Below are 134,932 nucleotides of genomic sequence, written 5' to 3'. Positions count from 1 at the left end.
CCGAGATTTAGTCAACTACTATTAGATATGTGGTATCCATAACCATGACAGCGACGGCGGTGTCCATTGGCGTCGACGGTGGAAGGGACGAGGTCCCCTCGCCCCGTGAGGGGAGCGGCCACAACGACGACCTGAACGTTGCGGAGGGAGGGGGCCCGTAGTGGTGGTGGTGGTGGCCACGCTCCTCCGCCTATGAGGCCTGTCTACGCTGAGGGGAAACCGGCGGCGACGGTAGTAGAGGAGAAGACATCCGGCGGCCGGCGGGAGAGGACCCACGGGCAGCAGCCAGCGAGAGAGGAGCGACGTGCGGGCTTCGGACAACGGGATAAGAGGAGTCACGGGGCAGCGGTCGCTTCTCCCTCTCCTTTCCCTCCCAGATCCCACCAGCCTCTCTCTCCCCTCGGCCTCCGCCCGCGACTCTTCTCCTTCCGCCGGCCGGCGACCGCGTGCCTCTCCTTTCTCGCCGGTCACCGCCCGTGCGCGCGCTGCTCCTCTCCTCCTTTCGGCCAGCGCCCGCGCGCCGCTCCTCTCCTCCCTCCGGCTGGTGCCCATGCACCGCTTCTTTCCCAGCGGCCGCCGACGAGATGAAGAGAGGGGAGATAGGGAAAAAGGAGGAAGAAGAGGAGGGGAATGAGGATCCCACCGTTTTTTATTATTTTGTGTGTGAAACTCACATATGGATCCCACAGGTTTTATTATTTTTCGGGATCAAATTGTGACGTAAGTGCCACGTCAGATGAACACCGAGTCAAATTAGCCACATAGGTGCCACGTCAGCCAAAACCGCCATCTAAACCGCCGAGGGACCTCATCTGCACTGGTTTTGATAGTTGAGGGACCCATTGTATCTGTTTTTCCAGCTGAAGGACAAAAATCGGATTCCTTGATAAATTAAGGGATCTCAGATGAACTTATTCCATAATGCCTTATAAAGCTGAATTAAGTCTATGTTGGATCCCTCAACTAGTTATCTTTGGGCGTGTCGTGCTAGGCCGGCCCACCGTGCCAAGACATCGGCCCAGGCATGGCCCCGACACCAGTTGGCCCGGGCCAAATGGTTGTGCCTTGGGCCAGGCCGTTGGGCCTCGGAACTTATGGCCATCTACAGCGTCGCTGCAACAAACACGTTGCGTGGATTGGGTGCACAGTGGATGGAAATCATGGAATAAGTTCACTTTGACTCCCTTAACTAGTTTGATTGAATCTAATTCATATCCTTAAACCACAATACCAGATATCTCGACCCCCTCCCAACTATTAAAACCGGTGCAATTTGACTCTCTCGGTGGTTTTGGAGGGTGGTTTCGCTGACGTGGCGTCTACGTGGCAGTGTTGACCTAATATGTGGCCTTGATGTGGCGCGTAGGTGGTATTAGAGTTAAGAAATATATATGTGGGACCCATTTACTATTCACGCACACACAATTGTGGGGCCCAATGTCATCCTCTCCATCTTTCTTCTTCCTCCCTCTCTCTCCCTTCTCTCTTTCTTTCTCTTTCTCTCCCCTTTGGACTTCTGCAAGAGGCAACGGCGTCAGGGTGGGCACCACCGGCCTGGAGCTGGCGCGAATGGAGGCGGTGGCGGAGGAGGAGGCAGCGGTATAGGAGACAACAGGCGCTGGAGCGGCGGCGGGGGAAAGAGGGGCGTGAGTCAGAACTGGAGTGGCGGCGGGCGAGGCGACGAGGACAAGGCCTACTTCATCATTCCGACGGGCGCCGGCGAGGAGGCCTGGTAGGTGCGCTCCGTCGCCGGCGGCAACAAGTGGGTGAAGCAGAGGTCGGAGGGGAGCGACAAGGTGGTGGTGGCCCTCAGCGGCGAGACGTTCCGGTGGAAGAAGTTTAGCCTCAACTTCCATCGCGACGACCACCGGAGCGGCAACACCGGGTGGGTGATGCACAAGTACATCGCCTTCCTACCCGCCGGCTCTGCCTCCCATGGGGGCACCGGGCCACCCACATCGCCTTCACCGGCCACGGCCAGAACCGCAAGCGCGTCTGATGAGGACATCCTCCATTATTACTCGCTAGCAAAGATGCAAAAGTCGGGCGGCGACCGTGTGAGCCTCTGAATAATCCTACCTTGCTTAGCTTGGGAGGAGGAAGCCACCTTAAAAGGAAGAGCCACCCTTCCCCTATTGGACTAATATTTTAGGAAGATTGGGCCTTTCCCCGAGTCGATGTGCCTAAGAACTGTTGGGGTCCGGGCAATCTTAACTTGTTGGGCCTCGGCCAACCCCACCTGGGCCGGATTGTTATCATTTGGTATCAGAGCTGGGCCCTTAAACAAGGGTGGGAATGATGAGAACATCCCACCTGGGCCAGATTGTTATCATTTGTTATCAGATAAACCTTAATTTGTTGGGCCTCGGCCAACCCCACCTAGGCCGGATTGTTATCATTTGGTATCTTGTTGGGTCTCGGCCAACCCCACCTGGCCCGGATTGTTATGAGCGTCCCTGACGGCTACGCCGGCCTCGGCCAACCCCACCTAGGCCGGATTGTTATCATTTGGTATCTTGTTGGGTCTCGGCCAACCCCACCTGGCCCGGATTGTTATGAGCGTCCCTGACGGCTACGCCGGCCTCGGCCAACCCCACCTGGGCCGAATTGTTATCATTTGGTATCAGAGCTGGGCCCTTAAACAAGGGTGGGAATGATGAGAACATCCCACCTAGGCCGGATTGTTATCATTTGGTATCAGAGAAACCTTAATTTGTTGGGTCTCGGAAAACCCCACCTGGGCCGAATTGTTATGAGCGTCCCTGACGGCTACGCCGCCGCCGCAACCGCACCTCCTTTGAAATCTTAGCAGATCATTTGGTATCAGAGAAACCTTAATTTGTTGGGCCTCGACCAACCCCACCTGGGCCGGATTGTTATGAGCGTCCCTGACGGCTACGCCGCCGCTGCAACCGCACCTTCTATTGTTATGAGCGTCCCTGACGGCTACGCCGCCGCCGCAACCGCACCTTGAAATGTTAGCAGAGTAATCACGAGCAAGAATACGCTGATTACACCAACCAAATCCCGCAGCGTGAATTACAGGTGTTCGCTAACAGCCTGGACAAGATCCTGTACTGCGGTGCAAGACCAGCAAGCCTGTCGACATCGCCGGAGACAATGACTAACGACGCGGCGCCTGACCTAACCTGGGAGCGATGGTGCAAGATCATCTGCAGCGTGGCGTCCGCTCAGGAGTACCTACATCGCATGAGCAACAGCCGGATCCTCCACACGGACGTCAAGGCGAGCAACGTCATGCTCGACGAGGAGTACACTAAGTACAGCGCGCGCCTCGACGACTTCGGCCTCGCCCGTGTCATCCAACTCGACGAGAAGTCTGCGTTTGTTTGGCCGCTGCTCCAACCCGGCGCCGCTGCCGTACAGAAGGCCGAAGGGGAGAAAGAGAAAGAAAGAGAGAAGGGAGGAAAAAGAAAGAGAGACAGATAATGGCATGTGGGTCTCACATGTCAGTTGGACTCCCATTTTGTTTGTGTGAATGACAAATGGTCCCACATATATGTTTTTAACTCCAATGCCATCTCAGCGCCACGTCAATGTCACAAACTAGCTCAACACTGCCACATAGACGCCATGTCAGTAAAACCGCCCTCCAAAACTACCGAGGTAGTCAAATTGCAACGGTTTTAATAGTTTTTTTTTTTGGGGGGGAGCGTCGACATATCCGGTATTGCGGTTCAAGGATACAAATCAAATTCGGTCAGTAGTTAAGGGAGTCAAAGTGAACTTATTCCACAGTGGACCACATGTGTGCATACAGTTTCATCTGTGGAGATAAAAGTGAACTTTTGTCTTATTTTTATAAATGTGTAAGACAAAAGTTGTATATCAAATCCAATTATGATTTCAAAGTATAGTTGATATACATTAAGCACAACATGTAACCCAATCATTTTATAACCTTTGGATAATTGATAAAGGACCCAACTAAGTGTAGTTAATGCTAATTCTCTCTTCTCTCATAAAGCCACATCACCTAAACTCTTTTTAGCCTTTAGATGATTCATCAAAGGTGTAAATTGCATCTCTTCACAACACCTCAATTGTTTTTATCCTTTCAATGATTCATCAACGGTATAAATTGCATCTCTTTCTCCTAAAAGGCACACCATACAACCCAATTATTTATAACCTTTAAATAATTGATAAATGTACAAAAATATATAGACACAAGAAAAAAAATCGTATAGTAGGTAAGAAAGAAAATTTTAGAACTCATATATACTATATTATCACACAATTCTCCCGCAACAACGCGTGGGGTGCCCATCTAGTATACCTATACAAGTCATTCTCACTAATTCTATTTTCTTGCTCTCTCACACGTCACTGCCTATTTCGATCCGTTGGATCATTCCACTTCAACCATCAGATTATTTTGCTCTCCTATTTGCCTGACTCAGTTCTTCGATCCTGGATGGCTCTCAATGGGCCCAGCCCACAAAGTCACTCGATCCACCCACACGCCGCACCTCACACCGGATTGGCTCCCTCTCCCACATCACACTTCTGCCGCCCCCACCGCATCTCTCTCGCCGCATCGCATCCCCTCCCTCCCCGAATCACGCTTCTCCACCTTCCCCACCGCATCTCTCGCGCCTCGCCGCATCCCCTCCCTGTCTGCATCGCTCTTTGCCATCCTCACCGCACCGTCGTCCATTGCATCACGCTCACCTGTCCCGGCGCCTCGCACTCCCATCCCTCACGCCACACGGCCCTCCCTAGGTCCGCTTCGCCTCCCTCTACCAGCGCTAGCCACATCACCTCCCTTGCCTCATCCAAAGAGAAATCTTCGCCGCCCACTACGAACAAACTTTATGATTGTCATTAATTTCATTCGCCCATAACACCACTACGAACAAACTTTATGATTGTCATTAATTTCATTCTCCCATAACGCCATGGCGATATCATTTGCGAGCCTTTGTTTATTAGCGACGAAGTTCTCCCGTCCATACAAAAGCAGAATCAGAAGCAAGTTCTTGGTCGTCCTTCATAAACTGCTTCGTTTCATCTTAATCTTCATTGCATAGTTACATACTATTGGATTGGTTTAAACTACAGTGATCTTCTGAGAGTTTTACTTTCATGCCTTTCAATCTTTCATATCTACATAAGGGTATTTGGTTATGTGGTACCTATAGCCTTCCTTCTGAATTTGTTATGTGCCTCTTGTGGATTCATTTAGGAAAGATCAATCCGGTATGTGCTTCCTCTTCAATTTGACTTATCATCTCTTTGGCAAATTCATGAATAAATAGCCTTCACTGTACTTGGGGATTATTGGGTGCAATTGGCTTCAATGACAACAAGGTCCATCGTCTTACGGCAGCTTCGTTTCAGTGGAGTTCGCATCTGTACTAGACACACCCTGTTCTCCTCCTTGCTCAGTAAGTATTTGCCAATACCCCCAAGATTATTTGATTGACTATTGGCTTGGGGCATTTTATTTGGCAAAATTTGCTAAAGGGCATCAAAAACATGTAATTAGCTAATGGACACCGTAAGAACGTGAATTTGCTGTCGGGCATAAAAAAAATTGGTAATTAGCTGATGGACACTCACAGCCATATTTTATTATTTTAAGAGGAATTAGAGAGAGAAACACACACTAAAGACAATTTTGCCCTTCTGCTTCCTCGAAGAGCACCATCGCCATCCCAACCACAAGTTCTGCAACTTTCTTCATCCATGTAGATTTGCAGGTCGATGCCGCCGGTCTCGCCACTCTCACCATCTCTCCCTAGACCAGCGAACACCGACCAGCGTTTGTCCCCTCTACTCAGAGTCGTCACAGCCCCCATCAATTTCCACCAGATTTGCCATTGCCTCCTAACCTCTACAGCGGTCATCCAAATCCATAGTCAACACGAGCAACGCATTTGTTCTTGGGCTGCAATAGAGACGGTGGTGGTGGTGACGCACACCGGTGTCAGCGGCGGCCACAGTGCATTCCGGTGATATGGCGCATAATCCTCAGGCAATGTTAGTAGCCGCCGGATGGCAGTAGCCTACTCCAATGGCGATGGCTACTGCTGCATATGGGAGCAACAATCTTGCAAACATCTACACTTTATGGATGGCTCATTTTGTTTTTTTTTTATCTCGAAGAATTTGCTTGCTTTTCCAAATATGAAAGATTGAGTCTTGTATTTAATTGTGCTTGTGGTGGTCGTCGGTGGTGAGCCATTCCAGCGAGGTACCGTGTGAAATTAAAAAAATATATATATAGACCACATATCATCCCCTTCCGCCTCTCTCTCTCTCCTCTCTTCTCGGCGCCTAGCGCATGGTCGCAGTTCCAGCCGCAGTGGCTCATGAACATCGTCGTGGAGGCGTGCACGAGGATCTCCAACTGCGGTGCCCACCCGGTGTTCACCAGCCCCGTCCCTTCGGTTTGCCTGGAGAACTCGGCCAGAAGCTTCACATGTCGGCTTTCGCTCTCGCCGGCCGGAGTCCGTGAATATGTCGCGGCGGTCGACATCGTTTAACACCGAGATGAACCGCTGCTTGCTGCAGCGCAACGCCGCGGCAAGCTCCACGATTTGCTCCTCCCAAAGCGAGGACATCGAGCCGAACGAAACGGTCGAGCACGGATGCCGGCGGCTGTTCGTCGAGCCAGTCGAGGCACTCGTGCCGCCGAGCACCAGGTTAAACGGCGAAGAACTCTTGCCGCTTGCGGACAGCGTCTCTGCTGCAGCATCGATGAAATCGCCCTCGAACGCGAGACGAGTTTGCGAGGATGCCGGCGACGGACGCACTCGCTAATTCTTGTTTCAACTCTGTCTCAAAGTTTATGTGCTGCTTGTTGTCGGTGATCTGAAATCAACTCAAGCAAGACACGCACGCGATGAGGACGACAGAACACAGTGGCTACGAGAGTTTGTGCTGCTTAATGTGGCGCAGCGTTTTCTGCTTCTTTCTCGAGAAACTATTTTAATCCCTTAGGGGAATATCCCTCATTCTTTACATGTTACTCCAATGGTTATGAAAAAAATTTAAAAAAAATAAGAAGTTATATTAATATGTGATATAACACTCCACAAATATGCAAGTTTAAATTCAACTTCTATATCTCGTAACGAAAAAAACAAATTAAAGCCTGACACTTAATAAATTCATGTGATATTCTCTCATTCTTTGCATGTCTTCATTTATCTCCTTTTAATTATTCAGTGAAACGAAGACATGGTCGTGCCGGGAAAAAAAAACCCGGACGCTTAGCATGCGCACGCAGCGCACCCCACGATCCTTCCAACGTGTGCCATCCCACACATCAGATCGCAGAGTGCGAGGACTCCACTCCTGCCTCGACACGGACGAACCGCAGCATACACATGCACACGACTGATTCCAATCGGTGCTTAAAAACCTCAGCAAACTAACAGACTCTGAAACTGAAAAAACTAACTGACGCGCTACACAGTATCTAACACTGAAAAATAACAAACTCAGGAGAAAACACAGGTTTACATATATTCCAACACTGCTGCAAATCTGCAATCCCTAGGTGGCCAAGGCGGGCAAGGTCATTGACGTCAAGAAGCTCAGGCTCCTCGGAGCCGCCGACGAAGACTTCGAGTTCCTATCCGAAGTAGTATCATCTCAATGACAAATCTCAAGGATATATATCAGTTCATCCAACATGTCAGCTACATGGCTGGTTTGACTAGATTTCCGTCCCACGTGACGATGATTTGGCAATTATATCTTGGAAAAATAGTCAGCCACACAAAAAAAAAATTAAAAATGGTAGGTCCCACATGTCAGCTACACAAATAAATAAATAAATAAATATTGTGGGGGCCCACGTGGGCCCACATGTCATCTCCCTCCAGAGCTTCTCGTCTGACCACCACGCCGGCAGCGGCATGCGGCTCCACCTCAGCTCGAGCACGACCGACGCGGCCACGGAGAAGAGCAGCAGGATGAGGAGGACGCCGTCGTAGTAGCTCACGTCGCCGGGGAACGTGGACTTGCCGGTGAGGAGGCAGACGGTCGGGAGCGCGTAGTAGACGGTGAGCGGGAGGGAGGCGACGCGGGTCACGTAGCCCAGCCGCTGCAGGAGTCCGAGGCGCCCGCCGCCCCAGACGCCAGACGGGGCTGTGTCGCCGGCTCAGCAGGATCCCCATGGCCGCCACTGCTCGCCGCGACGCCCCCACGAGGACGTCCGTGGGGCTGGCCCGCGTGTAGCTCCTGAACGCCGGCCTCGCCGGCGAGCAGTACGCCGACGACCACCCGCGCGCGTGCATCCGGAACCCTGTCGCCACGCCGCCGCCGTCGTCTCCATCGCCGTCGCTGCCGTCGCGCAGTGTGAACTGGACGAAGCACGTCCTGTTCTCGGAGACCGGGTCCATCAAGAAGCACATTGCCTCCCTCAGCGCGCTGCTGTTGTTGACGCAGTGGTCGTAGTCCAGGACTGATGAGGATGGCCTCAACCTTCTTGTGGAGGAGCTCGACGAGGAGCATCCACATGAGGATGACACGCGCCAGCGGCGGGAGGTCGTCGGCCTGCTGGCCCCGGCACGACGGCCACCGGCCTCTCCCGCCGACCGCCGCTAGCCTCTCCCGCCGACCGCCGCCTAGCCTCTCCCGCTCGAACGGCCACTCATAGCCGGCCGCCTCTCCCGCCGGAACGGGTGCTCGTCGTCGACGGCTCGACGCTGCGCCGTGTGCAACTTCAGCTAGAGCACTGGCGGAAGGCGGCGTTGGTCGGCAGTCGCCCGCGGCGAAATCGGCCCAGCGCTGCGACGGGAGCGCCTTCAGCTCCTCCTTCGTCGGCATGCTGCGGCGTGGCGAGGGAGATGGCCCCACCATATTTATTTATTTATTTATGTAGCTGACCTGTGGAGCCCACCATTTTTAATATTTTTTTGTGTGGCTGATATGTGGGCCCATAATTTTATTATTTTTTCAAGATATAATTGTCATGTCATCGCCATGTGGGACGGAGACCTAGTCAAACCAGCCACGTAGGCGCCACGTCAGCCAAAACCGCCATAAAAACCGTCGAGGGACCTCGTTTGCACCGGTTTTAACAGTTCGGCAACCGGCTGTATCTGATTTTAGTGGCCAAGAACAAAAACCGAGAATTCGGTGTAAAATTAAGGCAGCTCGGATAAACTTATTCCACCATTGTTTGGGGCATGAAGAGCCAGGCCAACAACTTAGAGCGGCTGCTGGTGTTCGACACTTCGAGTACATGGCCAATGGCGACCTGCGTGACTGCCTCGACCTCAAGCAGGGCAGGAAGTCCATGGACTGGTCTCGTCGGTCGCTGCGACGCTTCCGTCGGGCGTCACCGCCACCTCTGGGGATGCCAGAGAAGGAGGATAAGGCGGCGGCATAGCAGATGGGCTCGTCAGTAGCTCGGAGCCGACGCCACCTTGGAGAAGATTAAGAAGAAGGTGTAGGCCTCGGCGCTCGTCAGACGGGCCAACGGGCAGGCCCCAGGTCACGGTCGCTGGCCGACGGCTCCCTCGAGCTCTGGCAGCAGCGCCGCCGCCCTCTCACCTGCCGCTGGCCTCCGCTCGTCGAAGAGGGAGAGAGAGATAAGGGAGAGAGAGAGAGAGGAGGAAGAAGGGATTGGGACCCACAAATGTTTCTGAATGATGAATGGGTCCACATATATGTTTTTAATTCTAATACCATCTGAACGCCACGTCAACGGCAAATCAGGTCAGCATTGCCACGTATACACCACTTCAGCGAAAACCGCTCTCCAAAACCGCCAAGAGAGTCAAATTGCATCGGTTTTAATAGTTTAGGGGTCGGTTCAGGGTTACGGATTAAATTCCGGTCACTTTAAGGGAGTCAAAGTGGACTTATTCCTATGGAATATAATGGGCTGGGTTGTTTGTGGGCATGTTTGTTTGATAAGAAGATGGCCCAACAAAAGACTTCGGTCTTCTACTGATTCAGGAATATAAATATTTTATTTGTATTGTAGAAGGCATAGAAAATCAAACTAGAATAGAAAAAGGATGCGAGAAAGCTAGTTGGCGATCAGTCGCGCGCCCCCCTCCCCGCACGACTGGACACGTGTTGCGTGCGGAGAGAGGGCGGCGACGCGCCGCGCGGGTGAGGAAGAGCGAGTTTTCCCTTTTTTTTTTTTCCGTTTTTTCCGTTTTTGTTCGGTTGGTTTACCATTTTTTTTCCGGTTCGGTTGGTTTACCTTTTTTTTACCGGTTCAGTTGGTTTACCTTTTTTTTCCCGGTTTCTTTTCTGTTTTTTCCCGGTTTTTTTAAATTTTATGAATACAAAGTTTGTATTCGTATGTATACCAAGTTTGTATTTGTACGTATACAAAGTTTGTATACACATATGCAAAGTTTGTATACGTGTATATAAATTTTGTAAACGTTGTGTATTTTTTAGTTTTTTTATTTTTTAATACGTATGTATATAAAGTTTGTATTTATCGTATACAAAGTTTGTATATGTCCTATATAAACTTTGTATACATCGTATATAAACTTTGTATACGTCATATATATATATATAAACTTTGTACATGTATATATATTTTTTATGCATTAAAAATATATTTATATATATACGCATGTACATACTATATATACACACGTGTGTATATATAGTATATACATACGTATAAAAGTAGTAGATTGGATACAGAGAGACTAGAGGAAGGGGGTGACTGATCGCGCGCGCGCCTCCCCGTGCGGCCGCGTATCAGCCGTCCCCAAAAGGATGCGACTGTATGTAAAATAAGGTTAGCAAGTACTCCCTCCATTTTATATTATAATTCATTTGACTTTTCTCCTAGTCAAGTTTGACCAAATTTATAGAAAAATTTAGCAACATTTAAAATACCAAACTAGTTTCATAAAATCTAACATTGAATATATTTTGATAATATGTTTGTTTTGCGTTCAAAATACTAATATATTTTTCTATAAACTTGGTCAAACTTGACTAGGAAAAAAGTCAAACGACTTATAATATGAAACGGAGGGCATATTAAATTAGACTTTGTAAAATAGAAAAAAAATATTATATTTAGTTATTTCAAGGGGATTTTTACCGTCTTTGAGGATTTACCATTTACATCTAACCATATGTGCTTATATGGCTAAGAGAGGAAATTTTATTTTTCCTAACGAATATAGTTGATAAAACAATGTTAACATAGGGCTTAAGAGATCTAGTAAATTTCATTTTAGATCATATTTTATTACTAATGTTTCGCTTTAGACTACCTTTTAACTGATGTTTTTTAATTTAGACCGAATAAACTTAGCAATTATAAAGCATGCGCATAGAAAATGAGAGGATAGAAGTTGGTAAATGGGAGAAAAAAAACCCTATGGCAGTTATTATCAACAAGGAACATAAGTACTCGTACATAACACACAAAAAGAACTAAGCCTTAAATTTATTGAAAAATTTGGCAAAATCTTCCCAGTATTTATAGATATCCATGACATGGTTCATAAGCCAACTAATCATAGTCATATCTAGGCACAAAATAACACAAAAAAAAAACTCTTAGAAACAATATGAACCACCACTGCAAGTCCATAGCAATTATGCAGTTTGAGGCTGGAGGAACTGTCTTCGTTGCCTCTACCAAAGGTCTTGTTTTTCAGACCTTGATAGTTTTTGATTAATTGATAGAAGAAAAAGAAGCATCAATTACATCAGGTTACATAGTGACAGACCTAGGACTGATAATAAACAGACAAAAGGAGAATTAATTTATCCCAAATTCTCAATATGCAAACATCGCTTGATTTTTTATCCTCTAGGATCAGCTGTGCCACACTGAATTCCTCTCATGCCGTCCTTTTTCGCTGAACAGAAAAAAACTGAACATGTCAGAAATAGAACTTCTCAGCATGGCTATTATATCCACTCTATCCATTACTTCCCAGCAAAGTGACATGTAAAATGCACATCAACAAGACTTTTTTAGCTTTACAGTGAAAGGTGGCATCGGAAATATAAACTCTTCCAGCAGAAACATTTCATGATAATAAATTCTAACGAAATATAAACACCCCAGTTGGCTACCTCCACTGACATTTGATAGTGAGCATCACAACATCTTGAGTTCTTGATTAATAAACTTACTAAAACTGAACATGTCAGAAATAGAACTTCTCAGCATGCTATTATATCCACTCTATCCATTACTTCCCAGCAAAGTGACATGTAAAATGCACATCAGCAAGACTTTTTTAGCTTTACAGTGAAAGGTGGCATCGGAAAATATAAACTCTTCCAGCAGAAACATTTCATGATAATAAATTCTAACGAAATATAAACACCCCAGTTGGCTACCTCCACTGACATTTGATAGTGAGCATCACAACATCTTGAGTTCTTGATTAATAAACTTACTAAGTTTCAGTTTTCTCTAATTTTTGGTGTATCAGTATATACCTACAGAGTATTAATTAAATGAATTTCCATGATAGAATTACGCTCTAAATGAAGCTAATAAACCGAAAGGTACATTTGGAAGGTACATAATCAAGATTATATCTCACCCACATTTTCCATTTACTCTTGTGATATGATAAAATACAACTACAATCCATATATCTCTTCATGTTCTGTGAGTATGCGACATGCAAAATAATGCACATACGTTTAACGCAAAACATTTACTATCATCAAGAATTATTACACGTTTAATTTGAAACCGTCCCCATATAGAATCGACCCAATAATTCAATCCTGTCTCCAGCTGTGGTATTGGGATAATTTTACTGACCTTAACAAGGAGAGGAAGGGAAAACCTAGATGTTGAACTCGGCCTTGGAGAGTCTCTTTGGTCCTCAAGGGTGCGGCAATGCCCTCGGACCATAGGAAGAAATTCGGTGGCATCACGTACATTAGTGTTCTCCTCCAACTTCAACACATATTCCACTGCACAAAAAACGAAATCAAGTGGAAGATTAATGTTAGTGGTGTAAGCTAAAACTTCTTCCTGAAAAGCATATAATTGCAGAAGACAAATATTCCAAGTTATATAAGGGCAACAAAACAAATTTGATCCCATCATTTTTACTCCCCTCCTTTCTTGTGACTACAAAGTAGCATTCACTTATAATAGATTGACACATTTTAAAGATCTTAGTTCATGTGTGAAAAACAGAAAATTGTACCTAACGAGGATCCAATATTTCGTCCATAGTTAAGCTCGATCCATCCTTCTCAGTTTTTGCTGGCTGATAATCCTCAAAAAGCTTGAATTGTGCAATAATAATTATTCTCCAGAACAGAACACATAAAATAGCTTCAGCTTCCTTATCAGTACACTATCAAATAAAACAATATATTAGATTCATTAAGAGAAAGAGATTAAACAGACATCAAGTCAGTATTTTACCAGGCCTTTTCTGCAATGCTTCAGGAATATTCTTGCAAAGTCTAGCCAGGAAGCAACAGACTTTACCATATATACTTTTGTTGTCACCTTTCCAGTTGAAGAATCGAGAAAAGGAAAAAATATGACATCCTTCATTGCAGGGCACTCGAGTGCAATTTCCAACCAATTATCTTTTAGATAACCCATTTTACTAATGAAGTTTTTATGATCAACTGGGGTCATGTAATCTGTATGGAAATCAAGTGAAAAGATGAAGTTCACTCTTCCACAGGTTGAACGCAGACCTGAGTGCTTGGAATAAAAGCTTCTCCATTTGGGACTTAAACCAGACCAACTACTTGGTTTCTTCAGATCATTAACAAATGCTTTAACAAAAAGAGGTAGTTCGCCCAAGCCAGACCTTAGCTCATGGATATCTGATAGCTTTGCAGCCACTTTGTCTGCGTTATACCTAAAAAATTGGGTAACAATCTTTGCTAGATCTTGTAAATTAAGTGCATAACGATCCATACTAAACCACACAAGCTTTGTTCTGATATCTTTCGTAAGATCAACGCATTGAAGATGAGGGTAGTAAACAAGGTCAGAAATTGAGAAACTTGGCAAACAGTGAGTTGAATGAATGCCACCCATCAAAAGAAGGATTTGAAGAATAATTGATCTTCCGGGGAAACCCAAAGAAGCAAGGAACTTGGGGTAACTTGGAACTTGTAAATCAGGTGGTATATGAACAACCTCAAATAGCTCGTCGCCAAGACCACGGATATAATCCTCAAGAGGAATGCAATCTAAATCATTCATCCTGCATTTAAAATTTTATATTAATCACAGAATAGCAAAAGAAAAGAACAATTGTTACAGTAAATGTAAGAAAAGTTGAAAACATACGTACATTCCGCCTCGAAGACGCGGCATGATTAAGCATATGATAGCTTTGCTTGCTTTCACGGATTCAAATGCACAACTGTCAGTAATCATCCTACCGTTGCAATAGACATAATAATCAGACAGGAAAACCCCTTGTTTCTCAAATGACAAAGAAACCAATTCTTCTAGTGAAGTATCAAGCTTAATATCCACACAAATTGTTGGATAATCATTGATTCGCACAAGAGCCTGCCAGGCATGAAATTTAGTACCCTGATTAAACATGTGACTATATCCTGAAAAAATAAACACAGGAAAATAAACACTTGATTACCTGAAGAGTTGTGGTAGACTCATTGCAGCATTCAGCCTCGAGTATCTGGACTGCATGAGCAAAGCAAGCAGTACAGGGTCAGAAAGACATTTTATCATGAGTATCTGAGTATGAGAACAAAAAAGAGAACAAAAAAAATTAACCATTAGGATTAATTTTATTCTCAGAAGAAATGTCCTTCACAAGCTTTATAGGCTCCTCCCTGTGTAAAGCTATCTTCCCGTTACTGCCAGAGGATGCAGCAACACATCCGTCAACAGAAGGTTGGACTACACATAAAGAAGATAAGTACCCTGTCAGTCAAAACAGGTTAATAGCATCTGAATAAGATAATAAATTAAATAATTATATCTGCTAGATCCAGAAAACGTGATCGCATCAAAAGTAAAATGATGAAAATTCAAATAAACATGGAGAAACAGATTACAGGTGAAATGAGGAGCATTAGAGTAAATGAAAATGTGAATCACATTATGAATTAAAATGCATTACAGAAGACTAAGATCTAATTCCAAAACATGCTAATAAGTGTTTTTATGTAGTTGAGAACATGTATAATTCAGAGTTCACAATAACCTATAACTTCAGTATATACTTTTCCATGCTCACAGGAAAAGAGAAGATGCATTGATACAACAATGTCACAAAAACCACAGAGATTGCAATAGTGAATGCTCTCAGTAACATAAACAACAAAAACACTGACCTTCCACATGGCAATGCCCGCGGAATGCAGCAAGATAAGCATAGTAGGCTGGTGGGACTGCACAGAAAAGAAAATAAGCACTACATCGGTGGATAAATGCAACAGAGAACAGGAGAATTACATAGAAAGGAATCTCTGCAGTTCAACTGCTAGTATGTAGAAAGTAACATGGGAGAATCACATGCAAAACTATAGGATATAAATGCAGATGCAGCAGATTTGGAAAGCAGATGTTAAGGGACATTTAACATGATGACATTGATGGTGCTTGACAAGCAAATAACAGTAGTTTCAATTCACTTTAAAAGCAAGATCACATGATGAATGGAGGTACATTACATACAGTAAAAAGACCCAAATTTAGAACATGCTAAATTGCACAGATAGGAAAAGGAGCTATCCATGGATGAATGCACCAGATTTGAAAAGGAGGTATACAAAGCTAAGCAAACTAATGCAGAAATGAGAAACAAAGATGCAAGAAAAGAAGACTCACCCACAGACACTGCACGGGTGCATCGCGCATAGCTGCATTTTGCCAACAGTAGGAATTATCGGAGTTGACGCACCCGAAAGACTAACGGAGCTCAGCAACTAAGCGGAGACAGAGAGAAATGAACTTACGTATAGCAAAGATTGTTGGTCAGGGACTGAAGTGCATCAGCTGTAAAATGGTTCTCATCATAAAGGACATGGTAATGAGTTGGCCTGCTAGTACCCTGAGAAAAGGAATGTCAACAGCACACATTAACTGAAAATATTTTGTTGGCTGGAAAAATTTGTGCAATCTGCAAACAGTTTCCAGCATGGGTTTACCTGTATGCCAGCATGGCTACACAGGTGGAAATCGAACTCTGTAGGATGGAAAATCTGACGGTCCATGAAAGTTCCTGCAGGACCAAAAGAAACAGAACACAACAATATATCCAATCATCAAATGCCTGATGAAGTAGCAGATGTATGTTCTCAGTAGCAACCAACAAGAACACTGACCCGGAAGGATGTTTCCGCTCTTGTCAGTCATGTCTCGCCTCCCATGAACCTCTGGGAAAAACCTTGTGTGATGCCTTTTCTGGACTACTACATATGTGACAGGTGGTAGATATCCCTCTCCAAAGATGCACAAGCCTTGCAATGCAAAAGGATTAAACTCAGAAAACAACAATGAAATTGGCTTGTCCAGAATAGATGACACAGAGAGATGTATCATGATGCGAAGCTCACCTTTCTGATGGCATCCATTTCATGAAGAAGCACGTGGCTGAACTGACCTTCACTTACACCATCTCTGCAGAGGAGAATGACCACTCAACAAATTTCATTTAACTGGACATACCACTGAACAGAACAGAATTTGCAGGACATACCTATAGAAGATTATCCTCTCAGGCCTTCTGCCAGTCTTCTTGCGGAATGCGATAAGTAAATCCCTGTAAACAAGAGCATGGTCAGTTCCTAGATGAAACTACGATAATATACAATTGCAATACCAGATTGACCACAAATTTACCTGATCATCCCACCATTTACAACCTTCACTGGACCTTTATCAACACTAAAGAGATCTTCTATTATCTCCTGTCTATGTGGTTGAGCAGAGACCAGACCTCGGTATTTGGTGATTTCAGGCCAATCCATTGATGCCACAACCTACATGAACACAAAAAAAAAAAATAACAGTAAAGTTTGTATCTGAAAAGCAATAAACTTTGGGAAGAAAAAGATAGTTCATCTATTGCATCAAGTTATGCACAGGATAGCCCATGATCTTATATTGTAGGACAACATCAAACAGATCAAGTAATGAATTGAATAACCGTTAGCTAGGAAGGTACTAACCGCAGCATAGATGATGCAGAGTCCTCTCCAGGTGGAGAGTGTGTGACATCAGCGCCAAAGATGATTGTTGGGACTTCTGACACAAATGGTATGCCATTGTGGATAAAGGCTTGCTCAAGAACTATGTTGCGCCCTCCGACCTGGTTATGGCACAGAATTGTCATACTTCTGGGGGAGTACTAAAAGCACAAGATAAAGTCTACAGAATTGGTATACTTCTAGGGAAAAAAAACTACAAACCCAGCAAATTTACAGACCTTGACATTGACATTGATTTTGAGTGCAACATTTTCCAAATATTGCTTGTTCGGCCTGCTGGCATGCCTTGGCAAACAACATTGAGATACAATGCCAAGGTCAGTCTCACAGACCCTTATAATTTTCCCTGCAAAAATCATGCATATTTACGACTTTTTAATAAAAAATTCAGGGAATGGAAACGTTTAGATTACCCAACCAACAATATACATACCATAAGAACCACTAACGTCAGGCAGAATTACAATTAAAAGCTGCAAGCTTCCGTTTCCCTCTCTGACTAGCAGTTCTGATGTTCTCCTGTGAACATCCCTCAGAACATTCTCTATATTGTTAGGATTTGATGACCGGACATCCACAACTGGTCTTGGATTGAAAGACTACAGGGTCAAGTCAAAGTTAATTGCAGCACATATAATAATTTAACTGCTTTAATAGCATTGTAACTATGCAGGAGTTACCATTCCAGTGGCATTACACATCTGAATCAGACTGCCACAGAACCTTTGTACCTCCTGTGGACGCATTCGTGAAAAACTCAGATATGTCCAGTTATCCACAGTTCCTCCATTGATCATTTTCTGAAAAAATTAGCAAGTATTAGTGCCTCCCTTTAAGCACATCAGCAAGTGAATTATGTTGGCTCAGTAGTTTGTATCTTTACAGTTTCTGCAATTATGTTTCAGTACCGGGTTGTCATTTTCAGATACTCTCCAACAAAAAATAAAGCTATTGGGCAATTCATAAAGAAGTTAAGCGAGTATCCCATGAATTCACTTTCAAACAAAGGCAATACAAAATTAACTTGAGAGAGAAACTGAGTTGTAATAATAAAGCAAGGCATCACCTTGTTAATCATGTTCCACTGTCCAACACTGGGTGCACAAGTTTTCTCCCTTTCAGAATCATGATACTTCAACTGAAAAGCGCAAAGATTATGGTTGTTAAAAATTCCAAGAAGTTTAAACAATACGAACAAAAGAAATGGAATAAAGCATAGTAACATGGGTGGAGACAGCACATGGGCTGGAACAGAGACTAGGTCATGGCAGACCTTGATGCCGAACTCCTGAGCAAACCTATCCTCTGTATACTTGTTGTGGAGAACCATCTGATAGAAGATGAAATGGAAGTCAATACAAATATATGATTAGTATCTTCATTATCTCATCAAGAAATAAAATATCCTTATGTTCTACGGATATGTTATTCTAAGAAATGTGCAGAAATAAAAGGCCATTCAAATGTGAGCTAAAATCCAAAAGCATAAAAAGTTTGGCTCTGCATCTACATGGTATTGTACCTCATGAATGCTCTGTTCCCTCTGCTGGGGGCGTTGACAGGTTGCTCTAAGGATGTTGGTCACTTGTTTGTCGTTAAGCTTCTTGGAGTACCTCTGCCCTTCTACAATCTTGCAGACCTGCAACCACATTTGCGTGAACAAACTTCACACAACATGCACAATTCAGGTAGAGTAAATGGATGATGAATCAATACCTCCATAGGAAAGTATACAGGACGAGAATCACTGCCAGACTGTAGGCAGGGCCAAGAAGCATACTTCAGTCTGTAATTGTACCTATCCCAGAAGTACTGAACAACCGTCATCCTTGTCCCATTATCATCAACATGAAATCTAACAGCATCAAACCAGTCATAATTTTGGAGAAAAACAAGTTATGTTCATGCTATAAAACAGTGAACAAGCATGACAACAAAATGCAGGTCCTAAAAAAGTATGACAAAGCACTGCTATACTCAGGATAGTAAAATAATGTGCACTTCATCCTTTACACATCAATTCAGTTGAACATTGAAGGACATTTAACAGCATTTATAGATATCAAAGGCACATTGAAGGACATTTAACAGCATTGACAGTATGGATATCAAAGGCGCATACATTGATATCTAAGGCATAACCCTTTTAAAAGGATTAAAATGTTTCTATCACATGTCCACAAACAATAAATGTACTACCATGCCCAAGATCCATAAACAAAGACATTTCAAATATACCATCAACAATCTACATTGATCTACATTGATTTGCTTTTGCTTAACGCATGTAAACAAAAAGATATTTATAGCAGAAGCAGAGGAAAGATAAGTACATCAGCTGGTTCATAGGAATGGGGGTAATCCCTGTTATCTTGTATCTTCTGATTTGGTCCTCTTGGTGGTTTGTTTCAATGCGAACCCCACGTAATGCTTTCTTTATCTGAAAATCATGAAAAAATGAGTTAGGATCAGTATCGCATGATTTTATGAATTCCATCAGTAGAAATATTACCTTCACACGATCCCGGTCTGACAAAGGTCTTGAGGTGTCACACATGTTCAAGAACTCCTCCACAAATTGGATCACTGTCACAGGTTTAAAGAAGGATGTTGCAGATATATCTGAATGGAGCATACCGAACAGTAGTTAGTATCTAAAAAGATCACTTCCTTTCAGCGAAAACTGATAAACAATAACTGACAGGGAAGTACCTATATTCAGCGAAAGGCCCATCTGTGTTGGGCGCAGGCTCTGATAGTAACCTTTCCAACACTCAAGTCCCTCACCAATGTCACCCCGGTGACCAAACTGGGTAGAGAAGAAGGATCTGGACACTGTGACATAACTGCAGAACAAGTAGTTATCGATACAGCATTATTAGTACCCGTCAGTAAATAATCAAGCAAAAGTCAAAACAAACACAAGAAAGAAATCATACTTCCAAGATGGTGACTCCCTTAGGACAATATAAAGAACTTGAATGGTTTCTTGGGGCATATCCCTCTGTCTTCCAAGCAAAAACTGCTGGAGGTCGTACAAGTCTGTTCTGCCAGCAATCCGAACTGTGATCTTGTACTCCCTCTCCGCCCTGCAGAAGACAAGAAACAATAATCTGAGACTGCAAAAACACATAAATCATAAGAACGAAAATCTCTAGCTAGCATCATACAAACCTTTCTTTATCCTTCTTTTCGGGATCAATTAGCTTAACCACAAACTCCTCCGATTCAAAAGGGAGTGAACCAGCAGTATAGAGACTCTTTCTTCCATCATAGGCAAGCAATTTGCCACCAAGAGATGTCTTCCCGTGCAACTTGATGAGCTCATTGAGTACTTCCCTATTTGTTGCTCTTGATTTTGACTGAGGATTGATTGAAACCTGTAACATAATCCAAAACGAAGATAAACAGCCTTTCTATTGGACATGAGAGGCATAATTTTTTTTATAAAAAGGAAGATATTAGACTAGGGCAACTTAACAAGAACTCGACAGATGAACATCACGTAACAGAGTAATTTAAGATCAGAGCAGTTAACCATCACTAATACACCAAACTACTCAAAGTGTGTTTCGTCTAAGTAATTCAGTACAAGTTATGAGTAGTATACATATTATCCGAGCCGATTGATTGGGGAAATGAATGCAGGCGGAACAAAAAAAACAGAATGCCTCAAAGTAACGAAATCTAAATCAACTAGGGGTAATAGAGATTGATCTTCTCCATTCAAGTCACGATAGAGGTGGAACTACGCTGCTATACTACTGGTACGACACTTACAGGGCGGGCATCCATGGCGGACGCTAGAGCCTAGAGGGAATCGCCGGCGAAGCGTTGAGGAATGGGGAGAGAAGAATGGACGGTGGGAGTTGAAGTTTAGTAGCTACGACGTCGACACTTTACATGAAGGATGGATGATATAGCGTTCTTCTAAGGCCCACGAAAGCCCATAGCAACTAAATATTGGTACCGGTCAGGAATTAGAAACCAAACATCTTGAAAAGCCCAAAAACAAAATAAGAAATGGAACTACTACTCAAAGCCCAAAAACAAAACAAAACATGAAACGAGCTTGCAAGAATTCCACCTGAAAAAACGTTATTGGACAAAAAAAAAAAAGTTCCTCCAAGAAGTCTATAAGCCAGCACGCATGCACGAACACGAAATCTTATTAACGAAGACGACTGCCTTTTTTTTTTTTGGCACGGAATAAGCTTCTTACATAAAAGCTAAGCGTACAAAATCATGAATGAGAATGACATCCCGACAAGACTACCAATTAAATTTTCATAAATTTTGCAAAATAAAAATAAAAAAAGCAGAAAACGAAAACGAAATTGGTCGGATTTAGTCACGGAGTTCAACCATGGTCCAAGTGAAGAAGAAGATTGACGAGACGATCGTCCGGCGACCGGAGGCGCCACCGGCGGCGAGCGGATCAGGGGTGAACCTCGTCGGGCATCCGCGAGCGAAGGGGGCTCCCCGGCTGGAGGAGGGCGCGAAGGGGCATGGGGAAAGTGTCAACCCCGTGGGGAGTGTGGGCTCCCATGGTGGGGGGAATCTAGACTCCGCTATCCAAGCCCAGTACTGTAGAGGTGAGATTTCTAGGCCTAGCCCTCTCGCACATCTGGATCGCCATGTGGAACACCTCCGGGTGTGCGACCGAATCTAGGCCTTCGAGCGAACTGGCGGCGTGAAACCCTAACCAATCGTGGAGGGATTCCGGAGGAGTGGCCGAGGGTGGGGATTGGCGGCGGGGAATCGAAGTGGAGGAGCACAATCCACGGAGATACCCGGCGATTCTCGAAGGTGGTGCGAGCTCGATTGGGGACGATGGCGCAGCAAGGTGGAGGGGGATGGCGTGGGCGTTTCAATCCGAGGTTGCGCACCTTCGGGGAAGGATGGAGACCTCAAGCTCCACAGACTCAAGGGGGTGGAGTTCCTCAGCAGGGTGGTGGTGGTGAGATTCAAGGTCAAGCCATGGCGACCAAGGGTGGTGTGATGCAGCAGTATCGCCCAGTTCAACCCAAGGTGCCGATTCAGGAGGAGGTGAAGCCTGCGACACCGACTCCGACGACAGAACAACCACAGCAAGCCAATCCTCATGCTGGTAACAATCCAAATCCTCAGAGATTTTTCTGTCAGAGATGCAAAGGTGTTGGCCATCTTGCTAGGGATTGCAGTGTTCCTGTTTTTTGCATTAACTGTGCCAAGCCAACCCATAGAACGGAGGATTGTTTGTTTGATAAGCAACCAAGACCAGTAGCTAAGCTTGTTGGTTATGGCGCTCCAGGATTAGGTTGCATCTTAATCCAGAACACTAAATCTGACTACACCAAAGAACATGCAAATCCACTGGCGATGGTGTCTATAGTTTTTGGTGGTGAGCTTACTGAATCCCAACTTGAACAAGGTTTCACCCAGCAATTCAAGTGGAATTGGCAATGGAAAGCGAAAGCTATGCCCAATGGGACTTTCCAGGTTAGGTTCCCAAACAAGTTAAGGTTTGAAGAGCTCTCAAATTTTGACTATTTCAATGTCAAAGGAACAGATGTTCAAGTAAGCGTTAAAGAATGGACACAAGAATCTGATGCAGTGGGAAAAATGCACATTGTATGGGTTAAGGTGACAGGTATCCCTGATGTCATGAGAGGTTATCAGGCCCTTTATGAGGTAGGATCCAACCTGGGAGTTGTTATGGAAGTGGACATGGCTGCTTTTAGAGCTAGTAATGTGATACGGTTCAAGGTTGGGATGATGGAGCTTGATCCCTTACCTCTGAAATTAAACCTAACAACACCAAAAGGCCTGTTATATCAAGCCTGCTTTGAGCTGGATGAAGTTATTGAACATGGTTGGTTCAATGATAATATTCTTGAGGATGTTCAGGGAGGATCTGATGGTATGCTAAAGAGTAATCACAAATCAGGGCAGAGATCAGGGAAGCAAATTGTGGAAGTGGATGAGAAAAATGATGCTGGAACAGTTCTGGGTGGAAGTGTTTCAAATGTTGGTAATTTATTGGTGAATGTGCCAACTTCTGAAATCATATCAGATGGTGACCAAGCTAAAAGCACACAGATTCTGAGGGATAGGGCGCTGGCTTATCAAATGCAGGCAGCTGAGGTCAGATTGCAAAATGCTAGTGGTTTGGAAAAAAGCATGACAAGTAAAGAAACTACTCCAACACAAGAGGAGGTGGTGCAACTTACACAGGATAAAGAGCTGAGACAGACAGAAGATAAAGGATATGCAATCAGTTCAATCAGTACAGAGATGTGTGGGACTGGTAATGTTGTGTTGGAAGAAGAGGGTGAAAGAGTACATATGGGGGACAGTGAGGACTATATGGATTCTCAGGAGTCTGAAGGAAGCTTTGCTAAAAGATTGGGCATCAGTTTAGCTGAAGATACAATGGGTTTGGACAGTCAAGAGGAGGAGATGAGAAGGAGCAAAAGACTGAAAGACAGGGAGGACAAGAAGCCACAAGACATGGCCATTGAAAGAAAAGAAGCTCAGAACGCTTTTATCAACAAAGGTCAGAACAACATCCCCTCAATTGTTGCTGAATCAAATGTTTCTTTAATCAACATGGCTAGCATTTTGGGAGTTAGCTTAGGATGTGCTATAGAGGATGCTAAAAGTAATCTGAATCTGATCAAAGATCTGGAATTAGCCAGAATTAACCTCTTTTTGAAAGAGGGCAAAAATGATCAGAATTTTGAGATTAATAAAAAGGAAGTAGATGGTACTTCCACTGATCATGATTGGTCTGAAGATGACTCTTCTGACAATGGCAATTCTGCTCTAGATGATATTGAACTAATGTTAAAACAGGTTCAATCTTCCATGAAAAAACGCAATCAGAGAAAGGGAAACCTTGAGATTTTCAAGGTCACTCCCAAAGTTCCTAAGAAAAGAGGTAGACCTACTAAGAAAAAGAAATGAAAGGTCTATTTTGGAATATTAGGGGGATGGGTAGTATTGAAAAAACAGGTCATCTGCAAGACCTGATTAGAGATCACAAATTGGACTTTGTGGCCATCCTGGAAACAATTAGGCAGGATTTCTCTGACGAAATGCTGAACAAACTAAGTTCAGGAAGGAACATGTCCTGGAGATGGCAGGCTGCCTCTGGCAGATCAGGAGGGATCTTGTTGGGAATTGATAGTGATAAGTTAGAAATTTTAGAAGAAACTGTTGGAAATTTCCATATGAGACTTAAATTGTCAAATGTTGATAATAAAAAAGTATGGGAGTTGATGGCAGTTTATGGTGCAGCACAAAATGATCAAAAAGCAGCTTTCTTAACTGAACTAGCTAAGGAAACTTATTCACAAAAGTTCCCTCTGATTGTTGGAGGAGATTTCAACATTCTGAGAAAGGAAAGTGAAAAGAACAAAGCTGGTGGATATACCAAGTGGAGTTTTATTTTTAATTCCATCATTGACCAAGCTAATTTGAGAGAAATCCAAATGAGTGGGAGACAATTCACTTGGTGTAATAATCAAGATTCTCCCACTTTGGAAAAATTGAACATGGTTTTTATTAACAATGAATGGGAAGGTACTTACCCTTTCACTTCAGTTAGATCTTTGGTTAGGGCAATGTCTGATCATAACCCATGTTGATGGAAACAGAACAAAAAATCCCCCCTCAATCTATGTTTAGATTTGAGATAAGTTGGTTTCTGAGAGAGGATCTTTTTTCAATAGTGGAAGAATCTTGGTATGCTGTTTATCATGGTAATAACTTAGAAAAATGGCAAAAAAGATTGAAGTATCTAAGGAAGAAATTGAAAGGTTGGAACAAAAATTGGGAGGGTGAATACAGAAGAAGGAAAAAAGAGATCTTGGATAAGATTGAGGAAATAGATACTTTGGCTGAAACAAGAGGTGTGGATGTAAGTATTATGAATGAAAGGAAATTGTTGGAAGCTCAACTCAAATTTTTTATTAGAGAAGAGAAAATTAAATGGTTTCAAAGATGCAAAGAAAAAGAAGTTTTGGAAGGAGACTGCAATACCAAGTTTTACCATGCCAAAGCAAATGGAAAAAAAAGGAAAAGCTTGATTTACTCACTCACACAGGATGAAGATGTGATTACAGGGCAACACAATTTGCTGACATACATAACTAATTTCTACAAGAATCTGTTTGGTCATACTAAAAATAACACCTGCTCCCTGAACATGGATGGTGTGGTTCAAGTTTTCGAGGAAGACAGATTGGAGTTAACTAAGCCTTTCTACATGGATGAGGTCAAAAAAGATGTTTTTGAATTAAGAAAGAACAGAGCTCCACGCCCCGATGGGTTCCCTGGTGAATTTTATATGAAGTTATGGGACATTATTAAGTATGATTTGTTGGAATTGGTCAATGATTTTCACAAAGGCCTACTAGATGTGGAAAGATTGAACTATGGCATTGTGACCTTAATACCTAAAACTAAAGATGCTGAACAGATCCAGAAATTCAGGCCAATTTGTCTTCTCAATATGAGTTTCAAAATTATTACCAAAGTGTTAATGAATAGACTGGATAGGATCATGATGTACATTATCTCCAGGAATCAAACAGCCTTTCTGAAAAACAGATTTATCATGGAAGGAATTGTCATTCTACATGAGCTCTTAAATTCCTTACATACCAAAAAACAGAATGGCATTCTCTTTAAAGTAGATTTTGAAAAAGCTTATGACAAGGTTGATTGGGTGTTCATATATAGAATGTTAAAATCGAAAGGGTTCCCTGATCAATGGTGCGATTGGGTTATGAAAGTTGTGAGAGGGGGTAAAGTTGCTATCAAAGTAAATGATGAGATTGGTCCATATTTCAAAACACACAAAGGCTTGAGGCAGGGAGACCCTCTTTCCCCTCTACTGTTTAATTTAGTAGCAGAAGCACTCACTTTGTTGGTGCAAAGAGCTGAAAACAATTCACTTGTGGAGGGTCTGCCAGTCAGTCAAAATAACAAGGTGACCATATTACAATATGCTGATGACACTATATTTATGATCAAAGATGATATTGAGCAGGCCAGAAATCTGAAATTCATTCTATGCTTGTTTGAACAACTCTCTGGCCTAAAAATTAACTTCAATAAAAGTGAGGTCTTTTGCATTGGGGAAGCTGTTGAGAGGCAAAATGTTTACAGTGAGATCTTTACATGTAAAATAGGCACTTTGCCTATGAGATACTTAGGGGTACCAATTCACAAAAAAAGATTGCTTAACAAAGATTGGAAGACAGCAGAAAATAAAATGGAACATAAGTTGGGATGCTGGCAAGGCAAGCTGCAGTCCATCGGGGGGAGATTGATACTTATTAATGCCAGCCTTAGCAATGTGCCTTTGTATATGCTGTCTTTTTATAAGATCCCCCAAGGGGTGAAGGAAAAAACAGATCTTTTTAGGAAAAGGCTTCTCTAGCAAGAGGATCAAGGCATAAGGAAGTATCACTTGGTACAATGGCCAGTTATTTGTTCTCCTAGAGACCAAGGAGGTTTAGGAATTCTGGATTTAGAAACAATGAATATTGCTCTGTTAGGGAAATGGCTGTGGAACCTAGAAAATGGGGAAGGTTGGTGGCAGGACATCCTTAGAGACAAATATTTGAACAAAAAAACCCTCTCTGGAGTGAGAAACAAGGCTGGAGATTCTCACTTTTGGCAAGGGCTGATGGAGGTTAGGGACATTTTCTATAGGTTTTGCACCAAAAAAATAGGGAATGGGAAACAAACTCTTTTCTGGGAAGATAATTGGATTGGAGGTAGACCTTTAGCCTTGCAGTACCCCACCCTGTATAACCTAACAAACACAAAGCAAATTTCTGTTCATGAAGTGCTTCTGGGGGGTTGGGATAAAATCAAATTCAGAAGGGTCCTTCATGGTGACAAACTTGCTGATTGGAATCTTATAAAACAACATTGTGAAGGGTTTCAACTGCAGGTGGACAAAAAAGACAGGCTTTGGTGGAACTTGACAAAAAATGGCCTTTTTACAGTCAAATCTCTGTACAGAGCTCTGAAACTGCAACAGACTACTTGTCCTTTTAAAAAAATTTGGAATATCAAAGTGCCGCTAAAAATCAGGATTTTCTTGTGGCTGTTTCTCAAAAATAAAATTCTAACCAAGGACAATCTTTATAAAAGGGGTTGGCGAAAGGGAGACAAAATTTGCCAGTTCTGTTGCAGGGAAGAGTCTATCCAGCACTTATTTTTTGATTGCCCCTTCGCAAAATTAATTTGGAATGTGGTTACCTGTGCTCTTGACCTGAAACCTATTTTGGATAAAACTCAGCTGTTTAGTTCCTGGTCTTCTGGTTTAACAAAAACATGAAAAACTTGTTGCTGGTGGGGGTTTCTGCTACTATTTGGGCCATATGGAAGACTAGGAACAAGGTTTGTTTTGATAATATCCTTCCTAAAGACCCCATTGAGGTGATTTTTATGATCTGTCATTTGATTGAATCCTGGGCTGTTTTGCAGAATTTGGAGGCAAACCGAAGAAAGTTGGAGCTGGGAGCCAGAGTGGTAAAGCAGGTGGCAAGTGACGTTTTCAATTCAAGATACGGTTGGAGACCTTGTGTTAAAAGGCTGGAATGAAGCTGCTAATGGTGTGCTTTTGTGTGTAGACAATGTTGTCTCTCTTGCTGCTCCCTCTCTCTCTTCTCTTCCTCTGTTTCTCTAGTCTTCTGCTAGAACGATGGCAAGGCCTCCAGTTCAGTCTTCTCTCCCCAGCCCTTCTGCGCTGGCCTCTGCGAAGATGACTTGGTTTCAGCTTTGCTGGACATTTTTCCCCTCTTAACATCTTTTGTTTTTCTCTCTCTAGTTTCTGCTTGTAATGACTTGGTTTATGCCGTTCCAGTAATGGAAAGGGGGGCCCTCGTGCTCTAGTTTCAAAAAAAAAGAAAGAAAACGAAAACGAAAAGCCACATATGTATTCACAGAGTTTTTAAACGTGGATCCACCACTCTACTTCTGCAACCATGTCCTCAAAAAAAAAAACTTCTGCAACCATGCAAGCGACAGGCTTCCGGATAGAGAATTGCTGCAAGAGAAGATCAGAAAAAGGACAGCGGTCGCTAGTCCGCTGCTAAAAAAAAAATTGATCTGATCACGATTGGATGCAAAAGTTCACGCGAAAGCTGCGCATCCAGGGAGAACATGTTTAGCATGTCCCTTGCAAGAAAACAGCAAGCGAGCGCATCCGCGTTACACAAAAATGGCAGTCTCCAAAAGACAACAAAAAAACAGTCAAAACCAGTCCAAACCAGAGGTAGGACCGACCGGGCAGGGCACAGAGAGGTTTCGTCTTCTTCTATCTCTCATACAAAAAAGGCAAACTTGTAAAGTAGAACAAAACGATGCAGAACCTTTCCTTGCAGAGGGAAAGACCCACGAGAGAGATAAGAGTTACCCTTGTACGAAATCAGTAACTCCGAACACAGTAACCAAACATTCCGAAGAGAACAGGATGCGCGCGCATGTACGCCAGTGCGTTTAGCAGACGAGATGCGCAATACATACACGCATGCCAGAAAACGAACACAACGAAACGCTTCGAATGGGTGAGCTGCGTGTGCTGCGGCCATGGGATATCTCTTGACATCGGCCAGATCTCTAGCACCAAACTAACAGTGAGCACCGAAGGTGTAAGGGTTAATTGGATCCATGCCACGCGAATTGTGGCAAATCAAAAAAATGCCACACCTATTCTGGAATCCGGGTGCATGCCACTACTATTTCGTCAAATTGGAACCATGCCACAATGTACGCCCCGCGCGCGCTTTGCCACCGTTTTAGGGTACCGTATTTTCGTATGGACGTTTCTGCCCTCGTGTTCACGTGTGCTTAGACCAGCTCCGGTCCGGCTCGAACAGCCCGGTCGCCATTCGTTCCCCACACCGAAACCCTAGCTTCTTGGAGGCGGCGCAGGCAACGGCGCCGGCGCAATCGACGGCGGCGGAAGGCGGCGGAGCAGGGCGGCGGCGCAGGCTACGGCGACGGAGGACGGCGTCGCATACGGCGGCACAAGCTTCGGAGCCGGAGCAGGGCGGCGGCGCAGGCGAAGGCGGCGGAGCAGGGCGGCGGCAGAGCAGGCCGACGGCGGAGGCTACGACGGCCGAAGGGGAGGACCTCCGCCGATGGGAGGATGAGTGCGCAGGGGCCTACGCCTGCATCTCCCACCGTGTTGGCAATGTATTTGGGTGAATCCCTTGTACGGGTTGCTTCCAAATCGTGAGTACCTTCCCCCATGAACTCTTTATGCAGATAAAATTGCGATTTGAGTTTCGATTTGAACTTTGTATGTGTGATTTGAGTTATTGTTTTGTCATTCGTTGGTAGGCATTGGTTTTCAGTCGATGTTAGGGTGCAACCCTATGCGACAGTAGATGCTGATGGTAGGAAAATCAACAGTAAAGGAGGCATTGGGCATTGGGTAATCGATTCAGAGAGTTTTTCGTTTGATTTCCTAATGGAAAGTTTGAGGGTTGAGTTTAAGTGGGGCTCGAACCAATCTCCCTCAGTGTGGTATTTTAACAAAAATTTGGGTGAGGATGTTAGGCTCATAGGGGACACTGATTTGCCAGATATTTTCGAGATGTATGCAACCGAGGCCAGTTTCCACCTACTTGTAGCAGTTCTTGAGGAAAGCATGGATGTTGCTTCTGTGTGTTGTGTGCATGAGCCCATTGCTATCATCCCACCTGAGAACCCTTCCCACAATGATGGTTCTGGACAAGCTGCTACTAATGTTGGAGGTTCTGCACAGCCTACAACAGTGGAAGCAGATGTTAGAGAGCCTAACTTGTTTGATAATGAGGAAGAATATGTTGGTGTTAATGATGAGCAGTTGTATCTGCCTCCAAAACCTACTCAGCCACCTGACACCTCTGGCCAATCCTCTCAGCCTGCTGCCACAGGGTTTGGTGGCCAATCCTCTCAGCCTGCTATCATAGGGGTTGGTGGTCAATCCTCTCAGACTGCTGCCACAGGGGTTGAAGCTCCTGAGGTAGAAGTCACTGATGAAGACCCTCAAGTTGTTAGAGTGTTGCATGATCCAGAGAATCCAAATATAGTGAAGAATGCTATATTCCCTGACATGATATCTTTTAGAAAAGCAGTTAGGCATTATGCAATTAAGAAAGGTTTTGAGTTTGCTGATTTGAAGACAGATAAAACAAGATTCATTGCAACCTGTCGCGCTGAAGGCTGTCCATGGAGAATACGTGCTTCCCTAATCCATGATAAGAAAACAATTAAGGTATAAATGTATTATTTTAGTTAATTTATTTTTTCATCTCCTGAAAGTAGTGTTAGTTTTAGTAACTTTTTATCACCATGTCATGTCATGCAGATTACAGTTCTTCCCTTTAAACACAAATGTGCATCTACCAAACTAAGAGAGGGCAAGATGGCTACACAGGGCTGGGTTGCTGATAGGCTTGGTGATTGGTTGAAGAACAATCCAAAGAAGGGTGCTAAGGATGCAAGGGGGAAGCTGCAAGAACAGTATGAGATCAAGTTGAAGTATTCAAAGGCATGGTCAGGTATGAAGTTAGCACTAGAACAGATACATGGTAAATATGAGGAAAGTTTTCAGTTGCTTTTCAACTGGAAGGCTGAAATTGAGAGGAAGTGTCCAGGTAGTATAGTTGAAATTGAATTGGAGAAGTTAGGAAATAAAATGTGCTTCAAGCGTTTGTTTGTAGCTCTAAAACCATGTATAGATGGCTTTTTGCAAGGGTGTAGGCCATATGTGGGTGTAGACTCAACTAAGTTGACTGGAAAATACACTGGACAGTTAGCTTCAGCCACCTCTGTAGATGGTCACAACTGGCTGTTTTATGTATCATATGCAATTTTTGATTTGGAAACTGATGACAACTGGTTGTGGTTTATGAAACAATTGAATAGAGCTATTGGTTGTCCTGAAGGGTTAGTTATCTCAACCGATGCATGCAAGGGGTTAGAAAAGGCTGTTAGTGCTGCATTTAGTGATCCTGTTGAGCATAGAGAATGCATTAGGCACCTCTATGCTAACTTCCTAAAGAAGTACCATGGTTCTGTTATCACTGAGCATTTGTATCCAGCTGCTAGAAGCTACACCGAAGAGGGTTTCAAGTACCATATGCAGCAAATATATGCAGTGAAACCATATGCAATAGAGTTTCTTGAGCAACATCATTCAAGAATTTGGTACAGATGTGGCTTTGGAGAAAGCAGCAAATGTGACTATCTGACAAACAATGTTTCTGAGAGCTTTAATGCTCAGATCAGAAATCTGAAAGGACTGCTTCCTCATGAACTTGTTGACAGCATACGAGAGTTAATAATGGAGAAGATGGCCACTAGAAGAGATGTTGGCAAGAAAATGGATGATGGAATCATTCCAGGTGTTATGAAGCAGCTTAATGATGCCACATCTCTTCTTAAAGTGGTGAAGATTGCCAGAAGTGATGATGGGTTTGCAGAGGTCACACTTGTGGATACTGACAACAAGACTAGAAGGCATATTGTTGACCTAGACAACCAAAAATGCTCCTGTAGGGCTTGGCAAATAACAGGGAAGCCATGCAGGCATGCATTGGCCTGGATATGCAGCAGTGGAGGAAGGATACAAGATTTTGTGAGCCCATATTATAGTGTGCAAATGTTTAGGACAGCTTATGCAGGTAGAGTACCACCTATGACTGACAGGACATAGTGGCCAGTAGTTGATTTGGGCTTCAAGGTGCATGTCCCTAAGCAGAAGAGAGGTGCTGGGAGGCCTAGAGTACAGAGAATAAGGGGATTTCTTGAGCCTGGAAGAAAGAGAGTGAAATGCAAGAGATGTAAAAGATTTGGATATTTTGAGAAAACATGCAAGCTGGCTGAACCTGCAGATGCAGATGATATGAGCAGCCACTGCACCCCCCAAAAACGGTATATTGTTGTCATTGTGCTTCCATTCTTAATTAGTCTTTGTGCAAGCGGTTTGTATTCTTTAACTCCAACTTGATAAAAAAAACCCAACTTGATAATTATTGTTAGTTACACTTCTGATATATTGTGCTATGTTGTAGTCACTAAGATTCAGGCTTGTATGCTTGCCATATGGTCTAAAAATTCTCACTTTTTTGTAGGAAGAGACAAGTGTGTAGGCAAGGAAATGATCCAGGCGGAGGGGGATGCAGGCGTAGGCCCCTGCGCACTCATCCTCCCATCGGCGGAGGTCCTCCCCTTCGACCGTCGTAGCCTCCGCCGCCGCCGCCCTGCTCCGCCGCCTTCGCCTGCGCCGCCGCCCTGCTCCAGCGCCGAAGCCTGCACCGCCGCCTGCGACGCCACCCTCCATCGCCGTAGCCTGCGCCGCCGCCTTGCTCCGCAGCCTTCCGCCGCCGTCGATTGCGTCGGCGCCGTTGCCTGCGCCGCCTCCAAGAAGCTAGGGTTTCGATGTGGGGAACGAATGGCGACCGGGCTGTTCGAGCCGGACCGGAGCTGGTCTAAGCACACGTGAACACGAGGCAGAAACGTCCATACGAAAATACGGTACCCTAACGGTGGCAAAGCGCGCGCAGGGCGTACATTGTGGCATGGTTCCAATTTGACGAAATAGTAGTGGCATACACCCGGATTCCGAAATAGGTGTGACATTTTTTTGATTTGCCACATTTCGCGTGGCATAGATCCAATTAACCCAAGGTGTAAAAGGCTAAAGAAACGAAGGGATCAAAAAACGGAGAAGAAACTTTATCATTTGATTCTTTTTCTATCATTTGATTCATTATTAAACGTACTCATATGTATACATATAGTTTTACATATTTCACAAAAGTTTTTGAATAAGATGAACGGTTAAATATGTGCTAAAAAATCAACGGTGTTAAATATTTAGAATCAGATGGAGTATATGTTTGAAGTGGTGTTTGTGATATACATTGTCCAAAATTTGACAAACTAATACTATAGTGATAAAAAAGCGCTAGCTAGAAGTGCATGCCTGCCAGTTGGAAGGATCAGATCATTGAAATTACTATTGCCAAGTACTATCGAGTCTCGAATTGCTGCCACGTACGTAATGCCTCTATCTTGGACCATTTTGATCGCTATGGATATAAAAGGTTTAATTGAAAACTAAGTCGAGTTTTAATTAGCTTCAGGCAGGGATGATAAAGACGAAGCGTGTGGACAACATCGATTTTTACTGCGCAGTTAGAGATATTTGAGAATTGAGATTTGAATATACATGTGCAAGGCAAAGCACATGGATGCATGCAGTCAATGATGGATATATGAGTCCACACCTCCAAGACAAGTCACAACTCGATCACACCAACTTTTTCTTCCATAAAAAAGAATATTCGATCCATGGAAAAAAATAAAAAATTAGATATTCGTGGCACGCATTTCAAACTACTGAACGGTATGTTTTGTGCGAAAATTTTTATATGAAAGTTACTCTAAAATATCATATAAATATATTTTTTAAATTTATAATTTAAAACTCAATTAATTATACATAAAACACTTAATCTTTAATTTTACCTTTATTTACGTGAGTTTTAAACACTACCTTACAAAAGAAGATTATGGAGGAACGAATGATCCATGCATGCATTCACGCACATGTAGCCAGTCTCTCTCATGAGCCTTGGAATTATCTATCGTACGTGCTTGGGCCCACATGACATATTCACATCTCTCTCTCTCTGTCTCTCCCTCTGTAAAGAGATCGTATCAGATCGTCTTGGCTGCGAGAGCCACCCAGCGATCGAGCCAGAGGCGGTCGATGGCTGTAGCTGCCGTTCTTCCGGTGAAAGCTTAGGCTACGGGAACATGCACATGCGTCCAAGCGGTCGGCCCAGCTCATGCATGCATGTATATATACGTTGCGGCGCAGACTGCAAGCAGTACTCGAAAAGCAAAAGGAAAAGGGTAGCCAAATTTTTTGATCGTCTCGATCCCTCGTCTCCAAAACCCGGGTTAAAAGTTGTGTGTGGAGTGTGGACTCTGTGATTTTAACTGCAGTTATGTTCTTTATTCTGTAGTGGCTGTCATGCAGCTCGGTTTTTCTGATCACTAATATAACATGAATGTACGTATTTTACTGTCTCTATCCCGTTCCGTTTTTACCATAGTGCAAAATAAAACAAAATGGAGTAGTAGATCGAGTGGCCTGGAAGAAGATCGAGCTGCACAGTGCGTGGTGGTAAAAACGACGAGGTGTACACGAGACGCTCCTTTTCCCATGCCACTTCTGGCATCCTCGCGCCCTCCTCCACCCTGTGCGAATCTCTGCTGCTGCTGCTGCAGCAACCGCGGAACTCCTCTTTCCCATGCCGCTTTTGGCATCCTTGCGCTCTCCTCCACCTTGCATTCGAGTACGACCACCAAACCGCGGAGGCGAGGAGGAGCGAGGCGCGCGGTTGCACAACACCACTTCCCGCCTCTCTCTCTCTCTCTCTCTTCTCTCTCTCGTGCAGGGGAGGGGTTGGTGGTCAAGCGAAGCACGCAGATGCACGCACCGGTTCGAGCCGCAAACGGCGAAGCATCTCAGGCGCGCGCTGCGCTGCACCGTGCCGTGGCATGGCGGTTTCCGCGAGAGGAAAGAGGGGGGGACAGCGGCTGCAAGTACGGCGTACCAGAGACAGCAGCAGCGTATACACCGTGACCAAAAGCAAAAGGGTGATCGTTCTGGGCTTCTGGCCTCCTTGGCTCCTTGCACAAAGCTGGCGCTCGCAAGCTGTGACCTCGCATGCAATGGGCAACCATGCGCAGCGTGATGCATCTCTGTTTGTGTCTTTGTGAGATGAGACACAACGGATGGGTGGGTGACTGGCTTGCATGGAATTACATGGTTTGCATCAGACCAATGGGCAAACCTTCTCGTCTGCTACTCTGTTCCAGATATCTGACGCGTGGACAAATGCATGATCTAATGGTGCGCTCTCCTTGGCTCCACACCATGTGCGGTCTGTGGCGGCCCATCCTCCGCTCGGCTCGTGTGCTTTCGTCAGCTCGACTTAACCCCGGCTTGGTGGCTATCGAAGCGAGAGCGATCCGCGATGGTGTGTCCGCGATAGTCAAATCGTTGTCAGAGGAGCGGGACTGTTTGTCTTCCTGCGTCTGATCGCAGCCAAATCGCCAGCAACTGCAGCTGCAGCATACAATGGTGGGTAGGCATCGAACCCAGACCTGCACATATGGCCGACGCAGTCGCCTGGATCGTGGATTACTGAATGATCCTACTATTCAAAACAGCGTGTTCTGGAAATGATCCAACTGAAGGAGTACAGGACTAACAAAGCTACTTACAGTAACTGTAAAACTAACGAGTATCTTGGAGGCTTGGAGCCATGTTTTCGTTTCTTTATTGTAGTGCACTGAATTTGAATACAGCTTTTATAACAAATAGCCTCCAGTGCCGAAACGTTTTGGGGAGTCCTTATCAATTCATCAGACAACATCACATTGATGCATAATGCTTGGACTATACGATTTCAGATATTTAAGATTTCGGATTACACAATATTCCATATTTTATTTATCTATGGAATCAGATAAATAATCACATTTGTTTAACACATCCATCAGAATGCAGATTTCAGAACACCTAACACGCCATATGTATTTCAGATAGAAAAATACATTGTACAGATTACAAAGGGATATGATATCAATTTCCTTGCAATTTGAACAACAAAAAAGGTGTTAAATTACAGCTTATAGCATCTGCACTACAATCCTTGTATACTCTTAACGTTTTAAAGAGATTAAATATTTCAGATTACAATATACCATCCACTTTTGAATTTTTTTAAAAGATAATGACCATCCTCTTTTGATGCATTTACAGTCCTTTCAGGTAGTACATGTACATATCCCTCTTTTGTATTTTGAACAGAAACTAGAGAACCACCATCATACAAAATTAAGTTGTAAATGACAAATGTAGAGGTTCTGCTTTTATCCGAAACCTGAGAATCAGGAAAGAGAACCCTCTTCGTCATACTGCAATGTTCTCTCTAGTGCCAAAGTTTGTGTTCTCAGCCATGCGTAGTTCCTCCAATTGGTCATTTCCTGAAAGTAGCACAAGACTAGTGAGGTTAATGCATAAGCTTTCATACTTCTTGGTTTCATAACAGCTTGGGTAATGCACACGATACCAACAAGTCCCAATTGCATCAATCAAGGGTGAGAGATCTGATTATATGATACTTCATTATGGACGAAAGCAATGCCCCAATAGTATATGAAAGCGGTAGCAACCACATTCACGGGTCACGGCGGACAGTGGCGGTGGCCTCCTGCCGTCCTGCGCGAGGATGCAGATGGCAGCGATGATGGACGACGAGCCGGTGATTACACCTGTGGAGGCGAAAAGCGGCGGCGGCCCTCAGGCTGTTGGACGAGGAGCAGGTGGCGGACGAGAGATACGGCGGTTGAATCACGAGAAAGGGGGAGGGGAACAGATCGCGCTCGCCTAGAGCCGAGCGATCCGAGAGGGTATTGAGCGGAGCGAGCCACGGCGCGCCCAGATCATGCTCGCCGGGAGTCGAGAGGGTCCGCCGTTCGATTTGCTTTCTATCCACGCGTCCTCCATCTGCACCAGGGCTGCACAGGCTTCAGTTTGCAGCCGGTCTCCAATTTGTTTTCATTGCTTCTTGTACTAGTATTGACTATTGTAATTTGTTTTGTTGTTAGTTTAAGTTTAATATTCTAAATGTGTGTCCGAGCACTGTGTTTAGTTTCACCGGTAAAAAAATTTGTCGAGTCACATCAGATATACGGACACATATTTAAAGTATTAAATGTAGACTAATAACAAAACAAAATACATAATCCGTATATAAACTGCAAGACGAATTTATTAAGCCTATGTTATTAGCAAATATTTATTGTAACACCACATTGTCAAAATCATGGCGCAATTAGGCTTAAAAGATTTGTCTCGTAATTTACCCATAAACTATATAATTAGTTTTTTTATTAATATTTAATACTCCGTGATGTGTTAAAACATTCGATGTGATGGGAAAAAAATTAACGGTGGATGTAAACACCCCACGAGGACTCATTTCTGCATGCAGTTTGAAGTAAGTTGAACTCAAGTTTGAACTGGAGTGCGAAAAACAACCGCGGTAAAAGATGGGCTCGTGTGTGGTAATTTAAACATGCAGCAAAGCACTAGTGGAGTGGGGATACACTCTTGCAGAGTGGGCCCACCGGGGCAGAATGTTGGAGGAGAGGAGATGCTTCTTGTTGCCTTGTTGGCTTCGCAGCCAAGAAAGAAGCCCCTGTACTATGCCTTAACTGGAGGAGCACCAGACTGCACGAGACGGCAACCCCGTGCATGTCACGTGATGGCTTCACCTCTCACACAACACAAAGTGACACTGGTATGTGGAACACACTTGGCTGCCACAACGCACAGTGCAGGCTTCCCTTCCTAGCTTTGCATGTGCACAAGACGACGGATAAGTAGCAGTAGTAGACTAGTAGCACCTTTTGTGGGCAGAGCTGGTGCAGGATGATCAAAGTACCGAACCATTACTTTCTCTGTCCCAAAATAAATGCAGCTATGATTTTCCGCGTCCAACTTTAATCATTTATCATATTTAAATTTTTTTTAAAAAAAAATTAAAAACATAAGTCACGGGTAAAGTACTATTCATGTTTTATCATCTTATAACAACAAAAATATTAATTATAAAAAAATTTTAAATAAGATAAACGATCAAAGTTGTGCGTGAAAACTTATGTCTGCACTTATTTTGGGACGGAGGTAGTAGATATTTCTTTCATTTTGTTTGGACCAATCGTTTTAGAGATGGTCAAAGTGAGTTAAACGAAATTTAAATAAAATAGGGATGTTTTTTTTTAAAAAAAAACAGGAGTACCTTCGCTGGGGAATGTCATATTTTAGAGTTTCAGTCAGTAACGACTGTTACACGGTGCATAAGCTAATTCCCCATCTTGAGATAAAGATGCACGATTAGTTACATTGCGAAAATGATACGCCCGGTGCCATCAGATTAAAAATGGTTAACTTTTAGTATGGTAGTACCATAATCAGCAGAGGGAGCCAACACAAGTAGAAAAACCAATTCAGGATTGAACTTTGCAGAACTCTTATAATTTTACCCACCAGTCTGCTCTTAACTGGGAAATGATCGAACTGAAGGTAGTCAGGAATTTTAGTAAAACATCATGAAAACGTTTATCTATCTATCTATCTATTATATTATTAAAACAGTCTTGAAAGAAGGCACCACATTCGCTGTGGGGGCTAGAAATTCCCACATTAATCGAAGAAAAAGAAAAAAAAGAAAAAGAAAGTCCAAGTAGAAGTATAATCTAAAAATATATGAAATTCAGAATTAAAAATAAGCAATATTGAAAACAGTTTCCATATAAGAACCCAATACGAGATTAACCAAAATTCGAAATAAAAATAAAATAAAATCTAAAATTAGAAAAGGAAAGGAGAGTCCAACTAGGAATACAATTTAAAAATAACTGAAATTCGGAATTAAAAATAAGTAATATTGAAAGAAGTTTCCATATAAGAACCCAATACGAGATTAATCAAAATTCGAAATAAAAATAAAATAAAATCCAAAATTAGAAAAGGAAAGGAGAGTCGAAGTAGGAATACAATTTAAAAATAGCTGAAATTCGGAATTAAAAATAAGCAATATTGGAAGAAGTTTCCATATAAGAACCCAATACGAGATTAATCAAAATTCGAAATAAAAATAAAATAAAATCCAAAATTAGAAAAGGAAAGGAGAGTTCAAGTAGGGATACAATTTAAAAATGACTGAAATTCGGAATTAAAAATAAGGAATATTAAAAGAAGAGTCCATATAAGAATCCAATACGAGATTAATTAAATTTCGAAATAAAAATAAAAATAAATCCGAAATTAGCAAAAGAAAATAAAAGAAGAGTTCAAGTAGGAATACAATTTAAAATTAGCTGAAATTCAGAATTAAAAATTAGCAATATTGAAATAAGAATCCATATAAGAACCTAACATGAGATTAATTAAAATTTCGAATAAAAATTAAAATAATATCCAAAATTAGAAAAATTAAAAGAGAGTCCAAGTAGGAATTCAACGTTGAAACAACTGAAATTGAAAATAAAAAATAAAAACATTAAAAGAACACAACACAGTATTAACTATTTTTTTAAAAAAATAAATTCTAAAATTAGAAAAAGAAAAATAAGATTTTAATTAGGAATAAAATTTATAAATAACTAAAATTTGTGATACAAATAAAGACTATTGAAAGAAAAGACCATCTAAAACATATGACGAGATAAATTAAGTAACTGGCCTATAAAGGAGTAGAGTGGTGGCGGTTGATACGACGTATAAAAATTGTTAATAAAACACCAAATAGAATCCTAATGACGATTAAAATGAGGGACGTCAGGCAGACTGTGAAGCAAACAAGTAAGGCGGTTGCCGGGATTTCTAGAAAGTAAAAAAAAAACCCATTGATAGTCATATTCAATTTTTAAATTCTCAATGACAATAAAAAGAAGAAGCAGCGCGCGGAGTGCATAAGAGTATAGTTGCAGAGCCGCTGACGGTTGAAGGGACTTTTATAAAATAAAAAATGAATTCCAACGATAGTTATGTTCGAATTTTAGAATCACAATGACAATAAAGAGTAGGCAGCGGACGGGCTATACAGGGGCATAGTGGCATCGTTTGATGGGACTCTAAAAATTATAAAAAAATAAAACTACAAGTCCAATTTTTAAAGGTTGGAACTTCTAAAAAGTAAAAAAAAACAATTATAATCATGTTCGATTTTAAAATCTCAATGACAATAAAGAAGGGAGGCAGCGGGCGAGCCGTATAGGAGTACAATGGCAAAACTACTGACGGTTTGGCGGGCTTCTAGAAAGTAAAAATGAACACAAACGATAATTATGTTCGATTTTTAAAATCTCAATGACAATAAAGAGAAGAGACAGTGGACGGGCCGTAGAGGAGTATAATGGCAACGTTTAACGGGACATCTAGAAATCATAAAAACGAAACCCAACGTGACAATAAACTCTAAAAACTATAAAATCTAATTTTTAAAGGTTCCAAAAAGAATAAATAGAAATAGTGATAGATGACGCAAGCAAATAAAAAATGAGATGACATAAGGAGTAGCAACTGGTGTGACTTTTAAAAACTATATAATTAGAAACACGAGGATGATAAGATTTGGTCTTTCAAAATCTTAAGACAATGAGATATCTATATAATAAATTTTAAGTAAAATCATACTAAAAGAATATATGATTTTGTTTGGGTGCTAGCCGCGCAATTGCGCGGGCCACCCAGCTAGTTTTTTTTATGATGTTAACCATTCTATTTTCAAACTTCACAATAAGCACTTCTATGTGGTATTCATTAAGACCTTCTCAGTTCATCTAGTATAAGGTTAACAAGCACCTCTATGGGGGGGGGGGGGGGGGGGGGATGGGGGGTCCAACAATCACGGTATGACCCTATTCTGTCAAAAGGTTGGTTCAAGCACTTCACGGTTCAACAAGCACTACTCTGAAGGTTAACTAGCTTTTATGTTCAAACGAAATGATGTTCAGTAAAACCTGACCAGAATGGCATGCCAAGGTCCGATGAAATTATCGCCCCAGTTCATGCTCCAGTTCCAGGGAATGGTACAGCCACAAACAGCATCAAACCAAGCCATTGAAATTCCTCAACAGGTGCAGCCTTCCGCCGAGCCCGCTCAAAGAGAATCCGAGCAGATGCGCTTCTTTGAGAGAGAAACGTTGCAAGTTTTTTCAGGTAGAGGATAATGAATGGCACAGGCGCCATGTTCCTGGAGAATAACATAATGGCCTCAGATCCTGTAAATTTTTTGTGGGATGTTCTGTATATTTACGATGAGGCATTTTCCAAGAGACAACCAAATTGTTTATTAGTACTGCTGTTACTAACTAGCATCCCCCACCGCCTGAAATTCAACCGAAACAACGGTTTTCCTGCAATCCTTTATACTCCATGCGTTGTCGTAATCCCCAAATCTTCTGCATTTGCTTCAAACAATCTCTGCGTGATAAAGCTTCGCCAACAAAAGAATCGGCCGCATGTTGCATATCAAATCTGCTTTTGATGCATTTCAAATCGATCACAATATCATATTCATCACCATCTTCCTCTACCCCCCCCCCCTCTCCCCCAACCCCCCCCCCCCCCCCCAAAAAAAAAAAAAAATCTAAATTGCATGTGCATAGATCCTCCTCCAATGCCATGGCACCCTGGTTCAGTCTAATCGCCAAGCCGATAGAGAGCTCTTTCCAGCGAGATGTTCTATTTTCGTTAGCACGCTTTTCAAACTATTAAGTGATATGTACGAAGCTTTAATACATCAAATAAATCTTTTTAAGTTTAAAATAATTAAAACTTAATTAGTGCTAATGACTTTCTTGTTTTATGTGACAAGCAAAATGCATGATTTGCCTACCCTTCAATCTTCTCTGGCGATAGTATATCGACAGCAGGGCAGAGAATAGAAATGCCCTTCCATCCAGAGACCTTAGCGGAGACTATGGAAGGTGTTGTCTCCGATCAACTCCCGTTGAGCCCTAGAATCGTCTGGCGATGCTTAGGGTTTCAGCGTAGCGAGACATTTTCATTAAAGAAAAAAAGAACTTGTTTCTTATTAGCACCGAAGCAACGGAGTTTCACCTGTGCAAATCATATATTCTACCAAAAACCTAAAAACATTTTTGCAGACCAAAACAAAAACTCCATCGAAGTCAAATACTTGTTACAGAACATTCACTGGTGGAGAAGTGCTTTTTAGTCCCGGTTCATAACCCCCCTGTAGTCCCGGTTTTCAATCCGGGACTACCAATCCGGGACTAAAGATCGCTATCTTTAGTCCCAGGTGAAAAAACCGGGACTAAAGATTGATCTTTAGTCCCGGTTGGTGTTACCAACCGGGACTAAAGATATAGGGAACTTTAGTCCCAGTTGGTAACACCAACCGGGACTAAAGAGAGGGTAGCGGCAGTCTAGCTGGTCCTTTTTTTTTCTTTTTTCTTTTCTGCTTTTTTTATTTTCCCCCGAATCGAGTGGTATGCATATCGTCAAATTGAACCCCAAATCCACATCACAACTCCACAGCACAATTCACACATTCATCACAAATTCATTCACAATATCCATTCACATATTCGTTCACAACATCACAAATATATTCACAATATTGATTCACAGGTTCATTGACAACATCGTGTCACATACTCATTCACAACATCACAGATTCATAGATTCATTCACAGATAAAAACATCCAAACCACAAATAAAAAAAATAAAAAAAAAAGACTCACGGGGCGGCCTCCCATCCCGCCGCTTCCCCTCCGGCCGGATCTGGGGGAGGGGGGGGCGAGGCCACCGGCGACCGGCCTCCATCCCGCCGGCCCGCGCTGGGCCGCCGCCAGCCCCAGCCCGCGCCCGGCCGCCATCCCGCCGCCGCCGGCCGGCCGACCGCCCGCCCCAGCCCACGCCCGGCCTTCATCCCGCCGCCACCGGCCAGCCGCCGCCCGCCCATGCCCGACCTCCATCCCGCCGCCGCCCGCCGGCCGCCGCTAGCCCGCGCCTGGCCATCCTGCCGCCGGCTGCCTCTGCAAGGGGAGGAGGGGGAGGGGAGGAGGAGAGGGGGTGAGAGAAGAGCAAGGGGAGGATGGAAAGAGAAGGATGGAGAGGATGAAGATAAGGAAGGAAAAGAAAAAGAGATAAGGGTGGAGAGAGAGGCTGCGCATGCACAGGGTTCAGAGAGAGAAGCGTGGGCTGGTGCGTGCGCTATCTTCTCAGTTGGTGTTACCAACCGGGACTAAAAATCCCGGGATCTTTAATCCTGGTTGGTAACACCAACCGAGACTAAAGAGCCTATTTTTAGTCCCGGTTGGTAACACCAACCGGAACTAAAGATCCCGGGGGGCCTGACAAGGCCTGACAGGTTTAGAACCGGGACTAAAGATGATCTTTAGTCCCGGTTGACAACACCAACCGGGACTAAAGATCAAATATGCCCGCTGTAGCCACCAACCGGGACTAAAGATGATCTTTAGTCCCGGTTTTTAGTGGAACTGAGACTATTGTGGATTTCGGCCGACCGACCAAAGATGGTTTCTCCACCAGTGATTAGAAAAAAAATAATATTCCTCCTCACAAATATAATGCCCTATTATGGACAGCTATGGAGCATATTCTAATGGAAAAAGTACGAATTACCCCACTAAACTATCGCGGTCGACTGAATTACCCCCTAAATCCGAAAATCAAATATCACTCACCCTGAATTTTTAATACCAGACGAATTACCCCCTCAACCAAATTCAGAGCGGTTCTATCTTATGTGACGTACGCGTGGCAATCCAGTCAGCATTTTCTATTAAAATAATGGTGGGACCTACATGGCATACCTTATGTTCCTCTCTCTCTTGTCTCTTTCCTTCTCTCTCACAAACACAAGGCGTGAATGGCATCGCGCAGGGGTGGGCGACAGCACGAGACGCGTGCGGAGGTGGATGCCGGAGCTGGGTGGCGAGCGGCAGCGCGCACGGTTGGGTCGCTCCGGCCGGCGACGAGCGGCGGCAGGCGCGACAGCCAGGGAGGGGTGTTGGGTCCCAAAACTAATAATTCGGAAACCGCCATGTTTAACTATATCAAGCCCTAGATCAGTAGATTGATACAGCTTCAACAATCTGGATCTTTATTGCGTACATTTGAACAAGGTTTCAAAGGAGTTGTTATTACATAAAATAATAGGGGAATTTACAAGATTGTGGCTAACTATTACAGCAGAAGCTATAGAGTGACTCAACTCTAAGGTTTTGCTATAGACTCAAACCATCTAACTAATCTAGATCTGAGAACTAGGTTGAAATAAGACTAACTTATATGATTGAACTCATGGCTTCGGTAAGAACTTCAATTTAACTATGGAAAAAAGGGGGTTGAAGCAAGGGTGAGTACAACATACTCAGCAAGCTATTATTTTCAATAATGAATGTATGAAAGGTAATATTTGAGTAGAGTTATGATTACTTGCAGAAAGCAGAGAATATAGAAGTAGAAAGCCTGATGTTTTAAATGCAGCAGCATTTAGTAAAATCTTGAATTAAGTTTCTAACCAAGGTACCATATGAGTCCTGATACTCAAATCCGCGAGCACGGCTATTCGAATAGATTCATGTTTACTTTACTGCAGTAAATATATGCTTTACCCGCAATCCATGGCATGCCAATATTCATTAGCTTAGTCATGGCAAAGCTTTTCGGTTACTAACATCAGTGGTACATGTTCCATGAACTCTCATCCTCATGCGCTCTGAACGTAACGTTATCAGCAACGAGAGGAGTTCTGGCGTTCCCGAGGTTTTTAGAGAGAGAACTAGTTTGAGAGACCCTGTCATCTCAACCAGGTTTTCACAATATACACACACACTTCAGCTCAACAAATCATTTACCTGCGCCTTGGTAAATGTTATATTTGCCCTTCGCGGCATATGCCCTTCTCGGCATAAGTTTGCCTCCTGCGCGAGGACTTAAATAAGAACCACTATACAGAGGTACCACCTTTGCTAGATAACTTACTTTGCAAGGTCTGTCCCTATTCTAGAATTGCGATCGTACTCGTTCGTTTGACATAAGTACTTAGTAATAACTATATCGACTGAGACATTACTAGCCACCCGGAAATCAACCAATTCCTACGTACTGTCCCAATCTAAGTTCATTATATTTTTATGCAGACTAACTATGTAGGGCTAAGCAAAGCTAGCATATCTAGTTTGCTATGTTCAAGTTATGCATACAAAATCATGAATGACTAATGCATAGAATAGAAATATAAGAATATAGGATCATTACGTTCGAAGGGGAGGAATAATAACTTGCCTTGCTCCAACGCGAATAAATCCAGGTAGACAACATTATCCGATCCTCGAAACACCACAGGTTGCCATCCAAAATAAAATAAACTCTATGTCAGCTTTCCTTTTTCTTTTTCTTTTCCTTCTTCTTCCTCCCGTCTTCTCTCTTCTCTCTGTTTCACAGAGAACCGAGAGAAGGAAGAGGGGAAGGCGAGCGGGCTGCCGGCGCTCTGGGGGATGGGGGACGGCGGCGTCAGCGGCGGCGCGTGTTCCCACGCACGGCGCACTTAGGAAGGGCAGTGGCAGGCGAAGGGAACAAGGGAGGAGGCCGGAACGGTGGAGACAAAAGCTTTGCTCCGGCGATGAAAGAAGTGGCTATAGTGGCTTATAGGATGGCTAAGGGAGAGCGGAAACTAGAAAAATGGGTTCACCTAGTCGAGACAAGCACGGTGGCGCGAGGGTTTGGTCTGTAATGCACCGGTGAGGGAGATCGAGTGGTGGCGGCAATGGCCGGACATGGCCGGAGAGAGAGAAGAGAGCTCGAGGAGCTCGGCTTGTGTGAAGAAAATGGGAGGGGTTGCAGGCTATTTATAGGCGGCGATGGTCGGTTTCCAAGGTCGGTTTGGAGGAGGAAGACGAGAAAGACAAAGACTCGATGACGGCGGCGTGGAGAAGGACACTGCGCCGGTTCTGTCTGCCGATTGGCCGGCGAAGGCGGTTCGGCTCGGCGGCTGACGTCAGTGGCATGAGGTGGCGCTGACGTTGGGCGGCGATTTCTTAGCGTCGAAGGCAAGACGACGGCGGCAGCAAAGCGCTGTGGGCGGCGGCGGCAGTGCATACACGCGCCCATGGCGCTCGGCGGTGGCGGCGCCCACAGGGAGAGAGGCGGCGGCTCAGCTAACTGGGCCGGCCTGGGCCGAGTAAGAAAGAAGGAGAATTCGGCCCAAAAACAAAAATAAGGAAGTCTAATTTTCCCTAGGGGTTTGAATAAATTGGATTTAGAGAAGTATTTGTGTTTGAAGGGAATTTAGATAGCTAGGTCTCGGAAAGGATTTGATAGTTTGAATTTGAAGGAAAATTGACTAAGAGAGTTTAAAAGGAAACTATATTTGAATATAATTTCCAAAAGAAATATTTCTCTAATTGGTTTGAGTGCAATATTTTGGAGAGGGAGTTTATTTAATGCACTCAAATAGAAATTCAAAGTATTCAACACCATAAATAATATGGCTCTAGATTTGAATATTTTTGAGTATGTGGAGGGAATATGGAGGGAGTACAATGAATAGAATTTTAGCCCAAGATATGTCGTATGAAATTTAAAGAATTAGACATGGGCTAAATAAGGTTTTGGATTTGGGGCGGAGGGATAGAGTCTATTTTCTTAGCACAAGAGCAATTATTCATAATATTCGTAATAATTTTATTCTTGTGCCAAGGAGGGAACCAAGCCACAGGAATTAAATTAGTGGCTAGATCAAAAGGAGGAACTTGAATATTTGGCAATAAATAAGAATATGTTTGAAATCAAAGGATGGGTCGACAATTAATTCCAATAAGATTGGAATTGCTTCGGTTTAGGTTCAAAGGTAGTGTTGGAGGATTTCTTGGACCATAGTTCATAAAGGTAAAAATGATTTTTAAACTAAATTTGAATAAAGGAAATTTTGGTCAAAAGAAGGTTTAAGATGCAAAATCAAATTAAAGAGAATACCTCGATTTAACAAGATCAATTTTTTTTAATAAAACCACGAAAGATTTTAAATACTAAAGAGGGGTTTTATGCATGTTAGTTTTAGGAGGTCCCTTTAATTATAATTTCTTAGGTTTAGGAAGTTATTAAAAACATAAGAATCGGCATGATGCATATTTAGAAAATAGCAAATTTTCAGTATGTTACTAGGGGGAACCGGCCGGCGGGCGTGAGGTGATACGAACACCGACAAGGCGAGCCTCACCGCCATTGCCGCCCCACTATTAGCCGCGCCTGTTGCCGCTCGCCACCGACTGAAGCATCCTGACACCGGCGTCGGCGAGGCTTCACCCGTACCACCACCACCTCCACCCCACCCACTCCATCCCGGCGTTCTCCACCTCCGCCTCCGCCGCGGTTGTGGCAGCCGACATCCTGCCTTCGCACCCCTCCACGTCGGTCGCGCCCGTCCTTGTCACGCTCGCCGCTGGTCGAAGCCACCTAGCCGTGCACGCCGCCGCTCGCCATCCAGCCCTGGCCTTCGCCTCCGTGTCTCGCGCTGGCACCCACTCCCGTGCACCGCCGAGAGAGAGAGAGAGAGAGAGAGACGAGCAATGGTGGGCTAGGAGGGCGAGGCAAGTGCAGCGAGGGACGCGACTAGGTGCGCAAGGCGAAAGCGACGAGCGGCCGGGAGGGTGTTGCGGCGAGCGCGAGAACGACCTCCTCCTCTGCGACCATCTCCTCTCGCGTGTGCCTCTTCTCCTCCTTCGTGTCCTCTTCCCGATGCCGCTCGAGCGTGGTCGGGTCGTTGTTGGCATCCGCATTTGCAGCTTGCAGCGGAGGCGATGGCGCGGTAGGAAAGCCGGAGCAGGCGGCAGGGGAGAAGCCGCCTTCGCCGGTGAAGCCCAAGCGGTCGTCCCAGCCACCACGTCCACGGTCCACCCCACTCTGCCTCTGCCTCGGCTGCAGCTGTGGCCGCCGACGTCCCACGCTGCCGCCCACCACCCGCTATCGCGCGCCGCTCGGCCTACGCTCGCGCGGCCGCGCCTAACGATGCCAGACAGAGAGAGGAAGAGGAAAAGGATGTGAGAGAGTATGACAGGTGGACCCCACCATGTTTTAAGAAAAGAAATGCTGACTGGGTTGCGTATGCCACGTAGGACAAAACCACTTTGGATTAGGTCGAGGAGGGTAATTCGTCCGGTATTGAAAGTTCAGGGTGAGTGGTATCTGGCTTTCGGGTTTAGAGGGGTAATTCAGTCGACCACAATTGTTCCAGGGGGTAATTCGTACTTTTTCCTATTCTAATTACATATGATTGTTTTACGTCAAGCATACTCCCTCTGTCCCAGAAAAAAGTCCAATTCTAGAGATGAATATGGATGAATATGTGTCATTCGTAGACTAGAAGAATGCCCGTGTGTTGCAACAGGATGAAAAGACAAGAAAATTGAGAAAAAAATAGAAAAAAAATACATTATTTAATTAATTAAAATACAAATTTTTCGGAATACTAGGGTATTTCTAAGTAGGTAGGTATATAATTGAATTAATTTACAGTAAAGTAAGTGTTAGAAATAAAATTACATAGTTGGATTTACTTTTTGTTAAATTATCCATGATTAATTATACTATCTGAAATTTTAGTACAAATTATATTTCAGTATTATTTAAATAAAAATCCTCCCCCTTTATGGGCCATTTTCAGCCCATTTCCTTCCTCAACCGGCAGCCCCTTCTCCTCTCCTCCGCCTTAGCCCGCAAGTGCAGGTTTGGCCCAGTAAGAAACCATAAGTCTAATTGGTATCCCATGCAGCCCACTTTTCTCCTTTCTCCTCACCTCCTCCTCAGCCCGCAAGCGCATGTTGGCTCAGTAAGAAACGGAAAGTCTAATTTGTGTCCCCAGCTCTTCCGCTCACTATCATGTGGGCCCATTGCGTGTCGTCCCTAAACTTAAATCCGTCCGGATTCCCTCGGGCGCCAGGTGACGCCTGAAACCTCTTCCTCGGTAAAATCCGACCGTATTCTTAGAGATAATTTAAAATTGAGTGAGAGGTTTCTATCCTCATCTCCTCCTCTTTCTGTTTTCCTAAGAATTGGAGCAAATCCGTTTTGTATTGAGCTCGAATCAAGCCTATCCTAAACAAGCGAAACTAAGGTTTAGTCCATTTAGTTTGAAAAAAAAAATCGTGTAGCAGATAATAGACAATGACGGACGAAAAATCTTCCAGGAAGCTTTACATATTTTTTAATTAGATATAGAATTAGATTTTTTTTTTGACGGAGGGAGTATGTATGAAATTCCAATATATAGTCCCTTGTGCGAGTGCTGGTTTCTTTGCCACTGTTGTCACTCCTAATTGCAAAGAAAATCCTATCAGAAAAACTGCAAAGAAAAATGTAGGGGGACCGGGGAGTATTGCAGTGGCATACACTTATTTCTACTTGTAGGATACGGTGTGAGTACTGGGTGGTCCAAGAAGAATGAGAATTTGCATGGAATAAGGCACGAAACGGGGTTTTCCAAAAAAAAAAAAAAAAAATCCACGAAACGGCATATTCTTGGGCGGCAGATGGTACGAAGGGAACACGTAGTTCACGCAAGCCGTCGCCGCGTAGCAAGCACGACACCGATCCTGTTGGTTTCTTCGGGGGTAACAAGAGTACGACACCCCTGCCTTCGCAAACGTCGCTTGTATTTAGTTCAAGCTAAAATTAAAAGTTTGGTTAAAATTGGAACGATGTGATGAAAAAGTTGAAAATTTGTGTGTAGAAAAATTTTGATGTGATGGAAAAGTTGAAAGTTTGAAGAAAAACTTTGGATCTAAACATAAACACGACGGTCGCCTTACTTCCGTCGCCGGGCCGGGCCGTGCCGTGCCGTGCCGTGGAAGGAGGCACGACTCATAGGAGGAGAATGCACGCCTCTAACTCCTCAACTTCTCTTTTCTCGAGAGTAAGCCACTGATCGAGGATAAGCGTTGGACGACCACATTGCTCGTGAACACGCTCCTGCATCACAAATTTCCTATCTCACCCTTGGCCTCGTCACTGAGAGTAGGCAGGAGTCACACAACAGTGAGGAGGAGCCGGCGGATTTGTGACGGTGATGACTTGAGGACGGTGGAGGAAGAGGGATGGCCCCGCGCGCGCCGTATGTTGGCCACCAACGCCGCGGGGATGGGAAGGGCCCACCAGATCCGAGGACGGCGACGATCGACGTCTTCCGCTCATCGTCGGCCACTAGCGGCGACGAGTAGAGGGAGAGCGGTTGTGGCGCGCTGGGGCAAAGACGACCGGCGGAGGGAGAGAGATGCAAGCGGAAGAAGAGAGCAGCGAGGGAGTGGCACATGGGTAGGATAGGAAAAATATCACAAGTGGCTCTGTGAGCTAGGAGGACACATGTTGTGGGCTGCAATATCTTCGTATAATACCCTTAACTTTTGAAGTGTCTAACTACCGAGAGTATCCTTCATTGAAAGGTGAGTGTCTTATGAAGTGGCTTCAGTCAACAAGTTAGATCGTACAGTAGATGCCAGTATGACACATACGCGCGTGTGATACTTTCTACGATTCCACGGAAAAATGTTTTTGTGGTTATCTGCCACGGCAGGGTAAATTCGCTCGAATTCTCCCACCATTTCGCCGCAAAAAATTCCCTTCCACGATTTCCACGGGTAGTGGCCGCGCACGTAGAATCATAACCCCCACCCACGCACACAACCCAACTAGTATTACTACACCTTCTGCGCTCCCCTAATCCCGGGCCCACCAAGCTTAATCAAAACGGATCATTAATCGTAACAGCCGCTGTTTCAATCTCACCGAGCCTTTCGCTTCCAGGGACACACACAAACAGTTTGTTTATCCAACCACGACGTGGAAAGCTCACCAATCTAATGCCAAATTAATCGAGTACGACACAAATTCAATTGTTATTTGATTAGTTTATTAAAATTAGTTTGATCCGGTTCGCGTCAAATTCCAACCTGGCTCGACTCGCTTCCAACCAGACGCCACTGCCTTTCCCCTTCCGAGCAGCAGCGGCCGCTGCTTCGCTTCGCTTCGTTTGCTTCGCTCGCCGGCGGCAGCGGCGGCGGTGAGGGTGGGGTTGGGGATTGGGGGATCGAACCTCGCTGGATATATAGATGCCTCCATGGATCCAATCGGCGACCCATCGCCGTCGTCCCGGCGGTCGGTGAAGCGGCGGCCTCCCGCGCGATCGCCGGAGCTGTCGCCGAAGGCGTGGGGAGGGGAGGCGCCGGAGCTGATCCGGCGGCTGGAGGAGCTGGAGGAGGCGGCGGCGCGGCTGCGGGGCGAGAAGGAGGCCGCGGAGGAGGCGGCGCGGGAGTTGCAGGCCGAGCTGGATGCGGAGCGGGCGTCGGCGGAGACGGCGACCAGCGAGGCCATGCTCATGATCGAGCGGCTGCAGCGGGAGAAGGCGGCCGCGCAGATGGAGGCCCGCCAGTTCCGGCGGTACGCCGAGGGCCGCGAGGATCGCGAGCGCGAGGTACAGGAAGAGCTCGCCTCGCTCTCCGACCTCGCCGCCTCCTACCACTCCCGCCTCCAGTCCCACGGGATCGACCCTGATTCCTTCTCCGACGACGGCGAGGAGGAGCAGCACGACGAGGAAGATGGCGAAGAGGTAGAGCAGATCGACACGGCCGCGCTACAGACAGATGGAAGCAGCGGCGGCGACTCAATCAGTGGCATGGAGGTGAAAGCCATGGTCGACGATGATGAGGAAGAGCAATTCACCCCTGTGGAGAAGGAGTTCGAGTACACGGTGGATGTGAGGTGCGCGAGCTCCACGACGAAGGTGTCCGGGGCGGTGGTTGTTGGGGAGTTCATGGGGGAGGGCAATGCAGCTGCAGGGGGATTGTACGCCAGGGTGGAGGCTCTGGAGGCGGACAGGGCGGCAATGCGGAGGGAAATCGCAGCATTGCGAGCAGAGAGAGCTCAGCTGGTGATGGCGAGGGCGATGGCGCGGCGGCTGTGCCGGGAGGTGGTTGCTGAACAGAAAGCCAAGAAGGTGGCTGCCTCACCACGAAGCTTCTCGGTGCTAGGGGTTTGTAAGGTATAATTAAGTTTGCTCACATTGGTCACTGTTAGTAAGTTGTTCACATTTGACACATTTATGCTAAATTTAGAGAGTAGCACATCCAGAGAACTTGTAGTTTCATTAGTTTAGATTGATGAATTTAGTTGGAGCATTTCTACTACTGCCTAAAACCAAATGAAATGTCACCAAATCAATGACGGTTGGGATATAAAATTGCATTCTTACATTTGTAAGACAATTGCTTGTGGTAGCTGTAGATGAAATCAACCTATATGGTGGGTAGAATAACTGCATTGTTATAGATTAAAGCAGTAACACAACAATTTGTAGTTGGTACTTGGTACAACAATGGAAATTTAAGTTGTGGTTATCAAAGTTTTTCCTTATGTTGTACACTTGAGTTGAGTAGATCTAATTGTCAGTCATTTTAGTCCTTTGGCATATCTAGATTTACTGTCGCTGGACTCATTTGTAGACTTGCTTATGTGCTATATGTGGTCAACTGCTAAAAACTTGAGCCCCAGTTTTGTATGGGAGTAATGACCACAGTAACATGTGTTGCATGCTACCTCAATTCCATATCTGGAATTCTATAATGTGTGCTTGCCAACATGTGAAGTTGTAATTGGAAGGAAATCTATAAAATATTTCAGATTGTTTCTTTCCAACGTAACGTGCAGTTAATGATTGATCCTTTTCGATTTGTCTAAAGTTCTCTCTCTCTCTCTGTGTTCCATACCAATAGCATTGGCTATGTTTATCCATCAGAAACTAACAGTATTGTATCTCTTTGCCCCAGTGGGTGCTCTCGATAATCTTTTGGAGAAACAGAAGTTCTACAGCCAGGTAGATTTTATATGATGGCTTGGTTATGAATATATCATTATCCTTTTTATTCTGAATCGAGACCAAATCTGTTCCCATGGATATTTCGCAGGTATACCTTCGGTCTGTCAACTACGTTCCTTGGCTTCCTACTGTTGCTCGATAGATCCACCATGTTGAGTCCCTGGCGTCGTCTGCCTAGCCCACGGCAATGAAACGACCTTCCCGGGCATATTGTCTATAAATCAGAACCTGGAATCATTGTTTACGGCTTCATTGTAAGTGTGTGTATTGCATTCTTTGACATCTTCTTCCTCTTCTTTTTTTACTTTTTTGCCCAAGCACAGTTTTTGAGCTGTATGTTTTTATTTGGAAGCTTTGAGCTTGTCTTATAGTGTGTTTATTCAAACCTAGGCGTGAATAGCTTGTAATCAGGAGCTAACTGACATGCTCTGTGTAGAGTGTACATCATAGTAAGCTATGGAATCTGATCTTGTTTGCGCGGTTGCCGAAATGCTGGAGTGTTGCATCTGGTTTGCACGTCTGCTCTGTCTAAATGGTGTGTATTTTGAATGGCAACTTCTACCTGTGAGTCTGAATACAGTGGCATATGCTTTGTGATTGTGTGATATGATCAATGCACTCAGAATAGGAATGTTGCTGAACTGCAGACTGCACTTCTTATGTTTCGTTTGTCATTGTTTTCCCTCGTAGCTGCTCCATTGTTATCCTGAAATAGCCTGTCAAATTTGCACCGAAATTCACAGCCAGGCCTATTTCTCAAATGATAACATTTCTACCAAAAAAAAAAAACAATTCAGTTTCAGTTTTGTTTGGTCATGATGAACGCATTACTATCAGCAATGTGCAACTGGATTGAATACTTCCGAAATCTGCTTCAAGACGTCAAAACATATATAAATGCCAGGGAGGAAGAAACGTTGAAAACTTCCAGCTTATCTGTATAAGACAACGATGCTTACAGCCGGTGCCAAAGCTTGTAATCAATATTTTTTCAAGATTTCCTCGTAGGGCCGGCAACGCCATTCACTGGTGTGATCTCAAATAGCCATGAGCATTTGGGAGCAGGTCAAACAAAATGAGTCTGTTTCATAAGGCGGGAAAAAAAGAACACTGTATTTTACTTATTTGCCACTGAAAATTTCGTGGGGCCCCACATGTCAGTTAGACAGCAGGCGGTGAATGATAAATTGGTAAATGTTAGGGGCATATATGAAAAGTTTTGGTGTGTCACATCGGATTTACGGATATACATTTGAAGTATTAAACATAGACTAAAAATAAAACAAATTAGAGATTCCGCATGTAAATTGCGAGACGAATTTATTAAGTCTAACTAATCTGTCTTTAACAAATGTTTACTGTAGCATCAAATTGTCAAATCATGGAGCAATTAGGCTCAAAAGATTCATCTCGTAATTTACACGCAATCTGTGTAACTAGTTATTTTTTTCGTTTATATTTAATACTCCATACATTTGTCCAAATATTCGATGTGACAGGGTAAAAAATTTTGTCAGGGATCTAAACAGGCCCTATATATGAATACTTGTCTCAGGAAGCTCCCATGCATGGTAACAGATAAACAGAAATTTACAAGTGATCTACTGCTTATACAAATGATGAAAATTACAAGCTTTGTGCAACCATGCAAACCGCTGTGCGTGCAAAATTTCAATTTCGCTTGCAAAATTTTGCACGAAACAGCACGGATAATTAACTGGCTTACACTCTCCCTGTAGTTTAATCTGCCGTGAGCTGTGCACTATACAATTATACCATCGTACATTCTAGATGAATTCTACATGAACTCACGGTTTGATTTAGAACAAGGGGCTGAGCTCCTGGATGGACTGCATGGTGTTCGGGGAGAAGATGAAACCCGGCGACAGCAGCATGCCGGCGGCCATCATCGGCGACGGCACCGCCGGAGGCTGCGCCGGCGCCGCGGCCTGGTGCTGGCCGAGGGTGAGGAGCAGCGGGTCGCCGCCGGCGCCGCATGCTGCCGCCGCGCCCTGCTCGACCATCGCCGGCGCGTCGTACGCTGGCATCATCAGCGGCGGCGCCGCCGGTGGCTTGCCCGTCAGCCGCTGCACGACGGTCATGAACTCCTGCGGCCGCGCGTGCACCACCTTGGGCGTGTGCTCGTACACGATCACCGGCGCCGCTGCCGCCTTCTTGGATGCGCCCTTTGACGCCGACGACGACGGCGACGACCCCCTCGACGACGACGACACCTTCAGCGGCAGCGGCCTCGGGCCTCGCAGCCCACCTCTCCTCGACGACGACGACGACGGCGGCATGGCCACTGTCATGGTCATGGCAGCTACCTAGCTCTCCTTGCTCAACTCGCTACGAGTAAAGAGTAGCTTCTTGTAAAGTTGTAATGCTTTGACAACTATAATGGATTGCACTTTGCACAATGCTTTTATAGATAGAGAGTAGCAAACACTTTCACATGCTACTAGTAGCAAAGACATGGATATAGCAATACAATGTCAAAAGTCGTCGGTCAAGTACGGCAGATTCATGACTGCTGACTTTTTTTTCGATCGATTACGATTATTAGTTAGCTAGCGAAAAAGTCAGACGCGTTACACACTTCCATTTGGAAGGCAAGCGAAGGTAGGTTAGAAGTGGTTAGCGATAGTTTTCACTTATTGGCTTGATGATCACTAGTATTACTTTCGGCTGCAGCCCAACGTTGACCAAATCGGCATGGATATCAGCTCGCGTCCACAGTTGATCAGTCAAGGCGTTCAAACGCCAAACCTACACCTAGCTATACTTTACTACGATGTCAAACATTTTTGTCTGATGCGTAATGTGGTAATCTCAAGCTGTGGGGTTGCAAGTTTGCAGAGACAAGAACGAACTTTTTCTCCATTGTTTGAACGGACAAGAATGAACTTTTAATCGAGTGTTCAGATATAGCTCTGGTTTAATTTTATCTTCAATCTCTGACAGTTCTTCATCAAGGAGCCAAGCCGACCACAAGACTCCCTAGCTAAGACTCTGAATTCTATGAACATCCTTGGATTGATCGTTTACTTGGAAATTTAACCTAGAACCCCAATTGCAATCCCACTTGGGATATGAAGCTGAAAAGGGCGTCCTGTTGATCGATTTGGCTAGCTGCTTGTCCTAACTAACCACTCGATTTGACAAAATTCAAGGGCTTAATTACGTACGACTTCAATCCGAGCAGAATTCGACTATGGGACTGCATATATTTCCACGGCACAGTTGAGTCCACCGTCGACGTCTCGTCTCTTAATTAATCGGGAGGTCGAGAAGATCATGACATCCGATATCAATATATATGTACCAGTAAGACCGTTTAAGTTTCTTAACTAGTGACATCATGTAACATGAATTTTGATGTTTCTTAATTAATTAACTGGAAGATCGAGAACACCATGTACTACTATAGTATTACCATTTTACCAGGCCTGTTTGAAGTTGAAGGAGCAGGTCAACTGACGAGTAGAAATGCATGCTCGATTTCAGTCCTTGAGAAATTCAGACTTTCAGAGTAGGAAATGCATTGATTACGCGGCCGAATGAAATACGTCGCCCCTATAAACGAGGGATGCATACAGTAGTACAGTACTCGGGATCTGATTGCACCGTCAAAATCAAAATCAAAGCAGTTGAATTCTACTCGGGGTTAAAACTAAGTTGACGATTCACTGATTTGTTTAAGCAGGCATCGTGGTCGATCGCCATGACGCATGAGCCTTTGACCCTGCAATGCAACCACCCTTTTGAACACAAGAATTTTGCGTGTCACTACGGTTTCTCGTGAAAGGCTTTGTGTACCGCGTAGGATTGCTACACTCGTCGGCTGTGAAGAAACATGCATGGTAGAGCAACACTACTCCTAGCATGTTTGGTAGAGCTCCAACTTCTAAATTTAGTTTCAGGAGTTGAGTTTAGAGTAGAGTTGCGGAACTGTCTAAAGTTTAAATTCAGCTTCAACTATTTAGTTCATTTTGTAAAAGCACTCTACCTAACCCCGCTCTTATTTTAGGTAGAGATGAAACTGTTTGGCTGAGCTCCAGTTACAGGAGAGGTGGAGCTGGAGCTAGAGCTGTGCCAAATAGACCAGTAATCTCATCCAGAACGTTAATGTGGAGAGTGGAGTTGTGAGTGCATGATTTTTGTTTGGAGGAGTTTTAGATTATGAGTAACAGGGGTAGGAATTCAACTGATGAGAATATGGAGAAGCTGCAAAAACTAATTTTTCTTTCCTAGTTTATTTTTTATTATACAATTACAACTTCTTATAATCTAAAAAAATTATAGAGCTTTTGATTCAAGGAGAAATCGCAACCCAAAAGTTCCTCTAACATAAGCCCATAAAATATAGTGCACCCACGATACTTCATAGGAATTTAGTGACATTAAGTACTTCACTCTTTGGTTGTGTTAGGGGGGTGGAGAGGTGGACACAAACATATGTGTGCGCATATATTTTCTGTGTATCTACTATGTGTGCTTTGCATTGGTACCAAACAATCTCATGCTCCAATGGAAATGATGGAAGTCCTATGTAAATGGGCCAAAGCCCAAAGTAATACACAAAGGCATTCCAGATACGGGCCTGCACAGGCAAACCGGCGATCCAGACCGTCCGATTTGGCGCGCAGAAACCCGATCCGCATCCCGCGCCGTCGCCTCACCGCTATCCCTCGTCACCCACTGACAAGTTGCCCCACACGGGAGGATGGCCCACACGTCAGTGATAGAGGGTCCGTTCCAGGGGGCCCACCTCATTTGGTCCCACTCCTTCCTCGCTCTCCTCTCTGTCTTCCTCCGATCCACCCAACCAACCAAGCGCCCGCCGGCCTCGTCGCGCGCCGCCCCTCCACCGCCCGTCTCCAATGCCACCGCCGCCGCAGCCGCAGCCGCCGCCGCCGTCGTCCGCGTAGGGTAGGGGCATCCCGCCGGCGATGGGCAACAACTGCGTCGGCCCCAGCGCCGCCGGCCAGAACGGGTTCTTCGCCAACGTCGCCCTCTGGCGACCCAGGCCCGCCGACGCGGCTCCCCCCGCCCTCCCGCCGCGCTCCTCCGCGCCGTCCGACCAGGCGCCCGAGCCCGTCACAATCCCCCCATCGGAGCACTCCTCCCACCACTCCTCCCGCTCCGCCGACCCGTCGACCCCCACCGCCGCGGCGGAGCAGCCGGCGAACAAGGCGGCGCCCAAGGTCAAGCGCGTCCAGAGCGCCGGGCTCCTCGCCGATTCCGTCCTCAAGCGCGACGTCAACACCGCCCGCCTCAAGGATCTATACACGATCGGGAAGAAGCTAGGGCAGGGGCAGTTCGGCACCACCTACCTCTGCGTCGAGAAGGCCACGGGTCGGGAGTTCGCCTGCAAGTCCATCGCCAAGAGGAAGCTGCTCACGCAGGAGGACGTCGAGGACGTGCGCCGCGAGATCCAGATCATGCACCACCTCGCGGGCCACGCCAACGTCGTCTCCATCGTCGGGGCCTACGAGGACGCCGTCGCGGTGCAGCTCGTCATGGAGCTCTGCGCCGGCGGCGAGCTGTTCGACAGGATCATCCAGAGGGGGCATTACTCCGAGAAGGCCGCGGCGCAGCTCGCGCGGGTGATCGTCGGCGTCATCGAGGCGTGCCACTCTCTCGGCGTGATGCACAGGGATCTCAAGCCGGAGAATTTCCTCTTCATCCACCAGAAGGAGGATTCGCCTCTCAAGGCCATCGATTTCGGCCTCTCCATCTTCTTCAAGCCAGGTATGGCGCCCTCCCCCTTCTGGGATTCTTAACAATGCAATTTTCTGCAATTATATATAGTTTAGTTTCAGACTTGTAATAATAATGTGAGCGTTTGTGGTGACTGCAAAATGGGAGACTGTATATGTGATGATAGCATTAGCATTGGTGCTATGATTCATCCAGATAGGTATTTTAAAAAATGTATTTATACTTCGAGATGGCTATGGGGATTAGTTCCATTTCCATGGGTTAATCTTGTTGTGCACCTCATCGCACACATTTGTTACGGTCTCGATGCTAAGTCCTAAACAATCTGGTGCCAATTAGAGTATATCTTACTGATTGTTGACGTTGATTGTTGGTCTTACTGATTGTTGACGTTGATTGTAGGTAGACCATGTCATTGTTGTTTGCTCATAAAAATTGCTCCAGAACTTAAGTTTTTAGGTGCCAACTAATAGTCATGAGCATATATACGTGAAGTTGAGAGCTTACACCTGGATATTTAAGTCAAAATTTCTCCACAGCTATATGTGAACACACTGGCGGATGTATGTACAAGCTGTGGGGACAGCTGACCCCACAGCTTTTTAAAAAACACCTCTAAAGACATTGATTTTCATGTATAAATCCAAAAAAGTTAGAAAAATGACACCACTTAAATACAAGCTAGTAGTAATTGACCCCACATGTTTATATTCCTGGCTCCGCTTACACAAACTCCTAGCTATATAAAATATGAAACAGAACCGTCTATATGTTGGCCCAAAATGACAGTCTTAAAGTAGCTATAGACAACCAAGCATGGGAGGTACTATGTGTTTGACATAATCCTGTATATGCCGCACATGTAATTATAAATACCATTCTTCATGTGTCATATTAATTGGGAAAAAACAATGCTTTGACAGGTGAGACATTTACGGATGTTGTTGGAAGCCCGTACTATGTTGCACCTGAGGTTCTTATGAAACATTATGGTCGTGAGGTTGACGTCTGGAGTGCTGGTGTGATAATCTACATTTTGTTGAGTGGGGTTCCTCCATTTTGGGATGGTGAGATCATATGTATTTTAGTGAAATATATTTTCCTTGTAATATGTGCAATACTAATGCAATTGATAAACAATTGGCTTCTGGAGCAGAAAGTGAACAAGGGATATTTGAACAAGTTTTGAAAGGTGATCTGGACTTCTCATCTGAGCCTTGGCCTAATATCTCAGAGAGCGCAAAGGATTTGGTCAGAAAAATGCTTATTCGTGATCCAAAAAAGAGATTGACTGCCCATGAAGCCCTATGTGAGTAGTTTGGAAGTATGCAATGATTTGTAAATAATTTGTTGCTAGTCATCTAGTTTTACTTCCAACCAAATTTATCCAATTATTTTCTAGGTCATCCTTGGGTCTGTGTTGATGGAGTTGCTCCTGACAAGCCTCTTGATTCCGCTGTCTTGAGTCGGTTAAAACAATTTTCTGCAATGAACAAACTAAAGAAAATGGCGCTTAGGGTGAGCAGCATATTTTTCTAATTAGTAATATATAGGCTGTTTTCATGTTGATGTTTTAATATGAACTGGTATGTGACTGCAGGTTATTGCTGAGAGTTTATCAGAAGAAGAAATTGCAGGATTAAAAGAGATGTTCAAAATGCTAGACACTGACAACAGCGGTCATATTACACTGGAAGAGCTAAAAACAGGCTTGCAGAGAGTTGGTGCTAATTTGATGGACTCGGAAATTGATGCTCTAATGGAGGCAGTAAGTATTCTAAGAAGGTTTCTGCGCATCTATTCATCATTTATACTGAAATTAGTAAACAAGATTTTGTTCTGATCTATAATTGTATCTTGCAAACAAGTTTCCATTTTATTAAGTTTTTTTAATCCATTTTTACAAGTGCCCACCGGCTCCTTTTCTTGGTTGTAAAGTGTTGAGCACGAAAGTACTGGCATACACTTTTTTTTTTTTTGAAACGTGAGCTTGCTTCATGTTGAATTTTTATCAGCATTTGTAATATATGGTAATTTTGTTGAGTGAAAATAGCTTGTAGTGAGGAGGATTAACTGTTTCCTAAATGCGGAACATTTTGGGAAGTTTGGATATCAGTGTCGCTTTACATTTATGATGAATATCCACTGGACTTTTGGACTGTTTCTCAAATGAAGCTCCTTTTCTTGAATATGTCAGGCAGATATTGACAACAGCGGAACAATTGATTATGGAGAATTCATTGCTGCAACTTTGCATATAAACAAAGTAGAAAAGGAGGATAAGCTGTTTGCAGCTTTCTCATACTTCGATAAAGATGGCAGCGGTTACATTACTCAAGATGAGCTTCAAAAGGCATGTGAGGAATTCGGTATAGGTGATACCCGTATTGAGGATATTATTGGAGACATTGATCAGGACAATGTGAGTAGAAAATGCTAAATATTTCATGATAAATTGACAAACAACAATTTTTGTCTCATTTGACTATCATTTGTGCAGGATGGACGGATCGACTACAATGAGTTTGTCGAAATGATGCAGAAGGGAAATAATGCAATGGGTAAAATGGGTCAGCATAGTACCGGAAACTTTGGCCTCGGGGAAGCGCTAAAACTTCGGTAAAAGGTAATTGTTGTTTTCTCTACCTTTTCTTTCCTATCCTTTGACAATATTAGATATTCTTTCAAAAGTGTATGATTTCGGTTGCCTTACTTGGAACCAGGATTATTTGTTTCAGTCTATAATCATTTATCTTATGATAAAAATTGGGCAACGAACTACTTATGACGGTAATTGTGAATTTAAAATAAGAATTTCCTCTATAGAGTACCATCTGCAGTAGCCCAAAACTTCAAATTTTGTGAAATAGGCCTGAAAACAAACTTTTGCGCTTCTTCTAAACTAAAACATTTGTAGTAGTTAGTAAAAAAAAACATTTGTGGTACTTAATGTAATGCAGTTTAAAGTAACTCCTGATTTGGATCATGCATGCTCTGAATGAGAAAAATCACCACGATCTTCTGTTAGAACTTTGGTCATTCTCATCAGGGTAACTGATTGAACACGCTCATTAAGATAGTGTAAACTCACTGGTTGTTCTGGTTTCTTTACAGGTGCTGCTAAGTGAAGTTGCCATTTCAGACAATGGCTATAACCCAACATCAGAATATCACGATGTCAAACTACCATCGCACCGCAAGCTAAGTTTTGGATCTCTCAAGCAAAGCTACCACATGCCTGAGCATCAACATTTCCTAGGCTTCAATCTCACAGTTAACTGTCAACAGACCGAACAATGCAGCAATTTTTGACTTGCCTCCATTAAGTATGGAGTCCATCTTTGTAGCCCGTCTTCATTGGCAAAAGACGCTGTAGCTCATCTTCTTTGTATATGCATTTGTAAGTAGGGAAAGCACATGAGAGCAGGCAAGGTTCGTTTCTTGCTGCTCCTTTCCCATCCTGAAGTCTGAAGACCACAGCGGCAGGAAGGCCTCAGCGTTCCTGAGTAGAAATTCCAGTTTGTTACATTTTATTCTTCTTGTTTAATTGGTTAGCAGTTTTAGCTGTTGTCATGCGTGTAAGAATAGGCTTTGTACTATAGGTCTGACCAATGAAACGAATCTTCTCCGTTAATTTTGTTCGGTCTATTGGTGTATGTAAGAAGAATGGAAGAGACCAAATTAATTGATCTTGATGATGACGATTGTTTGAAGTTTCATGTTGCCAGCTGCGTCTTGTGCCGGCGTGCCGGCCGTTTACTGTTGCTGCCACGCCGCCGCCGCCGCCGGCTGGTGCTGAATTTTTCACGACATTGACAGGGAAGTTAAAAGCAACCAAGCATCCAAAAGACTATTTGTGTGGTGAAACCGAGTGGTGGATTTGGTGGATGGAGCGTAGCGCTGATACTCCCTCCGACTTTTTTAAACTCCCTCATTCTCTAAATGTTTGATACCGTTGACTTTTTTAAATATGTTTGATCGTTCGTCTTATTTCAAAAAGTTTTGTTAAATATGTAAAACTATATGTATATATAAAAGTATATTTAACAATAAATTAAATGATAGGAAAAAAATTAATAATTACTTAAATTAAATTTTTTGAATAAGACAAAAACGGTTAAACATGTTTTAAAAAGTCAACGGTATCAAACATTTTGGGATGGAGGGAGTACCTTCTTACAGTTTTGTCTCGTTATTTTAAAGATTAATAAAGGCAATTGTGCAAAAGGAAGAAAAAACAAAATTATTTTTTAGGATCATATTTTATGTATGAAAAGTGAAAACTCAAAGGCTTTTACCTTTACGTCAAAAAAAAATCAAGAGGCATCCTTTTCAGGATCATGTATCAAAACTCAAAAGATGTTTCCTGACCACTCAAAAGGGTCACCGAGAAATTATTGTAGGAGTCAACTCAAAAGCATTGGTAAAATTAAAGCAGGAGTATTGATCCAATTCAATTTTCAAATGTTTTTAAAAAATGTGAAATAATGTAGGAGTATTAATCCATTTCGGTCTTCAAAAACAATAATCCAATTCAGTTTTTAAAAAAAAATCAAAAGAAAAATTTTTCCAACAAATTTTAAAAATGTGAAATTATGTAGCAGTATTAATCCAATTCGGTCTTTTTTTTTTACTGAACCAATTCGGTCTTCAAAAACAATAATCCATTTCAGTTATAAAATGAAATAAATAATTCAGTCTTCAAAAACAATAATCCAATTCAGTTTTTAAAAATGAAATGAATAATTCGGTCTTCAAAAACAGTAATCCAATTCAAATAAATTATATTCGGTCTTAAATAGAAACACAATTCAGTTTTCAAAAAAAAATTCAAATTCAAATAAATTATATTCGGTCTTAAATAGCAACACAATTCAGTTTTCAAAAAAATTAAAATAAATGAGGGCCCAACCGGGTTCGAACCGGTGACCTATTGATCTGCAGTCAATTGCTCTACCACTGAGCTATGGACCCTTTGTTGTGATTATTAAAGTACATTCACTTATAGCACTAATTTATCTACAGCCAATGAACGCCTAAAAAAGCTGATTTTTTTGAAAGGAAACAACGGGAGATTGTGCTTTTTCTTTAGATAGAGAGGAAAAAAATACACCCCTAGAAGGAAAAAAAAGAAAAAACCTCTTTACAAAATCATACGCTGTTAGGAATTAACTCTCTAAGTCATTTAGCTTGTCCTAGGGTTAAATTTTGGCTTCTTCCTTTGTTTTTGTTTTTGCTAGGAGGGTGATTGTCATGGTCTCTTTGTGCTCAAAAATTCATTGGTTCCTCTCCTTCCATATCTCCCAGGCGATGAGAAGAATGAGGGAGTGCAATCTCCGCTTTGGCACACCTATCATATTTGTTAGGTTTTCCCACCAAGCCTGTATATTTTTTCTAGCTTCCCATCTAGAGATGGAGGGTTGTTTCGTTTTCTTAACGTCAGAGAGGACAATGTACACTGTTCTGCCATCCTCTCGTCGCTAGGCAGTCCGAGGTCCAAGACCCAGTTCTGGATGATTAGCCATGCATAGGACTTACATTTTCCCAATGCCCAAGCTTTCCGAATCAATTGGATGAAGCATGTGTTTGTTGTACAAAGGCATTGTGTCTGGTAGGCATAACGTCATAAAAATAAGTTCGCGCTTTACACTGATTTCAGCTTCCGTCGGCAAATACACGCTACATTTAACCTTTTGTGATTAGAGGCGCTAACCAGAATTTGTGACTAGTGTCTGTAACTTTTTATAAGTGTTGATGCAAAGTAGATGTATCACATAATTGTACTGAAGTAGTAGATACGCTACTCCGTAAAATAAAACACTAATATGGTTCTCATCATAAATAACGTTCACTCTCTCCATTCTCAAATAAATAAATCCAGTATAACATGTGACGCGTAACACTAAAAAAAAAAAAGAAAAGAGTACATTTTAATCAGCAATTAGTAGTATGTCACAAATTAAATCATGCTCACCACATTTAGTCGCACCCAATCATGTTTTGGTAGTAGTATTTTTTTAAGAGCTCTAACCTTTAAAGTTTTCTTTTATTAAACTGAAGTTGGGCGCATGTACTTCCTCCGTTCTATAAAATATCGATTAGTACTGGATTTGATATATTTTAATACTACGAATCTAGACATATGTCTATCAAAATTTTACATTAGAATATGTCTTATCATTCTTTTTTTACAAGTACACAATATCACGCATGTATCCTCGTGAATACTTTCATTAACACATGCTTAAAAGAAAAAACAAGAACAATATATTAATGATCTCACATTCTCACTATTTTTTTATTAATTTTAAATACAATTATAGACGTGTGCCACTTTGTGTACATGAACGGATCGAACCGGAAAAGTAAAACTTATCGCAAAGTTTTCCAACTACTCTACTCATCAACCCCTGTTTGATCTTGAACGCCAATTCTTGGTCAGACGTTTGCACGACACCTTACGTGTGTTCGCAAGGGGGTGTTCCCAACATTTATCTCTTATTTTCCGCGCGCACGTTTTTCAAACTGCTAAACGGTACGTCTTTTTAAAAAAGTTTATATATGAAAGTTGTTTTAAAAAAAATCATATTTATCCATTTTGAAAAAAAAGCTAATACTTAATTAATCACGTGCTAATGGACTACTCCGTTTTCCGTGCGCACTATGCATGTTCCCATCCTCCCCTAGCAAACACAGCCCAAGTTTGATTGAAATTGAAACGATGTAATGGAAAAATTGGAAGTTTATGTGTATAGAAAAGTTTTGATGTGATGGAAAAGTTGGAACATTGAAGAAAAAGTTTGGAACTAAACAAGACCTTAGTTCACACAAAATTGGAAATTTGGTTGGAACGATGTGATGGAAAAGTTGGAAGTTTACGTGTGTAAAAAAGTTTTGATGTTATGGAAATGGCTTAGCTCCAAAATAATTCTTCAAATTTCCAACTTTTTCATCACATCAAAACTTTCCTACGCACACAAACTTTTAACTTTTCCAACACATCGTTTCAATTTCAACCAAACTTCCAATTTTAACGTGAGCTAAACACACCCTAAACAAGGCGTAAAAATAATATCTCGGAACCCGAGGCGAGGCGAGGAGAGGGCCCCCGAATGCACGTCTCACTCGCAGGTGGGCCCCCGAAATCGCGAGTGGGGCCCACGCCGCAGTGGGACGTTTCGTGCGCACCCACTCCCCCTCCCCCTTCCCCTACGCGCGCCGGTCGATTTTAGCAACGCGCCAATGCCCCCACACCCCCGCAATAGCCTCACTAGATAAGGGGGACCCACCGCTCTTCGGCCCCACCCGTCATTGGCGTGAGGGGAAGGGAGAGAGCGGGAGGGGGGATTTTTATTTAGGATTTTCTTTTATCTGTATTTTTTTTTATTAAGAGTAAGCCTTCCCGACTCCGTCTCCTCCTCCCCTCGTCGTCGTCGTCGTCGTCTCGCCTTCGCCGCCGAGGCGGAACAATTCCGCGGGGAGTTCGCTGATTAATCCGGCCGAATCCTGAAATTCCCCTTGAGCAATCGGGATAAGGTAGCCTCGCAATCCATCCGCGTTTCCGGATTTTTTTTTTCTGATTTTCCCGTACTGTTTTGGTTGGATTGGGGGGCATGGGGGCGGGGCGATTTCGTGGTGTTTGTGGTCATTTCGGTGGATTTCGTATCGTGGATGGGGAGATTATTGAGCAAGAGAGTCCTGTTTCGATCGTTGACTGGCTTGGTTTGGCTTAATCCGTGGAATTTTTTGCTCACAAAATTCGTTTTTTCTTTGGTCATCAGGCGTAGGAATCTTGCGCGGGAAGGGCTAATCGAATCGGTTGGGCTGTACGGAGATGGATGAGAAGGTGAAGATGGAGAGCAAGCTGTCATCCGCGGCGGCGTTCGTGGAGGGAGGTGTGCAGGACGCCTGCGACGACGCCTGCAGCATCTGCCTCGAGGCCTTCTGGGACAACGACCCCTCCACGGTCTGCATCCGCCGAGGCGAAAATTCTGGATTCGATATGATTGTGATCGAGTCGCTCATTTGTTTTCTTGGTGTGGATGTTGGCGTTCTCTCTTGCAGGTGACGAGTTGCAAGCATGAGTACCATCTGCAGTGCATTCTTGAATGGTAATGTTTCCTTGCTGGCCTATTGGAACGATATTGTTGTGTGGTATTTTTCTTTTTCTGTACTTCTTTGTGGACCTGGTGATGCATTGTAATCGATATAGATGTAAATTACGGTAATTGATTCATGCATATTGCATAATTTATTCCAAATCTTAAGGTTGCTCTTGTTTCCACAAAGCAAATTATCCGATATCACCATGACTAGTTTGCTTGTGTACCTCAGTTTTCTATGATGCAATCCCTGATTATTTGTTTTGTTTCTGTATCTTCTTGTTTTCCACCTAGATAAAGTAAAATAAACGGCCATGCTTTTAGCTGCACGGTGATAAAGTAAGTTAGTGTTTGTCTGACAATTGTGACTACACATCGATGGTTCAATTTAATTGTGCTGTGGGAACTACATCTAATTTGCTAGGGTTGCAAAAATTATTTGTTTTTAAGGTGATGGCGATTATCTGCTTACCCCATTTGAATCTATGCTTCTTGTCGTGCTGAAATGCTGTCAATAAAGTGGAACTACCATATGATTTCTAAGACAAAAATGGGATCTTACATTCCAGAAACAGATCATGTGTTAGGCATCGCAATTCTCTTCAACCATGATCGACTTGCATATGAAGGTTAATGATGATCACCTGCACTTCGAGCAGTGAATAACCATACAGAAATTCTCTAGCATATGAGACTCATTAAGCCATTAAGGAGCATATGATCCACAGACTTTCATTATTTCAGCAATACCAGTCTCCATCAGGTGGGGCAGGGGTTGTAAGGCTTCTGAGCTGCCCTGCTGGAAGATTTCCTTCATTTGTGTAAGCAGTCTAGAACGATAGCTTTGTCATAGTAGTTCTGAGTGTGCAGTTCTTCTGCAGTATGCTCATAAAACTATCGTTGCCCTTCTGGTGTCTTTTATGGACTGATGGGGATATATTCTAAATATTTATCAAACAGAAGATGATATTAATTCTATACAAGCTTGCAGATACTAGAGATGTACAAAAAAAAAAAACATGTGCAGTCAATCTGAAATGGAAGACATAATATATTCTCATGCTTTCTTTTTATGAATACGAACAATTTTGAGGGTGAGCTCATGCGATCAAGGATAATGCTGTATATAAAGTCAATATCCAATCGATATGTAGTGAAAATTTGTCAAAATACTATACTGTCCTCGACAATTTTAATTTTTGATGTGTGCTTCTCACTGTTTGATATCTAGGTGCCAGAGAAGCTCTCAGTGTCCCATGTGTTGGCAGCCTATCAGCATGAAGGATCCTATGAGGTAGAACTTGCATCCTGTGTATCTCCCTAGTGAGCCAATTTAGTGGTTCTCATTTTATATTTAAACTGTGCAGCCAAGAACTACTTGAGGCTGTTGAGCAAGAGAGGAACATTCGAGCTAACCGTTTGAACACTGCCGCTGTTTTTCACCATCCAGTATTGGGTGATTTTGAGGTGCAGCATGTTTTATTGCTATCATTTGGATATTTGCGATGATGCCCCTTTGCACCCTGGAGGTAGGCTTAATTCGTAACGTTATATTGATGTACCGTTTTCTGATTTCAGGTCCCTGTAGGAGCTGATGATGCTGAACTTGAGGAGCGCATTATACAGCACTTGGCTGCTGCTGCTGCAATGCGTAGGTCACACAGACATGGTAGAAGAGATGGACATCGTAGCCGATCTGGATCTCATAGCCGCCCACAAATTGTGGTGTTTTCAAGGAATGAGGCTATTCCTGGTGGCTCCCTGCATGCAAGTTCAGGCCAAGATGAAGACCATGAACAATCTTCTGGCTTAGGTTCTGCTCATCCTTTTGCTGCTCTTGCTGCGATAGACCAAGGACATATGAGTGGTGGTTCGCAGCTATACGTGGGTCATTCTGACCAGGGTGCTTCAAATCCATCTCTGCATGATGAGAGAGCAATGAGCAGGTATTTCCTACAACTTATGGTATATATTTGCATGCTATTCCTATCCAGATTCAAGAGGTTTACTCTCTTTGTATCTTGATGTTAATCAGGACATCTGAAAATCAATCTGCACATGTCAATCAAGATACAGCAGGACCATCTGATTTGCAGTCATTCTCTGACACGCTGAGATCTCGCCTACAGTCAGCTTCGATGAAGTAATATCTCAAACTCCTGAAAATGCCTTACACATTGAACGTATGCATCAGTGTCTTACTTGTGGGCATTCTTTACAATGCCAGGTATAAAGATTCTATAACAAAGAGTACGCGTGGATGGAAGGAAAGATGGTTTTCTCGGAGTAACACTATATCAGGTCTTGGCACTGAAGTAAGGAGGGAGGTCAACGCTGGGATTGCTGCAGTATCTCGCATGATGGAACGGCTAGAAACAAAGGACGATACTGGACCATCTGCTGTTCCTGCAGCTAGTGCTTGCTCACCTTCAGACGCGAATAATCAAAGGACGGTATCCCCCAACCATGCTGCTGTTGTAAATGAAACTTCTTCCACGACTTGTGCGTCAGGATCTGGCTCTCAATGAGCCCACTCCATGTTCGTTGAAGAATTGGATACACTGTGAAGACAGGTATATGCTCTTCTTGTGCACGAGAAAGCTTTAAAATTTTTAAGGTTTTGGGGTGGCAAAATGTCACAAGAAACATTTTCCTTGAGTTGTTTCTCAAACCGCTGCCAAATTCACTTGGATCAGGTCCAGAGAGAGACGCCGTTTGTTCGGAGCCACCTGAGATCCAGCGATGCTTCATGATCTTTGGTAGGTCTGTGTGCTTCAGGAAGTTCGCTGAAGCATTTGCATCCAGATCGCGGGACATAAGACTTGTGCTTGCGGATGAACCTTTACATTTTTTTACCTTGTGTAATATATATGCAAGGTTGTTATGAAATCATAATCGCTGTAAATTGCAACATAAAGAATGTCGGTTGTGAAATTCTTGTTGATATCCCTATAAATGTAGTGCACCAAGGGCGTCATGAGTCATCAGTTCGTCGCTTGACTTGTGAGTACTCAATCTTCACACATAATCTCACCCTTAATTTATCTGAGACAACTTTGCTGGGGTAATTTCTGATATCAGAAAACTTTCAGTTATTTGCTCCACTCTTCAAAAAATACATTTTCTGAAAAATTCCATTTCTACTGTATTATTTAGACTAAATGTTTTAAGCTATTTGTTAAGTTTGTTTTTAAAACACTAAATTTATTCTCATAATTTAGTAGATACTCCCTCCGTTTCACAATGTAAGTCATTCTAGTATTTCCCACCTTCATATTGATGTTAATGAATCTAGACATATATATATCTATCTAGATTCATTAACATAAATATGAATGTGAGGAATGCTAGAATAACTTACATAGTTACATTGTGAAACGTAGAAAGTAATCCTTAACAATAGTGAGCTCAACATTCTAAGCACATAAGCTGTCCTGCACGCGAAACATTGGGCTGCATATGAGGCCCACATTCTTGGGCTGGAGCCAGCTATGCAAGCCTTTTTCTCAGAGCCTTGCTAGAGTCGGCCCACGGTTTTCTGCAGGAAACCAAACAACGCGTCGTCTTCTTCCTGCGGGAAACTAGGCGCCCCCAGTGTGAGTCGAGTCGGTGGCTCGGTGCTGTGCTGGATTGCTGGCAACGCAGGCATGGCGGGGGGCCGGGGGCGAAACCGGCGGCGTTCCCGCGATCCCTGCGGCGAGGCCTTGCCTTTCCTCGCTTACGGCGTGCCGAGCTTGTGTGCGCACTGCGCGGCGGCGCGGGCGCACGCACGCACGCACGCACGCTGGCACGACCCCCACCTCCACTACTCCATTTACTTTTCTACTCCCTTCTCCTTCCCCGATTCCATCGCCGGAGTTGTAGTGCCAGAAGGGAGGCGAGTGGCTAGCAGACTAGAAAAAAGCAGAAGGATCCCTCGCCGACGAGGGCGCGGTAGCAGCAGCACAAGCAATTCGCGCAGGAGAGAAGTGGCCGCAGGCCGCAGCGATGAGAGCGCCGGTTTGTGGCGCACTCGTGTGCTTCTTCGTTCTCCTCGTTGCCCGTGCGGCCGCGGAGACGGCGCCGGAGGAACGTCCCACATTGTCCTCAGCCGACGTCGCCAGCGACGGTAACGGCAACGGAGCTCGTGCTGGTGCGGGCAAAGCTGTCGGCGCCGGCGCCGTGGGAGGAGGGATCGTGTCAAACTCGGTCCTGGTGGCGTTGCTGGACTCGCGCTACACGGAGATGGCGGAGCTGGTGGAGAAGGCCCTGCTGCTCCAGACGCTGGAGCACGCCGTCGCCGAGCACAACGTCACCGTCCTCGCGCCGCGGAACGAGGCGCTGGAGCGGGACATCGACCCGGAGTTCAAGCGCTTCCTGCTCGAGCCGCGGAATCTCAACTCGCTCCAGTCGCTGCTCCTCTTCCACGTCCTCCCCGCCCGCCTCCCCTCCGGTTCCTGGCCCGCCGCGGCCACCCACCCGACGCTCGCCGGCGAGGTGGTTGAGCTCGCCGCGGCCGACGGCGGCGGCATGCGCGTCGCCCACGCCGCCGTCTCGCGCCCGGACGCGGTGGTCAGGACGGATGGCGTCATTCACGGGATCGAGAGCCTCCTCGTGCCGCGCTCCGTCCAGGACGAATTCAACCGCCGCCGCAGCCTCGCCGACATCTCCGCCATGCCGCCGACGGCCGCGCCCGAGGTGGATCCGAGGACGGATCGCCTCAAGAAGCCGGCGCCGCCCGGCGATTCTCCCGTGCTCCCGATCTCCGACGCGACTGTTCCCGATCCCTCCGTCGCGCTGGCGTCGGAGCCCAGTGACCACTACGACGGCGACAGCCAGGTGAAGGACTTCATCCAGACCCTGCTCAAGTACGGCGGCTACAACGAGCTCGCCGACATCCTCGTCAACCTCACCTCGCTCGCCACCGAGTTAGCCCAGCTCGTCTCCGAAGGGTACGCGCTCACCGTGCTCGCGCCCAACGACGAGGCCATGGCGCGCCTCACCGCCGACCAGCTCAGCGAGCCCGGCTCGCCGGAGAACATCCTGTACTACCACATGATCCCGGAGTACCAGACCGAGGAGAGCATGTACAACGCGGTGCGGCGGTTCGGCAAGGTGCGCTACGACACGCTGCGGCTGCCGCACAAGGTGGTGGCGCGCGAGGCCGACGGCTCCGTCAAGTTTGGCCATGGCGAGGGCTCGGCGTATCTCTTCGACCCGGACATCTTCGCCGACGGCAGGATCTCAGTGCAGGGCATTGACGCCGTGCTGTTCCCGCCGGTTGAGACGAAGACGAAGACGAAGCCGGCCACCGCCCGGATCAGGACGGCGCCCGCTATGACCGGCGTCAGCAAGATTAAACACCGGAGAGGTCAGCCAATGTCTTTAGATCTGAACTTGAATTTCCTAATCAGTTTAATCGTACAAAAATTTCCGCAGAAATTTACAGTTCACATCCTAGATTAGGGAGGCTAGTCGATGTGTTTTTTGTTCTTTCTGAAATTGTTTAAGTCCATGCATGTTGATGCTACGAATAGTGGCGGTGAGGGTGGATTTGCATACTAGAAATAGCCAAGTAAAGCACAGCAGCGGGTAAATCAAAGCTGTCCAATCTATAGGGCACGAACAAGAGTGCTCGTTACAAGACTGGATGATAGTGTGCAGCAAGCAATATAGTATTCCTTGTACAATTGTTAGCTGACCATGGATTGTGAATCTTGCTCCCTTGGTGATTCCTTTTCTTGATTAATCAATTTTAGGATTGCAACGATGCTGATTACAAACTTATATATGTTCTTTGGATATATATGGCCTATGTTTTCAGTTGTGACTGCAATTTTGTGACATAGGACGTGCCTTTGTGGCATAGGCTGTGTTTAGATCCAAAGTTTGGATACAAACTTCAGTCCTTTTCCATCACATCAACCTGTCATACACACACAACTTTTCAGTCACATCATCTCCAATTTCAACTAAAATCCAAACTTTGCGATGAACTAAACACAGCCATAGATAAATTATTTGGGCTTTACCCTTTTACTGCTTGTACGGTTTTACATTTGAGTCCAAGTTACCTCACGCCATTGTCGTATCTCATACTACAACAAAAATGCCAAGATTTTCCTGACACCCGTTGCTGTTCTTTTTGACAGGGTGTCTGTTAAATGTAATATGACAATAATCTTCTGACTCCCTAGACTCATATTCTTAAATCATTTTGTTAACCATTCCATAGTATTCTTATACTTTGTTCCTTTTAAAATACTGCAGGCAAATTGCTAGAAGCAGCATGCCAAATGGTTGGCATCCTTGGCCAGCGATCGCAATTCACACGCTGCCAGTAGACAGGAAAGATTGATCTCATGATACTGAAACACGGTCTAGAGGTGATAGACTCTGCTGGGGCCATCCACATATGGTTGTTTTATTTTGTTTAAAAATGAGTAGTAAATCAGGTGGGCAATATAAGCAGGTGTGTATAGGTGTGTCTTATGGCAGGAAAAAAATTCATACTTGAACACCAAAATCTTCTGTGTATAGGAGGGTTTCTTTTGTTCGTTGTTCTTGCTACTGTTTCTGACAGAATCTTAATCTTGAGTAAAGATCGCAGCATCCCATGGGTTAAAAGCTTCATCATTTGTGTGTGCATCTTTTATGGATTTAATAATTTTGCAAATCCTTGTAAGTTTTTCTCTGAAGATTCTGGTAAATGCTTGCCTTTTCTCATCTAAGACTAGTGATTGTCTTTGCCTGCATTACTCACTAGAGACACCGGATGAAGGTGTGAGAACATGAATACATGATGTACCTTTTCTGCATCTCCTTAGTGAGCTGATGTACCTTTTAGGTGGTTCTCGTTTTGTTTTGTTTTTTTTTAATGTATGCAGCCAAGAACTACTGAGACTGAACAAGAGAGAGGAATATGCAAGCTAACCGCTTCAACCCTCCTGATATTTTTCATCATCTAGCGGTTGGTGATTTGGCGATTATATTGCTACCATTTGATATTTTCATAATCTTTGCGACTTTGTGCGGTGGCCTGTTTGCACCCTGGAGGTAGCCCTTGTGCCATGCAGTTCTATTGATGCATTCCCTTCTGATTTCAGGTACCTGTAGGAGCTGATGATGCTGAACTTGGCGAGCGCATTATACAGCAGTTGGCTGCTTGCGCATTATCTCTTCTACCGTGCTGAACTTCGCACCCTCAATTTCCCATCATGGTAGAAGAGATGGCCATTGCAGGCTCACAGCTACCGATCCATCTCTACGTGGTGAATTGGTGATAGAGCAATGAACATGAGCAGGTACTATTTCCTACTACCTATGGTACTATGTTTACATGGTTTTCCTTTCAAGAGATTTACTGTCGTTGTATCTCAATTTTAATCAGGACCTCTGAAAACCAATCTACACCTGTCATAAAGATACAGTAGGACCATCTGATTTGTAGCTTTTCTCTGACGTGTTGAGATCTTGTTAGCTATCAGCTTCAACGAAGTAATCTCCAACTCCTGAAAGCACCTTCACATTGAATATATGCATTTTATGGGCATTCATTAGAATGCCAGGTCTAAAACAACGAGTACGCACAAGATGGTATGAAAGGTATTTTCCCACAGTAGTTCTTAGCTTTGAAGTAAGGAGGGGAGGTCCGGGATTGTTGCGTTATCCTACAGTAGTTCTTGGCCGTGAAGACTGAAGACAGGAATTGGGGCAAAATGCTACACGGGTAGATGATGTATGTAATGGCGTCCAGTCAATTCTTTTTAGAGGAGTGTTCGATCCTGTAGAGGATGAAACAAACCTTTTTCCTTTGGGTGTATTTAGTTCACGCTAAAATTGAAAGTTTGGTTGAAATTGAAATGATGTGACGGAAAAGTTGGAAGTTTATGTGTGTATGAAAGTTTTGATGAGATGAAAAAGTTGGAAGTTTGAAAAAAAAAAGTTTGGAACTAAACTCACCCTTCATAAGTTTCTCTAACCGCCGCCAATTTCACTTTCGTCAGGTCCAGAGAGAGAAGCCGCTTGTTCGGAGCACCTGAGATATCCAGCGATGCTTCATGCCTTCATCATCTCTGTGTGCTTCAAAAGTCGTTGGAAGCTCTTGCGTTCAGATCACGGGACGTTACGAATTCTAATCGTTATCATTCACAACAGAACGAATGTCGATTGTGAAATTCTTGTTGGTATCCCTATAAATCAAGGGTATGGTCATTCATCAGATCGTCACTTATCACCCCTGTTGTGCTTTGCCTATGCTTGTGAGTAATCAAGCTTATATGCAAATTTGGCCTATGAGGAAATTTGCCATGTACACAGGAGTTCGCAGTAATCACAAGCATAGAAGTGATACGTTTCTGTATGATAGACACATAAATTTTCACGGAAGTTTGCAGTGATCACACATAAGTTTGTGAGTAATCACACAGAAGTGCATCCCTTGTACTGCATCTACCTACCTTTTTCCTGCGCTGGACATGCTTGTTTCATTTTCTTCCCCTCTCCTTTTTTTTTTTTTACTGTTGAACACCCTGGAAATGGCTCCGTTCGTTTCAGGCGGTTGGGACCCAACTCCCCTGCATGGAAAACGGAGCAGTCTATTAGCGTATGATTAATTAAGTATTTGCTATTTTTTTAAAAAAAATAGATTAATTTGATTTTTTAAAGCAATTTTTGTATAAATTTTTTTAAAAAAAAAACACACTGTTTAGCAGTTTGAAAAGCGTGCGCGTGGAAGACAAGGAAGAGAAGTTGGGAACCTGCCCAAACGAACAGATTAAGGTTTCTACAAGCTGGGGTAGTCAACAATACAGAAAACAGTACTAGCACGTGAACATTCCGAAAAGAAAAATCTGCCATCCAAATGCCCTCGCTTTCATGATGATCAGAGTTTCTCAGAATTGTCCCATGACCCATGCGTGATTCGTGATTCTTTAACTTTGGCATCAAACATTTCGCGGAGATTAGCCCCTCACATGACAATGATCTCCCCAGACCAAAACCTCAACCCAATGAACTCCACTCCATGTGCGTGCGCAGCGCAGCCACACCACAGCCAGGTCTCGCTAGCAAAAACCAACAAAACCAAGCATGCGTCATGTGTGCGCTGCCCGTAGGCCGTAGCCAGCTTATTGCTCACGAGAACCAGGTGCGCACGCACGCACGCACGGTGTTCGCTCGCTCCCGTCTCGGCAACCGCAGCGGATGAAACCATCGACCGACACCGAGTCACCGACGAATCCACCCTCTCTCGTCTCTCGCTCGCGCGCGCGAGGAGCCGAGGACGACGCGACCCCGCACCACACGCGGACGCCCCGCGCGAAATCAACGCGGCAGCTGGTGCATCCACGCAACGAAACGACTCGGCGCCTTTCTTTCTTCCGTTCTTCCGAATTTCTTCCCGTGCCGTGCTCGTGGCGGGGTCAGTACTTTGGACCGGCTGCTTTATCATGTATAGTAATTTTTTTAGTTTTTAAAATCACAATATATCGATCTTACTATAACCACCAAACTATAAGGTGATAGTAACACACTTAAAACAGTTTGGTGAACCCTACGACTGATCTCCGGTGGTGCAGCGACCGGCCGGGGGAGACGAGATGTCACAGAAAACTTGGCTTCAAAGGTGACAGACACCACGGCATACGTATGTGTATACGTGTATCCTTACGAGCTACCGTTGCAGATGAAAGGGTAAAAAGGGTTACAGGCTACCGGTGAAAGTGCCAGGTAGAGGGAACATGCACGTCAATCTGGCGCGTACATCCGGTGCTGTGCTTCCGGATGCAGCTTAATTAACGACGGGAAGGAGAATAGCCGCCCAAGTGATAAACGAGCCCACCAGCATCGAACTATTGGAGGAATCAGAAATCGGAAAAAACATTGTCATAAATCTGGAGGGTTTATTCCATTATCTTAAAAAAAAAACTGAAGGGTTGAACTGTAGATCGTCCGGTAGCTTAGCGTGGAGACTAACCCACGTCATACAAAAAAAGGCGACGCGTCAGGCCAAATCCACCAGAAGTTGGACGGCTCACTTTACGTGTTATTGCCCGGACATTAACACAATAAAATCCGACGATTGAAACGACCAAAAGTGAGTGACTACCGATAATTGATTGCTGGATGTACTCCTAATACCTTGTGATACAAAGTGACACTACCACATGAGAAAAATGGAGGCTGATCGTATTAATTAAACGATGATTTCAAGAAGTGGATTAAAGCAACAATGATATCTGATTGTGTGAAAGCTAATGAAGCGGCCGTACGGTGATCTCTGTACGTCTTACTTTTTTCAGGGCGTTGGCTCATTGACGAATTGAAGCACGATTTGGCGACGGTGACCATCCAACGATCTATCATTAAATCACGATCAATGCTGCGAAGCTACATGTTAGCATAACACCGAAAGTCATGGTCATACCACCGTGGGACAATACACCATCCAACTCACCATGATAGTGTTCTTTTTCATGAATGCCAAGAAGAAGATATGTTTGGAAAGGAGAAAAGAAAAAGGAAGATCGATACTGTATATCATTAGTCCTTTGTAAACACAATGCAAGATCACGAGATGCTAGTATAGCTGTCTCCGAATGGATTTTCCGGGGGAGGCCATTTGATTATGCATAACCTAACCCGTTTGATACACCTGACAGGAGAAATAATCCCTCTGATTCTATATTAATTGACGTTTGAATAAGGTTGATGTTAAACTTTTATAACTTTGACCATCAATAACTTTAAAAATATTTAGTTTAAAGAAACTAGAAAAACATATATATATTTGTCTTTCAAAACACTATAATAAAAATAAACATGCATTTATTTATTGTATATATTATAATAGAAAAATAAGGTCAAAGGTATATCTTGTAGAGCGTGTTATTGTCAAAGCGTCAATTAAAATGAAAGCGGAGGGAGTATAACATTTGGATCTGTGAACGCACTATGCTCTGCATTGACTGGCAGCATGCAAGCCTGCAAGTATTAAGCACGAGTGCACTCGAGGGAGCTGTTAGTGCGTCTTAATTACATCGCGAACGCACATGGCGCCTCCTGTTTGACCTCAGAAATTAAAGATTAACTCCGTTCTCCAAGTTCTTAAAAAAAAAAACTCCATTCTCCAACACGATAACACCCCGTTTAGAGTTAGGTGCATCCGTATACGATCCGGTTCCGGTGGCATATGGACCTAACCGACGCACTTGGCCACTTTCATTAGTGAGCTCCTTAACCTCTCCTTTCGGACTCACCCTGTAGGCCTGTACCCTGTACTCAACTCCTGTATCCACCACAGGATTTACTCCATTTCACCCGAGTACGATTGTACGAATCCATCACGCGGATCTCACCGGCTTTAACTCATCACTGTCCGGTCCCCAGACCGGCACGCCGGCCTGGATTTTTCACATTTAAGTCCTTTTAAAAAAATTATTTCACAAAATAGACCTCTAAAAAAATATATCCTACAAATGATTCCTTTTAGGGCACCAAAGTGCTGGCGCCGTCCTCTAACTGAACGGCGCCAGGCACTCTGGCACTGTCCTCCTGCCGACGTGGCGGGGCGGTGCTGAGGTGGCAGGGGAAGGCGCCACCATGGCTCCCCCCCCACACCTCGTTTCCAATCTTGACCCTTTTTATTTATTTATTTATATTTTTTTACACTTAGGATCACGATACATACATGCAAACCAAAAAAAAATTAAACTCAAACGGAATATGTAATAAATCCTTCAACTTAGCTAAAAGTCTGGAAACAACATACCAAATTTTGGACCTTCACCAAATTATACCATAACTCTTTTAGCAAAACCCTTTGGTCAGCATGTTAAACATAATGCACTCTACCACTAAATAAAATTGCTTAATCTAACTCAAAATATAACCACATGAAAATGATAGCCATAAGTTACTTAAACAGTTTAGAGATGCAACTTTTTTTTATTTTTCTTTTATTTTTTGATTTTTTTTCCACGATCAGGAGCACACAAGAACCAACGATATACAAACCAAACTCAAATGGATAAAATATGTGACCTGCAAAATTTTTCTCTTATATCCTCTCTGGTGTAGAGGAGAGAGATGTGCAACTTTTTTTTATTTTTCTTTTATTTTTTTGATATTTTTTTTCACAGTTAGGAACCCACAAGAACGAACCCTAAAAAAATAAACTCAAACGGACGAAATATGTGGCATGTAGAATTTTCCAAAGCTCTGTCGAAAAGCTTCTCGCCTCGAAAACACAATCTTGCAAGCAAAATTTGGATATTTTAATTTCGCCGAACCCAGCAAAACGGGGGAGAATCGGATGTAATTTTTTCTGTAGATGTTGTGTGGTTATATTATTTGCCTGATTTCGAGTTAGTATGAGAAAGTTACGCCTATTTTAAGAAATGACACATAAATGACACCTATTTTCGGTAGAGATTTAGAAAATTCTACAAGTCACATATTTCGTCATTTAAGTTTATTCTTTCTATGGTTGGTTCTTATATGCTCCTAAGTGTAAAACAAATAAAAAAAATTGTTGGACATCTCTCCCCTCTACACTATAGAGGAGAAGAGAGGAAAAATGGTGGGGGAAGGGGGGGCGCCACCCGCCCTCCCCCACCACTTTAGCACCGCCCCACCACGTCGGCAGAAGTACGGCGCCAGAGTGGCTGGCGCTGTCCAGTTGGATCACGGCGCCAGCCATTCTGACGCCAAAAAAGACCATTTTAAGTTTTTTGAGGTCTATTTACGAAATAAGTTTTTTAAAAGGACTAAATTGTGAAAAATCCAGGCACGCCTGCACTGTGTCTCCGTGCAAGGCAGCGCGCGCGGCAGAAAGCGGGCGAAACCCGCGGAAATATTCGCGGCTCGGCTTCGCGCTGCGCTGCTGGGCGTCTGGGCGGGGCACGGCGAAATGTTGCATACGCCGCGCGCGCGCGCGCGAGCCGCGAGACAAGGCGCGAGCGGCGGGCGACCAAATGCCCACTGCCCACGCTTTCCTTGCTTACGGCAGGCGAACCTTGTGCGCACGCACGCACGCACAGCTGCACACCGACACTTGTTGCTGCTGGCCCCTCGCCACGGCTCCACCCGCCAGCCTGTGCCGCCGCTGCACGCTGCCCCCACCAACCACGGACTCCGCGTCGTCTTCTCCTCTCCTTCCTCGTCTCGCGGTCTCGCCTCGGCCTCGCATCCACTATTCCACTTCGACAACCCTTCTCACTCTCTCTCTCTTCACTTATAAGCAAGCTCACACACACCTCACTCTCTCTCTCTCTCTCTTCCGTTGGAGTAAAAAAGGAGGGGAAAGTGAGAAAAAGAGGAGAAAAGCTCACACCACCCACCTCCTCCATTACTAGTTTACTTCTCTTCTCCTTTCTCCCCCATTCCCCCAATTCATTCCTCGCCGAACCACCAGAGTGGTGGAGAGTAGCTAGCAGAGTAGCAGAGCGGTGGGAGCAGCAGCAGCCGTAGCCGCATCCGGAGAGATTCGGGTAGGAGAAGCCGCCGCAGCGATGGGCGCGCCGGTGCGCGGCGCCCTCGTCTTCTTCTTCCTTCTTCTCGCCGGCGCGGCCGCGGAGACGGCGCCGGAGGAACCCACATTGCCCTCCGCCGCCGCCGATGGGGCGGCTAGTAGCGGGACAACATCTGGCACTGGTGCTGGAACGGGGATCAACTCGAACTCGGTGCTGGTGGCGCTGCTGGACTCGCATTACACGGAGCTGGCGGAGCTGGTGGAGAAGGCCCTGCTGCTCCAGACGCTGGAGGACGCCGTCGGCAAGCACAACGTCACCATCTTCGCGCCGCGGAACGAGGCGCTGGAGCGTGACCTCGACCCGGAGTTCAAGCGCTTCCTGCTCGAGCCGAGGAACCTCAAGTCGCTCCAGTCGCTGCTCCTCTTCCACGTCCTCCCCGCCCGCCTCCCCTCCGGGTCCTGGTCCGCCGTCTCCCACCCCACGCTCTCCGGCGAGGAGGTTGAGCTCGCCGCCGCCGCCAACGACGGCGCGATGCGCGTCGCCCACGCCGCCGTCACCCGCCCGGACGCCGTGCTCAGGCCGGACGGTGTCATCCACGGGATCGAGCGCCTCCTCGTGCCGCGCTCTGTCCAGGAGGACTTCAACCGCCGCCGCAGCCTCGCCGACATCTCCGCCGTGCTGCCAACTGGCGCGCCCGAGGTTGACCCGAGGACGCACCGCCTCAAGAAGCCGGCGCCGCCCGTGCCACCCGGCGCGCCCCCGGTGCTTCCGATCTGGGACGCCATGGCCCCCGGCCCATCCATCGCGCCGGCGCCTGCCCCTGGACCGGGCTCCGGGAAGCACCACTTCGACGGCCACAGCCAGGTGAAGGACTTCATCCAGACCCTCCTCCTGTACGGCGGCTACAACGAGCTCGCCGACATCCTCGTCAACCTCACCTCGCTCGCCACCGAGATGGGCCGGCTCGTCTCCGAGGGGTACGTGCTCACCGTGCTCGCGCCCAACGACGAGGCCATGGCGCGCCTCACCACCGACCAGCTCAGCGAGCCCGGCTCGCCGGAGAACATCTTGTACTACCACATGATCCCGGAGTACCAGACCGAGGAGAGCATGTACAACGCGGTGCGGCGGTTCGGCAAGGTGCGCTACGACACGCTGCGGCTGCCGCACAAGGTGGTGGCGCGCGAGGCCGACGGCTCAGTCAAGTTCGGCCATGGCGAGGGTTCGGCGTATCTCTTCGACCCGGACATCTACACGGATGGCAGGATCGCAGTGCAGGGCATTGACGCCGTGCTGTTCCCGCCGGATGACACCAAGACGGCGCCGGACACGGCGCCGGTCAGGAGGGCGCCCGCCGTCACCGGCACTCGCAAGAAGAACAAACTCCGGAGAGGTCAGCCATTCTCTTCAGATCTGAACTTGCGTTTTCTACTCAATTATTAATCGTGCAAATCCGCCATAGAAATTTACAGTTCACAACCTAGATTGGGGAGGTTAGGAGATGATTTTGTTTATGCAATTGCTTAAGTCAATGCGGGTTGATGCTAGTAATGTTGCCAGTGTGAGGGTTTACTCTTCACCGGTAGGAACAGGTAAGTGCTACCGGTAAGTGTTCTGATCGTAGCGGCGGGGATTAATTAATTAATCGATTGGTGGGTGGTGTGTACTGGGCGGAATAAAGACGAAGGCTTAGGCATAAAATAGAAGCAATTAGGGTTATTGCCGTTCTGAATGGCATATGGCCTGTCGGTGCCCGTTTGGGCACTTGCTACTATGTGGTCAGTAATACTACCAAAGTTGCAGTCATTCTCTTTGGTGTCTATGCACTTATACATTTTATTCAGGCCATTACACATAGCTGGCTGGTCTGTGATATTAGCACTGGATTGTGAACTGAAACATTAGAATTGTGCGTGTGCTGGTGGGTTACTGTCTTTACCATCTCTTGATACTGTACCTGGGACTGCAAGCAAGAATTGTGCTCTGCCCGTGACACATGAGCAACAGCTTTTCTTTCCCCCAAAGCATCAAAAGGCTCATGCTTAAGCCTTTGCCACATCTTGTTACTAGAGTTTGGTGGAATGGTAGTAGCCTGATTGGATTGGTTATGGGTTGAGGGATGGCAATTGCTAAACTGTGTGCCTTTGTATGCGAATGCTGCTTATGTTAGAGCGAGCTATTTTTGGACTATGATTGGTGAAAACAAAGACAGAAGTAGAAAACCTACATATGTATGTTAAAGATAAAATTTTGTCTTAGATGTATTTTTCTATGATCTAGGTCATATATAGATAGTTAAGATCAATCTAAATCCCCTCGATTTTCCTAGACCTGTGCTCAAAAAGTATGCCAAGCATCTATAAGTTGTCATGATCTGAAGAAAACTTATGTTGATTTTAATCTCAAGAATTAGATGATAGTGAGCAGCAATATATATACTGCTCCATAGAAATGGTTGGGTGGCCACGGATTGTGGATTCGTGAGTAAGATAAACTACCCTGGTGCCTGTGAACCTTGATCACTTGGTGATATTCCTTTTCTTGATTAGTTCATTTAGGTGTGCAACGTGGTGTGATGCTGATTATAGAACTATATGGCAGTATATTTCTTGGGTATTCATGACCTAAATTTTCAGTTGTCTTGTGATTTCGACATTAGATATTGCTATTGCCTGGTCTAGATTATTTGAGCTTATTGCTTACTACTTGTATCCTTTGAGTCCAAGCTACATGAAGCCATTGCCACATCTTGAGAACAACAAAAATGCCAAAAATTTTATAGGCACCCAATGTTGAATTGACAGGGTATCTAATGATACATAATCTAACATTAATCGTCTGACTCCCCAGCCTCATATTCTTCTAGCTTTTTTTTCCCTTCAGTATAACACCAGTGTCGTTATGTGTTAATCACACATTGATAATAATAATCTTATGCTTTGTTCATTTTAAAATACTGCAGGCAAGTTGTTAGAAGCAACGTGCCAAATGGCTGGCATCCTTGGTCAGCGATTGCGATTCGCAAGCTGCCAGTAGACGGCGAAAGATTGATCTCATGATACCGAAACACGAACTAGAATGAGGTGATGGACTGTGCTGGAGCCGTCCACATTACCATTTGTTTTTTTTATTTTTATTTTTGTTTATTATTACGAATAATAAATCAGGTGGGGAATGTAATCTGGTGGCTGTTGGTGTCTGAAAAAAAAAGGCAGGAAAATGTTCATACTTGAAGACCGAGATCTTCTGTGTATAGGAGCGTTTTTTTATATGTTTTTTTCCGTCATTTTTTCTTCTTTTTCTGTTTTGACAGAATGCCGAGTAAACAATTAAACATCACAGCATCCTTGGTGTTAAAGCTATTAGTAATCAATTCTGCATCTTCTATAGATCTAATCATTTATGCGAATCTTATTCTCTGAAGATTATTAGGCTATGATTTGTCATTTGGACGTACAGGCCTGCATTATTCGTTCGGGACAGCGGACTAATCAGCGTGAGAACATGAATACACGATGTACCTGCTGAACTATAAACTATAGATGCTCCAACTAAGAAGCAACGACGTCGTTATTAATGAAATAAAGTGACAGCTAATGTGAATTGACTTCGTATAAGAGCACCCGCAATGATAAAGTAAGGTGCTCTCTATAAAATATAAAACATGTACATCTCAGTAATAGACTAGATTAATAGTAAACAACCTCAATAGTATGTCTACATGGGTATCTATAGCTCTCTAATCCATTGCTTCGTTTTTTCTCTATAGACTATCTCCAGGTTAGTAGATAGCTTTGCTCTCTCTCTTCATTTAATCTCTTTCAACTAGAAAAATATGCTGATATGTATATCTTATAGAGAGCCTATAGATAACCATTGCGGGTGCCCTAATACCACAACATCTCTACTACTCCCTCTGTCCAAAAGAAAAAGACAAACCCTGGGTTTCCATATCCAATGTTTGACCAAAGAAAAAGACAAACCCTGAGTTTCTGTATCCAACGTTTGACTGTCCGTCTTATATGAAATTTTTTTATAATTAGTATTTTCATTATTTAATACTTTATACGTGTTGTCTTTTTAATTTTTTTCATAATTTTTTTAAATATAATAGACGGTCAAACGTTGGATATGGAAACTCAGGTTTGTTTTTTTTGACGGAGGGAGGAGTGGCCTACTACAACTTATATGAGGTTGCAGGTTGCTATAATACTGTACTAGCAAGGAAGCATAACTTGCCCACCACTGCATCAGGTGATCGCCTTGTAGTGGTAGATTCACCTTGAGAGAGTTACAGTAAACGCTAAACACTACTACAACGTGCAGAAGGTCAGAGTCTGGTGGTGGTCCCGACAGGACGTGCAGCGCAACGGGTACTAGTCGTAGCAGTCCAGTAGTATCTCTGCATCTGCGCCCGTGGGCGGGCGGATTGATGGGCAAAGCGACAGTGCCACGGCCTCCGAAACCAACGTGCCGCTCCGCTGGGAGAAAGAAGTGGAAGTAATAACCCAGGAAGGACAAAAAATGGCTTCATTTCACGTGTCTGCCCTTGTCCCCCACACGGCGTTTGCCCTCGCGATCGGAGCTCCGTTTTATTACGAGCGATTGCGCGCTTTGCAGCACACGCCGCGCGGTTGGACGGTACAGCGCGTTCGTCCGCTCCGCCCGCCGAAAACACGGTAGCACACGGCGAAATCACGCACCAGAATGGCATCGCGCGCAGGGGATCGAGGGGGCCAAGGATTATCACATGAACGACGGCGGCGGCGAGGAACGAAAAACCTCTCTTGTATTTTTAACGTCAGAAGAAAACAATCGAACCAATGACCCAAGAGTGACCCACCCCCCTCTACGCCTGTACGTACACGCACATCTCCTCCAGCCATTTTTTTCCCCGTTTCGAAATTACCAGCCCTATGGAAGACAACATATCGATCTCGTTGTCGTCGCCTCTACAAGTGTGTGACTGACTCTAGTGGCTGTTTCTCAAGACATCCTCAAGGCCTCCCTGAAGCCGATGCTGAAACTGTTCTGCAGCCCGCCGGACTTCTTCGCCGGGAGCCCCATCGTCGGCTTCTGCATCATCGCCACGAACTCGTTGTAATCTATGCGACCATCCTGCAAACACAAGGCACGAAAAAGAACAGCGAAAGTTCCGTCAGATCAAGCATTTCAGGCAATGTGATTAGCTAGCTTCGATCAGAATGGAATGGAAAAGTAGGTTCTTTTTTTTTTTTTTACTGACGTTGTCTTCGTCGACTTCTCTGATCATCTCCTCGAGCTGAACGTCTCCCAAGCCGAACTCCTCGCAGGCGAGCTGCAGCTCATCGGCCGTGATGTAGCCGCTGCCGTCCTTGTCGAAGTATTGGAACGCCGCGAACAGGTGATCCTCCCGCTCGATCTTGTTCATATGCAGAGTTGCAGCGATGAACTCACCGTAATCTATCGTGCCGCTGTTATCTACATCTGCCTGTAATAATAATAATAATACCATTTCAGAATTCAGATACAAATGCAATTTTGATGTTTTCGACCAGTAGAGACCACCGTAAAAGTACTCGACGGAATTGGTAGATTGCTTAAGAACTTACGGCTTGCATGAGTGCGTAGATCTCGGATTCTTGGAGGTTAGCACCGACTTTTTTCAGACCAACCTTGAGTTCTTCGAAGGTGATCTGTCCACTGTTGTCTGTGTCGATCATCTTGAACATTTCTTTCAGGCCGGCGATTTCGTCTTCAGATAGGTTCTCTGCAATGACCTGGAATCAACAAAGGTATCAGGACATGCAGGTAAGTATGATTGAACCATTCAAGATGAACAACATTCTCCAACTAATACAACATTGGATACTTATTTTTTAAAATGATTATGTACTGTATCTTGCATGAGCTAAACTCCAAACAGATTTTCCTTTGGTGCATGAGGACAAAAGGCCAACGACAAGATGGTGCTATCCTAATATTGGGAAAATATTTCATAGAGAAATCAGAAATATAGTAACAATTTGTGTCCAAGTCATACTTACCCTAAGAGCCATCTTTTTCAGCTTATTCATAGCTGAGAATTGCTTCATACGAGATAGAACAGCAGAATCCAGGGGCTTGTCAGGAGCCAAACCACCAACCTGGACCCATGGATGCCCTGAAAAGATGATAATGCCAAGTAAATCAGACTGCACTGTTCATGGTCTGCAGCCCTGCACTACTAAAATAGCTAGAAGAATACATTTAGGAATATATCATGAAAATTAATCAAGTAACTTACTTAAAACTTCATGAGCTGTCAATCTCTTCTTCGGGTCCCTAACAAGCATTCTCCTTACGAGATCTTTGGCACCTTCAGAGATGCTAGGCCATGGTTCTGACTGAAAGTCAAGTCTACCATGCAAAACCTCTTCAAATATACCCTGCTCGTTCTCTGATTCACAACAATGGAGAGCTTAATTAGTACAAGAGTTCGGATCAAAATACATCACATTTTGTCACGAAAGGTAGTATAATTGTTTTGTGATTGACTGAAAAATCAGCAAAATTCTTACCTGCCCAAAATGGCGGCACACCACACAACAAGATGTAAATTATCACACCAGCGCTCCAGACATCTGCCTCTTGACCATATTTCTTTTTCAGAACTTCTGGCGCGACATAGTAAGGGCTACCAACAACATCAGTGAATACTTGACCTGGAATAAGAATGGCATATGAGTAGAAACCCAATGGAGAATGAATTCATCTGAATGATATGGTAGCAGACTGCAGAATGGTAAAGATATGCAGCCAAACTTTTTGCAGAACTTATGCAGAAACAAATGGTGTTGAAAACTTTGAAATGTAGGTAAAGGAAATTAAGTTCTGAAGCATAAAATCTCACAGCAGTATTAGTACTATCATAAGCACAATAATGCAGTTGTCCCAAAAACAAATGCTGAAACTCAAGAACTTCAGATTCACTAAAGATCAAATCAGTACATGAAAGATTAGGCCATATTCATTCTCTACTTATCCATAGATGCAGTGTGATTTCTTGAATGGATTGGAAATCTTGTTTGTTATAACAGTTATAGATACTAAATTCAATGCGCCATTCTGGAAAAGAAAAAAGGAAAAGAAAATGTGATTCGCTCACCTGGGCGAAAGAAAATGGAGAGACCAAAGTCAATGGTCTTGAGAGCGGCCTCCTCCGTCTGGTCGGCGAAGAGGAAGTTCTCGGGCTTGAGATCACGGTGCATCACGCCCATGGAGTGGCACACCTCGACGACGCCGACGATGACCCTGGCGAGCTCCGCCGCCTTCCGCTCGGTGTAGTGCCCCTTCTGGACGATCCGGTCGAACAGCTCGCCGCCGGCGCAGAGCTCCATGACGAGGTGCACGGCGACGGCGTCCTCGTAGGCGCCCCTGATGGAGATCACGTTGGGGTGGCCGGCGAGGTGGTACATTATCTGGATCTCGCGGCGGACGTCCTCGACGTCGTCGTCGGTGACCAGCTTCCGCTTCAGGATGGACTTGCAGGCGAACTCCTTGCCGGTGGCGCGCTCCACGCACAGGTACGTCGTCCCGAACTGCCCCTGCCCGAGTTTCCGCCCCAGGCTGTACTTGTCCTTGAGACTCTCCGTCTTGCGCTTCAGCACCGAGCCGACGAGCAGCCCGGCGCTGGAGACGCGCTTCACCGGCGGCACCCTGGGCCGCGTCCTGGCGGCCTCGCCGGAGTCCGAGCCGGCGCTCGACTTGGAGGCGTCCTGCTCGGCGGAGGCGGTGTCCGTGGTCGAGACGATCTTGACGTGCTCGGGGGGCTTGTTTTGGACGGCGAGCGGCGCGTCGGAAGTCGGCGGCGGCGGCGCCGGCAACCGGCCCTGGCCGCCGCCGTCAGGGGCGCCATTGGCGCCGGGCAGCGCGTCGTCGCCGTCCTGGCGCGCCTTCCAGAGCACCGTGGAGACGGACTGGAAGAAGCCGTTCTTGCTGATGCTGGGGCCGACGCACGTGTTCCCCATTGCCGCCGCTCCGAATCTTTCTCGGACACCACGCCTCGATCCAACAAACACCTTCGGATTACGCCGCGAATGTCTCTCCCTCCGCGCGGCGAAGCGCAACCGCGCCAAGCGACGATCTCCCCTCCCGCTCGGAGATAATCACCGATCACCCCCGGATCACGCGACCAAATCAGAATCGGCGATCGAACGCGATGCACCCATCGAAGTCAACGCTAAGCTCTCAGCACAACCGAGATCGTTCGCAAATTACAATCTCAAAAACTCAAAATCGCAATGCGGAGATGGCAGATTGGGGGCAGGAGCTAGCTGCTAACTACGCATCAAGGATCACGCATTCACGCTAGCTCTAGTGCTTCTAGTAATGGAGCTGGGAGCGAGGCGGAATGGTTCAATGAGGACGAAAGGGTTGGTACGATGGACCACTTCTAGCTGCCGGCGGCAAGTGGAAGAAGAAGAAGCAGTCAAAGGCTAATTGCAAGAAACCAAGATCGCTCAAGGCTAAAGAGAGAACAAGAAACTCCCAATCCAACCAAATTAACACAGGCGAGCAGCTAGGGGTATACCACCAAGTACAAGAACCGATGGAAAGGAAGGATAAGAGGAGAAGAAACCTGTGACACCTAATGGAAAGAGTAAACAAGAACTACGTGACAGGGGGTACGAAGAGAGGAGAGGAGAAAGAAAGGAACAAAAAGAAATCCACGAGTAGGAGAGGTGGTTAAGGAAGGAGCAAATGATTTAGACAGGTTTTCATTTCCATGGATCATGCGGTGACTTGGACGTGGCACGGGAAGACGGGGAAGGAAGAGGGCGCGAAGTGGGGGCGCCGAACGCGCCGCGGGGCGCGGGGGGGGGGGGGGGGGGGGGGGGGGGGGGGTGGAGGGGCGGGGTAGTTTTTTTTTTTTTTGCGTACTGTTGTGTCGTGTTGTTTCCATGTTTCTTCTTCCTTGCCCAACTACTTGCCTAACGCGAATGTGATCGCGAAAAAAGAAATGGCAAATGCGAGAGCGAAGGGGAAAGCGCGTGTGGCATGGTGGCCGACCAGGTCGTGCTCCTGTGCAAAAGTCCAAATCGCATCATCACCACCATCCAAGAAGCAGTGTAGGTAGAGAGGGAGAGAGCATCACTTCACACGCGGCAGGTGGCCGGTAACGTCCCAGTCACACAACGGCCTGCGACATGCAACGCTGATTCTACTAGTTGATTATGGTTTGTAAATTCAACGTTTGTGTTGATAGGTTTTCTGAAAGAACTGGTCAGGCACATTGGATAAAAAGAAGTCGTTTCTAATGGAGACAAGACAGCGTGGAGTTAGATATCACGGAACAGCTCATATCATACCACACTAAACAATAGAAGAAAACTAAACTACATTGAAATGTAAAGCACGCAGGATGTAAAACTCAGTGGGATTTGAAGATTGATAAACTAGGGAGATTCTATACTAGGGAGTTCTGGGCATGTCGGATGTAAACAAAAAGAACAAATACAACAGTGTACATTACACTCCGAGCCAAATATATCGGAGGCAAATAAGACAGCAGATGCGCAGGGAAAAGAGAACAAAATTACACCTCGGGATACACTTCTTTTTTGTTCTATTTTACACTCCAATAGCACAGGCATACAACAACATGCAATCCGGCTTTGCCAATGAAAGGAATAATTGAGTGGTAATACACTACTGACCTTGGGGTTTACAAGCCAGCCGGGTGATGCTGCGAAAACTGTGCTGACGCTGGAAAATTTGTATGACCATACGAACCATGGTCGTAGTCCCGCTCTGATGATCACGACATGTTGCCAGGCAGATCCAAAATGGCACCATGAAATGCACATTTGAACAGAGCGTCTTATCTTTTCTTTGGGTTCCTTTTGACCTTGATCACCCTTCTGCTAGATTTGTCGCCGCCTCCGCCACCACTTCCCAAAGAGAAGTTCCCACCCTGAAACTCTAGGCTACCACCGGCAGGCGGGAATGCCGCATTCTGCTGCATGGAACCTTGTTGGCCCCCGAACTGGAAAACTCCGGCGGACGGGACTGCTGGAGCACCAAAAACTGGAGCAGCGGGTGAACTAGCAGGCTGCCCAAATGGTGAGGAACCAAATATCGGTGCTGGTGCTGGTGCTGCTTGGTTAGTGTCATCTGCCATGCTGTCTTCGACATTCATCTGATCATTTCCAGGAGATCCCATGCCGAAGGATGTGTTGGCATTTGTCATCCCAAAAGCAGGCTGCGGAGTAGATGAATTCATGCTTGCTGAGGTAAATGAAAAAACTGGAGCTTGTGAGGAGAAAGCTGGAGATGACTGTGCTCCAAATGAAAAACCTCCTCCTGAAGAAGCCGATTGGCCAAATGTAAACATGCTGGGAGGTGATGAACTTGAACCGAATGGGTTACTGAAAGCAGGGGATGATGAAGCCGTAGAACTGGTGCTGAACATACTTGTGCTGGCCATAGTTAAAGATGACCCAGCAGAAGAGCTAGGAGATGAAAATGCGAATCCACTTCCAGGGCCAGAGAAAGTAGTTCCTGATCCAAATGGTGAATTACCAAACAAAGACCCGGATGAGGAAGTTGTCACTCCAAAAGACACAGTTCCAGGCCCAGACGAGGTTCCAGCTCCAAAAGACACAGTTCCAGGCCCAGATGAGGAGGTTCCTGCTCCTGCTCCAAAAGATAAAGCCCCAGTTCCAGATGAGGAAGCTCCCGCTCCGAAAGGCAGAGCCCCAGTTCCAGATGAGGAAGCCCCCGCTCCAAATAACAGAGCACCAGTTCCAGATGAGGAAGCTCCTAATCCGAAAGACACTGTGCTAGGCCCAGATGAGGATGCTCCGGTTCCAAAAGATGTGATCCCAGAACCAGTTGAGGCTGTTCCTACTCCGAAAGCTACAGATCCAGACCCAGACGAGGAAGCTCCTGTGGTAGTGGTCACAGTTTGAAACGGTGAACTAAACTGAACAGGTGAACTCTTCGATGGCTGCGACATTGTGCCCTCTGACTGTGGCAGTTTGCTACCAAAGATCGTGCTGGTGGCAGATGGTTGGGTGGTACTGCCATCAACAGATGTACTGAAACCAGCAGGTTGAGCTGGGGAATTGAACCCAAAAGTGTTGTTTCCTGAGCTCGAAAATGTAAAAGGTGCTGTTGAGGCAGAAGTAGTTGAGGCAATTCCATCATTTGAAGCTGCAACCGTAGAAGATGAAAATGTTGCTATGCTTGAGAAAGCAGAAGAGGATGTGACTGGAGAACTTGAAATATTTGAAGAAATAGGAGTGGTACTTAGATTTGATGATGCCTTGTTGGCTGTATCCTGGGCAGTAGATTTGGCTTCAGCTATAGCATCCCCAGTACCGAACAATAAACTGCTAGCTGGCTTTGCCACTGTATTTGTACTATCTGATCTAGTTGCTGCCACCATTGAAGTGCTTGAACCAAAATTGAATGTCGGAATTGCAGGGATTGGAGATGAAACAGGTGGGCTGGTACTGGATGGAGCAAATGTGGTCGATACAGTGGATGGAGCCAAGCTAACTGCAGGCTTATCAATTGGTGTTACATTTGATAACTTTGATGATGATGGCAGTGAGAAACCATTGCTCAGGCTTGCTGTAGTTGATGCAGCAGATGCAAAGTGGAAAGGAGCAGCCGAGGGTAATACCTTATCTGATGATTTATGGACATCTTCTGTTCTTTCTCTTTCATTACCTCCCTCCAAATTAGTGATGTCCAATGTCGTGGGCTTGGTGACACTAGAAACATAAATAGCAGAAAACATAAGCGGTTACTCCATAGATAGAAAGCAATTCTACACTACAAAAGGGATATCCTATTTTAAAGCCCTGTTATGTTATTTTCCAAAAAATTCCTCCAAACAGCAAATAAGTAATCAAAGATTGAAAAAAAAAAGGAATATCCTGATAGGCTGTACATGCATTTCAATTACATATTTACGATCCATCCTACTAAAATAACCCTTGGAATAAAATGTACCATCTCTTAACATGTATATACAAATTATGACCGAGTTAAACAAGAGTACTGTACAGGATCTTCAGCCTTTACATACATGTCATGTCATTGTGAGAAAAAAAACCATAAGGGACTTCTCAAGTCAATAGCTAGAATGAACATTCTTTTTAGCAGGTTATGTGTTAGTAACAAATGAATTTGCAAGCACTTGAAGAAAAACGAATTTTCAAATACTGGGTTGTCTTTGTTTTATAGTTTTTACTCTTCCTCCTTCCAGAAGATGACCAGTGCAAACAATTAATAAGGAGAAAAAGGGAAATAGGGAGTGCCAAGAAAATCACCTCTCCCCAAGTCTTGCTTCTGTTTTTACATCAGCAGTGTTTGTTTGTTCTGAATCTGGTGTACTGGACTGCTTGAGACCAAATATAGAAGATGATGCACTGATCAGCTTATCGTCTTTATTTGAAGCAAGTGGCACTTGTGACACAGAACTCTCCAGAAGGGTGCCAGAAGGTACATGTGGAAATTTGAAACCATTGTTGTTGTCTGAAGGAACATCATGAGTAGCCCTGTTTTCAGGGTCATTAGGTGAAAATAAGCCTAATGGACGGGCATCTTTCAATGCGGATGCTATAGGCTTTTCACTAACTGGAGAACTGACAGCCTTCTGCACTGAATTTGACTCAACTTTTTGTTTGAATAAAATTGGTTCAACTTTCTGCTCCTTCTTCAGATCAATTTTTTTATCAGTTGTCTTCACCTCAGTCTTGCCCATTGAATTTTTCGATGGGATAGGAGCCTCCTGGTCATCATCAAACTCTGGTAGATCCTGCAACAAAAAAAGGTGATAAAGAATAATCTCAGGACATGAGTGAGCGTTTAATATAATTCGAGGAACCAAGAGTAAACTTTCCCCATACCTCAAAAACAGCCATTTTAAAGCCCGGTTTGCTTGATGTAGTAGCGGCAACTGAAGATAGAGCAACATTATCAGACCTAATGTCTTTGTTGCCTAAATCCTTAAATGAATGTGACAGAAGTTTTGATGATCCATCTTTTCTCAGCTTGTCTTTACTCGATGGTGAACCATTCAGTTCTGGATCAAGGGAATGCTTAACACTATCCATAGGTTGAAATTTCTGGGAACTACTAGGGTCACTCGTCCCGTTTGGCTCATTGCCTTGCCTAACAGGTTGTTTTGACATGGAGCAACTTGCATTCCCAGCAGCAAATTGTGGAAGAGACAGCTTCTCTTTTGGTGATGGGACTATTATATTAAGCTGCTCAAATATCTTTTCAGCCATCTTGTTTGATTGAGGTGACGCAGCAAGAACATTATCACTTGAAATTTTACCATCTTCATCATTCCTACGTGCTTCTGCAGGTTCCACAGATTGACCCGTCCCCAGCAATAGTCTTTTCGAACTAGGTGAATCCCGAATGGGTGAACCGCCATCGGTCAAATCTGAACCAATTGTACGGCTGGGAAGAAAGTTTCCTCGCGGGCTCGAGCGAGCATCTCTAAAAGTAGACATCATATTTGACTTTTGGCGAATCCTGCGTATGGGACCAATAGATCCAAGCTCATTCTCCAATTCGGCACCTCTTCGTTTCAAGACCTGTTAGGGAGACATAGGAATAAGAGAAGCTCTGGTATGTCTAGTTTAGATCATATATCATGGAGAATGTTCTCAGTGGTGCAAACCCTGCAAGTCTAAAGATGTTGCCACGACACAACACACTATCAAGTCCATGATGACCAGCACTTTATACCACATATATGCTTTGCATTTGCAACGATACAGACATATATAAGAAAAAGAAAAGAACCTCAATAGCTAGACAGTTTATTCAACCGTAACACCTTCTCAGTAACATGAACTTGTTCAACTAAGTGTATAGCAAATTTAAAATATATACTGTATATAATGCAGTATATGTTTCCATAAAGTGCTAATAAATTACCTGCCTGCAGCCAGAAACCAAACTATTAGCCCGTGTCTGAGATGATGAAAACGGTGACATATTTATATCATTGGAAGAGCTTGGTCCCTGTGAGATCAGTGTTAGAGCATCATTATACTGAACAAGAAAAAAATTCGAGCGCCAGTAATCAGTATGGCATGTTGAGAACACATGAAAACATGGCTGAGAATGATTTGACATTATGTGCAGTAAACACAATACCTTAAAGAATGGGGAACAGGACATTCTATATATTGCTGACCGCCCATGTAATCCTGGAGTTACATAGCCATTCACAGGAAGCTCAGAGTTTTCATTGCTAAATTGACTCAGTTCTTGCACAAATGGTCCTCCAGGTCTCCTTCTATCATAGGCAATGTTGCTTGCTTCTGCCTTGTTCTTCAGGAGTACTTGGCTCCGCAAACTGTTTGGTCGGTTTTCTTTCGAATAACGGGAATTCATATATTGCTTTGCGAGCTCTGCGGGTGAACTAGCACCACAAACCGGATCCTACAAAATAAACAGAAATAAAATTAAACACAGACTAAAGTTCCAAAGGAAGTTGAATAAAAGGACACACTTGCTTGCTTTTTTCCTAAATAAAAACACTGAAAAACCTAAGTAGCAAAGCTGCAATATGGTAGTTGGATGGAGCATGGAAACGAAAGGTAAAATCCACTGCCTTTTATGCATGTAACATGGGAATTTGTAGGAATTGAATCCATCAATCATATGGCATACCAACACTGCAAAAAGGGCCGTTTAGCTGCACATATCCTATATAGCTAGCACTTAAACATATTAAAAGGTCAGTAAAGAGCTTTGATGCACAATCAAGCCTAAAAAAAATGACAGATCCAACAAATCCAAATCAGCATTTCTCAGCAATTAATGCAGCATCTAACATGTGTGCACCCGAAAAATATTTTTGCACTCACGAGTTCAAGTAACAAGAAGGCTACTTTAGGAACTACAGCCTACCTTGCATTAAAAGAATCAGACAATAAAAGGATTAAAAGAATCAGACAATAAAAGGAGCTTCCATAATGGGAAGATGGCAAAAAGGGTAATACAGTATATCAGTTGGCATTAGAAACAAACCAAACCAGCAGACTACAGATGCCTCAGTACCAACAACATAAACTTTCAGCGCTTGCCAGGTATGATTAAATTTTCTTTGTTGGCTCGAGGAGATTTATCCAATATCCAGAATTCATGGACTAGCATTTAGAATAAAAAATATTCATGACCAAAAGAACTACTTACATCAGCAGCAATAGAATGATCTGCAGCCATCCCATGTGATGTGGAGCCTCCTATACCATCCATTGTATTCCTTGCTTCATTCTTATTATCAAGGTTATCTGCCGGTGCAGACAAATCAGACTCCACAGTTCTTGCACGCAGTAAGTCTGTAAGGCGGTCAAACTCAACCCTGCTGATACAAAATCACATTGTCATTGGCAGCTTAAAAAGCACGGGACAGAAGAGATGCTGTCGTTTAGAATTTTAAGAGGACCCCCAAAAAGTTGACACCAGCAAAAAAGGAAAGAGAACAACAATGTTTGATCCTCCAACGATTGTCAACAGAAGAGTTGAACATCACAAAACCAATATAGCCATTACACTGGGGGTAAATCAACATTGTTTGATACCTCACTGGTTAACTAAAAAATCAGTTATCATGGAAGTACCACTTCAAGAAGATTAATATGAAAAATACTTTCCTTGTGAATGTTTTCCTCATTAACAAGTGCTCTACTTCAGACAATGCCTTATTGTCCGATGCACCAGTGGGGTTCTTCCCTTTCTCGAGGATTGGTTTTGAACCCTGCATCAGATTTTGTTATATAAATATAAAGGAATAAAGGGTAAAAAAACACCAAGCGGAATATAATAGGTTAACCAAAAGTATAAAGCACAATTTGCCAAACAATACAACCGAATTTTTTTTTTTTTGCAAGCACTTGGTTATAACTTACAGTTTGTGTTGACTCAGGTAAGCCTTGGTTTGGCTCATTATCGCTTCCTGCATGCATGAAGCGACTATAAAATTAGTAACGTACTGCAGCGCCAAGCACAAAATTATCAATAGGTAATACTACAGGCAGACAAAATAAGACCATATCATACTGTATTCTTTCCATATGGTTTTAAATAAAAATAAAAAGACCGGATATTACACTGAATTAAGATTGTTTTAAGTGGCATAAATACATTCATCATACTACACTTGATGTTTTTACCTTGGAGCATCAAATCCTTCTAGTCTTTGGGACAGACAAGCAAATAGTACACTGCTATGGTTTTAAATAAGACAATGGGACACTCTGGTATGATTTAAAGTTAAAACACACAAATAGGAGGTGATGAAACTCCACACTAAACTTCCATTGTAGAACAGCGTCATTTTCATCACGAGTCTACTGCTCCATATCAAGGAGGATAGCAATTTTATAGCTAAAATCAATCAGACTAGAAGTAGGAGCCAGCTAATCTGAGCTAAACCCTAGAACGCCCTGGATGACTGAAACCCTAGCGCAAAGCTAACGAGCACGAACCGCGGAGCAAGCACGAGTCTTCCCAGATGGGAGCGTACAGGAACCACAGGCTCACCGGGAGGCGTGGACTTCGGCGGGGCCGGAGCCGGCGCAGGGTCGAGGCGCTTGCGGAACACCGTCGAGAACAGCCGCGCCGCGCCACCGGCGATGAGGCGGGACGCCGGGTCCACCAGCCTCGACACCCACCCACCACCACCACCACCACCCTGCGGCGGGTACGCGTCCTCCGCCTCCGCCGCCGCCGCGGCCGCCGCGGCGGCGAGGCGGCGCGCGGCGGCCGCGGCCGGTGGGCGTTCGTAGGGGGTCGCGGCGGCGCGGGACGCCGGGCGGCGCCGGATCTTCCCCCCGACGCCTCCGTACGGGCTCGGCTCCATCCCCCCGCGGAGGCAGAGGCGGTGTCGCGGCGCGGCGCGGCGCGGCGCGGAGGCGAGGAAGCGAGAGAGAGAGAGGAGGCGCGCGGCGCGGAGAGGGAGGCGGGTTGGAGAGGGGAAAGAGAGAGGAGGGGTGGAAGGCTAGGGCTCTCGCGACTCGCGAGGAGGCCCGTGTACCTCGCAGCCCTTCCCTTTTGGTGCTAGCCGTAGGCGCGGGGCGCGTGCTGACAACGAATACGTATTTCGTACGCCCGCCTTCGGTTTCCTCAAGCTTAACTAACCGCCGCCCCCGGTTAACGTTCGAGTTCGAGTCGGGGCCGGCTAGGCTAGAGCCGTTACGCCCCACCAGGATTTTAGCGGGAAATTATGTGTTACTATTAAGTCGTCTCATTTAAGACGGAGAAATTTGAAGAAATTTTATGTACGAAAATCCTGTAAAATTCATATTTTTGAGAAAAACACTATATTTGTAGCATGTGTAACACTCCATCCGTCCTAAAATATAAACAATTTTGTATTTTTTATGGTGATTAAGATGGTCTTGATTGGTCAAGTTAAAAAAAGTGCGTGTAAGATGGTTATAATTGGTTAAGATAATAAGACTGCCGGAGAAGTTATATTTTAAGATAAATTTTAGAGATTAAGATGGCTAGCTGTTGTACTTTAGGATAAATTTTTAAAAATAGAACCGGTTTTACCTTATCGATTACAATTATTAGCTATTAGCTAGTAGGAGTTATTGTTACGCGTTGAGAACCGTTATCGACAATTTTTGAAGAAATTTGTTATAGGTGCCCATTGATAACACCGGGTATCGCGATAACGCAAAAACCCCGATAAGAACATATAAGTCTCATAAGATTCCAAGCATGTATGCACTCGCATTCACAAATAGTGTCTGTGTTATATCCGACGTCCTTACATGTATAAAAAACAGGTCAAATATCCAGAGGTGACCTGTAAATGCCGAGTTGCATGAAACAAAAACCATTTCGACGCACGCGGAGCGGTCTACCTAAAATTTGCTTGGTAGAGCTAATAAGCATGGGGCAAGTGCATGCTCCACAACAACCGCATGTCCGCATCCACCATGATCAAACGGCTGCCGGTTTTGTGCTTGTGCATTAGGGTGATAATGGCTAGTCAGCAAGCAATAACCTTGTCTAGCTGATTGGGTTTAGTCCCAACCATGACAGGTGATCGACGCTGACAAGCCATCAAGGAAATGAAGCAATGGTCCCATTTCAATTCTTCCATGAAAGCGACCGGACTCCACAGCCAGAGCAGAGAGACAGATCAACGACAGGGCAATGTCCAATCAAGTATACTGAACATAAGCGGCAATTGACTATAGTTATTGCATAACACCAGAAGTAGTAAGATGTTCAACTCAGGGAGATTAAACCGGCTTTAGTGGAACATGTTGTGGTAGGACTATGGGAGTTCTGCAAGTACATTGCTGTGACTCCAGCTGAATTTAGATGAGAGCAAGAGGTGAAATGAACCCGATGCTGAACCCAAACGAGATGCAGGTCAGTTCCTTGTTGCCGTCATCTAGTAGCCTCATGGTGAGAGTGTAAGAACCCTGCAACACAATATTATGTTAGAATGTCATACAGAAAGTTAGAAGTCATATAAGGACATGTTCTCTATCCCCTCTTCTTGGGTAGTTAGGAAATTCATTAACAAAAGAATATCTTCTTCACCAACAGAACTAAAAGCATGCTGCAGCTATGCTTACTGGTGGGGTGATTGATGGTAAAGTCTGTTCGTGCGCAAGCACGAATTCACCAGTTACTGGGCAAGAGGTCTCCTCACAAAGGTTGTGACTTTCTGAATGGACATGGAAAAAGAAGTACTTGACATCTATCACGAGCTTCCCCTTAGTGATGCTTTTATCTGGCAGCAGTCATGAAAAAGTCCCCAGTCAGTACTCAAAGGCAAGAATCTACTGGCGTAAAACTTTATAGTAGTAGCTTTTAAAAATCAAATATCATCATAAGAAAAGTGAGCTAGGAAGCATATATTTGTAATGTATCTTTGTATTAATTGAATACTCATCATTAACTTCAAATTATATGCTATGTTTGCTTTCCTCAAACAAATTACTGAATGAATACAGCCTTAACAACTCCTCAATTTTGTTTGGCACATAATGTCATGAAATATGAGCAAAACTCAAATATTCCCTATAAAGAAAGAATCCACGCATCTACCGAAATATAGAAACAACACATGGGAAAAGACAGTGACAGCAGCTGTGCTGCCAGAGCTTCATACATTCAAATATCCAAGCCTATGTACTGTAGTCATGCTTAAGCCATACACACACTTGACAACCATACCAAGAACTTTTGATGTATCAGTACTTCACTGAGTGTTAAGTGAGCAGTGCCATGATACTTGTCATGTAACAAACGAAGTTAGTAAAATACACAAAAGTAACCGACATGTCAAGTGGAAAGAATGCACACAACTTTATCGACTTATTGTTGGTTGATCTTTTTCAACTATAAACGGAGGTATTCTAGCTTTCCTCACAAGTTATCTAAATTAAGTAGACAGAATAACAACTAGAAACTTCTAATGTGTCAAATAGTCCCAGAATATTAACGGTTAATGCTACACTATGTCTAATGAGATGAATAAGTATTATGATGTTTACAGAAAACACGTGTTAATACTTTTGTTTTACTTAGTATGAAGTGAGACTAAATGGCCGCATCATATTTGTATTGAGCAGGATGTTGGACAAACAATATAAAGCTAATTAAACTAGGTGGACGGAAATTCCCTTGTTCTGTTGCTGAATTTAGACTTGTAGCTCAAATGTACTCTACAGAAAGGGATGCTTCTTGAATAAAATCGAAACAGTTAGCTTATCCTTATTTGTAGAAATTCTCTCCCCTTTGCTATCAGAGCAATTTAAGCGGGATCACAATGAACACGTGTCATTACAGTGCACAGATGATGAACTCCAGGGCACCCAGTCATAGTAAGCTCAAACACGGGCATCAACAAACAAGGAATGGGCATGAAACTATGGCAAACTACACTAAATCCAGCATGCATATACAGATGTACGCATTGTCACAATTTGCAAGTTGCAACCAACAAACATTAGGTGCTCCATCTGCAAGTAGCATTGCAATGAAAAATGCCTTGTGAAGGGCAGTCTTAACAGAAACACCTGCAGGCTGCAGCGCAATATTTCCATGTTCTAAGTTTCTAACAGCCAGCAGTTTGTTCTTTACTTCCTTACAACAAAAATTCCATCGCATGGTTGTACTGTTCTGCAAATTGGACCAATTCAATAATGCCAGTGAATGGACAGCGCTAGAGCAAAACCCACACTAATTTGACTCCCGATCCGACTACTGCATATGCCCAGTAAATCCCCCAACCGCATGACCGCACTAAACTGCAACCCGCCGCAGTAACAGATCGGTGCTTGGTGCTTACCCGTGGATGCGGAGATCTTGAAGGTGGCCGGTTGCCCGCTGACGACGGGGTCAGGGACGATCTCCACTCCACTCACCTTCACAGGATAATCCCGCCCCTGCCCTGCAGCAACAAACCCCACCCCACCAAAAGCGGAAACGTAAGCTTGACACGAGACGGGAGGCGAGCGAAGCTGCGGACGGGAAGGGCCTCGAAGCACTCACTGCAGTACTCGACGTCGGTGGCCGCGGCGGAGGCCGGGAGGAGGAGGAGGGTGAGCAGCGCCGCGGCGAGGAAGACGGGGAAGCGGCGGCGGTCGGTCGCCATCGCTGCAGGTGCCAAAGCTCCGCGTGTCGCGACTCGCGAGGACTAGAGGATTCGCAGGTGGACACGACGCGACGCGACGCGACGAGGACTCAAATCATCAGGTCTCAGGTGCGTGCTGAAATGCTGATGGATGCGGCCTTCTCATGCCTGCCTATGGGCCTTTTAATGGGCCTAGTTGCTCAGATCTACTCCTAACCTATTAATTCCTAGTATATACTTATGAAATTTTACCATATGTAAATACAGTACAATCATATTATAACTATATCGTAACTTGCATGTAAATACAGTACAATTCGTAATTTGCGAAGCGGACGCCGTGGGACTAAATATCCTCACTCGTGTGTGCACTATGATTTTTTTTCTTCCCAACTTGCAACTATTATTTTTTTTCTTCCCAACTTGCATAGAAATTGAAGTAATCAAACTAATGGTTCAAGATTATGTAAAGGTAACATATAAGTTATAGTTATACAAGTTCGAATGTAATTGTACTGTAATTATATAGTATTTACATTTTCTTTATGGAACATCGGGGGGGGAAGACCCCACCTGAATTGGATTAAACCACTATTTACATTTGATAAATATTTGGAAGAAAATTTGTCAATATATATAGCAAAATAGTGTTCCCGACTTACAAAAAAAAAGTTTTGTTTTAGTTCTTGGCTGCTAGTTTCTTGTTGATCTCTTTTATTTTATGATTAGATGGAAGATACATATGCTTATATTGGTGACTCGTGAGTGTCTTCAATACACATGTAAGAAATGGAGACCACTGATGAATCTGTGATCTCACTGGAATTTACTAAACTGTATCTACATGTCCGTAATTCTTCGTGATCTCTTTCATTTTTCCTTGGATGAAAACTAAATCCCCTGAGCTAGATTTTAATTTACTAATATTTCCTATTAGTTTCTTGTTTGAGTTAGTTCGGTCATAAAGAATGGAAGAGAAGACTGTACACCAACGTTCAATTGTTTAATGTGCTGTTACTTGTATTTTTGTATACACTGGGCTAGCTAGATTTTCCTTCCTTCAGACTGAATGCTATTTTTTTAATATGTTAGATCTTGGGATCAGTTGGTCATTGTGAGGGAACCTTGGAGTAAATGGAGTTAGTTTTGTATTTCTCTTCTCTTGCTTGATTGGCCAGCTTGAAGCTGAATTGGATCCCGAAGTCACATGGACCTGTACTAGAATAATACAATGCGAGTGCACTAGTGCTACTGTGCTAGATTATTTGTTAATTATGTTTTACTCTTAAGTCACATGTCATGAAAGCTTGAAAGGGACTAAATGATCATTATCAACCAAAGCCCGGTGCCATTGATGCAGGAATTGACACCGACGAAGATTGTAAGGGCGACTAGGTGCTTTTTTGGAATACGCGAGGAGTGCATTTTGTATTAAGAGGAATAAAAGTTATTTACAGTCAAAAACAAAGCAGCAGGGGAGCGACTAGGTGCTTCATGAATCATGAACAAAAATAAGATGGCTTCTGCAGAGAGCTGTATGAATTATGCATTCTGAACCACTCTGTCTGACATAACCAGGCTGCAATATTTTTCCTACAGGGAATGGCAGGATTTCCACCTGATGCTTCGATTTTTTTTTTAGAATTTATTTCGTTTGCAAAGATTTAGTTTGTAATCTGCATCACAACGTGCAGACATTCCTTTAAGCTCTTGTTCTCCATGTGATCAGAGATGAACCTGAAAATGATCACAATCACATTCTATTTTATTCAGATATTCACAATATATATTCGACTATTCCGGTCTTCCGGACCAAATCTTTGCAAATAGATCTGTCTGTTCAAATGATGTCATGGAGTTTGGTGTCCAGATTTTTGCCCATGCCTAATTGTCTATCATACCAAAGAGCGGCACAGTGAGTCTTTTATATCATAGAAAGACTCTGCAGTGTGCAACATAGCTGAAAATGATTCCATAGCTTCTGTGGCAGGACACTGCAGATGTGAAGGTAATTTGCCTAATTAAGTTCTCCTTTTCTTTTCCTAGAAATTGTAAAAGAAACATCTGTTGTTGTCACTTGTTAGCAGAAAAAGGCTTGATGTAGATACGTCTTGCACTCTTGCCTTGTTTAGGCCAAATTAGCATTTTTCACTTTTGCTCTCTTTTCTTGAAGAGCATGCATCATGATTGGTATATCCGTTACTTCAAAGCACAAAGTAATGATTTTGGCGTAAACTGATTGACCCAGCAAAAACCTGGGGGAAGGAGCAATGTATCTAGGGGACGGCCGTATATAGGTTGCTGATGTCATCATTTGATATGCACCTAGTAGATCTTTGAATTAATTCATCAAGAGTACAATGCATGAGTGTTTGAACTGAGGTTAATCTGTTTACTGCATTCCATATCCTCATCAACCTCAATTTCTAGATAATATGCAAGAGCATTAATTAAAAGGATCTATTCCTTTTGAAATGTACATCTTCAATTTTACAGATATTCATGATAGAATTTTACATATATAAAGCATTCTGCAAATTTGTTCCTACTTCTTACTTTGTTTACACTCATCTTCGTTCTTCTGCACTAAGCTTGATGATATAAAAATTAGATCTCTAGAAGGTTCATCCAAATTTGTAATCCATACATAATCTCCCTCCAAAAATCCAAAGTGAATCCTAATTCCAAAGAGAATCCTATGCCAAACTTTGTTTATATCAGAAAAGAAAATCTACTCTGAACCCAAATTTACACCCAATTACCAAGAGGAAATTTCTAGTCCCTATCTTGAGGAATTCTTTTATGCATTCCATTTTGCAGAATACACAAATTTCATCCTCAAGTTTAGTTTTATATGAATAAGAAAAAAATTTTAAAAAATGAAAACCAAGCAAAGAACCTCCACGTGTCATGACGGCCTCGCCATTGCCAGCGGCGTGACCTCGGCGAGCGGCGTCGGCAAGGGGCTCGGCAGCGGCGACGTCCGGCAGACGGGGCAGGTCGGATGCTGCCGGAGCCACGGGTCGACGCACTCCCGGTGGAACAGGTGGCCGCACTCCGGCAGCATCCGGAGCACGTCGCCGTCGCCGTAGTTGTCGAGGCAGATCGAGCAGCAGCTGCACGTGGTTGCGCCGCCCTTCTTCGTCGCCGCCGCCGACGCCGCCTTCGCCGCCTCCTTCCTCGCCTCGCCGTACACCACCTCCGGGTACCCCTTGAGCGTCGCCTCGTCGATGCCGAGCTCGACGTCGTCGTGTTCGTGCCCGGCCCCGTCGCCGCCGCCGCCGCCCCCACCCCCACCGCGGTGCCGCCGCGACGATCCCGCCGCCGCCGCTGCATCGGCCGCGGTGACGGGCGCGCGCGTGCAGAAGTAGGACGCGAGCGTGATGGTGGTGATGAGGAGGAGGATCCCGACGGACACGCCGACGCCGTAGCCGAACCCGCCGATGCGGTCGGAGCTGAACATGCCGACGGAGTTGCCGTCGCCCGGCGTCATCATCCCCGGCGCCCCAGGCGGCGCGCCGCCGCCGCTCATCGCGATCGAGCTTGATCAAGCAATGGCGATCGACGCCGAGCCAGCGAGTTGGTGGTGTCGCCGCGCGCGCGCCGCGGCTGAGCTCGATGGTGTGGTGCGGTTTTTGTTTGGATCCAAAGCGAGGGAGGGGGAGGTTGCGAGTGCGACGTCAACGCTTTTGCATGTTGCAAACACACAACTTGGACAGAGAGAGAAGGAGACGATGAGGTTGTGCAATGGTTTCGAGGTCAATGGCATATGGGCATATGGCCATGGTTTTTTTTATTTTTGAAAAAAAGATTCAAATATGTTTAAAATAAGATGAGTTTGTGTGTGATTTGCTGTGGGCTTTGTTTGTCCTTGCGTAGCTTACTATCTGTCGAATTGTTTGGTTTGTAATGGTCAATGCAATCATGTGTGTGTTTGGGATTTGACTTTGCTTCGACAGGTTGTATTTCTCTTACGGTTTTTATTATATTCCAAAGTCGTGTGAAGCATACCGGCCATTTTGAGGAGTTTCGAGTCCAGTTTCTGCATTGCAAGCCAAGGTTTTATTTCAGTTGCAATTATAGTAGTCCTTTCAGTGTCTTGAGAACAAGGAATTTCTCAAGGTGGCATGTGAAGTACTATTTTCACTTTTTTTTTTGGTGAACGGTACTACTCCTGCTTCACATTACAACGACTTTGATCTAAGGCCTGGCCTTGATCGCCCTCGACATCCTTCATGTCGATGTAACAAACTCCGTAATTGGCTATTTATTTTTTCTCCTCTCTTAATGAAATTGGTCGGCCATCCTTTGGCCGGCCCAGCAAAAAAAAAAGAGACGACTTTGATCTAAGGCCTGGCCTTGGTCGCCCTCGACATCCTTCATGTCGATGTAACAAACTTTGTAATTGGCTATTTATTTTTTCCCCTCTCTTAATGAAATTGGTCGGCCATCCTTTGGCCGGGCCAGAAAAAAAAAAGAGATTTTCTTGCTTAACCTGTTTGCAAATCGTTGCTTCCTTTGCATTCTAGAAGAATAGAAGTCACCTCTTGTATTGTCCAAAAAATAGTTTGTTTACTTATGAATACTATAGCGAGCACTTCTTTACAACTGAATATCTGATTCATCGCTAAATAACATCTTTTTCGCCGGGTTGAGTGAAACCACAGATGCTTATAAATGGTTTTGATCAGATACAGCGTAAACATGGGCAAAGATACCGACTTCAAATTTAGCAGGTTTCAGAAGTGAAGTTCAATGACAGCTACATATATACAAAGTCATCCAAATTGACACGAGGTTTTGCTTCACACCTACTCAAATCAAGATCAAGAGAAATGGACTGCTACTGCAGCAACCTTATTCCATCTGACCAACCGACTGGTACTTGAGAGCCGAACAATGGTTGCTCAGAGACAGATGTGTTACATCCTTCTTCTTTTTCTTTTTTCTGAATCTTTCTCCTCTGTTCTGTCTCGATGCAGATTCTGAAAAATAAGTTGAACCGCCGGCTAGTCAGGATGGAAGGTCAACTGCCAGAAGTATATAGGCATCATTTTATTTTGGGTTAGGTTTGGTTGGGTTGAATCGAATATGGATAATGCATTACTTGAGCAGCCTGCCTCCAGTGATGCCTTCCCTAAATGCGCCCCCGTGTTTTGGATCAAGCAAAGAACACTCATGAAAAGGTAAAAAGAAAAAAAATAGTAGTCACTCTCTCTCATGAGTCGTGACACAGAGGCACTGCATTTCCATGGATAGTTTGCTTGATGGTACAAGAGTGCTTTACTCGGGGGGTGTTTAGATCCAGGGTTGTAAAGTTTTGGCGTGTCACATCAGGTATAATATAGGGTGTCGCATGGAGTGTTCGGGCACTAATAAAAAAACTAATTACAGAATCTGTCAGTAAACCGCGAGACGAATTTATTAAGCCTAATTAATCTGTTATTAGCAAATGTTTACTCTAGTACCACATTGTTAAATCATGGAGCAATTAGGCTTAAAAGATTCGTCTCGCAAATTAGTCGCAAAGTATTTAATACTTCATGCATGTGTTCAAATGTTCAATGTGACAGGGTGAAAAATTTTGGGGAGGGATCTAAACAGGGCCTCAGTAGATTTTCAGCAAATTTAATTTAAAATTATTTATCGATTTTACAAGAACAATAGCACTAAAAAATTATGTAAACCATCCAAATTAATTATTGCTCTTGTTTTGATATTCCACCACATAACCTATTTTGTTGCAAAAGCCCACTCACTCAGCACTGCCAAGTCCATCCCCTTCACAAACATTTGATTCAACCCATTTCTTCTTACATGGATTCGCAGCGGACCATATCAGTGTGGTTATGTTAGTTATATGGCTAGCTATGGGGTTAGTTTGACTCAAGCTCGTCCTTAGGTTAGTTGACTCTAACCCGATTTCACCTCACAACCACATTTTATGAGACGATATGGCTGATAAGTACCACTATAAATTCACGTATGAAGAAAAAGCTGAATAGATATTCATGTATGTAGAGAGGCAGAGATAATTTTGACGTGGCAATGTTGGTTGGATAGGCTTTTACAATAAAATAGGTATTTTGGGATGGGGGAGTAATTTGCTATGGCAAAATTGTTTCAAGCATTGAAACGATGTTTAGCTGTCTCCCAAGTCCCAACTTGTACACTACAAAGAAAACTCACGATAGGGCAGCAGCATATCAGAAACCATTTGATTGTTTAAGCAGCATTATATATAGAAACCATTTTATTGTTTACTCGTATCGCCCGTCATCTTGTTGCAGATTCATAGCCGCATATATCAAAAACCATATGATTGTTTAAGCATATTTTAGAAACCATTTTATTGTTTACTCATATCGCCTGTCATCTTGTTGCAGATTCATTCAAGGCTGTCAACGACGATCGAGGGCGTGCCGATGTACCAGCGGCCATTCATGAAGGGGAAGCTAGCTAGCTCTACATCCACTTCTCCTTGGAATTCCCTGACTCGTTGAAACAAAATCTCTTTCTGCTCTTCCTCCTGTGTGGTGGTGCTGCGTTCTTGACTGCTGTGTGAGACATTGTTGCTTCCTTGAGATGACGAGCCGTATGCCGTAGCAGATGGCACCACGAATGGAGCTGTCAATGCGCAATTGACTCGGCCGTGTAAGCATCGCGTCTTGGCCCCCCGGTGTCGCGATCAGAATAGAAAAAGCGTTAAATTAGACTTGGCAAGTGAACTTATTCCCGTTCTATATATACTCCAATCGGAGCAGCTAGTCGGCCGGGACGGGTGGGGAGAACTAGGGTTTTACTGTTCCTCTTCGATCGATCATCACTCGCCTCGCCCATGTCAACGGCGGCGCTGGTGGCGCGGCTCGCCCGCGACGTATCGGCCGCGCGAGACGCCGCCCGCTTGGCCGCGGCCGCCGCATCCCGCGCCGCGCGCTCCTCGGCGGTCGCGTCGTCCAGTCCTTGCGCACGCTCGGCGGCCGTCGTCGTAGCACGTCGCGCGGCACGCTCAGCCGCCGCCGCCGCATCTCGCGCCGCGCGCGCGGTGTCACGCATCCCGTCTTATAACCTCGACGACTACAGCGACTACGAGCCAACTCCTGCTCCTCCCAGCCCATTGCCATCATGTAAGCCAATCCTCCCCCATCTTATTACGGGCCTTCTGATCCGATTGCCATAATCAGGTTAGGGGCATATTAGGCAGGATAACTTTAAGGAACCAAATTGAAACTTGCAAGCCAATTCGCTGTTCTTGACAGTATTAATGTTGTGCTGTTGTGATAGATGGTCCTGAGCCAGCTGACGATGAGACGGACAAGGATTTTGAGACTGATCTAGTTGACAGTGTGACGGACAAGGATTTTGAATCTGATGAAGCCATTTGGGCCTTCTATGAGCGCTGGTGCAAGGCTTACGATAAGGAGCGTGACCATGCTGAGATGGCTCACCGGTTCAAGATATTCAAGGAAACTGCAGAACTTGTTCATAGATCCAACAAGGATGCTCCAGAAGAAGAGAAACTATGTTTTGGCCCATACTGCGATGGGTTCGATGAGCAACAGAGGGCTGAATTTCTGCTTAAGTTTGGCCATTTTCACGGGATTCACGAATTTGTAGAGCAGTGGAAGATCGACTTCCCAAAGCCGCGGAAGATTGACTCCCCAAATCAATCCCCATGAATCACCAAATCTATCCTAATACGGGTAGACGGACCAAGTTCTACTTCTCTATCTTTATCTTTATCTCAACTATTATAAAAATAAATATGTTTTTGTCGGTATTTTGGCACGTGATCTGTATTTAAGTCGGTTTTTAAGTTCGTTTGCTTTTGGTAATACAGTTCTGTGTTTGAGTCAGTTTTTAAGTTTGTTTATACTTCTAAAAATACAAAAGAAGTCGTATAAGAAATTTCTTTTAAAAAAATGCTAACTTGAAATGAAAGTCAAACTCCTAGAAAAATGCTAACTTGAGATGCTCGACACCTTCACCACTGCCGAACCCGCTGGCACGAGCAGGAGCACAGGCTAAGGATTGGAGAGAGGGGAGGAAGAAGAAAGAGGAGGAGAATGACAGGCGGAATCCATTGGTTAATAGAGTGGAATGTGAATAGTATGTTGGAATAGAAGATAAATTTGACTCTCTAAATTTTTATCGGGCTGGCAATATAGGTATTTGGAGAGTCAAAAATAACCACTCCGTTAGAGATGCTCTAACAGCCCACAAACAGCTAGGGTTGAGTTGAGGGAGCCTGGAGCGCTTCCACCTCCAGCATCTATTCCCTTCGTGCCCGATGCCCGCTTCCACGCCGCCACTGACCACTGTCCGCGCCGGCGCCACGCCGCGTCCGCTGTTAGCGCCGGCGCAGCCCAGTGCCGAGCCACACCACCGCGCCGACGCCCGTGGGTCCGCCGTCCGCGCCATCGCGGCGCCGAGCTGGGGGCCGACGACGTTACAACTTCTCCTTGTATCGCCAGTCGCCGCCTTGCTGCGGGACGTCGGCCGGTTGCCGCCTTGTCGCAGAGCCGCCGCCCGCTGTCTCCCGTCTGGCGTGGCGTCTACCGGTGCCCGTCTCCAGCTCTCCGCTCCCGGCTGCATCATAAATCGATTTGTGATTCATGAATCTGAGAATGATTTGAGTATGCACTTTTTAAATTGTGTTGTTGAATGTTGATTTTTATCGCATTTATATTAAATTTGTACTTGTGTATCGGTTTTTTGGTGTTAGAAAATTTTAGCATGTGTTGTGAACCTACGAACTGGACTTACCCAAGGAAAAAAATTCATGGCTACTACACTGGCAGTCAAGAACGCAGCATCACCACATAAGAGGAAGAGCAGAAAGAGATTTTGTTTCATGGACCAGTCGGCGCAGAAAGATTGCTATATATCCACTGCTCCAATTTTGTTCATCTACTGGTCCTCTTCGATGAAGCAGTAGTATCCATGAAACAAAATCGGAGCAGCAGAAAGATTGTTATATATCCACTGTTCCGTCTCGGCCGATACTACTGCGTATTAATGATATATATATATACTCCAATCGGATCAGTCGGCCGGGACGGGTGGGGAGAACTAGGGTTTACCGTTCCTCTTCGATTGATTATCCCTCGCCCATGTCAACGGCGGCGCTGGTGGCGTCGCTCGCCCGCGACGTATCGGCCGCGCGAGCCGCCGCCCGCTTAGCTGCGGCCGCCGCATCCCGTGCCACGCGCTCCTCGGTGGTCGCGTCGTCTAGTCCTTGTGCACGCTCGGTGTCGAAACAAGATTTCGGCAATAATAAAAGGATATTAAGCTAGGAAAGTGGATGGGTTTGGAGACAAAGAATTTACTCCTGTCCGGGGATGATTCTGCCGAGTATGTTATTGATTGTATGATTGGGAGAAAAAAGAAATCGTCCCGAGAGGAACCCGGACCCCTCCTTATATAGGGGAAGGGATCCATAATACAAAATACAGTCCATATCCTAACGGAATATGGGATTACAGATAAAATACAATCGTAACCGACTAGAATCCTGGGTATTTTCTTGACATACAAGTTTAGAATCTAACCTGAGTCCTCGTAAAGATATTCTATCTATATTTGGTACCATATATCCAACTGGAATATAACCGCCATGTAGATATGGGGTAACCATAATCTCCACAGTAGCCCCCGAGACCTTCGCAGTTGACCAAAATAGTCTTCTCGAAACAAAAAACAATAATCCGAGTGCTTCAATTCAACTTGCTCCGGCTTGCCGAGTGCTAGAAGACTGTGAAGGGCGAAAATAAAACATGGTGCATCGAGTAGATGCACCTAATTAGGTGTAGCCCCCGACTATGTGATTAGTTGAAAAACTAAACATATAATCAAGAACCGAGTGATCTTATATCGAAGCATGCATGGTACTCAATAAAATACCCAGCCGACTGCTTCTCACTTGAATATATCAAGGACAAAAAAAAATATGAAAAGGGCCAAGTGATAAACACTCAAAGGTCCAAAAATAGACATGTTTGATAGGAATCCGAGTAAGAATCTCATAAAATGACCCATCAAACATGATAGAAAATCATGGTAATTAATGAGTCTAATAGCCTAGGCTGTGACCCTTACCATAATCAAAATAAGCATATAACATGCTAGGAGAATGATTACTAATAAACCAGTCATCTCAAATTAACCCAACAGCTTTCGTAGCCTAAAAAAGCTTACAAAAATGGTATAATACCTTTCTGTTGGGCACCTTTTCATGTGCATCATAATAATTCCAAAGAATTATTGAATCGCGTTAAAAAGGATTTCAACAGCATCGGGCCGCATCATTGTGAGCACATATTGCCAAAGCAAAAAGCGCCTAAGTCCCTAGGGATCACAACGGGCCACGCTGAAAACATAATTGGGCTGAAGTACTGTACAGGCCCGGGCCCATTAGTACTCCCGATACCCTAAAAACACCGAAGTCCAAACGTCGTTTCGTCTTCCCCGCCGAGACTCTCGCCATTTTCCCCATTTCCTGCTACAGTACAAAACTGCGCCGGGCAAACTAGGGTTCATCAATCCGCTCCAATCCACCCTAAAAAAACTTCACGAAATCTCTTCCCGCATCCACCGATCCGATTCCCCATCCCTTTCCAGCCGTATCTCGAACTAAATCAAATCATCAGTTCTCATTCATGGCGGAAGAAAGAGAAAGCTTCGAGAGTCAGTGGGCGCCCTCCGATGTGACGGAAGACAATCTGAAGGAGATGGTGGCGCACGGCGTTCTTCCAGCAAAAGAGATCATAGGGTGGCGACCGGCATTTGGTGAGGCATTCCCAACCCCCGATACACACGAAATCGTGGTATTTGCTCATTTCTTCTATGGCGGATTTTCTCTTCCAACCTCAAGATTTTTCTGGGGTATTATGAACTTCTACGGGATTAGCTTGCATCATCTGAATCCAAATTCCATAGTGCATATTGCCAATTTTATCCATGCCTGCGAAGCTTTTCTGGGCATTAGGCCTCATTTCGCCTTATTCCGCCGCATTTTCTTCCTCAAGCCCCAGCCAAATAAGAGCAAACCATGCGTCGTTGGGGGTGCTGGTTTCCAACTCAGGGGAACACTAAGCCAAAAATACTTCTCCATGCCCTTCAAGACCTCAAATAAAGGCTGGCACGCAAACTGGTTTTATGTTCAAAACCCCGAGCCTGTTCTTCCCGAGTACTCCTGTCTTCCTCCAGTTTATCGGGATACTTGGAACTCACTGCTAATGGGAGACGAAGCTGCACAAGCAGTAGAACTGATGGAGAGGATGATAAAGCTGAAAGAACAGGGCCTTCAAGGAGAACAGATCACCCGACACTTTATCAAATGTCGGTTAGCTCCAATCAAAGAAAGATCTTGCACAGCCTTCGAATTTGACGGCAAGCATGACCCAAACCGTGAAGATCCAGATTCTCTTGACTTCAAGGTCATGAAGGAAAGGATGTATAAGATCTTCTCAAACGCCATCATTGTCAGCTACTCACACTTGCTGCCAGTCGTACCGTTCAATGCATTCAATCCTCCTCCACCAGTACGTATTCATACACTTCAATCTTTCTCAAAATATGATCTTGTTTTCTTGTTGAATCAGCTAACAATGAAGGATATTACATCCAGGAATTTGCTTTGATGAAGTCGGATCCCCCAATCGCTCAACGCCGATCTCCCCGCCACCAAACTGGGCAAGGGAGCGGAGGACCAAGAATTCGGTCTGAAACTCAACCTAGTGCTTCTGATCCAGTCGGCCAGTCCGATTATCGAAAGAGGAAGCTGATTCTAAGTGACGACGAAGCCGATGATACCCCCAGGAGGCCTGAAGACCGAGAGACGACCAAGAAGCTACCAAAACAAGCTACTCCAAGGAAGAAAACATCTAGTCGCCCTGTGCCAAAGATCAGGAAGTCTTCTAGGTGCAACTCATATAACGATCTCTTTTGTATTGATACGCACCCATTGCGGCAATAATACTGATAATCAAATTTGCAGGAAACCATCTGATATAGACCCGTCTGGAAAAGACTCTGACCCGACTAACATGGGCACGAATTCTTCCAAAGAAACCGGGCCAACTGTTGGGGATCACCCGAGTGACAATCATCCAGCAACCGATAATGTAGAATTCGGTGATCAACCCCCAACTGGAAACCAGTCGGCCGAAGCCGAAGCCGGAGTTAATCAGGAGCCCCCGACTGGAAACCAGTCGGACACAGGGCCAAGCCAAGAGATTCCAGAAGTTGAAACCCAAGCAGACAGCCCTCGCGGACAAAACGCCAGCAATAACCAGAGATCTGGATCTCCTTTAAAGGCATCCGAATCCGCTCGTCCTCGTCCAGAAATCATCACGGGTAAACACTTTGTCTGAAACCATGTTGACCCAAATAACTCTGATCAATTGTCTAAACTTTGTCAGTGAATACATTAGGACCAATGATTGGTGATGAAGAAGAAATCCCCCGTATACAAGCAGCTGAGGATTCATGCCCTCCGATTCTGGTCAAGTGGTGGGATGACAACATGCAGCCTCAAGGGATCGTGATAAATAAGCAAAAAGAGGACGAAGAGTTATGCCTACTGAAGAAGGCACTTGGTCAGGCAACCCGCATTGTAAATGTAAGCCCTCTGGTACCTGATCTCAACCATCTTGTTTGCCATTTAATTCACGTGCTAATTAAACTATCTTGCAGAGGATTCATCTTAGGAACGAAGCCAAAATGGTAACCTTAGAGAGGTTAGTCCCTCATCTCGGAACCCTCGAAGCCACCAGGAATCAACTGCACGAAGTGAAAGAACTTGCCAGGAAGAATGAACATGATCTGAGGGATCGGATCGCTGAGCTCCAGGAATCAAATTTTGAACTGAGTGGCTCATCAAAAGGTACGCACAAACTCTGCTCAACTGACTCATACTATTATCTTTGCAATCTTGATTAACCATGATCAATGTAGTGCAAGCTGCCAAGATATCTCAGTTGGAGAAGCAGATTCAAATTCTGGAAAATGACAAGGCAGAACTGGCAAGACAAAGAGACCTGGCTTTAAAGGAAGTTGAAGGTATCAACAATCAATACCTCAAAAGCCATTATCCTCCATATGCTGACTTATTAATGTGAATCTGTTGATGCAGACCGCAAGATCAAATCTCAAGCTCAATTCGACGTCCTGGTTAAAAAACTCGAAGGAACCCGGGATGAGGTTGCTAACGCTGCTGCCCCAATTGTTCAAGCGATGTTCTTCAATAACAACGGCCCGAGTGTACTTGATGCTTCTGAAATTTTCGACAAGCTGAGAGTTGCTCCGGATACATATTTCAAGAACATCAAAGAAGCTGGAAGTATGGGAGCAAGTCTGGCGTTGGCGATGACCAAATCTCTTTATCCGAGGGTTGACGTTGATGCCATTGATGGCTTTGCAGACGGGACGAGCGAAGAAGCTGCTCTTGACCTCATCAGTGATGCGCAAAAAGCCACTGACAAGATTGCTGCTAATGTAGTTGAGAGATTTCAAGACACCGATCTTCGACCGACTGGTCCTGATAATTCTGATGATGAAAAGATTGATACTGATTAATGACCAATGATTTTGATGATTAATGATGATGGAGGCACAATTTGTACAATACTGATGAATTTATGCTATGCTTGATATCTTAACTTAGTTCCTAATTTCTTAAAAGTTTTTGCCAAACCTTGTTGAGCCTAAAACCCGCAAAAGTTGTTAAAAAACTTTCAGTCCTCATTGACTAAGCCAAGAAATCAAACAGGGCAATGATACATCAAGTAAGCAAATTGAATTGATAAAAATCACACTCCATTATTATTATAGTAGCCCCCTGACTGAAAACTTCAAGGAAAAACTTGAAGTTAGCAGTCAAAGAGGAGAGATACAAACGAAATGCCTAAGCGTAAAATCGACGAAGGTGTTCAATATTCCAAGAATTGTTGATAAGAGTACCGTCTTCGCGCTTGAGTCGATAGGAACCCGGCCGAGTGACTTCAGCAATTATGAACGGTCCTTCCCATAAGGGAGATAATTTATGCCGATCCTGTGTTGTTTGAATTTTCCTCAGAACCAGGTCACCGACTAAAAAGGCTCGCGATCGAACATTCCGATTATGATAACGGCGCAACCCTTGCAAATATCGAGTCGACTGAATTAAAGCTGCTTCTCGGGCTTCTTCTAGTCGATTGATGTCGTCTACTCGGCCCTCTTCATAGCCCTCCTCGTTGAAGTTCTGAAATCGTAGCGATTCAAATTCCACTTCACTCGGCAACATTGCTTCTGCACCGTAAACCAAAAAGAACGGCGACTGGCCGGTAGCCCGACTAGGAGTAGTGCGTAAAGACCAGAGTACGGACGGCAGCTGATCTACCCACTTACCAGCATAGGGACGTAGCCGGTCAAAAACTCGTGCTTTGATCCCTTGAAGTATCATGCCGTTAGCGCGCTCGACTTGTCCGTTACTCATAGGGTGTGCCACGCAGGCGTAACAAATTTTAATGCCGAAGTCTTCACAAAAGTCTTGAAATGCTCCGCCAGTGAATTGAGTGCCATTATCAGTGATGATCCGATTAGGTACCCCAAACCGATGCACAATGTTGATGAAAAAATCTCTAGCTTTATCTGCTGTGATCGTGATGACCGGTTTAGCCTCAATCCACTTGGAGAATTTGTCGATAGCCACAAAGAGATGCGTGTAACCGCCGATTGCCCTTTTAAACGGGCCGACCATGTCAAGCCCCCAGACCGCAAACAGCCAGGACAACGGGATGGTTTGTAACTCTTGGGCTGGCAAATGAGTTTGTTTGGCAAAGAATTGACAACCTTCGCATGTCCGCACAATCTTGTCCGCATCGGACACAGCTGTAGGCCAGAAAAAACCTTGCCGGTAAGCTTTGCCGACAATGGTCCGTGCAGCAGCATGATTACCACAAATACCAGAATGAATATCCTTCAACAACTGTCTCCCTTCTTCTAAAGACACACAGCGCTGCAGTATTCCTGATGGACTTTTCTTGTACAGCTCAGTCTCATGAATAATGTAAAGCCTGCTGCGCCTGGAAATCCGCTCAGCTTCATTTTTGTCTTGAGGGAGTTCTTGTTTGCTCAAAAATTTTATAAACGGTTCTCTCTAGTCAGCTTCAATCATGCTTACGCCTTGAGCATCCATGGCTTCGACTGTCTCTTTTCTGGGCACGGTCGGTTTATAAAGATGTTCGACGAACACATCTAAAGGAGCTGCTTCCCGTTTTGAACCAAAATTGGCCAGTCTATCGGCTGCCTCATTGTTATGTCGGAGGACATGGGTGAGCTCGAGTCCATCGAATTTATTTTCCAACTTGCGTACCTCTTGTCGATAAGCAGTCATATTATCATCTAGACATGACCACTCTTTCATGACTTGATTAACAACTAACTGAGAGTCTCCACGGACGATTAATCGGCGAATGCCTAAAGAGATTGCAATCCTTAATCCATGGAGTAGCGCCTCGTATTCTGCCACGTTATGGGACGCAGAAAAATGTATCCACAATACGTAGCTCAATCTTTCTCCAGTCGGGGAAATCAAGACGACCCCAGCTCCAGTGCCTATAAGCCTCTTCGACCCATCGAAATGCATAGTCCAATATTCCATCTTTTCCTCTGGCATGTTTTCTTGGCACTCGGTCCACTCGGCAAGGAAATCAGCTAAAGTTTGTGACTTGATCGAAGTTTGTGGCTTGAATGATATGTCCAAATACATCAACTCTAAGGCCCACTTCGCAATCCGTCCATTTGCTTCGCGATTGTGAAGTATATCTCCAAGTGGAAACGATGTGACTACCGTGATCGAGTGACTTTGAAAATAGTGAGATAATTTCCTGACGGTAATTAAGACACCATATAATAACTTTTGAACCTGGGGATACCTTGTCTTGGAGTCAGCTAAAACCTCGCTGACAAAATAAATTGGTCGTTGGACTTTTTGAATATGGCCTTCCTCTTCACGCTCAACAACCAGGACCGTGCTCACAACCTGAGAGATCGCCGACACATATAACAGTAGCGGCTCTTGTGGATGCGGCGAGGCCAAAACTGGTGGAGTAGTGAGAAGTCTCTTGAAGTTTTCAAAGGCTTTTTATGCTTCGAGTCCCCACTGAAAATTGTCAGTCTTTTTCAGCAGCTTGAAGAAGGGCATCCCCCGCTCGCCGAGTCGTGAGACGAACCGGCTGAGCGCGATATGCAACCAGTCAGCTTTTGAACGTCTTTTTGGGAGCTTGGCGGTTTCATGTTGAGGATGGCGTTGATTTTCTCCGGGTTGGCCTGTATGCCTCTTTGAGATACCATAAATCCGAGCAACTTTCCTGACGGTACTCCGAAGATGCACTTTTCCGGGTTTAGTTTCATCCTGAAAGCACGAATTCTTGTAAAAGTTTCTTCTAAATCTGCGATCAGGTCATCCTTCTGCTTGGTCTTGACGACTACATCATCAACATAAGCTTCAACATTGCGACCGATCTGAGTTGAAAAACATCTTTGAATCATGCGTTGATAGGTTGCTCCTGCGTTCTTCAATCCAAAGGGCATGGTGATGTAGCAGTAGGCTCCAAAGGGCGTAATAAACGAGGTCTTCAATCAGTCGGATTCTTTTAGTCGGATCTGATGATATCCCAAGTAACAATCCAAGAAGCTGAGTAACTCGCAGCCGGCCGTTGAGTCAACCACCTGGTCAATGCGAGGTAACTCAAAAGGGTCTTTGGGACAAGATTTGTTGAGGTCGGTATAATCGACACACATACGCCATTGCCCCGTCTTTTTCCGAACCAGGACTGGGTTAGCCAGCCAGTCGGGATGAAGGACTTCCTTAATGAAGCCTGCTGCTAACAGCTTGGTTAATTCCTCCTTGATCGCATCCTTCCTGTCCTGTGCAAAACGGCGGAGTCGTTGCTTGATGGGTTTGGCGTCTTCCTTAACATGTAAAGAGTGCTCAATCACCTCTCTGGGGATACCAGGCATATCGGATGGTTTCCACGCAAAAATATCTTTATTATTCTAAAGAAAGGTGATGAGCGCGCTTTCCTATTTACAATCTAACTCAGCGCCTATTACAGCAGTCTTATCAGGATCGGAGGGATCTAAGGGAATCTTTTTCGTCTTGGCATCGCTTTCTTCGGTCTTCGTCAGCTTGGTTGCAGGCACTTCTCCCTCGCTTGCCGTGCTCGCAGCCAGTCGGATCTCTTCGCGGGCGAGAATAGTCTCGTGGGTTTGGGCCATCTCGCAACTTTCTTTGTCGCATGTGACGGCCTGCTTGATGTCGCTTCGTAGTGATATGACTCCTCGAGGACCAGGCATCTTCATCATCATGTAGGTGTAGTGTGGGACGGCCATAAATTTAGCTAAAGCCGGTCGTCCAAGTATAGCATGATATGCTGTCTCGAAATCAGCAACTTCGAAACAGACATTTTCTGTGCGAAAATTTTTCCGCGTGCCGAAGGTAACTAGAAGAGTGATCTGGCCGAGTGGTGTAGCTGACAGTCCTGGGATAACACCGTGGAAGGGTGCATTACTCGGCTTTAACTCCGTGCGAGGAATCCGCATATCGTCCAGGGTCTTAGCGAAAAGGATGTTGAGTGCGCTGCCACCGTCGATGAGAGTTCGTCGGAGCTTGACATTGCGAACCACTGGGTCTAGTACCAGGGAATACCGCCCCGGGTGGACCACTCAGTCGGGATGATCCGAGCGGTCGAACTTAATTGCTATCTCCGACCACCGAAGATATTGGGGCGTGTTAGGCTGAACCGCATTGATCTCCCGTTCTGTTAGCTTCTATTTTCTCTTAGACTCATAAGCCAGGGGTCCGCCGAAGATGTGGTTAAGTTCTTTGCGATGATCTTGGAAACCAGTCGGGGCATCGTCTTCATCATCTTTGTTCTTTGATGTGCCTTGATCTCCGTCTGAAGGTTTACGTGCGTTCTTGACGTATTGCTCCGCGAACTGTTTGTAGACGAAGCAATCTTTGGCCACGTGGTTGGAGTTGGGATGATGCGGACATTGGGAGTTCATTATCTTGTCAAAGGTGTTGACGCGGGAACGTTGTCGGGATGATGGAGAGGTGGTCGCCACAAGTTCTTCGGGCTTACGCTTGCGATCCTTGTGGTTGTTACTTCCACTCCCTCCTGCGGTCGGCGTGTCCTTCTTTGGCTTCCAAGTGGTGCCCGACTGTTTGGACGCGGTAATAGCATCTTCGGCTTTGGCACACTCGTTGGCTTTTTCGAACATCTGCTTAACCGTCCTGGGGGGTTTACGTCCGAACATGCCGACTAGGTCCTCGGGGCGAATGCCTTTTGTGAAGGCGGCGATGATGACGTCGTCGATGATGTCGGAGATCTTGTTGCGTTGTTCGGAGAAGTGCCGGATGTAATCTCGAAGGGATTCTCCAGACTTCTGAACAACGTTGTAGAGATCAAATTGTGTGCCAGGGCGTTCAAAGGTGCCCTAGAAGTTGGCGATGAAGTGATCACGAAGTTCCGCCCATGATCCGATCGTGCCACGGGGTAGTCCGTGGAGCCAGGATCGGGCGGAGTCCGCTAGGGCCACAGGTAGATAGTTTGCCATGGCCTTGCTGTCTCCTCCTGCTGCGTGGATTGCGAGTCCGTAGACGGTGAGCCAAGACTCCGGATTAGTGGTGCCGTCATACTTCTCGATTCCAGTCGGCTTAAAGCCGGCTGGCCAATCCACTCGACGCAGGTCATTAGTGAAGGCAGCTACTCCATCCACGTCGTCGTCGTAGCGATTTGGTGAATGGCGGTGACCTCGCGCTGCACGGCGCTGGTTGATCGTGTCGCGAAGGTCGACGGGACGCTGGTGAGGTGGAGAGCGAGGCCGTTTAGCTCGGCGCTCCCTGTGACGTTCGGGAGGCGAATGAAAAGATCGTTCGTCGTGACCCCTGCTCCTGCGACTAGATCCTGTGCCGATGATGCTGATGCTTGGCTGATGATAATCATGAGATCGGAAGTGAGGGACTCGGCTACTAGTCGGGGTGTGGGTGCTTGCGGAGTTGGCTGGAACCGAGGCAGCGATCATGGTCTTCGTCTGATTCAAGATGTTGACAACATGATCAGCTTGGTTGAGTGTGTCTTCCTTCAGGAGGGTGTCGAGGAGAGTGATTGCTGCAACCGCGTTCTTCTAGGGGGTGCGAAAGACCGCTGTTCCATCGACGTCTTGTTGCCCAATGAGCTCTCTCGCTCGGCGCCCAGATTCCAAGGCGCGTTGCCGTCGATCTTCAGCCTCCTTTGCAACCCGTTCGCGATCTTGTTGCTCATGCTGTAGTCATTCTCACTCCTGTCGCTGTCGCTCTTCCTCCAGTCGGCGACGTTTAGCTTCTTGCCTTGCGCGATCTTGGTCCGCTTCTCGGGCTTGGCGCTGTTCCTCCGTTTCGTTGTCAGCCATGAATACACCGAAGAAGAGGGGCGTGTAGTTATCCTCATAGCTGTCGTCGAAGTTGTCGAGGTCGCCATGGTCGTAGTGGTAGCCGAAATCGTCGTAGTCGAGGATCTCAGTTGGTCGAGAACTGACGCCGGGGGAGTTAAGATAACCATCCAACTCTTCCGTCGAGACTGTCCCAAGAGGTTGGAGTATAACGCCAACCTCTCTGGATCTAGATTGGATTAGGGCCTAAGCCGGAGCTCGCCTAGATCTTCGAGTGGGAGATGTCTTGACAGTGAAAACAGCGGCCAAATCATCAGGAAGTTTCATCAGGATTGAGGGATAGGACCCGTCGTCTTGATCTGGTCGCGGAAGAGTAGATTGGATCCCGTCCGAGTGGTTTGAAGACGACTCGGGAGAGATGATCTTGGAGTAGGCCTCGGCCGAGTTCGGAATACCGAATGGCACGAGGACCTGGTCTCTCCCCGACTGGTTTGAATCCGAGTCAAGGAGAGAGATCTTGCCGAAGTCGTTGGTGATGAAGTTGAGGCTGCCGAACCGGAACGCCTGCCTAGGAAGGAAGGCGAAGTCGTCGATGCCAGAAACGAAACCCATCGCACTTAGTCGGCGAGAACTTGACGCAACCCCTACCTGGCGCGCCAACTGTCGAAACAAGATTTCGGCAATAATAAAAGGGGGTGGCTATCAAGCTAGGAAAGTGGATGGGTTTGGAGACAAAGAATTTTATACAGGTTCAGGCCTTCTTATTCAAGAAGTAATACCCTACTCCTATTCGGGGATGATTCCGCCGAGTATGTTATTGATTGTATGATTGGGAGAAAAAAGAAATCGTCCCAAGAGGAACCCGGACCCCTCCTTATATAGGGGAAGGGATCCGTAATACAAAATACAGTCCATATCCTAACGGAATATGGGATTACAGATAAAATACAATCGTAACCGACTAGAATCCTGGGTATTTTCTTGACATACAAGTTTAGAATCTAACCCTAGTCCTCATAAAGATATTCTATCTATATTTGGTACCATATATCCAGCTGGAATATAACTGCCATGTAGATATGGGGTAACCATAATCTCCACACTCGGCGGCCGTCGCAGCACGTCGCGCAGCACGCCAAGCCGCCGTCGCCGCATGTCGCGCCGCACGCGCGGTATGTTACCTCGACGACTACGATCCATCAGGTAAGCTAATCCCCCCAATCTTATTAGAGCAAGTTTAATAGTATAGCCAACTACTAACTACAAATCATCTATAGCTAATGTAATAGCCAATTCATACAATAGTTGCTTACTATACTATTAATACTCGGTTCTACCTGTCATACGCACATTACGTCTTGGAGTCCGTGCTGCAGCTGGCTACAGATCTGTAGCCCGCTACTCTTCTCTTTCTTCCTTTATCTCTTTAAAATATGTTTATAGCTGGCTTATAGCCTGCTATTGTACCTGCTCTTACGGGCCTTCTGATTGCCATCATCAGGGCAGGGGCATATTAGGCAGGATAGTTTTCTTTAGACTAGAAAAAGTGTGCGTTGTAACGGGTGAAGCTATTTTAATCTTATTATTGTTCATTGAAATTCACCGTGAGAATTGTTTAGATATATATTTTTCTAGAAAATCATATCAAGTTAGCATGCGAATCTTTTTTTTAAAGAATTTCTTATACGACTCATTTTGTATTTCCAAAAGTGAACGAGATTAAAACCCAACTTAAATATGGATATGTATTTCCAAAAGCGAACGAACTTAAAATCCAACTCATACACGGATAACGTATCAAAGTGCTGACAAAAACATCTTTAATGTTTACAATAGTAGACATTTGTGCTCGCAAATTAGGAACCAAATTGAAACTTGCAAGCCAACTCGTTGTTCTTGACAGTATTAATGTTGTTCCATTGTGATAGATGATGGTCATAAGCCAGGTGCCTTTTTGACGAATTTTGATGAGTCTGCTGACGATTTTACGGACAAGGATTTTGAGTCTGATGAAGCCATATGGGCCATGTATGAGCGCTGGTGCAAGGCTTACGATAAGAAGCGTGACCTTGCTGAGATGACTCACCGGTTCAAGATATTCAAGAAAAATGCAGAGGCTCTTCACAGATCCAACGAGGGTGCTTCAAAATATGAGAAAATATATTGTGGCCCATACTGCGATGCGTTCGATGAGCAAGAGAAGGCTGAAGCTCTGCTTAAGTTTCGCCATTTTCCCAGGGTTTGCGAATATGTAGAGTCGTTTAAGATCGACTTCCCAAAGTCGCGGGAGATTGACTCCCCAAATCAATCCCCATGAATATCCTAATAAGGGTAGACAGACGGACCAAGTTCTACTTCTCTAGCTATCTTTATCTATATCTCTATGATTACTAGCAAAAATACCCGTGCGTTGCAACGGAATAAAAAAAAAGGAGAAAATTGAATTAAAACATATTAAATTCTAATTTAATGAAATATAAATTTTCTGCAATATTAATTACACTATTTGAAATTATAGCAAAATTGGTCGTGCGTTGCAACAGAAAGAAAAAAAAATAAAATTGAATTATAAAAATATTAAATTCTAATTAAATGAAACACAGATTTTCTGAAATATTTGGGTATTTTTTAAGTAGGTAGGTATATAATTAAATTAATTTATAAGTAAAGTAAGTGTGAGAAATAAAATGTTATGGTTGGATTTATTTTTTATTAAATTTTCTATATTAATTACACTCATTGAAATTTTCTTGGAATTTACATAGCTTAATTGCTATTTTTATAATACAAACATCATTTCAGCATTTATTAAAATAAAAATCCCTTTATCTCTATGGGCCTTTTTCAGCCCACTTTCTTCTTCAGCCCGCAAGCGACCAAAGTCTAATTAATATCCCCATACTCCTCCTCTCGCTTGCTGGACCACCGGCCCGCGTGCGGCCCAAGTGGTGTGGCCCAACGCTCGATCGATCTGAGCCGTTCGTTTTAATGGACGGCTCGGATAAGTTCCAAATTGATGAGAACCCTAACCCTTCCCCTCCCCCCGCCAAGCCGGCCACCTCCCCCGCCCCCGATGCCGCCTCTCCCCTCCCCCTCTCCCCATTGGCGTGCTTCCCCTCCCCTACCCTCCAGCGGACCCCTCCCTCCCAGCCGAGCCAGCTGCCTCGCCCGCCCCCGACGCCGCCTCTCCCCCTCCCCCTTTCCCCACTGGCGCCGCTTCCCTCCCCTTCCCTCCAGCGGCGCCGCTCCCTCTCCTCTCCCCCCATCTCACCGGCACGGCGCGGCGATGGCAGGATGCGGCGGAGACGGCAGACCGCTCCCTCTCCCCCTCTCCCTCCCGTCTCACGGCGCGGCGCGGCGACAGCGGAGACGGCGGAGATGGCCGTCCCTCCCCCTCTCCCTCTCCCTCTCCTTGTCGGCCTCGACGGCCATCCCTCCCTCCCTCCCTCTCGGTGACGGTGCCCTCCCAACGGCGGCATCCGCGCTCCCTCGGCGACGCCCGTCCCTAAGGCAAGCGTCGACAGCGACGATGGCGTCTGCGGCGTCCGCGGGTGGATCCGTTAGCGGTGGCGGCGACCGCGAGCGGATCCGGCAGCGGCGGCTTCCTCCGGCGGCGGCATCTGCGGCCACCATTTTTTTCTTTTGCAATTTTTTTCCATCGTTATTGCTAACCAAATCGGATTGCATACAGATGAAAACACGGACGAAAATTAGATGTGACGAAAGGAAAAATACGAATATTTATATTAGTTATTAGTTATAGATATAGATTAAATGATAAAATATGAATAATATTTTATGTGTGACTTATTTTTTAAAACTTTTTCATATTTTTTCTAAATAAAACGGATTGTCAAAGATTATACACGGAAACCATGAATCAACTTATTTTGGGACAGCAGGTGTGTGTGTTTTTTTTAAGAAAAAATTGAAGCTCCTACTTTAATAAGAAGGGAAAAATATCGTGAGTTCGTGACTTGTTGCCTGGTGGCCCTGGTCACAGTCACAGAGCTAGCCTTATCTCTATCTTTTTCTCTTTTTTTTTTTGGGTGAGAACAGCCTTATCTCTATCGCTTTACTCTCTCTGTCCCTGGCTTTCTTCGTCTCTCTTCATGTCGCCGGCACATATCCACCACCGGCTCCAACCCTCCCCAACCGTGGCGGAGCCCCCTCCCTCTACCCCGGCGCTCGTCCCTCCGGGCTCCGGCATCCTCCTGCCTATGCCGCTCGGCCCGTGCTTCGTCGCACCGCTGCCAGGGCTCTCCTCTTCCTGCTCAGAGGCAGTTCGGTGACGAGCGGGTTGGAGCAGCCTCGCCCCTCCTCGTCTGGATCCAGCCGCAGGCATGGCCACATCGCCGGCTCCTCTACTGCTCCATCTCCTCCATCTCCCTGCGCTCACCGTTCCTGATGAGGGCACGGCGACTCGAGGCGACGGCTGCGGCGACTCGGTCTTCCAGACTCGTCCCGCCACCGGCTACGGCCTCAACGGGCGATGACGGGCGACCTAGCCGACGGATCCATCGGCGTGGAGGTCTGGGGCCGTCAGATTTAGCCGCATCCGACCTCCATGGTGACGGGCTGACGGCGACAGCGGGTTGCAGGTGCGACAAATGCCCCTCCTCTCGTCTACTTTCTCCCGGTGGCTTGGCCGGTGGATCCATCGGTGTGGAGGTCGGAGACAGGCGGATCTGGGAGATGCGATGGTGACGCCACCCTGTCCCGTTCTTCCTCCCACACCAGAAGAAGGAGCAGTGATGATATTGAATTACTCTTGTGCTTTGTTGATGTTTATTCATGCTTTTTTTTCTAATCTTGAGGATCTGGGTTGTTCATATGTTAAAATAAGGATATGGGGATTATTGTTTGTTGTTAATATTTTCACCTTCAATTTAAGGATCTGGGGCATTGTATTGGGGATTGGGGCATTGAGGAGTCAATGAAGAGAATCGGGCTCAATAAAATGGCTCAAATTCGAGCCAGTCAAGGTTTTTTCTGTGTGATTTTTATTTTTATTATTCTTCCTGTTTGTAGTTTTCTCTTCCTCTGTGTTCTGTGTCCGATTGGATTTTGTACCGATCTTTAAACTTGTGCAATATCGCTTTGTGTTCATGGGGCGTGGGAACACAGGCCTCGCTCGATCGGACATACGAACGAGAAATTAATGTGACGAAAGGAAAAATCCAAATCTTTTAATTAGTTATGATATAAAAAAAATGAAGATGTTTTTGGCGGTACCATTTTGGTACGTCACCGGTAGCCAATGAATAAAATGAATAATATGTTTTGGTGGTCCATTAGTCTAGCACACGCGTGCGTACGTCGTCTATCATCCGCATTCCACGCGCGTCGTCGTCCGAGCGTAACCAGATAGGTTTCCACTTCCCAATCGGCTGCCTGTAGCACACGATCGCAAATTTGATTCAGATCAGAATTCTCCCATGCACGTTTGTGCCGTTACCACGTCAGCAGGCCAGCACGCGCGCGATCGTAGTTTTGGTTGGAATCACGATGGATTTTTCTCGATCACCTAATCCCATATATTAGGAGAAGTGTAATGCCGGTCTTTGTCGTCCATCGGCTCTGGACACGGCCCACGTACGGGTGCTGATCGCGTCGGGGCCGTCTGGCTCGACGTCAATGGCGATTGGCGAGATCGGCAGCTGACTAGGCTGTGTTCGGATACCCCTTCTCCCAACCCATCGTTTTTCACGTGCACGTTTTTCAAACTACTAAACGACGTGTTTTTTTAAAAAAAGTTTCTATACGAAAGTTGCTTAATCAAAATTAAATTAATTCATTTTTTTAAAAAAAACTAATACTTTATTAATAACGCGCTAATAGATCACTCCGTTTTCTGTACGTAGATGCGAACAACCCACCCCGCCACACCGGTCTCGACAGGATGTACCGCATCGTCGTTCACGACATGCTCGTGTTTTCCTTTGACCCGTCTGTACCGTTTCCCCCGCAGATGCTGGTGTGCCTAAGGGTGTGTTTGGATAATGGGAAATGGGGGGTGGGATTGGGATTGGAAAATTAATGAAGAGTTAGGATTAAATGGAACATGGAGAATGAATGGTTAGGATTTAAAGATGGGTGGGAAATTATTTTCCTTTCTCATTTGCCAAACACTTCCTAAGTGTAATGATTAACAGTTCGATGCATGGATATGTCCATGTGAACATCGGAGAGACGAAGTTTATCCACGAGGAGGTGTCGCCCGAGCTGCAAGCACGAGCTAGCAGCCTTTGTTCTGCAGAAGTTTCAGCCGCGGTGGCGAGAGGATGATGCCGATCTATTCTAACTTTCTAGGATTACCTGGTGTGTGCAGTGTCCGTCTAGGAGCCTAAGCTCTCTCTCTCTCTCTCTCTCTGTGTGCAAACGGTTGGCATGCTCATAGTTCGCGTGCAGGGCAATACCGATGGACATGAAGAGGCAACAGAATTCACTTAGAAAAATGCTTTGCATGCAGCATCAAAACTGGAGCAGCTAACATCCAGGGTCTGTTTGCATTTCGATATTTTCTCCTGGAAAACTTTGATCTAGGCTACGATCACATCTTACATTTATCGTTAATTAGGATCAAATTTAAATTAAAAAAATGTCCATTGGCTATAAAAAGTTGTAGATAATTCCATGTTAATCTAAATCCATTGGCTATATGCTAAAATCCTTACAATCCACAATTATGTGCTAATTTTGTACCAAGTCTTACTCTGCTTCTATTTCCGCTTTCCTCACCTCCCCACACTACATGAGCCAGGCCAACCAATAGCAAAAAGATTCACCTCTGTCTCTTTAAAATCCCCACAGCCACGCTAGCTTTCGCCGTTACAATTACTTTTGTCTTCTCGTGGTAGGGTCTAACTATATCCCGTCTTCCTACATAGTTGGTACCCACTACATCATTAACTCCTATAAAACTTGCTCCAGGTTGGTCCACGTCATCAGTTTTTTTGAAGCCGTCCGATCAAATCCAATGTTCCAGCATCAAATGCTATTTGCTCCCAAGCAAGACCTAGGCGGCTAGGCCCATGCCGTTTGGCCTTCCACCTTCCCCTTCCGTCTCCACACGGACCACACAACATCCAACAAGAATACAAGCAATCGCGCGACCCATCATCGTCTATCCCCTAACCTAGCCAAATGATAGATACGCAAGCACCCGACGACCGCAGCATGACAAGCTTTCCCATGATCACCCGATGCGACATGCCCATGCAAGCCAATGCGAGGAACTGATGAGACATGACCGAGCACTCTGTTTCGCCTCAATATATACTGACTTCATGCGTGAGCCCTAGATGATTAGTTTAATGTAGATGGGTAAAAGAGTTAGAGTATGGTCTCATAAAGGTAAGATATCTTGTTTAAAATGAAGATACCATGTTTAAAGTGAAATTGATTAAAGGGTGATTTAAAATGGAACACCGGTAATAAAGGTAATCCCGAAGTGAAATTTAATGTTATGGTAGTGTAGGTGCTAGTGCCGCCTTCCATCTCTAAGACGGAGGGAGGGTGTTGCATCCTTTTGAACCAGGTTGCCGCGTCATCCACCTCAATGCTGGAAGTTGTAGGGACTAGGAGGTTGTCACCGCCGTCCACCTCAATGTTGAAAGTCCACCGTCAAGCCTAAGTTGTAGGGACTAGGGAGGTTGTCACCGCCGTCCACCTCAATGTTGAAAGTCCGCCGTCAAGCCTAAGAGCCGTTCCACGGGAGGCTGCGGTGTTGTCCCTCCCGAGAATTTGGGAGAGCCAAACAATAGTTGTTCACATTACCATTGCTTTTCCATGATCCTTCTTTTGCTTTATGGTGGATCCTTCTTTTGCTTTATGGTGGATCCTTAATTTGCTGGATGGTACATGAGTGCTTTATTCAGTAGATGTTCAGCGAAATTAATTTGAAATAATTTTCTTTATCCATTTTACAAGAATAAACGATTGTTATCCCATTCTTAAAAAAATAGCTATTATCTCTGTAATAAAGCTCCATATCTATCGTCCGATACAACTAAAAAAGATCAGATGTTGCGATGCTAGCAGTAGGCCCACCTCCACTTTATAACTATACCGAGCCTTCTAGTCCCCCCTTATCCACTCTCTCACTCCTTTATCCGCTCGTTCTATGCATCTTTCTTTCTCTCTCGATGATCCTTGCAGGGGATCAAGCGAAATAGCTCACCATTCGACAGCAACGAGGCGTCCTCCCCATGCGACTATCTGGCGGGCGGAGTTTTTGTTCATCCGAATGATGACGATGACTCGGGACCAGCAACGGCAGGGTGACTAAGATGGCTCGGGACCGGCAACGGCGGGGTGAGTAAGCCTCGGGGTCTCCGTGGAGCGGCGGCTACGGCACCTCGGCGGAATAGAACAGCCTCGCATGTCCCGGTCTAGATCTGCAGCGGAGACCAAAGGAAAATGTGATCACTGGAGAAGAGGAAGGAACCCAATCTAGACTAGTGCATTTTTCTGATTTTCAATGTTTCAACCAATGTAAGTATGATGTTTCTTGGGGAACCAAAATGTTTCACTGAGTAGTTTGAATCTTGTTTCATCAATTCTTGCATATTCGTTGCTGTTTTAGCAGCTGAAGCTCGATGTTCCGTTTGTTACAACGGATTGTTTCTATCATCATTCACAAATGTTTTATTTAGTGATGAAACTTTTTTCTGCTATCATGATTCACAACATTTAATAGATTGGAACTTTTTTATTTAGTGGTGAAACTTTTTTCTGCTAGAAATGAAACAACGCACGATTTTGTTCCTTTTAGGAACAAATTGGGCGTCTGATTTGTAGTCTCTCACTATCTTTGCAGTTGTAGTTCAATTTAGTTTACCATTGCAAAGCAGGAGCCTCTTCTTTCATGTTCCATGTTGTTAGATCCCGACACCGGGGGCCCTGACACAGTGCATGACCGAGACTCAACGAGTTGCACCGAGTCAAATTGCGCATTGACAGTTCCATTCGCGGTGCCATCTGCTACTGCTCATCTCGAGGAAGCAGCAAATCCTACACATGGGAAGAACGCAGCGCACTAACACACACAGGAAGGAAAAGCAGTAGAGATTTTGTTTCATGGACCAGTAGGTCCGGTTGATGTACGTCATTAATACGCAGTATAAAAGACCAAAAGTAGTATCACATCATCATATGCCTAACATGGAAAACTTGATAGTATTATCGCCCCTAGAGCGGAAAGAAACAATTTGTCGCCGCCGTCAAAGCCGTGCAGATATGTATGCACGGCGCTGCTTGCTGCTTACTGCTGCGCGCACTGCACGCGTTGGGCGCCGCCGCCGTGCATGTCCTCGTCCTCGTCGTATGCCTCCTGCTGCTGCTGTTGCTGCCGCCTCCTCATCTCCTCCTCGATGTTCACGTCGTACGGCATGGTCTCCTCGCACTCGTCGAGCTCCATGTCGGTGTACTGCGACACCGGCCTTGGCGGGAGGACGGTCTCCAGGGCCTTGCACTGGTCAGGGTTCAAAGAGTCGGGGAATTCCACGGAGAAGTGGATGTAGAGCTTCCCCTTCATGAATGGCCGCTGGTACATCGGCATGCCCTCGTCGTTGACAGCCTTGAATGAATCTGCGACAAGATGACGGCCGATATGAGTAAACAATAAAATAGTTTCTAAAATGAATGCTTAAAAAAACAATCAGATGGTTTCCAAAATGCTGCTACTCTATGGTGATCTTTCTTTGAAGGGAGACTCACCAGGCTTGACAACTTCACCGGGCTTGGACTTGATAAGCAGCTGCCTGTTGTCCAAGTGAGTGAGAACAAACTGGAAGCCACAAAGGGCCTCAGTGAGGTTCAGGGTGTGCTCGTAGAAGAGGTCATCTCCCTTTCTCTTGAACTTGGGATGCTCCTTCTGCTGGAGGACGAAGATAATGTCTCCAGTGACAGTATCGGGCTGCACAAAGCACAGGTTGGTCAGTAACAGTGTTGACAAGCACATGGAGTACTACACCTTAGAACCATGTACTGTACAATGCGAGGAGTCAGAACACAGACATACCGCTTCATCAGCCTCACCAGGGAAGGTGATCTTCTGTCCATTCTGCATGCCCTTCTCGACCACCACCTCAAGAACCTTCTTCTCCTGCGCCACCTTCTCACCCTTGCAGCCTGGGCATCTATCCTTGTCGCTGATGGTCTCACCAGTTCCCTTGCACTCATTGCAGGGATGTTGCATTTGCTGAATCATTCCTGGCCCCAACTGGCGAATTTGGACCTTCATACCAGAACCTTGACAACCAGAGCACTTCATGGAAGCACCAGATTTCGAGCCCTTGCTGCAAGATGAGCGCAGAACAGTGTGAGATATCAGAATAGTCAAACAGTTTATGCAATATTTAGGACCCACAAAAGGAAGCTGATGACATACCCATTGCACTTGGAGCAGAGCACATTGCGAGAAAGGGAGAGCTTCTTTGATGTGCCATTGTACAATTCCTCCAGAGAAACCTTCAGAGGGTGAACCACATCCTCTCCCCTACGCTGTCTCCTGCCCCTACTGCTACCACCTGCAGACCACAATGAGAGCCAGTCAAAATCTAAGCAAACCACAATCACCAGGAGGTTGAATTGAGCTGCTTCTCATGTCTCGTACCTCCAAAGCCACCTCCAAAGAATGAGGAAAAGATGTCAAATGGGTCATGCATCCCACCACCAGGACCCATCCCCTCCTTGAGAGCATCTTCACCGTACTGATCATAGATTTCACGCTTCTCAGGGTCACTCAGGACTTCATAAGCCTGAGCCAATTCCTTGAACTGAAATGAAGGCAAGAATTTTAGTTTGCCATCTCATCAAGAAAGCTATTGTCCCCATCATACAGCTTAACCAGATAAAGCATTGGCAATTCAGTACTCATAAAGCTTAACCAGTTTACTCATAAGATATCAGCGATAATTATGAGGTAAAACAATATATATAATAGAACACACCAGCCTGTATGCCACAGTAACTAGGCTCCTAACTATGACAATGCAGGATAGATAGTACACATGGTCACAAACTCGCAATACAAAATCAGGTTGGCACTTGGCAGGTGACGATGTAATGTTTGCATCAGCCAAATGAACAATATCTCACATCATTCTCAATACTACTTATCACTAGAATTGGCTATCAATTAGCTGAATTAACAAGAATGTTCCAAGACCCTAATCTGTCATAATCATCAGCAAAGCCCCTAAATGTGCATATCAATAGTTAATGACTAGTACAGTTAAAAACATACAAAAATTAGATGATCTCAATATATGAACAAGTAATGGAATTGCATCTAAGGTTCACATGGTTTTGGTTGATTGGCAAGCAATTGAGGAAGGGCAACTTATCATCAACAGCTAATGAATAGTACAGTTCAAACCATAGATGATTTCGATATATGAACCAGTAATGGAATTGCATCTAAACGTTCACATGGTTTTCGTTGATTGGCAAGCAATTGGGGAAGGGCGACTTATCGTGCTCTGAATCCAACACATTTCCACAACCAAATCTACTTCCCCCCACCTAAATCCATCATTCCCGGAGCACACGCACGCGCTAATCCAAACCCTCCTAAACCCATCGAATTCTCCAACCCTATCACAGATCCAAAACTCCCCAACGCCCCCTCAAATCCCCCACCTCCATCCAAACCGGCTACGCCCCTCGCCGCCGCCGCAGACAGATCGAAACGAAAAAACAAGAGACGAATCGCTCGCGAGCTCACCTTCTCGGGGTCTCCGCCCTTGTCGGGGTGGTTCTTGATGGCGGCCTTGCGGTACGCCTTCTTGAGGTCATCCTGGGACGCATCCTTGGGCACCCCAAGCACCTCGTAGTACCGCGTGTTGTCGCTCTTCTTCGGCGCGCGCCCGAACATCTCGTCGCCCTCCTGGTGGGAAAAAAAAAGGTCGAAACCCTAGCTGCTCGATCCAGCGGGGAGCGTGGTCTCGGGTTGGAAGCGGTTTGTGAGGAGGAGAGAGGAGGGGTGTAGTTATAGCGGAGGAAGAAACGGGTGGCGGAGGAGTGAATGCTCTGGAAGCTGCGTGAAGCGGATGCGGCGGGCGTGGGGCCGTCGGATCGGGATCGGACGGTGGGGGTTGCAGCTTCCAGATCCTTCCGGGGTCTTCCTGCGAGAGGGTGGGGGAGAGGCAATGCGGGTTCCGGGGAAGGGAAGCGCGTGTGTCCGCGCGTGTTGACTTGACTCCGGTTTCGGGTTGCGTTTGTCGGGTCCGGTGCGACGGGAGCAACCCGGTAAGGAGATTCCCTCTCTTCAGAGAGATTCCTTTTTTCTTGCCTTGGCGATGCTTGCTTACCTTGCGCTGTCGAGAAAAGGCAAGGAAAGTATACTACTAATTTGGTTGGTTTGTTTTTTTATTTTTATCAAGTTTCCCTGGATTTAAATTGTTTTCGAATACTCCTATAGGATTTTTTTTCCTCACTTTTTTGTGATTATTATTTGTGCATTATGTGAAAAACGTTTATATTCATTTTTTCATGTTTTTTTTAGAAACATGGAATAAACACGGACACTCACAACGCGCGCACAATTTCCCCTATGCACGCACACTCTATCCCTAAGAACACCTATAAAAGATTGAGATTGACGAAGTCACTATATGCGCCTCACCGTCAACGGTAACATTGCTTAGCACTGAAATAATAGATAGCCGTAAATACGATCACCCATATCAAATCTAGGACTTGAACCAAACTAATAGAGCTACACTCACTTCGTATCTTTTTCATGGTTATTATATGTGCATCATGCAAAAATGGTGGCTGTGTTTTTTCTGTTTTTAAATTCTTTACAAGAAACTTTATGCTTCATAAGCGATGAAATAATTTTCTCCATTGAAGAGAGATTTGTGACGCTTTTTTTCATTTGCACATAGAAGACGGAGATAGCGACAAATGCCTCACCCCACTAAACACATGTTCATAAGTGTGTAATACTCATGGACACGAGAATTTAAACCATGATGGTTAGATTATAATCATCCTCCCTCGACCCCACTTGCATACCACCAATTTTTTTTTTCCTGTTTGAGTCACTGGCCTTCTATTCGACCTCACTGAATAAATGGAACCTTTTCTAATCACACAATTAAATGCAACTTTTCATTTTAAATCCAATATTTTCACTTTTGGCTTGGTAAATTCGTATTTGTTTCGCTTTGTACCACCATAACTCTGTTCTCGAGTCGCATATAGTCTCTCATATGATAAAGGGTTGCTTGCATGGAAATTACCGACATGTAGCCGCCAATACGCTTAAAGGCATTGATGCGCTCGAGAAGAAAGTTCAAGATAGTTCGGAGTGTAAGAAAGGATACATATCTCAAGTGTAAAGATCAAATATAGGGTGATCCAAAGCAAATTTTTTGCGGGTAAAAGGTGACTCACACTGTAAAAATTACTCAATCTTATTTCATATAAGTGAAAGAGCAGATTGTTATTCGAGCTACTTTCCTCATACTTTAGGGTCCTTATTGGTTGGCCATATTTCCTAATAAGTCAAAATGGCTCATTAGGAAATAAAAATTAGTTTTTAGGTAAAACTTTTATATATGTGCTCTTAGTGACTTAAAAGTTAAATAACACTACAAAAGAAACTAAGTTGAAAATATCTTTAAATCAATTTTAAAATTAAGTTTGGAAATTTAAATTTTAGTTTTGGCTTTGACTTATTAAGGCAACCAAGGCTCTTGACTTAGTACAGTACATAGTTAAACCAGACGGAGTACGATCAGGATGGTCATTCTAGCAAAATAAATATACTATGGTCCACCACGTGTAAAAGAGGAAGTTCTACGGTTATACCTCAAGGGACAATGCACATTGGATTAACAAAATGGAAAAAATATGGAGTTTATACTGTTTAAGTTACCACACTTTACCGTGTTATTTGTTACTCTGGGTGTGGTTAGTTCACGCTAAAATTGAAAGTTTGATTGAAATTGGAACGATGTGACGGAAAAGTTAAAAGTTTATGTGTGTAGGAAAGTTTTAATGTGATGAAAAAGTTAGAAGTTTGAAGAAAAAGTTAGGAACTAAACCAGGCCTCTAGATCAATTGTCTAAGAAAAGCCTAAGCATTGGACAAGAAAAGTGACACATGACATTGAGCTCTAGTTTTTTTTTTTCTGCAAAAGGCGCTGTGGTTTATACACTTTTCATGTCACTTAAAACATCTCACAGTTAAAAGACATCCCTCTGTTGTTAACCTTTTCTTAAAGCTTGTTAGTCCCGGACGATATCCGAGCGCAATCAGCTCGTTTTGCCTTAAAAGTGTCTAGTTGGCCCGTTTGTCATGTTATGGATTTGAATTTGACACCCTCCAAAATCCAAATTCTAAAGTACTCCCATACATTTTATCTTAGAATATCTCAGAAAAAACTGAAAGGAAAAACTTAGGAGTATGTTTTTCATTGAGGAAGAAACATATGAAAAGATTCGGTGGATAAACTAATAGCTTGTCATGGTATAGGACAGGTAACATGACACTCAATCAAGATCCTTGTTCTGTAGAAACTAGAGAATCTCTGTTCATTTCTGAACACCGGCTATTAATCTGAGTTCTAATGCCAACATTTCCAATTTAATCACGTGATTACTTATGCAAACCACCCGAAAACAGAATTCAGCACGGCATTATGAACATCCCATCCATAACCATCATGCGCCCTGTCACCGGTGTCTTGTCAGTTTTCGGTGGTGACTCGCATGCAGATATCCCATTTTATTGTCAACTGAACCCATCTACTTCTAATAAATTCGCATTTTGCCAAACAACCTGAAATCTTCTCATTTTAAGTGACTTTAATTCGAGGCAGATAAACGGATTTAATTAGAGATATTGAGCTTAAGATCACAATCTCTGAACTTTCTGAACTCTGAAGTGGTCCTGCGGCCTCTGCCTGTGCAGGGAAGCAGTGGTAGCAGTTGATGCTTCAGCTCTCG

The 134,932-nt window shown here is 44.8% G+C and overlaps 13 protein-coding genes and 1 non-coding gene across 16 annotated transcripts; 7 read left to right on the top strand and 7 right to left on the bottom strand.

Annotated features, from left to right (window-relative positions):
• Positions 1-11,393: 11,393 nt before the first annotated feature.
• On the bottom strand, positions 11,394-21,031 carry LOC127765153 (protein argonaute MEL1-like). Its single transcript, XM_052289991.1, is given in 30 exon segments — positions 11,394-11,834; positions 12,761-12,915; positions 13,155-13,307; positions 13,379-14,180; positions 14,271-14,494; positions 14,580-14,629; positions 14,723-14,848; positions 15,286-15,342; positions 15,782-15,813; positions 15,910-16,004; positions 16,102-16,175; positions 16,279-16,398; positions 16,401-16,413; positions 16,510-16,573; positions 16,653-16,715; positions 16,796-16,935; positions 17,121-17,264; positions 17,388-17,509; positions 17,597-17,762; positions 17,844-17,963; positions 18,230-18,301; positions 18,404-18,493; positions 18,686-18,802; positions 18,880-19,018; positions 19,497-19,603; positions 19,676-19,785; positions 19,876-20,009; positions 20,103-20,252; positions 20,338-20,543; positions 20,944-21,031. Coding segments are annotated over 28 exon segments (3,705 nt in total). The 5' UTR covers positions 20,959-21,031; the 3' UTR covers positions 11,394-11,834; positions 12,761-12,915.
• Positions 21,032-50,779: 29,748 nt separating this feature from the next.
• On the top strand, positions 50,780-53,161 carry LOC127766792 (myosin-binding protein 7-like). The gene is made up of 3 exons (XM_052291937.1): positions 50,780-51,837; positions 52,622-52,668; positions 52,760-53,161. The coding sequence occupies exons 1-3, from the start codon at positions 50,917-50,919 to the stop codon at positions 52,860-52,862; spliced, it is 1,071 nt and encodes a 356-aa protein (XP_052147897.1). The 5' UTR covers positions 50,780-50,916; the 3' UTR covers positions 52,863-53,161.
• A 1,330-nt stretch (positions 53,162-54,491) lies between these two features.
• Positions 54,492-54,989, bottom strand: LOC127766438 (uncharacterized). The gene has a single exon (XM_052291481.1). The coding sequence runs from the start codon at positions 54,987-54,989 to the stop codon at positions 54,492-54,494; it is 498 nt and encodes a 165-aa protein (XP_052147441.1).
• Positions 54,990-57,547: 2,558 nt separating this feature from the next.
• LOC127766791 (calcium-dependent protein kinase 11) lies at positions 57,548-62,116 on the top strand. The gene is made up of 8 exons (XM_052291936.1): positions 57,548-58,425; positions 59,319-59,462; positions 59,552-59,704; positions 59,798-59,913; positions 59,996-60,163; positions 60,593-60,817; positions 60,896-61,021; positions 61,510-62,116. The coding sequence occupies exons 1-7, from the start codon at positions 57,624-57,626 to the stop codon at positions 61,016-61,018; spliced, it is 1,731 nt and encodes a 576-aa protein (XP_052147896.1). The 5' UTR covers positions 57,548-57,623; the 3' UTR covers positions 61,019-61,021; positions 61,510-62,116.
• A 1,181-nt stretch (positions 62,117-63,297) lies between these two features.
• TRNAC-GCA (transfer RNA cysteine (anticodon GCA)) lies at positions 63,298-63,369 on the bottom strand. Its single transcript has one exon. It is a non-coding gene; the product is annotated as a tRNA-Cys (tRNA).
• Positions 63,370-65,697: 2,328 nt separating this feature from the next.
• Positions 65,698-74,496, top strand: LOC127767513 (E3 ubiquitin-protein ligase RHF2A-like). 3 transcript variants are annotated; one of them, XM_052292866.1, is made up of 9 exons: positions 65,698-65,931; positions 66,177-66,361; positions 66,460-66,506; positions 67,729-67,791; positions 67,865-67,964; positions 68,076-68,443; positions 68,533-68,640; positions 68,725-69,070; positions 74,483-74,496. In XM_052292866.1, the coding sequence occupies exons 2-8, from the start codon at positions 66,230-66,232 to the stop codon at positions 69,023-69,025; spliced, it is 1,119 nt and encodes a 372-aa protein (XP_052148826.1). In that variant the 5' UTR covers positions 65,698-65,931; positions 66,177-66,229; the 3' UTR covers positions 69,026-69,070; positions 74,483-74,496. The 3 variants fall into 3 exon arrangements, with proteins under 3 accessions (XP_052148826.1, XP_052148825.1, XP_052148827.1); XM_052292865.1 differs by lacking the exon at positions 74,483-74,496 and adding an exon at positions 69,194-69,484 and having other exon boundaries at positions 65,699-65,931; XM_052292867.1 differs by lacking the exons at positions 65,698-65,931; positions 66,177-66,361; positions 66,460-66,506; positions 74,483-74,496 and adding exons at positions 66,533-67,318; positions 69,194-69,484.
• Positions 70,105-73,772, top strand: LOC127767512 (fasciclin-like arabinogalactan protein 16). Its single transcript, XM_052292864.1, has 3 exons — positions 70,105-71,847; positions 72,747-73,446; positions 73,583-73,772. Exons 1-2 carry the CDS (start codon positions 70,485-70,487, stop codon positions 72,818-72,820), a joined length of 1,437 nt encoding a protein of 478 aa, XP_052148824.1. The 5' UTR covers positions 70,105-70,484; the 3' UTR covers positions 72,821-73,446; positions 73,583-73,772.
• Positions 74,497-79,686: 5,190 nt separating the features above from the next.
• On the top strand, positions 79,687-83,335 carry LOC127766527 (fasciclin-like arabinogalactan protein 16). Its single transcript, XM_052291586.1, has 2 exons — positions 79,687-81,341; positions 82,911-83,335. Exons 1-2 carry the CDS (start codon positions 79,988-79,990, stop codon positions 82,982-82,984), a joined length of 1,428 nt encoding a protein of 475 aa, XP_052147546.1. The 5' UTR covers positions 79,687-79,987; the 3' UTR covers positions 82,985-83,335.
• A 1,332-nt stretch (positions 83,336-84,667) lies between these two features.
• Positions 84,668-96,961, bottom strand: LOC127766528 (nuclear pore complex protein NUP1-like). Its single transcript, XM_052291588.1, is given in 17 exon segments — positions 84,668-85,066; positions 85,194-85,418; positions 85,540-85,707; positions 85,975-86,090; positions 86,214-86,366; positions 86,488-86,631; positions 87,075-87,625; positions 89,622-89,654; positions 89,731-91,689; positions 92,251-92,738; positions 92,830-93,528; positions 93,875-93,961; positions 94,097-94,384; positions 95,141-95,311; positions 95,604-95,705; positions 95,857-95,903; positions 96,491-96,961. Coding segments are annotated over 17 exon segments (5,682 nt in total). The 5' UTR covers positions 96,810-96,961; the 3' UTR covers positions 84,668-84,934.
• Positions 96,962-98,129: 1,168 nt separating this feature from the next.
• On the bottom strand, positions 98,130-100,687 carry LOC127765434 (MD-2-related lipid-recognition protein ROSY1-like). The gene is made up of 4 exons (XM_052290338.1): positions 100,472-100,687; positions 100,269-100,370; positions 98,548-98,705; positions 98,130-98,391 (listed from the first exon to the last, which is right to left on the bottom strand). Exons 1-4 carry the CDS (start codon positions 100,572-100,574, stop codon positions 98,284-98,286), a joined length of 471 nt encoding a protein of 156 aa, XP_052146298.1. The 5' UTR covers positions 100,575-100,687; the 3' UTR covers positions 98,130-98,283.
• A 2,417-nt stretch (positions 100,688-103,104) lies between these two features.
• On the bottom strand, positions 103,105-104,283 carry LOC127768425 (putative RING-H2 finger protein ATL71). The gene has a single exon (XM_052294006.1). The coding sequence runs from the start codon at positions 104,083-104,085 to the stop codon at positions 103,462-103,464; it is 624 nt and encodes a 207-aa protein (XP_052149966.1). The 5' UTR covers positions 104,086-104,283; the 3' UTR covers positions 103,105-103,461.
• A 3,108-nt stretch (positions 104,284-107,391) lies between these two features.
• On the top strand, positions 107,392-108,321 carry LOC127769054 (uncharacterized). Its single transcript, XM_052294754.1, has 2 exons — positions 107,392-107,680; positions 107,838-108,321. The coding sequence occupies exons 1-2, from the start codon at positions 107,392-107,394 to the stop codon at positions 108,230-108,232; spliced, it is 684 nt and encodes a 227-aa protein (XP_052150714.1). The 3' UTR covers positions 108,233-108,321.
• A 12,748-nt stretch (positions 108,322-121,069) lies between these two features.
• On the top strand, positions 121,070-122,286 carry LOC127766437 (uncharacterized; the record flags this gene model as incomplete). The annotated part of the gene is made up of 2 exons (XM_052291480.1): positions 121,070-121,172; positions 121,898-122,286. Coding segments are annotated over 2 exons (492 nt in total), but the record flags the coding sequence as incomplete, so codon positions are not given.
• A 6,740-nt stretch (positions 122,287-129,026) lies between these two features.
• LOC127767279 (dnaJ protein homolog) lies at positions 129,027-131,953 on the bottom strand. Its single transcript, XM_052292557.1, has 6 exons — positions 131,701-131,953; positions 130,588-130,750; positions 130,363-130,501; positions 129,994-130,270; positions 129,690-129,888; positions 129,027-129,560 (listed from the first exon to the last, which is right to left on the bottom strand). Exons 1-6 carry the CDS (start codon positions 131,848-131,850, stop codon positions 129,235-129,237), a joined length of 1,254 nt encoding a protein of 417 aa, XP_052148517.1. The 5' UTR covers positions 131,851-131,953; the 3' UTR covers positions 129,027-129,234.
• Between the last annotated feature and the right edge of the window lie 2,979 nt (positions 131,954-134,932).

The sequence above is a fragment of the Oryza glaberrima genome, chromosome 3 (assembly GCF_000147395.1).
Source record: "Oryza glaberrima chromosome 3, OglaRS2, whole genome shotgun sequence".
NCBI lineage: Eukaryota > Viridiplantae > Streptophyta > Magnoliopsida > Poales > Poaceae > Oryza > Oryza glaberrima.
The sequence above is the reverse complement of the archived record's forward strand: the minus strand, read 5'-3'. Positions and strand labels throughout refer to the sequence as shown.

Bases quoted from the DNA above. Each gene is read 5' to 3' on its own strand.
- LOC127766792 (XM_052291937.1), top strand. From the start codon at position 50,917: ATGGATCCAATCGGCGACCCATCGCCGTCGTCCCGGCGGTCGGTGAAG. The intron at 51,838-52,621 runs GTATAATTAAGT...TCTTTGCCCCAG, and splicing joins CGGTGCTAGGGGTTTGTAAG to TGGGTGCTCTCGATAATCTT. The intron at 52,669-52,759 runs GTAGATTTTATA...GATATTTCGCAG, and splicing joins AACAGAAGTTCTACAGCCAG to GTATACCTTCGGTCTGTCAA.
- LOC127766438 (XM_052291481.1), bottom strand. From the start codon at position 54,989: ATGACCATGACAGTGGCCATGCCGCCGTCGTCGTCGTCGTCGAGGAGA.
- LOC127766791 (XM_052291936.1), top strand. From the start codon at position 57,624: ATGGGCAACAACTGCGTCGGCCCCAGCGCCGCCGGCCAGAACGGGTTC. The intron at 58,426-59,318 runs GTATGGCGCCCT...ATGCTTTGACAG, and splicing joins CTCCATCTTCTTCAAGCCAG to GTGAGACATTTACGGATGTT. The intron at 60,818-60,895 runs GTGAGTAGAAAA...TCATTTGTGCAG, and splicing joins GAGACATTGATCAGGACAAT to GATGGACGGATCGACTACAA.
- LOC127767513 (XM_052292866.1), top strand. From the start codon at position 66,230: ATGGATGAGAAGGTGAAGATGGAGAGCAAGCTGTCATCCGCGGCGGCG. The intron at 66,507-67,728 runs GTAATGTTTCCT...TTTGATATCTAG, and splicing joins CTGCAGTGCATTCTTGAATG to GTGCCAGAGAAGCTCTCAGT. The intron at 68,641-68,724 runs GTAATATCTCAA...TTACAATGCCAG, and splicing joins CTACAGTCAGCTTCGATGAA to GTATAAAGATTCTATAACAA.
- LOC127767512 (XM_052292864.1), top strand. From the start codon at position 70,485: ATGAGAGCGCCGGTTTGTGGCGCACTCGTGTGCTTCTTCGTTCTCCTC. The intron at 71,848-72,746 runs GTCAGCCAATGT...AAAATACTGCAG, and splicing joins CAAGATTAAACACCGGAGAG to GCAAATTGCTAGAAGCAGCA.
- LOC127766527 (XM_052291586.1), top strand. From the start codon at position 79,988: ATGGGCGCGCCGGTGCGCGGCGCCCTCGTCTTCTTCTTCCTTCTTCTC. The intron at 81,342-82,910 runs GTCAGCCATTCT...AAAATACTGCAG, and splicing joins GAAGAACAAACTCCGGAGAG to GCAAGTTGTTAGAAGCAACG.
- LOC127765434 (XM_052290338.1), bottom strand. From the start codon at position 100,574: ATGGCGACCGACCGCCGCCGCTTCCCCGTCTTCCTCGCCGCGGCGCTG. The intron at 98,706-100,268 runs GTAAGCACCAAG...GACTGCTGCCAG, and splicing joins CAAGATCTCCGCATCCACGG to ATAAAAGCATCACTAAGGGG. The intron at 98,392-98,547 runs GTAAGCATAGCT...ATTGTGTTGCAG, and splicing joins TACCATCAATCACCCCACCA to GGTTCTTACACTCTCACCAT.
- LOC127768425 (XM_052294006.1), bottom strand. From the start codon at position 104,085: ATGAGCGGCGGCGGCGCGCCGCCTGGGGCGCCGGGGATGATGACGCCG.
- LOC127769054 (XM_052294754.1), top strand. From the start codon at position 107,392: ATGTCAACGGCGGCGCTGGTGGCGCGGCTCGCCCGCGACGTATCGGCC. The intron at 107,681-107,837 runs GTAAGCCAATCC...CTGTTGTGATAG, and splicing joins TCCCAGCCCATTGCCATCAT to ATGGTCCTGAGCCAGCTGAC.
- LOC127767279 (XM_052292557.1), bottom strand. From the start codon at position 131,850: ATGTTCGGGCGCGCGCCGAAGAAGAGCGACAACACGCGGTACTACGAG. The intron at 130,502-130,587 runs GTACGAGACATG...TGTGGTCTGCAG, and splicing joins CTTTGGAGGTGGCTTTGGAG to GTGGTAGCAGTAGGGGCAGG. The intron at 130,271-130,362 runs GTATGTCATCAG...CTCATCTTGCAG, and splicing joins CTCTGCTCCAAGTGCAATGG to CAAGGGCTCGAAATCTGGTG.